The 130,385-nt window shown below is 41.9% G+C and overlaps 4 protein-coding genes across 8 annotated transcripts; 3 read left to right on the top strand and 1 right to left on the bottom strand.

The window, feature by feature from the left end:
- The first annotated feature begins 23,838 nt into the window (after positions 1–23,838).
- stub1 (STIP1 homology and U-Box containing protein 1) lies at positions 23,839–29,982 on the top strand. Its single transcript, XM_085360638.1, has 8 exons — positions 23,839–23,951; positions 24,678–24,893; positions 25,041–25,239; positions 26,413–26,578; positions 26,685–26,760; positions 26,896–26,952; positions 27,966–28,082; positions 29,127–29,982. Exons 2-8 carry the CDS (start codon positions 24,780–24,782, stop codon positions 29,250–29,252), a joined length of 855 nt encoding a protein of 284 aa, XP_085216764.1. The 5' UTR covers positions 23,839–23,951; positions 24,678–24,779; the 3' UTR covers positions 29,253–29,982.
- Positions 29,983–31,966: 1,984 nt separating this feature from the next.
- Positions 31,967–34,591, top strand: LOC146626511 (C-reactive protein-like). Its single transcript, XM_085360637.1, has 3 exons — positions 31,967–32,134; positions 32,249–32,324; positions 33,981–34,591. Exons 1-3 carry the CDS (start codon positions 31,967–31,969, stop codon positions 34,589–34,591), a joined length of 855 nt encoding a protein of 284 aa, XP_085216763.1.
- Positions 34,592–58,260: 23,669 nt separating this feature from the next.
- On the top strand, positions 58,261–60,580 carry prr35 (proline rich 35). 2 transcript variants are annotated; one of them, XM_085360636.1, is made up of 2 exons: positions 58,261–59,619; positions 59,720–60,580. In XM_085360636.1, exons 1-2 carry the CDS (start codon positions 58,261–58,263, stop codon positions 60,578–60,580), a joined length of 2,220 nt encoding a protein of 739 aa, XP_085216762.1. The 2 variants fall into 2 exon arrangements, with proteins under 2 accessions (XP_085216762.1, XP_085216761.1); XM_085360635.1 differs by having other exon boundaries at positions 58,261–59,654; positions 59,755–60,580.
- Positions 60,581–66,602: 6,022 nt separating this feature from the next.
- Positions 66,603–119,200, bottom strand: mpripa (myosin phosphatase Rho interacting protein a). 4 transcript variants are annotated; one of them, XM_085361308.1, is made up of 26 exons: positions 118,372–119,200; positions 116,112–116,189; positions 113,325–113,390; positions 94,006–94,157; positions 92,260–92,344; positions 87,701–87,754; positions 86,616–86,841; positions 85,820–86,342; positions 84,536–84,674; positions 83,609–83,725; positions 82,641–82,697; positions 82,481–82,549; positions 82,285–82,374; positions 80,501–80,610; positions 80,315–80,353; positions 77,321–78,056; positions 76,201–76,317; positions 71,789–75,448; positions 69,836–69,983; positions 69,641–69,746; positions 69,270–69,429; positions 69,076–69,183; positions 68,908–68,994; positions 68,676–68,838; positions 68,181–68,266; positions 66,603–66,674 (listed from the first exon to the last, which is right to left on the bottom strand). In XM_085361308.1, the coding sequence occupies exons 1-26, from the start codon at positions 118,489–118,491 to the stop codon at positions 66,603–66,605; spliced, it is 7,368 nt and encodes a 2,455-aa protein (XP_085217434.1). In that variant the 5' UTR covers positions 118,492–119,200. The 4 variants fall into 4 exon arrangements, 2 of the variants coding, with proteins under 2 accessions (XP_085217434.1, XP_085217433.1); XR_014906476.1 differs by lacking the exon at positions 80,315–80,353 and having other exon boundaries at positions 66,613–66,674; positions 67,981–68,266; XM_085361307.1 differs by lacking the exon at positions 66,603–66,674 and having other exon boundaries at positions 66,683–68,266.
- Positions 119,201–130,385: the final 11,185 nt, after the last annotated feature.

The following is a 130,385-nucleotide window of genomic DNA, read 5'->3' as shown; positions in this document are numbered from 1 at the left end:
GTAAGTTTTTAGTGTATGTGTAGCTCAGAACAATGCTCTTACTTTTAAAGAAAGCTCTGCAGTTTTATTTCTCGGCCGAAGAACAGACACAACTCATGCGAAGTAAAAGTCGGCGGATGGATACAAATATCGATCATACCAAAGCTGGTTTTGTGTTAAATTTTCTTTTTTGGAAAAGAAAAACTATACCTCAAACATGCACCATTAACCTTTTGTGTTGACTGCAGTGCCTATTTTATTTATAGCTTATAGCACATTTAAACAGCAGAAGAAGAAGTGACCCCAAATCTTTAGCGACATGCGTATTTACACAAAACCCAGTTTCAAACTGCACGGAAAGCTGAAAGGTGTGTTTTGTTGTGTTAACTAATTATTGTAAATTTAAAAAAATCACAGGGGTCATTAAAATGTGTTTGAATTTGAAAATTAATGATGATTTATAGATTAGAAGTATCGGTATACTGGCCCTGTTTTTACTTGGCACAGCACTGACGTTAAGGTCAAATATTTAAACGAGGCGGGATAAAAACTTGGCTAAAAGAAACATAGAAATAACGACTACTTTGTGAACGAGTTGAAAAGCTTGGTTTTGTGCAAAAAAAAAGAAAGAAAAATCCCACTTTGTGGTGAAGCCATGGTTGTAAGATTTAAGCAAACACAGAACATGTTTATTCAAAGTTATAATTAAGGATATTTGTCTACTAAAAGCTTTTCAGTGCTCTGATTTATATTGTAGTTCAACCCTGCCCTGGCCCACTTCAAAGACCTCTAAATGTGCAGCCAATATGTAACACCTACTATTATAGAAGTAAATATCAGTTCAAACAGGGCAAAAGGGCAGACGTGCAGAGTAGTTCAATAACGCTGCCCCCATTTTCACACATATATGATGGTGATGAAGATCTAGCCACCTCTGCTGGTTGTGCCCTCTGCCCTCACCGCCCCCCCGCCGTGCTTCTCTTTCATGTCGCGGTACTTATAACCAAATCAAATATTCTTTTGTGCCAGTGCTGCCATCCATCTCCCTGAGCGAGTAGCTTTCTGTGGAAGTGCATGCATTCTTGCGCCCCTGTGTGTGTCTGTGTGCGTGTGTGCGCGTGTGATAAATGTCTAGACCCCTCCGATGGAGTTATGACAAGGCCTCAGAGCAACACAAAGGCACATGTGCAGAAATCCAGCTGCTTTATTGTCTGTGGCAGGACGGAGCTTTGCTGTCTGTCGGGCATTTCAAAGGAGCAGAGTTTAAAGCACAAAGCGATGGTGGTGGTGGTGAGCTGGTGAAAGACACATGAATATATTTAGTACCTAAACTTCAAACTTCAAAGACGTGCCACTGCATCCACGTGTGCACAGTCAGGTTTGCACACTTCCACATGTACATGTCTGTTAAAACAAAAGCTACACACACGCCTCGTGACCTTGTTATGACCTCAGCTGGAGTTACATCCAGCCTGGATCACATTCAGCGCTTTTATGTGATGTGGCTATATGTGGTTCTCTTTTTTTCTTTTTTGATGTGCAGCACTAAAATAAAACCAACAGCGTGAAATAACTCGAGCTGTGTCCAAAGCTAAGATTTTGGCCTTTTGATTTTCATTCTGTCTCCATCACATATTTTTAAAGTAAGCACTTAACCTGTGCGGCAAAGATGTGGCATTACTCGGCACGCCGATTTCACAGGACCCTTGTGTTTGACGCACACAGCGAAAGAACAACAAATTACATAAGCTGCAATCAAACCGTGTGAGCGAGTTACGATTAAAGGTCACGTTGTGTACGTGAACCGACCGACCTGGTTGCTTCCGTCCTGCATCCAGAACAATGCCATCTTTGACTGTAATGAAACACTGCCTGTTTGTCCTCATACTTTAATCACTGAACCAGATTCCCGCAATGGTTCCTCTCCCTTCTCTCCCTCTCTCTGTGCTTCTGCTGCTGCGTTCTCACCAGCATGCCAATGTGAATGTCTTCAAACAGTGCTGTTGTATAGATACGAGACTTTGCGTGCATGTGTTAGTCCTGTGTCTGTTTGCTTGGTAATCCTGTACTCCTCTGTAAGGGGGGACTTCCCAAACACAGAGAGGATGTAGTGGCAGTGTGGTGTTAGTGGTATTTACGGGGCCTTGACATTCTGTAACTTTCTCTCACTGTCTCTTCTCGCTGCTACGGACATAATGACAGGGGTTTAAAAAAGAAGAAGTGAGCAAGAACCACGTAGATGATGTCATATTGGGATTCTAGTGTGAAAAAAGGGGCCTACAGATTTACAATAGGAGGAAAGTGAGTGTAAAGTATGGATAAAGCCTGTATAAAAGCAGAAAGACACACAGCTTAATCGACATCTTACAAATTTATACAGCTTTATCACCACTTTCAACTCGTTTTGATGACTTTGATCATATTGGAGCACCACAAGAACCCTGAGCTTTGGACGTTGGTGGTAAAAGAGAGTGATCACAATAACGTTGTTCAAGTTTGGCGTAGCGGCAGTAGTCTCTGAAAAAGACTTGATATGAGTCGAAAAGTTAAAGCGTCCTTGTTCCCAGACTATTCTGCAGCTTCCCATGGCACCTTGGTTCTAATCTGGTTGATCTGAAATCATTGCTGTTTGTTTTCCTGCACAGCGCCTGCTGGTAATGAGATCTAAGACCTTGTCAGGATGCTCTGATAATAAGCCTACGCTAAGGGAGGCAGTACAAATATGCCCCTCTCTCCACAGGATTGTGCTGTGTGCTGTGTTTTGCCTGGAAAATTTGTTAGGTTAGTCATGGGAAACGGTTTTAACATAACTTATAGTCTGGGACACACGCTGAGAAAAACCTTGAGACGCCAAATGTCCAAATGGATGGTGGATGGAAACGTCAAGGTTACATTGTAATGAGGGAAAAGGAGAAGGAAGAGGTGAAGAGCAGCTAAAAAAAAGTGGGGTCATGGTAGCCAAAGAGTACAAGAATCAATTTATAATAAAGCGAGCTTGTCCTGAGCTAGTCCCAAGCTAGTCCCACTGATATATTATAAGCACAGTATTGAAATAGATGCTCTAGCACCAACCATCACAGAAATCACTCTTTTCACTGGTTGTGTCTCGCTGAGGAACTCCTCCACCATATTTGACACCAGTCCCACGGACAAGTCCAGGGCCAATCTCTTTGGTATCTGTCTATCTTCTCCATCCTGGTGCTTGCAACACTTGTGTACATGTTCTGTGACTCCTCTTCCATGACTGCCCACACCTCCCGTCTTTATGCAGTGTGAGCAGGTGTGGAGATTTTCTTTGATTAAGGTGTGGGTAGGAAGCCAAAAAACCCCCAAAAAACCAAATCTATGGAGCTTGAATGTCAATATTTGGTATGAACACCTTTACTTTTCTTTACAGCCTCAATTTGCTTCTTTTCTTGTAGTTCTACAGTCTTTTTGAAGGACATTTAAAGCTCTTCTTAGGATGTTTGCTGCCTTTTGATCTGCTTTCTGTCAAGATGATCCCACACAGTTCTGGAATCTGGGGATGCCAATCCATGACTGATAGTGCTCCACTGTGTGTTTTTCTATCCATCACTGTCATGCTGAAAAATGAAGCTGTTACTAATCAAACACAAAATCTGACCGAACGTTTCTGCAATGATGTTTCCATCAGGACGTGACATGACTCAGTGAGAGGACTCATTATAGTGGCGTTTCCCCACTTCTCTATGCAGGTGACGGGCTCCTGTTCTGGAGTCGGAGTCGAATTGCGGCCCGAGGCTGTGAGAAAAGCCGTCGCTCGGAGCTCAGAAAAAACTCGTGCTGATTTTTTAACCGTCCGGGCCCTCATGAGAGCCGCATGTGAAAACTGACACCTGCTCTCTCATTGCACTTTTTCAGGGTTCTGATTGTGTGTGTGTTTGTTTGTATGACAGTAAATTTCTCATTGTGCCTCTCATGTTGGTTGCATAGTGTGTGTGCGTGCTTGTGTGTTAGTGTAAAGCCCAGTGGGAAACAGAATACAAGAGGATCCTACACCACATAAACAAAGTCAGGCAGGGCTGATAGCAAACGCAGCTGGAAACGCACAGAGGCGCCCTGAGAACGCTCTCTAATGCTTCCCTAAACATGTAATAGATCACTTAGCTCCACTGTCACAATCCTCTCGTACTCTGTGTGCTTTAACGTTCTCTGTTGGGATCTCACATAACGTTTACATTAAGATAAGTATTGATATCATTTAATACTGAAACACGTAATGTTTCAGAAATATGATTTTCCCTCTCCGCAGAAAGCTCTCACCTAAGAACTCCTTTTGATTCCCTCTTTCTTTTGTGACCAACGCACCTGACCCCCATGCTTTTATTTTAGCTTAAATACGCTTTTTAAAAAATCAGATGTATCACTGTCATCCATGTTTGTGTCTCTTTAAGGCACTTTCTGCAAATTCATTTTTTAAGTGCTTTTAAGATGTTTCCTTTTTTTCAGCAACTCCAAATATAACCTAATTATAGTGTCTGAGGTCAAAGGTCACAGCTGGGGCCCCTGGGGGACATTTCATTAGCAAAATGGAGGGAAGAAGCTGCTGCTGTCTAAAAGGGACGTCTCCCTCTATTGTGCCGAAATTTGAATTTTAGCTTTTGTTTCCTTTTTTTCAAATGAGTATTTTTTTAAGCAATGAGTAAACACTTACAAATAAATGCATTTAAATGGGTTCTTTTTTTTTTTTTCTTTTTTTTTCTTTTATTAATTTTTGATGCCAAATTTGCTAGTCATTATTACAGGTTTCTGAACATCCCGCTTTATATGTACCTTAAAATTATCTATAAGTAGAAATAATCTGAGTATCATGAGCTGGAACGTCAAGGGCCTCAATAATCCCATTAAGAAAAACAAAATATTGTCCTTTATAAAATCTAAGAAGTGTGACATTGCATTTGTTCAAGAGACCCACCTGTTGCCTCAAGATTCTCAGACGCTATGCGTGGGTTGGGTGGGATATGTAGGGGCAGCCAGTGGTACTAGTAAAAGCAGAGGAGTGGCCACTTTGATTGGTAAACATTTACAGTTTAAATGTATCCAAAAGAGTAAGGATGACGCTGGGAGAAGGATGTTAATGTTGTGTGAAGTTCAAGGGAAGGCGGTCATCTTAGCTAATGTATATGCTCCTAATGTAGATGATCCATCCTTTTTTGGACAATTAGAGAAAAAAATATCTGACATGGGGGATTACCCTATTATTATGGGAGGGGATTTTAATGAGGTTATGGACCCAGTACTGGATCGGAGTTCCAGATCAGTCTATGCTTCTAGGGCTCATAGGGCCCTAAAAGGGCTGACTGAAGCGTGTGGCCTCATAGATGTGTGGAGGTTACAAAACCCCTCTGGAAGGGACTATACTTTTTTCTCCCCCCCTCACCACTCCTTCTCAAGGATAGATTTTTTTTTGGTATCCCAATCACTAATGCCTGCTGTTGTATCGAGTAATATTGGTACCATAATCCTCTCAGATCATAGCCCTGTTTATCTCCTCATGCTACTATCTAATGATACAGCTAGGACGCCTAGATGGAGACTTAATTCGACCCTTCTATTAGATGCAGCATTCAGAGAGTCTCTTCGATTACAAATCAATCTGTATATAGAGACGAATGTCCCTACTGCCCCTTCAGCAGGAGTAGCATGGGAAGCACTGAAAGCTTTCCTGAGAGGCTATATAATACAGCATGCCTCATTTAAAAAGAGGGAAAATATTACTAAACTTCAAAATCTAGAACGTCAAATTAAACTTGCTGATTTAAAATTTAAAAATGATCGTTCTTCATTGAATTTGAATGAATTGACCAAGTTAAAATATGAATTTAATGCAATACTGTCACAAAAAGCTGAATTTTCTCTATTTCGTGCTAGACAAAAACACTTCGAGGAAGGGGATAAGGCCGGAAGGCTCTTAGCGAGATATATTAAACAGAGAGAGACTATGGCTATGATCTCAGCTGTTAAAGATAATAATGGACGTCTTTTCTTTAAACCTAAAGAAATTAATACAATATTTAGTAACTTTTATAAAGATCTTTATAGCTCGGAATCAAGCATTTCAGAGAGTGATATAAAGAAATTTTTGTTATCTTTAAATCTTCCTAGGGTGACAATGGATCAACTGAAATATTTGGACGCTCCTATTACCGTTGAAGAAATAGTGGGAGTTATTAAACACTTGCCCTCTTGATAAAGCACCAGGCCTGGATGGATATACGGCTGAATTTTATAAATCCTTTCCAGAAGATCTTGCGCCACTGCTTTTAAACACTTATAACGAATCTTTTCAAGAGGGTAGGCTCCCACCTTCACTATCTGAAGCCATCATTACACTTATCCTAAAGAAGGATAAGGACCCCACTGACTGTAAAAGCTACAGACCGATAAGTCTGACCTCCTATGATAGTAAGATTTTATCTAAAATTCTGGCTAATCGATTAAACTGGGTAATAACCTCTCTCGTACATGTAGATCAAGTTGGTTTCATAAGCTCACGCTCTTCAGCTGATAATATTAGGAGGTTAATTGATATTATGTGGGCGGTTCAGGACAGCCATTCTCCCATAGCTGCGATTTCGCTGGATGCCGAAAAGGCATTCGACAGAGTCGAATGGAGATATTTATTCGCTACTTTAGAGTGTTTCGGTTTCACCAAAAGCTTTATTAATTGGATTCAGCTTATATATGTACACCCCAAGGCATCAGTACTCACAAATGGAATAATAGGGCCTTCTTTTGAACTAGATAGAGGAACCAGGCAGGGGGATCCCCTCTCTCCACTTCTTTTTGCTCTGGCCCTTGAGCCGTTGGCAGTGGCTATTCGTAGAGAGCCCAATTTTCCAGGTGTCAGTATAGGGAGAGACTGTCATAAACTGATGTTGTACGCCGATGACATTTTGCTTTTTATATCAGACCCAGAAAAGTCTTTAAACTCCTTGCAGGCAATAATAAATACGTTTTCAGCTATTTCTGGTTATAAGGTGAATTGGACCAAATCAAAGGCCCTTCCGTTAACTAGTTATTGTCCTAGGTCACTTTTTCAAACCGGTATGTTTTCCTGGCCACAGAAGGGCATTAAGTATTTAGGCATCACCTTCCCGCCTCATTTGTCAGACCTGATAAAGATAAATTTTGAACCTTTACTCAGCGATATGAAAATTAATATTGATCGTTGGTCTCAGATGTATCTCTCAATGTGGGGAAAGGTAAACGTAATCAAAATGGTATGTACACCTAAGTTCAATTATTTGTTGCAGGCTCTACCAATCCATGTTCCTTTGAAATACACCAAACAGTTTGACCAGCTCTGTAAGTCATTTATATGGAATAATAAAAAGCCTAGATTGAATCTGAGAAAACTGCAGAAACCAGTGGACAGAGGTGGGTTAGGGATGCCTAATCTACTTTTATATCATTATGCTTTTTCTCTTCGGCATTTGGCACATTGGTTCTTACCCCCTGAGAAAGCGCCTCCTTGGTTTTCCATTGAAAGTACTGCTTCCTCGCCATTTACACCATTATATAGCTTTTTTTTTTGGGGGGGGGGGATGGAAATATGCATTGATGCTCAATTTGTTCTGTTGTTGTTACTGGGAATGTCCATTCTGCTATTTTTTGGGTGTTTTTTTTTGGGGGGGGGGGGGGGGGTCTGGGTTTTTTTTGTGTATATTAAAATCTAATAAAGTTTGAGTCATAAAAAAATAAATGGGTTCTTTGCTATAATTTTATAGTACTTGAATTACATGTTACAATTTTTTGCTACTTAATCCTTCTCATCTCTTACATTTCTAGAGGAAATATTCTTCTTTGTGCTACACTGGACATCTAAAGTTACTACTGTTGCGACCTGTGGGCTTTAAATTGTGTGAGATGGTCATTATGGGAATTTTTCCGCCTCCACCTGTATTTCCATGTTCTCAAATGGATCCAGATACTGGTCTAGAGTGCTGATTAAAGCAGTAAAGGCTTCATAATGATACCAGTACCATCCGGTGTTATCTAATAATAACTTTGTTTTCCATAACCATCATAAATGTTTCCAGACATTCGGTTTCACTGCTATTAGATAGCCTTTGTGCACCGCTGGGACAAAACCACCAGCCTATCATTAATTTATTTTATTCATTTAAATGAAATGACACGTGTAGTGGCTCCATGGTGTAGCAGTTTGCAGATTTGCCTGGTTTCATTTCAAGGGGATGGAAACAACATATGCCAGCTATAAATATGTGGACCTGCTGTGGTGAGTTATTGTGAATGAGGGAATAGCTGAAAGTGGTTTTTAGTGTCTTGTCCCTCCCAGCTCCTTCAAAGTGTTAACCTGTAAAAGTGTCAGGGTGATAAAGAGTGATTATCCTTAAAGCCTGATAAAGATTCCACCTCTATCCTTCCAAGCAGGTCAGATCCAGCTGCTTATCTTAGTGTAAATACATGACGATAGTGTCATTGGACTGAGAGTGATTTAAACAGGCAGAGCATCACTGCTGCGGCCAGCCTCGATGGCCTTTGTGTAGATTCTCACATTCTTTAGTGCTCAAACGAACACGAGGGAATAGCTGAGCTTGGGGGTAAACAGATTCCTCTTTAAAGTGGTTTTTAACACAACGTCGCCGCTGTTAACTCTTTTCTTCTTTCTTTTTACTCTTTTGATTGTAAGCAGCAGGGAGGGAAGAAAAAGGGCCAAATAAAAACACATCGTAGCCACCGAGGAATCCAACAGGAAGTTTCCTGTGGTACGTGAGGTTTGGTGGTAATTTTAGACTACAAAGCTTTTGGAGACAGCGCCACAGCTTTTGATTGTAGCCAGATTAAAGCGAACTCCTTTACAAATACTACATTCCTTCATTAGATCACAGTGTGTGGGTGGGTGAGCTCGTCTTGATTGTTTGGCATTTATTGGCCAAATCAGGTCTGCAAATGGTTTGCTTTGCCTGTTTTTTGGAGGGAAACCCACGTTAGTTGTTAGCTTTTAGAGCACAGCATCTTCAGCCTCTTTCACTTTACGTTTATGACTCTCATTAGCTGCAATTACCAGTGCATCTCCCAATCCCATTCTTTGTAGTCCAGATGACAGTATTGTTATCAGCGGCCCAGTGGCGCTATAATAGCGCATCAGGCCAGGATGTGTTTGATGGGCAGTGTGTTTGCTGGAGCCCAGCTGGGGGTCAGACAGGGCAACCCCGCTGTCGGTGTTAGCGTGCCGATTCTCTACCCCCCACACTTCTTCTAATTGGCCGAATAAGTTTGGAGGGAAAACTTAGGAAGAAGCAGGATCCCTCCAAAATTCACAATACGTGTAGTGTTTTACATATGTCCACGGGAAAGACAGATGTTGTCCCACTTGGCCACATCCACATTTGAATACCTTTATTTGGATACAATGGGGGGAATATACAAAGGGGCTATGTTTTGGCGGTCAAGGCAGATGCATAGCAGTCGAGAAGAGTCCACGCTCCGAGTGGTGGGGATTGCTTTCACAGGAAATATGCACTTTTAGATTTTCAGATTTTTTGCACCACCAGGTATTACATAGATACAACGTTGTCAGTAGATCGCAGGACAAGTTCCTAATTTTGAAAATGGGCTATATTCCAACATAAGACATGTATTTTTGTGTCCTTACATTAAGGAAAGTCATGGAAATACACTTTATAAACTACTTTAATATTAATATTAATATTTAATATTAAGGAAATAATATGTTTTAAAGTTTCTATAAGTAGTTAGCTCAGTAGTTAAGTAGTTAGTTAGCTTACCTTAGTTAGCCTAGCATAAATTCCAGAAAAAAAAGGAAAGTCTACTCTTTTTAAAGACATGAAACTAACACTCAGTACCTCTGAATCTTTTTAAACCTACCATAATCTGTATAAAGATCAAAGTATAAAAAATGATTAATTCAGCAGGAGTTTCTAGACTGTAGGCTAAGCTAAGCTAATTGGCTGCTGGCTCCAGTATAATTAGGGGAGGGTCATTCTTCTTTTCAAACTCTTGCCTCTGAAGCAATTAAGCATAGTCGAACTGTTCCTTTAATGGAACTCACAGACTATATGTGCGTCACCAACAAAGAAATGGCAACAAATATTGTCTTTACACCCCAGAATATCTCACTCTGCTTCAGTTTTATGCGATATTACGCATCAAAAGTCCCCGCTGTATCACTCTCAGCTCACTTTTACACAATCACAAGGTCTCAGGATATTTGAGCAGATCAGAAACACGTGTAAAAGGCTGAAAACGTCCAAACAAAAGAACTGAATGGTCAGGTTTTTTTTCTTTCTGCTGCTTGGCTGTACTTCAGCACCTCCTCCTCCTCTTCCTCCTCCCCTGCACTCCGTCCACTTCTGAATTGAGTTCGGTCAGCCCGGGTCATCCTTGGCTGGGCAGATTATAATTAGTCTGCCTGCACGCATACAGAGACACATACAGACTTTAAACTTTAAACCCCCTCTTACAATGGCCCTCTCAGACAATAGACACATGCCAGTACCACAACCCCCTCGGCTATCTCTCCGTGCACAAAAACGCCACGGTTACCCTAAAAAACCCTCCACCATCAGTGCTCGGCAGAAAAAGGCAAAGAGATGTGACAAGATTACATTTTCGTCTATCACATTTGACCTTGTAGCACTAAAAATAATGAAGAATTTAACAGGTGCTAAATCTCAGCTGTGAAATGTTGCCATCACCTCGATGTCTTAAGTTTCAAGTGATAAAGTTGATTAGGTGTCACGGTTTCAAAGCTGGGATGCTGTGAAGTTTGCACCCAAAGATTGTTTATTGAGCTTTACGTTCAATCAGCACTGATTATAATGATCTGAGGTCGCTGCTGTCTGCTTTTCCCCAGTGTTATCGAAATCCCGCTGCACGCACTGTGACATGCTGTGGTTTTATTGTGCATTAAAATGTGATTATTCACTCTGAGAAAAACATCAGAGGATGGCAGGTGACAGTAAAAGTGACCGCATCAAGTAACCGTAATTCTAAAAGAATGAAATTAAGTGATTTACGGATCAGTCGTCCAGCCTTAGAAGTAACTTGAGAATCTTCGCATTTCAGCCCCCAGGTGACAATTAAAATCTCTGAAAAGAGCCTCAGTAGGGGCATAACTGTGCACCGAATCAGCATCCAGAGTTTCCTTTATCTCTCACCATCTTTCATCAACTCCATTCAGACTCCTCGGTGACCTGCAGCTCGTCCCCCGAGTCCCTTTTGATCTAATTTTTTAAAAATGCCATTGCACATGGCCCTGCCCTCCCCTTTGCTCTCTCAGCACCTGCGCTACAGTGTCCTCCAACTCATCAATGAACCTGCCTTTCAACGATGTATACATCTGTTGCAAATGAGCTTGCCTTTGTTGAGGGGAGGAAGCCCTTGAGGGAACCGCCAAAAACAAAGTTTGGTGTCTCCCCGGCTCCAGTAAACCCCGACATCCCCCCTCCACGTCTCTCTCACATACACGCACACCTCTTACTTCAGGGGTATCATATCACCAGCCCCTCGGGGTATAGCTGTGCGCAGGCCTCGGATGTTCTCGTGGTAACAGGTGTATTTGAATGTATACAACAGGTGGCAGAAGGGTTCAGTTTTTTAGCTTTAACACAGTTTTTTCTTGGTTTTATTTTTTTAAAAAGTCTATTTTTATGTCAAATATTGGACGTAATGAACAATATGTTTACACTTCATACAAGAAGATGGGATCTTTGCAGGATATTATGAATTCCACAAAGCATAGCTAAGGCGATAAATATTTATCTCACAGCTCCAAGTGGTTATTTGCCTGACCCGCCACTGATGAACAGTGGAAGCTGATGGAGGGGAGGGTAACGACCGAAGACAAAACTGAGTCTGTCCTCTCACTGAGTGACTCCTCAATAGACATGGTTTCTTTCTGCAGTCAACTGCGCAGGGCAGATAAGTGAGAAAGCAAAGAAGGGATCGAGAAGAGGAAGCGGGAACTTGCTGAATAATTAGAAGCGTGAAGTATGGTCCTGAACTGCCTGACACATTCATGCGTGCACGCATATGCATGAGCTCACACACTCACTCATACTATTCCTCTTTATGCCACGAACGCACCCACACACACAAACACGCACACTTATATACGCACTAAAACACACATTCATACTTGGTCCCAACTGAAGGATTTGGGCCCTATCTGCACATGTATGCGGGTTAATCAGGGGCTCTTAACAGACAGAAAGCAAAGGGTCACTCGGGGTGAGGTGTTTGTGATGGAAATTTGGACGGCAGGCGTAGGAAAACAAAGCTAGAGACAAGACGCCCCAGAGACGACATACTTTACACATGAGATAACACACAGTGAGAAGTTACAAAAAAACCCCAAATCTTCCCTTAAAATACGATCACAAAGGCTTTTTCATTCATTCTACTGATAAGCATCGCTGCAGTGGTGCTTATCAGTCAATCATTGACTGCAAAGCATCTCATCGGGTTATAAATATCTTACATTGGAATCCACACGGACAATTTTGGTGTGGCCTCCACGGCTCAATATATGACTATGAAACCAGGTTAGTTGCTCCCCAGGTTGCCACAGTAATTGCCACAAACTTTGCTGACTCCAGGATCTGTGCCGAAGCTACGATGTTGGCCTGCTCATTCCTTCACATACAGGCCACGTCTCGCCTTCGCTCGGTATAGATGGTGCATTGATTGGGGACGACCAGTCCAAGGCTGAGAAATTTCACAAAGATGGGATTTAATGGCCCTTCGATTGAGCAGTTCTGAAAAGGTAACCTCTGACCCTACCCAGCCTTAACCCCCAGCATCTCCGCCCATCCTCCAGGGTCCAGTGCTTGTCATCGGTCATTTGTCAAACTCCTCGCACTGATCTGATTACCGTCCAATTTAGGATCTGCCGACTACACACTTCTAGGATCAAGACAAGCTGCTTTTCAGCAACTTTACATGACAACAAATAGCTGGATTGTTATGGGAAGACTAAAGAGACAAGTATTTGTTCTATTCACACAGAAAACTTTAGATAGAGGCCAAACTCGGTGTCTGCTAATGGCCATGCATTCTTCATCTAATGAAGAACTGATAGGCAGTTTGTATTAACCTGGTTAAGAATGGAAAGTATTGTTACCACAGGTTAACAGAGAAAAGATGGATTATGTAAAAGATAGAGGGGGAAAACAAATCAGCCACTTAAAGAATAATCCAGAGTTTCTCACACTGATTCCATCCAAATCTAATGATGAACAGCTGACACAGGAACATGTTGTGTGTTCATCATTCAGCTATGCTGGTGTTTATATTAGTCCACACCAGCACAGTTAATTTTACACTCGAGCAGTTCTGAAATGACTCCCAGCATTTCCTGAGTGTCTGAAATGTATTTATTTTATGGTGTCATCCAAACTTTCCTCTATCACAGCAACATTCCTTTCTTTGTGATATCCACTTTCGGTTAAAAGCTGGCTAATTATTGTTGAATTCTTTTTTACTCAATCTTTATTTAAGTATGTAACTCTCGTGGTGGTTGGTTATTTTGCAAGGGAGACTTGGTACGACTGTGGTACGTTTCAGGGCAGGAAAACAAATCATCAGGTGCATGAAAAAAACAATAATGAAAGCCTGGGGACAATGTGTAATGGCTGAAAGAATACATCATTAAACGTGTGTTTTTAAGGTGTGTCACTGAGGCTAAAGCCAATCACTGTAAACCATACTTTGGCTTCAAAATTTTTCTCTGTGACTCATTGTGGTTACAATCCTAAACTCTGAGCTTCCTCCCAAGTGTGTTGGTGTTCATTTTGGACATCATTTCTCTAACAATCAGATATGTTGGCTTGGGTTGCTGCATTGTTTGGCTCCTCAACCACTTTGTCTCAGATGTCCATTTAAAGAAACAGATTTTTTTTTCAGGCCTCTTATTCTAATGTGCAAGTCTCTCACAGGTAGGGTTGCCAACTCCCTGAAAAATAAATAAGGGACACCTCGTGGCCAGGGCCGGGCAACCCAGTTGTCTTCACCCTTCCCAGTGTGGTAGCTCTTTTTTTGTGTGTGTGAAATTATTTTTTAACCATTTGACTTGAATTTGATTTAAGCAGATGCATATTCTTTGTGATATGACCATATGGGAAACAAATGATCATTTAGCCATTTATTTTTAGCTCAAAATGACAACATTAACACAGTAAAACAGGTCTCTTTCTTAAACAGAAGCCTGTCATGCTTAACTTTTGAGAATATAAGTAAATCTTTCTTTAAAAGAACTCTGTCCTGCTTAACTTAAAATTATATAAATTAATAGAAAGCAATAGAACGAAAAATATTCTTGTAACAGTGCACATATAGTGCATTTAGTACAATTGGCTTCAGTTGAGGTATTATTTCAGCTTTTCTAATGCTAATCAGCTGCTCCTGTTTGTAAACCCGCTTGTTCCCATGATTACGCACCTTAACTCATCATCATTATTCATCTATGTATTACTTTTATGTATTATTCATCTATTTGTTGTAATCATCCATCCTTGCAGTTGTTTATTACACAAAATAAATGATATTATCACACTTCTGGCCACATAGCGCTGATATTCACCGCACATGCCCATATTAACCTTAACCAGGGGGTTTAAACAACAAACCAGTGTTTACATACCATATCTGCTTCTGCCGTGGCCTGGTGGACAAAAAATTGGTTAAGGGTTCCCCGAGCTTTCACGCCCCTCATGTTCTTCTTGTGCCCACCACTAGAAGCATGCCTATGGAAAAAGTGCGCCGGCACACAGTGCAGTGCGCTTTATAGGTGTTATCGTGCACTTTCCCAGCCAGGTGTTTTCCTTTTCCCAGTCCTCCCTGTACTTTTGCAGCCTTTTTTCTTTTCTTTCTCTGAGGGGAACAAACATTGCTGCTCTAACGCTGGGCTTACACTGTGCGATTTTTGGCCCATTTTGAGCCGATTTTTGAGTCGTGCGACCGATTTGGTGATCGGCCCGATTTTGGCCTTCATCGTGCATCGTGTAGTATACGTGGGGTAACGAGAAGCGATTAACACCTCACGACCAGCTCCCGATCATCAATCGCTCGTGAGGGTGTCACCACAGCCGCTCACACTGCTCATGCGCAAACACGTAAACATCGGTGAAAAAGACGGCGCAGCACGGCTGTGCAGCGTGTGATCTGGACACAAGTGATGGAGGCACTTGTAGAACTTTGGAAAGCTCATCCGAGCCTTTTCGATGTGGCATCACAAAATTATCACGACCACAACAACCGTGAAAATAGTTGGATTTACACTGCTGCTCAATCACAGCTGCCTGATCATGTTTTTCATTAGCAATTTAGCAAAGTTGATGGTGGTGTGTCTGTGTGAGTGAAAGACAGAGAGAGCGAGCGACAGATTTTCTGTTATAACCTTCATGTTATGTTGGCACAGTGTGAGCACTCAGGTCGCATCAGAGCATCGGGCGGTATAGTGTGAGACCCTGCATCGTGACCTGCAAACTTCTAATCCCTGCGAGTCAATCGTGCAGTTTGAGCAAGAGCTGAATAACGTGACTGAAAAAAATCGCAGTGTCTGCCCAGCTTTAGGTGTACTGTCATCCGAGACGTGCACCGCAGTGTCGGCGTTTGTTTCCCTGTTGGCCATGCTTGTTGTTGTGGTCATCTGTTGTCTTCCGGTATTTTCTCCGCAAGCGACCTTTCCTCGACCAATGAGATAATCTGAATTGTCATACTCGAATTGTCATAAGTGTGCTGTCAGCTCATTGGTCACAAAGCAGGAGAGGGGCTGGGAATTATGTTTTCAAACAAAGCGTTAATTCCATTAAAAGTTATAGACTACTTTTGATTCTCACGGGACAAAGTGCGTCCCTTATTAGCTCAATACGGGACGTGTACTTTTGTTTCTAAATACGGGACGATTCCGTTTTTTAAGGGACGGTTGACAACCCTACTCACAGGATACCAACACTAAATAGTTTCATTTTTGTACCCAGTAAGCATTATGTAGCTTGCCACTAATAAGCTGATAGGCTTCAGTCTAAAGATGAGGTGTTTTTTTCTGTAGTGGTGAAAATGCACAATGAAAAACACAGCATGATCATAAGCTGCATTTCTGAGGTTCAAATGGGCAGCAATGCAAACCAGTAAGTAATGCGAGTAATGCTCCCTTTTACCATTTTTAGTTATAGTGTGTGACTTCAGTGTGTTCATATGATTTAAATCAAAAACATTAAAATATACTTATATACTTTCCAAATTTTTTCAACATGTATATATCAGTTTTCCATAGGAGAAACTAATTTATCCATCTTAATGCCTACAACAGCATAAAAGCAATCGTGTATACTTTCAGGGTGAGCTAATATTATGTTGCTAACAAGCTAATAACTAACATGCTAGCTAAAAATAAACACTAGTCAGTCAAGTTCTTGTTCTTGGCTCTGGCTGTTTATGGCTGTTTATATCATTTAATTTCAGGAACAGTTTCATTACACGAGAAAGAAATATTCAGTCTAATTTTGTCCTTTCTTTATTTTATTTAATCTAGTAAAAGTTATTGAAGAGTAATCTTAGCTAACAACGTTAGCTGTTAGCTCCTAACTATTCTCTCACATTCACTGTAGCTTTGCAGAGGTCAGTGGGTTAAATCTAGTTTGTGAAATTTCTTAATCAAATCCACAGAAAAGAAAAAATGAAACTGGAGCTTTTTAAAAGCTGCTTAAGAGCTATGTATAAATAAACAAATATGATTCTCCGTGCATGTACTTGTCTTTGTATATAGTTCCAGAATAAACAAATGGAAAGCAATGGTTTCCATTTCTGTGTCTGAATTTCTGTGTCTGACTCCTCTGAAAGGCATCTCCATTTCTATCTTTATTGTCATTTTACGTATATACAATGCGTTTTCCAGCCCCCTACTATAAGACTATCATAACTAAATGTATAACCCTGATTTTAACACAATTCTAACCCCAGTGAGTGCCCAGTTTGGGACCCCACTCATATACTAAAACAAGCCCGAACACACACACATGCAGCACATGCGTAGCCCCTGGCTCATTATGGCTGCTTTAGCTCCTTTGGATTGTTTTGGATAGGGCTGTGGGGGTGGGGACAGGGTGGAGACCAGTGACCCCGGAGTGCCTGACCTGAGGGGATATTTGAAGAGTTAAGGGAGAAGCTGCACAAAGGCAGAGACAACCACCACACAGGGAGGGAAAGTCACTTTTTGGGTACCCCTGCTGGGTCCTTCTCTCCTGTGGAGATCCCCATTGGTTTTCAAAGTTAGAAAATACAGTGATTAGTCATCACTGGTAACCTGCACAAGCTTTACCAGAACAACTGCTTTTCAGTTGATAATGTAATGAATTAGCCTACAACTGTGAAAAGTTAATTATAATTAAAACAAAGTCAGTCTGTCCCTGTACAGCCTGTAATCAGAAAAGAGAAAATAAAATGTTATTCCTAATTAGATGCCAGCAATGCTGATAGTTAACGCGGTGCTAAATTAAGAGTGGATGAATTTCCCAGTGCATCCCCGCAGTAGTCTGAGACAGCAGGTTTGATTTCCCTCCAAAATCTCGGTCCTATTATACAGACCACTGAGCAGCTGCCTCCATCCCCAGCCATCACACATCAATCCACGGTAGTGTGTGTGTGTTTTTTTGTTGTTTTTTTAAGTGAGGGTATTTCAGCTAGTCAGCTGTTAACCCCCCAGGGTGTGAAAGATTGTTGGACTAACACTGCAGATTTCCAAAACAAACTCTTTGATTTCAGCGTAGTTGAGTAAAATGATGAGAAAAACGTTGAATATATGGAGATAGTTGCAACTAGTCTGACAACATGAAAAACATGTGCTATTTAGAGTTTTAGTATTTGGTTTATTAAGAGTTTAAAAGAGTTTTTTGGTTATTTTTTTAAACTTTGCAATGATTGATTCAATGCTCGTTAATAACGCACATTCTGTTCCCTGTTTGTGTTTGTGCAGGACCCGGATCCAGACACAGGATCCATCTTTTTAGGAGGTAAAGTTGATGAGCTGTTTCACCCCCCCCCCCCTCCCTTTGTCAGAAAGTTTAATCAGGGCTGCAGAGGTGTGTGGATGACCTTTGACTCCTCTGGTATCTCTGGCTTTTCTCTTACTTGCCTGTGGGGCAGCAGTAGGATATCCCTCATTTAACTCTTAACCTGAGGAGGCAAATTTAGCAACTTTAGCATGTTTAGAGTTAAGATGCATTAAAGGCACGTTTACAAAGCCAGCTGGTCTTTTTTTTTTTTTTTTTTAATGATTACAAAACTATTGACAAAGCCAGAGGAAAATACCAGAGGAAACCCAATGCAACCCACATTTAATCCTATTCAAATAACATAAAAAAATATGGTGCTTCACTGGTATCAAAAATAATTTTGGTGGCAAGCGCTAATGCAGCTCATTTTATTTTGTATTTTGTTATTAGGATCACACTCAACAATGACCCTATTTTATAAGTTATTGGCACATATAACTAATCTATATTTTTTGGTTGTTACAGTATCAGTAACGCCTAAATTACTTTTCACTAAAATACGTGTGGGACTATGCAAGAATTATGATGATCAGGATTAACTGAGCTGAAGGCCATAGACCATATGGGAGTATATGCACGCTGTATATCCAACACATGCAGGTGGAAGACCATTTAAGGCTTTAAACACAAACAGTGCACTTGGATTCTGTAATCCACAGGGAGCCGGTGCAAGCTTGCTAACAGTGGAGTAATGTGATCTCTCTTTTTTTGTCCCAGTCTAAGGAAGAATCTGATCTTAACCACTTCATTTAATTGTTTGTCAAATGAAGATACGTCCTGCACACAGAGGGCCACTCGTACCAAATTTGTGAAAAAAGGCAAAAAATAAAAATCATCTGTGTTATTGTGGGAATATAAACTTCTTACAAATTGATCAAATGTGTCTCAGGTCAGAAAGATCCAGCTGGGTGAAACAGGAAGTGACGTTAAATACCTGATGGATCTTCAAGTTTATGCATTTGACCAAAGGAGCAGGCTAATTCAATGGACATGAAGAGGAAAATTCTAACAGAGAGCTTGATGTGTGTTCATTTATGCATGAATAAGCAGTCAGATTGCAGCGTGTTTGCAAACATTTTTAGACATATATCTGAGAACATGAATAATTTACTCTTTTCCTGTGTTGATCTTCTTATAGAAAACAAAGTAGAACTACTTTTTGTGCATTTATTTCTCTACTGTTTTGTACACGTTGCATTCAGACCCACTTGAAGAAACTGCCATAAGTCTATAAAATGTTTGTCTGTTCAAAATGAGCAAATCCACCTAAGAGCCACCACTGTGGATAAATGCTGCTTTTGTGTCTCCCGTTTTGAACCTGGGGTTTCGCTCAGTCCTAAGGAGAGTGTGTTCACCCCCCTTTTTTTTCTTCTTTTTGTCTTTTCAGGCTTTTTGGCGCTAAATAGTGGAGACCACTGCCAAATGGGAAAACGACTACACACAGAGAAAGAAAGACCAGACTCAATCAGGAAGTGGCAGCTTTTCAGCTGTGCCAGAGGAGCCGGGCAACTTCCTGGTCTCGTTGCCAAGGTGACTGGAAGCGCGGCCAGCTGGTGCAGTGGGCAGCCGTTGGGTTTGATGGGGGGGTTGACGACGGTTGGTATATTGAATGGGAGGAGTTGGTGAAAAGCTGTGATGGAGGGAGTTTAAATGTAAGCAATGAATACTTTAAACACAGCGGACCATTTTAATTGATAAGCACCAAATCTATTCACTTTCTCCCACCTTTTTAGCATGCAACTTTGTTTACATAGATTTTTACACCTGGGAAATGCACAGAAAACTGATCGAGTACTTTCTTACGGCCAATCCCTTTCAAATTTCCTTAATAAAATTGTCTGAAGAGGGTGTGTTTATGTTTATTCTTGCAAAAACTCAACAATGACCAAAGCATTTGCAAATCAAATGCACTTACATTTCTGGGAATGCAGTCCCAGATATGATTTATTTGCAGTGTAGGCCTAATTTTCCAATGTTTATTTTTGCTTATTTGATAAGTATGCTGGTAAGGACAATTAATAAAAAGACAACTGAACAATAAAACATCCATCATGCACATCAACACAATGAATATAAAAATAGAGATGTAAAAAGGGAAGATTATGGCCTGTGCCATATTGGGCTCTAATATGGGCCGTATTAGAAAGTGTTACTGTCCCTCATCATTTTGCTCCAGGGTAAAGTAACGAGCCATCCCTGCTGTACAGACAAACACTACAGATATATTATAAGAGTATAATTATCATCTTTTCTTAAAAGACAGAATTCTGATGTGCATTGAGAAAACTGGACTGGGTGCAAATAAAGGAATCTAAGTAAATAAGAAAATACATGTGAAAGAAGGTAATACTGATTCCTCACAAACCTGTAACAGTGCATACAACAGATTTTCTTACATAAAATTATTGCTGACATGTAACACCTATTTTATTGTGGAAAAATCACACAGTTAAGATGTAAGTGCAATTCATTAACATTTTAAATAGACTCTCACTTGTTAAAAAAACAAACAAAAAAACTATTACGTTGAGTTTATTAAAGTTTTTTTCCCGCAGTAAACTGTGAAAGTTTTTCTGATATTGTGTCCATTTCAATTAAAATCAGGAGGGAAGACTTTTGTGTTCTTGTGACCTACAGATTAGTTAGATAGGTGGGTGTTCTGAAGGATCCGGGGACCAGGCCGGTGGAGATAGGTAAACACAGCTGGGGGACACACAGGGCTTGGTGGTCCTGTGTTGTAGAGGCCCCCTTCACACATTTATCAGTGTGTTTGCTCAGGAGATGTGGCTTAATCTTCACACACTGATCTCTGTGTGGAGTCTTTACAGAGGCCCAGCAGGCTAGGATGAAAGTGACCCTGTCCTCAATCGCATCTTGCTAATTCCTCCACTGCTAAACTTGAATGTTGTGCATATGATAAAGGCCCATAAAGGTCATCTATAGCCCTCTCTGTGGGTGGGATGTCAACTCGCATATATGCCGAATTTATTTCCCTAATCGGACCCCTCCTTGAGCATATTAAACCACAACTGTGATGAAAGGTTTTGAATATTTTTGCACATCACGTATTACTTTAATGTTAGTACAATTTTACTTCGTTCACTTTTATTTTAATTTTCTCCAATACCAAAGAAACTTTTTTAACCATTAAAAAGAAAAGATGTTTGGAAGAAGTTTTATCATCCAGCGCCTCCTGCTGGTGATTTGAGGTTGTGCTTCTCTTCTTCAGCCACATGATGCATGTAGGCTGTACAGTAGGCAGAGAAGAGTAGTGCAGTAAAGAGTGCAAAAATAATAGGGGGGAAAAACTGAGGGATCATTGAGGAATTAAATTATATATATTTTAATAATAACCAGAAAAGAATGAGTGGAAAGTACGTCTGAGATTGAGATGATATTTTGATGCACTGATATCTCATTAGCCAATCACATGACAGCATCTCAATGCATTTAGGGATGTAGACGTGGTCAAGACGCCCTGCTGAAGTTTAAACTGAGCGTCTGAATGGGGAGGAAAAGTGATTTTGCCACACAACCATTTCTACATTTTACAGAGAATGGTCTGAAAAAGAGAGACTATCCAATCAGCTGCAGTTCTCTGGGTGATGTCAGAGGAGAATGGACAGACTGCTTTGAGTCTAATTTAACTAGTTGTTACAGCAGATGAATGCAGAAGAGCATCTCTGAATGTATAACATGTCAAACCTCTAAGCAGATGATCTACAGCAGCAGAAGACCACACCAGGTCAACAGAAGATTGGAGAAATGTTGCCTGGTCTGATGAGTCTCGGGTTCTGTGGCAACATCCAGATGGTAGGGTCACAGATGGAAACATGGTTCCAGATCTCAAACCCACACAGCACCTTTGGGATGTTGTGGAACAGGAGATTGCCATCATGGATATGCAGCTGACAAATCTGCATGAAATGTGCGATGCGTTCATCTCAGTATGCACTAATGTTTCCAGGAATGTTTCCAGCACCTTGTTGAATCTGTGCCATGAAGAATTAAGGCAGTTCTGAAGGCAAAATAGGGGTCAGTGAGTGTAGGTGCCTTCCTGAAGTTTATGGAAAAACATAATCTTAACAGTTCTCTGTTGAATTGATATGATATGCTTGCAGGATTTCTTCAGGATAATGATCTAACTCTTACAGAGGCTGGAGCAGCTGACTAGGAAATAATAGACTTCCTTTTTCTGTGTCTGTTTCTTGCTGGCTCACTGATTCACAACATGTTCAGTTTATATGAACCAAACTGTACACTGTATCTGTATGTGCATCCCAGGGAGAACACACATAAAGATGAGGAGAACTCAACTCCAAGTACAAACACTCACAGGTGGAGGTGCGGGGAGGAGATTTTTTGAGAGAGAGAGAGAGGTAAAGAAACAGCACAGGAATAACAGGAGAAAGATAGAGTGGTGAAATACAGAAAAACAGAGGGGGTAAAAGCGTGAAAGAAGGAGGAAAGAGAAAGAAAGACGAATAACATAATGTGAAAGAAGTGGGTAGGAAGATAGGGCGAGGGAGTGATAGAAAGAGAAAAGGTGGACCGGCAATAAAAACAGATAGAAAGTGACAAGGTAATGGAGCGAGAGTAGAGAGGAGGTGGAGGAAGGATCTGGAAAAGGCTGGACACAGAGGAAGCTGCTGATGTCCATGCTGGGCCACACAAACAGCATCCTTCTCCACCCTCCAGTCCCCGGAGCACTTCTTATTCCTGTGCCAGCTCCATAAGTCTTTCATCTTTTCTGTTTCTTTCATAAGCACACACAGGTCTTATGTATTTGCCTGCTGAGGTGCATGCACACAGTTTGACTCTATAGGGAGACAGAAACTGTGCAGCCGGTTGAACCTCCAGCTTTCAGGTCTGCAAAGCCTCTACACTGCAGATTTAATATAATACATATTTTATCAAGGATGGGTTAGTCTTCATCAGCCCTCCTCTCAGTGTCAGCTGACTCGGAGAAGCGCTTTTATTCTTGTATTTGAAGTTGAACTAAACCAATTTCTTTGGCATTTAAGTGCAAAATGTTTCATGGTTTTGTTTTCTGGAAAAGAACTTGTGACCTTATCACTGTGACAGCGTTGATTTTTATGTATGAACTTTATGAATTAATATAAGTCATCCAAGATAATCAGTGTGAAATTTCTACTTTTTAATCTTTAATTTGCTCTGCGCAAAAGCAGTCATTCTTCTCTTCTCAGTTATTAGCTTTCTTTATTTTTCCCACAGTGGAAGTTCAGAAGGCTGTAGCAGTCATTTAAGAGCACACTGGAGACAGAATGGGTGGATATATTACCTCTTTCATATCATCACAGATGCAATTTTGAGATGCTCAAAGGTACCCTTTTTGTTAACTGTAGATTTTGATGATTAATTTTCACATATAATATTTTTTAAAAGGAAATGTATTCAAATGAATGTAGATTGTTAAAATTAAGCGTGTCTCCTCTGAAGTAGGCTAGTTAAGAAGTGAAAGAGACAGGAACCAACAATAGGAACTAGAATAGCACAAGAGATGGTCAGATTTCCATTAGGAGCCTAAAGGGAGCAAGCGGAAGAAGAAGAAGAATGCACACCTTAGAAGACCGATTGCATGTATGCAGCTCGTAATTATGCTTATAGAAACTGTTTATACAGTTAGATGGTCGTATTTAATTGTCTATTTAATCGGAAGTTCATATTGATGTGGTGTGAACTGGGTGAACTTAAGGGTATGCGCTGTATAGACATGAAGCTGGACTGGTCATACTCCCGGCTTCCGTCGAGTTCGCGTCAAAGCGCTTGACGTCAGCATAACAACAACCTGTCATGACAGCTCGTATGGGGGAAAAATTAATCGATTAAAGATTTGATCTTGAGTTACATAAAACTGGTTTCTCTTGGATGTGGGATTCCTGCTGAAAGGTAAGAGTTGAAAACCGTATAACCGCGAAACAAACCCTGTACGGGACAGAAGGTAAACTAAACCTCAGTGAGCTGTGTGGAAAATAAGCTAACGTAGCGTTAGCTGGTTTTTCTTTTCTGTGGTTAACAAATGTCGAGACGACTCTTTCAGTCCCACAATTGTTACAGAACTAACCTACTAACTAGCTGCTGGTTATATCGAGTGAGTGAGCTTTACTGTCTTCAAACTAGCCAGCCACCCGGCATTAAGCGACAACATCGCTTACTGAGCTAGCTTAGCCATGCTAGCATAGCAGCGATCTCTTGTCTGCTGGTGACCAGAGTTAGCAGCATTGTCCGTGTGTGTGCTTGTGTAACGGCTGTATTTCAGTTTTAGTGAGTAAAACAATAGCGAGGTTAACAGTTCGTCTACAGCTTTCAGTGTAACACTGCGCTTAAATGCAATGCTAAGGACCGCGGCTATGTGATGTTTGGTGATAGCCAGCTGTGCTGCTCATTGACTCGCCTCTGATATCCGTCACATGAATAGTTAACTCGCCGGCGGTGCAGCCACCTCGCTGTAGTTTTCAGCTGTGAGCGCAGTCAGCAAATTAAACGGATGCCTTTTGGGTGGCATCAACCCACTGCACCTAATTCGCTCAAGACGCGCATTGCAGGTGCATTGCAGTGAATGTTCACTGAAACGGTGTCTCTGTTCTTGTTGTTGTTGTGTGTGTGTGACCTCAGGAAGGACGGGGCATTCTTAAACCTGTCGTTTAGCCAGCCGAAGAGACGGGGAACAGGATAGGGAAGCAGGGCGAGGCGGGCCCCGCGGAGCCGGTGGAGAAGATGGCCGGCAGCCCGGAGAAGAGTTCCACCGCGCAGGAGCTGAAGGAGCAGGGAAACCGGCTGTTCCTCTGCCGCAAGTACCAGGAGGCTGCTACGTGTTACAGTAAAGCTATTGTGAGTAATTTCTGACACAAATGCTGCAGTGATGTCTTTGTTTTCTTCTTCTTTTATTAAAGCTAAGTGAAACGAAGTGGATGCAGATTCCCTCTGGATGAAAAATGAGGTTACAATGCACGTTTATTGTCCTCTGATTCTCTACAGAACCGTAATCCATCCGTGGCAGTATACTACACCAACCGAGCTCTCTGCTATGTGAAGCTGCAGCAGCATGACAAAGCCCTGGCAGATTGTAAGCATGCGCTGGAGCTGGACAGTCAATCAGTTAAGGCACACTTCTTCTTGGGTCAGTGTCACCTGGAGCTGGAGAACTACGATGAGGCCATCGGGAACCTACAGAAAGGTCAGAAAAAACTCCAGAATGATGGTGAAAATGCTGCTGGTGCATTGCACAAATTTACTCGTGCAGTTCCTCATTCATGTGAAAGTTAATTGTTAAGATCAGTGAGGCCTCACAGGGTTGGGAGCTCTTCTCTGAGGCACAGCATATGTTTGCATGAGCTGTTGTCAGTGTAATGATATGTTAGAAGGAAGGAAAGCTGGAATTTTGTCTCCACTCAGTGTTATGGTTGCTTCTCTTGGATGAAGCTTCACTATATGAAATGATGTATGAATGTATGGTTATGAGACTTTACAGAAAGTAATTCAGTGATAATTGAAACGCCAATCTAACGCTAACCATGATTTGTGACTACTAGTTTCGCTTAGTTTATAAAAAACTGGAAGCCCGCCTATTACTCAGTCGTGAAAAATGGACCAAAGTAATTCCACAACTTAATGAGAAATAAATCACTTTTCAAAAGTGGAATAACTCACAGTATAGGAGAGCCTTTCACCAGTTTAGCAAACTTGTTTTGGGATGCTCCTCCCTGCATGGAGAGCCTGTATCTTTGGCAAGTTTGGCTTGCAGATATTTCTACAGGTCGAACTCTCTGCAGACTCCCTGAGCGCTTTATCGCAGTGCTTCGTGCAGCTGCTGACTTCCAAGTCAGCCCATGGCTTTGTTGTGGGCTGCAGCTGATCGATTAAGAAGAAAAGTACACAAAATATGTTAGATAAGTGCAGGTCATGGTTACTCACTGTTAATGCAAACACTGATAGTGAATCTTAGGTGGCTACAGTTTAATCATGAACAAAAGAGAAACTCAGTTTGTTCTTTGGAGGAACTTTTTTTTTTAATATCAGCTTTTAGCAAACTGGCATTCTTTAATGGTTACACATGGCTAATTACATTATTATTACACATGGCTATTGCCAGTGCTATTTCCCATATGTATTTACATACCTGCTCTTTACAATAACATGATACGTCTGGCCTGTCTGTAACATCAGTACGCTGATTAGTAATAGAGCTGCAAGTCAGAGGGTTAGTGGGAACACTGCTGGATGTTTGTATTGTGGATTCAGAACTGTCGCACTCCTAATTAACATCTTTGAATCTACCTTGTTTAGATATTTTGAAGGCAGCATTTTAACTGTAAAGCCACGTTGCTGTAGCTGTGTTTTTCTTTTACAGCTTATAACTTGGCAAAAGAACAAAGGCTGAATTTCGGAGATGACATCCCCAGTGCTTTGCGCATTGCCAAGAAAAAACGCTGGAACAGTATTGAGGAGAAGCGCATCAACCAGGAGAACGAGTTACACGCCTATCTGACCAAACTTATACTGGCTGAGAAGGAAAGGTGAGGCTTTGAAGCACCACAATCTCATTTTTATTTTGATAATTTGGCATGTAGGTGTCATTTTGTCTTGCATGGATAAATTTAAATTAGCTCCTTATTTTTGCAGAGAACTAGAAGAATACAAAGAAAAACAAGATGACAATCAAAATGGAGGCGACGCTGCCAAGATCTCCTCAAAACATGTATGTTTTTGCATTTTGTTTACTCTTTGTAATTAGTGTCACTCTAATGAACAAATATTAAACTGGTGTGTTTTTTAAAATGAAATTGAATATTCATTCATATGTCCGGTTGTTCTGAAACCCTGACGTGGAAAGGACAAGTATCTAATGGATATGGATGAGCTCTTCTCTCAAGTGGACGAGAAAAGAAAAGTGAGTACGATTTTTAACTAATGCTTCGTACTCGTGCAACGCTGACAAATCCGTGATTAGCCTACAGCTTGGCTAACACAGACAGATGCTAACAGTACACGCATACCTACTGTAAATACACACATTTGTTTCTGTCTGCAGTCAGGCTACATGTTGACATAAGGCTTGTGATCTCTTTAAAAATCCACTTGGACTTCAGATAAACAGCTACTTTTTGTTTTCGACTGCTGCTGTTCCTATGGTAACGGTCACTGCTTGTGTGCCAAGGCTCTCGCTATAGATAGTTGTCGGCTGTGGCAATTGTCATGTAATTGAAACGACACCGTCGCGTCTGCCGAGTGTTTCTCTCCCGTCTGGCTCAGAAGGTGTTCTGCTTAGAGAAAAGTTGACTCAAAGAGTTTCAACTTCAGTAGCTTCGGGTTTGTGGCACTTCTGTCGACAGTCTTTAATATATAATTGGTATAGAAAAAAGCTGAAAAGGGTGAGAAAGGAAAACGGATTACTGTGGCTATAATTTGTTACCATTTTATAGCAAGAAAAAATTAACAGTTTAAGCTGTGACTCTAGGCTCTATGAGAGTTTACACCGTGGGCCACATAAACCCACTTTCATATTAAGTGGGCCCAACCATACGAACTCTCTCTCCATCAGTCTAAGAAGTTAAACTGAAAATTACAAAAAAATCCCAGAAATTTCTATTGTAGAAAGTGAAAAAACTGGAACTTTTTTCCTCATCTAATTGCTTATTTCTTACTCAGTTACTTTAGTGTAATATGAATGGCCATGTTTAGGAAATGTTATAAATGTTATAAAACTTGTGATAATACAGTTAAAAGTCCAATATTTACATTTTCTGATGCCATCCATTGGACGGCTCAGAGTCTTTGCCGGGCCAATTCTGGCCCCCGGGGCTTGTGTTTGACACCCCTGATTTTAGGGGATGGAGCCATGAACAGGATCTCTCAGTATTAGGTCAGAGTGATGCTTCTTTGTATTTTGTTTGTTCCCGTCAGAAGCGAGAGATTCCTGATTATCTTTGTGGGAAGATCAGTTTTGAGCTGATGAGGGAGCCCTGCATCACACCCAGTGGGATCACCTATGATCGCAAGGACATTGAAGAGCACCTACAGGTGAAATGATTGTTGCTTACAGTGCTGTGCAAAAGTCTTGAGCCCCGCTTCTTGACTTTTTTATTTTTTAAGCCGTCTTAAGCAATAGTTCTTTAGGCTTCCTGAAGCTCTTTCAACTTTTGTCTATGGGGACCTGCTGCTTCTTCACTCAGTATTCATATGAATGCCTTTTTTGTTTTGTTTTCTTTTTTTGTTTAAGCAACATAAAGCATAGAAAAAGCACCTAACTCAAAGGACGAACCAGTGCTGTGTCTAAATGGTAAATGGCCTGTATTTGTATAGCGCTTTACTAGTCCCTAAGGACCCCAAAGCGCTTTACACAACCAGTCATCCACCCATTCACACACACAGTGCGCCCCACCCTGGGAAAAAACACTATTTAAATTGTATCTTTAAGCTCTTTTTCACTAGCAGCCTGTCTCATAAACACATCATTTGTTCAAATTCCTGTGGTTGAACCTATGAAACATGGTGAATTAATCCATCCATCCATCCCATCCATTCGCTTCCGCTTATCCTTTTCAGGGTCGCGGGGGGCGCTGGAGCCTATCCCAGCTGTCATAGGGCGAAAGGCGGGGTACACCCTGGACAGGTCGCCAGTCTGTCGCAGGGCTAACACACAGGGACAGACAACCATTCACACTCACATTCATACCTAGTGGCAATTTGGATTATCCAATTAACCTATCCCCACAAGTTAATCCAAATTTCCAAATTTTTCTGGTTCAGATTGTCATCAGTGCGTCTTGACGGCTACTTAAAGAAACGACAAAAGCTGAGACTGTGTTCAGACTGTGCTGAAAAATAAAGATGGTCATGCCAAATATTGAAGTTCGAGCTCCCTAGAATTGTACAAACTCTCTTTGGCCTTCTGTCCTGTATTTCAACGTATGCTGCACATTTATAATTAATGTATAATGTCCAGCAGCACGTTTTCATTCTGCCAGAGTAGCATTTCATAGCGCAGGTGTGCTTCTTTTTTTCTTATTTTCATAAAATCATCCATTGACGCTAACACTGTGTCTTAACGTGTTCCCTGTGCAGCGAGTTGGTCATTTTGACCCAGTCACCAGGAGTCCCCTGACCCAGGATCAGCTGATCCCCAACCTGGCTATGAAGGAAGTGATAGACGCCTTTATCCAGGAGAACGGCTGGGTGGAGGACTACTGAGGAGAGAGCTCCCATTTCTCCTTCATGCCCCCAAACCCAACTCAAAGCCTGGATAACACAAGACTATAGAGAACAGATCACCCCTTGCCTGGATATGTGCTTTACACAAGCAGGAAAAGCCACACTAAGGACTACCAAACGGGAGCCACGTATCTTGGTCTGCCTCCTCTCTCTCCCATTTTCTCCTCCCTTATCTTCACCGTCTGAGGCATCCATGGCCTGCCGCTCCCTTTAAAACCTCCTTTCATTCTGCTCCTTCTAGTCTTTCTCTCTGACTTCCTCTCTGTCACGATGTTTCTGGTCTTTTCAAGCCCGACTCCTTTCTTTACTCAAATATGGGCCTCTCTCTCAGGTCCTCCCTCTTCTTCTCTCTTTCTCTGAGTGCCACAGTCGTCGGAAAGCATCACCATTGCACTCCAGTGTTTCACACAAACCATCAATTATTTTAAAAAAAGAAGAAGAAAAAAAAATCCACACTTTTGGTGGCAGAATTGATGAAAACATTGGCTTATTTGATGTTTACTCTAGTATTTTCTAGTCATCTTTTTCCATTAAGTAATTTAGCATTCATCCACTTCTTAATGTACATTTATCGAAGTGGTAACTAAAATGCCAAAAACCTGTCGCGAACGAGGGTTGTTTGTATGCAAGTTTTAAAATAATCGATAATCGGAAAGGGAAACGAGTCCCTTTCTCATACGGCCACCTCACCACAGTGTACGTTTTTATTAGTTTGATATGTGAATAAAACTAAACAATCACACCCCATTACAGACAATTGAGATGAACTGAATGTATTCATTATATATTCCTTAGGTTTGGACTTAACCTTCAGTAATTCAAGATGCTTTTTTTAAAGTATCAGGACAATGTTAAGGTTTTCATGACGAGCCTTGAACTGAAAGGCCTTTAAACTGGAAGCAGAAAACAAAATGCTGTATTACAAAAAAAACCCAATAAATGTGTTCTTTTTGCTGGATAATAATTTAAAACCGTTAAATGTTTGGATTGGACCGATTACATCAGCTGCTTTGAGGACTGGTCCGTGCTGTCTGTGTCTCGTGCTGTTTACCTGGTATGACAGTGGACGCTCGCATCAAGCATGAAGTGAATTTTGTTCTCCTTTGTATCAAAATACAAAGATAAGCTGTGTTTCTGGGGTTTTTTTGTTTTTCCACCTTCTCGCTGTTGATTTTTATGCACCTTCTCCTCACAGTTTCGAAGAAATCGGCCGCAGAAGCTTGCGGAAACCAATCGCCTGTGTGAACCTAACTTTAAAGTTTAAGAAAGTTAAAGTTCCCCAGCATCGTGGCCCCCCGACCCGTTTCACAGAAATGCTGGAAGAGTTACAAAACCGTATCTCATCTGTACCTCAGTCTCTCTCTGTAAACTGCATTTTTAGTCGAGTGCTGTTAGTTTACAGGCTTTTTCAGCTGAATGTGTCTGTGTTGAATTAGGCCTGCTAGTGGATTGTATTGGGCTGCAGGTGGTGTACATAATTTGTTGGTGTATTTCAGGTTTTGTTTCTTGATATTCATTTTTTTTGTCATGTTCTTTTTTTTTTTCTTGAACTCTTAGAGCTTGAGAAACTGTATTAAATGTAGATATGTTGATAACATAAACACCTGATTCAGTTTTTGTTTGTCCCCATTAAACCGTGAACTACGAGGTCGTTTGTTCTGGTGTTTCTGTTTATTTAAACAAACAAAATTCATTAAACAACACCACACAAACTTCAGCTTTACAGCTCGTGATTTTAATCCTGCAATAAATGCTGATTTGGTGAATCTTATATTTGGTTTTTATTCTTTAAGGCATCACTGTGCGTTTGCGTCTGTAGTAGGCTGTAGTTTGATTCGATAGTGGTGGTTTTTTGGGGGGGGGTTTTACATGAGAATGAAAGATGTTTAGATTTTCTTCCTGCTGCATTGCGCAATTTCCCTGTTTTTGAATTTCAGATAGCAGCTTTCAGTGTCTCTTTAAAATTGTGAAATCTGCATTAAAACCTTCATAGTTTTAAAGCTGAGGCTGATAATTTATCCATTTTCTACTGCTTATCTTGGTCCAGATCACATGGGTAAAGTATTTATTTAAAGTACTTTGTTAGTTACTTTTGGAAACTTGTGTGTGCTACTGAAAACTTTTTTTGTGCCATTTTTAACTCAAGTCTACTCATACAAAGTGTCATGCGCATTAACATCTGTCTATGTGCTGTTGACTTGTACTTCCAGCAGGTTTGTGCCACGCAACGAGTGTACTGCCAGGAGGCTGAGGGGCAGTAACTAACATCCACTGCTCTGTCACAGTTCTTGAAAAACCTGTTTATCCATCTTTTTTCTTCCAGTCAAAGGGAAAACTATTCCAGCTGTCGTAAGAGGAGAGGTGGGGTGCATCCTGGAAGAAACTAAATTGCAGTGTTGCAACACACCGGCAACCTATCCAGGGGTGCCCAACTGCAACCCCGACCTGGTGAGGGAGGAAAGGAAGGAGTTACAAATTGTTATGAAAAATCAACAAATAACCAAGTATTTCACAGTCTAAAGCCCGTGTAACAACGAATGGACCACCAGCTGAAAACCTTTAAGGTTTGTCTGATGCAAGAGCTGCTGTAATTTTCATGCGTTCATGCTAGAGGCTCTGATGTAAACACTTCATGCTGGTTGATGGTGATGCAGACAGAAATAGATGAAACGATGTGAGCGTGGCTCAGTCACATGTACAGACGGTGTCACTCAGCCCTCACACACCAGGCCTATTGTCAGAGCATCGTTGAAAGAGCTGACGTCAGGGGCTGTGCAAGGAGGGAAGAGGACCAGGCACGGGTCACTGTTGAGTGGGAAAGAGTTGGCAGCAGAGAACATCAACAACACAACATTAAAATGGTAAGAAAATCAGTTTTTCTCGGTAATTTTGCACATACTTACATTTTTTTTAATATAGTTCAGTAATTGATATCAGTCCGGAGCTGCTGTCAGATGCTTGTTCGTGTGTTTCAGAGCGACAACGCTGTGAAGTTTGGTGAGGCTCTGCTGGGTGTTTTATTGCTTGTGACTTTCTCCTCATCCACACAAGGTATGGATTTAAAAACGACGTTTTATAGGCAAAAAAAAAAAAGTCATTTTACCAAAGTTTGTGAACAAAACCCATCGCTAGAGATTGATCAAGCTATTTATTCCTTTTAATCATACCTAAATTTTCCATAAACAAAGTCAGTTTTGAATAAAATAAACAAAGGTTTTTGGTAGTTTCTCATAAGCTTCCAATATTCCCAGCTCGTTTCTTATACTTCAAACTGAAGGAATAAGAACAGGATTACTGATTTGCTGGAAAGCGTAGTGATGACCGAGCTTTGGTGTGCAGGCCTTAACATAAGAAATGCTGTGAGTCCAGACAGTCACAGACTGGTTTTGTCTTTCCATACAACTGACTGCCAGATGTCCACAGACATATCTCGTTTCACGTTGCATCTTTAAATTAATGTCTGTGCTCTAAAATTAAAGTGAGTTTTTTCTTCCTTCAAATCTCCAACAGTAGAACATTTTGTTTCAGTCGTTTTCAGCCTTTAATGATCAAATTTGTTTGAATCGGGTACACCTGCTATCTTTTAAAAACTATTGCTCATTTAGTCCAGGTTTACAAAAAAAAAGTTTTTTGATGAACTCACTTGCCACTTTATTAGGTACATCCTGTTAGTTCCAGGTCGGACTCACTTTCATCCTTACTGCCTTAAGCTGAAAACGTTTTGGTCCTTACAGACATGACAGCATCATGCTGCAGATCCATGATGCTAATCTTCAGTTCCACCACATCCCAAAGGCACAGTTTTGGACTGAGATCTGACTGTATTTAGTCAACTTGTGGTCATGTTCAAAAAACCAGTTGCAGATGATTTGTGCTTTGTGACATAGAGCGTATTCTTGCTGGAAGCAGCCATCAGAAGACGCGTACACTGTGGACATAAAGGGATGGATTTAGTCAGGAACAATACTTAGGTAGGCTGTGGTGTTTAAATGATGCTCAGTCAATACTAAGAGGCCCAAAATGTGCCAAGAAAATGCGCCCTCTGCTTTAAGATTCAACATGTTGGTCATTAAGATGCTCTTCTGCATACTTTAGTTATGACAAGTGGTTATTTGACTCTCTTCTTATCAGCTCTAAGCTGTTTGGACATTCTGATCTGATGCCTGACAACAACAAGGCATTGTCACCCAGAGAATCGCCGCTTGCTGCATATTCTCTCTCACTCTCGGGCATAAAATCAGACCACTCTCTATAAACCCTGGAGATGGTTTTGTGGGAAAATCCCAGCAGCTCAGCAGTTTGTATAAACACTTAGACCAACAAACACGTTCAAAGTCACCTTTCTTATCCTTTCCAATGCTCAGTTTGAAATTCACCATGACCATGTGCACATACCTAAATGAAATGAGTTGCAACTTTGTGGTTGGTTGATGTATTTGCATCAAGTAGCAGGTAACAGGTGAACCTAATGAAGTGGCCGATGAGTGTATATGTTGCATTTATTTGAACTAATTTGCGGTTGTTTTAAAGCTTGAGAATCTGGTAGCCTTGTGTACTGATAGGCAATTTAAAAACAGCAATAGATTAAAAACAGCTTAAAAAATTACTTTTATTATCTCACCTTCATTGGAACAATTAGAAAAGCTTTGCATAATCGTACCTGTATGTCATAATAAACTCACAGATTTATCGTCTTGTTAACCGCAGTGGGTCTGAGCGACAAAGTCCTGGTCTTCCCCTATGAGACGGACTTCAGCTACGTGGCCTTGATCCCGCAGAAGGAGATGGGGCTGAAGGCCTTCACCCTCTGCATGCGTGTGGCCACCGAGCTGCCGGAGGAGCGCCAGATCATCCTGTTCGCCTACCGCACAGCCGACTACGATGAACTCAACGTGTGGCGCGAGAAGGACGGCCGCATCTCCTTTTACCTGAGCGGCGACGGCGTCTTCTTTCACCTGCCCCCACTCACCACCTTCCGCACCAGCCTCTGCCTCACCTGGGAGTCGCGCACCGGCCTCGCCGCCTTTTGGGTGGACGGGAAGCGTAGCACCTACCAGGTCTACAAACCCGGCCACACCATCCGTCCGAAGGGCACCGTCCTCCTGGGGCAAGATCCAGACAAACACCTGGGAGGCTTGGAGGCCACGCAGAGCTTTGTGGGGGAAATGACGGACCTGAATATGTGGGACTATGTGCTCTCCAGGAGCATGATCCAGGGCTGGCACTACGGACACAAAGTCCCCAAAGGGAATATCTTCGACTGGGCCACCATGGAGTACGAGGTGACCGGGAACGTGATGGTGGTGGATGATGACTGACTCAATTTGAAGTCCAGAGCAGAGACGGATGAGGCTTTGGAGGTCGGTGTGGGACTTGCGTGTCTTCTTTTCCTTCTTAGATTTAGTGTTTTATTTTGTGACCATTTAACTATTCTGACGTGAAGTTCTTCACATTAACATTACATTAAAAACAAGGTAAATCTCAAACTCAAGAGTTGATGTTGCCAGATATGTCCATAAGGGGGCACTCTATGCCAGTTCACACCATTACAGCAAGCTGTCTAAAATTAAGCATCAGCTATATATCATCATTTTTTTAAATTAATAAAATCCAGATTTATTTAAATGTGTCAATCTTAGTTTTGTTTGCATATTTCAAAGAGAAGTGCCAAATGACCAAGACAACGCCTTACACCATAATGCTTTCAGCAGCCGTTAATAATATAGAATTTAAACTCAAAGCTGCAATGCAACTTCAAGTTAAGACAATTATTTACAAATAAAGATATGTATCTGCAGAATTAAACACGCCGTAAGAAAAACACATTTGTCAGTCTGTAACGTTGAGGTTAAAACCGTGGAGGAGATACTGGAACAGCGAGCAGAGGCAGGTATTATTTCTGCAGGAGACCAAATGATTTAAAGCACACCGAGAGACAAACAGCAATCACTGTGTTTGAAATCCGTTACGTTGCCTTTGGTTAGCGCACTCACTCATGAATTTTCCATGTTTCAGCTGATGTAAGAGCGCTTTTGGGTCTGAAATAAAAGGCGTGCCGTGTGCATAACTAATAATGTTTGTTATTAAAGAGAGTGCTCCATCTTTGAACTCTGGCAGCTTCCTCTTCATAATCGTCTGCTTCTTTTTCCACACAAAGAGTTTTTGCTCAGCTCATATATGACGATATGGTTCAGCTCCTGATAGTAGGGCAAAAAGAATCACATTTTTATAGAAATGACATATGTGCCTCTCAAATCAGTGTGTTACCATTCTCCTGTACCCCAGGAGTAAAATCTCACTTTTAAGCTTAAGTGACAGCTTCTCACGTGGCGTTTAAAGTTGACATTTTTAACAATGGAAATTTACAGCACGGCGAACAAACCTAAGTGTTACTTGCAAAAATCGAGTCGTATGGAGTTGCTTCACTCACAAAGACGCCTCAGAATGAGCTCGGGGTCAGATCTCCTCCATCCAAGTGTAACACAGTAACCCTGAGTTCCAGCGCGTGCTGGCCCTGCCTGCCTACACCACCGCCCTGACCTCCTTGCAGAGACGGCGGAGAAGTTTCCAGCACTCAAGCCCATGCAGGCTTCCTTGAGGGTGGGAAAGTGCTGCGTTCTTGTGTGTGTGTGTGTGTGTGTGTGTGTGTGTGTGTGTGTGTGTGTGTGTGTGTGTGTGTGTGTGTGTGTGTGTGTGTGTGTGTGTTTATTTTGACCAAACCAGCCGTCGGCTCTCTCGCAGCAGCTAAATAAGGAGAAGGCAGGGCCAATGAGTTCTGACTGCGGGTCAGCAGCCAAATGTTCCACCTTCTTGGATGTTGCAATGCATCAATCGCTGTGCCCACTCACTGTGTGGTAACACCTTTGTAGACCATCTGCCCATGCCTGGCTTCTTAGCCCTCTGGTACGTGTACACACACACACACACACACACACACACACACACACACACACACACACACACACACACACACACACACACACACACACATAAAAAGAGCCTGATTTTTCCTTCTTTTTGCATCTCTACCCAAGAGGGATACTTCTTCTTTTATAGATACTTATAAATTTCTACTAATATAGTTTATATTGATAGAAATTCCAGTTTCAAAACTTACAAGAGGTTACATAGTGGCAGTGATATGACCCCTAACAAAGACAGACAAACAGGTCTTCAGTTAGTAAGTGTTCATTTCTCCTAATTTATCTCCAATTCAGCACATTTGTTTGCTTTGCAGATGAGATGACACGTAGGGACCGCACCCTCGCATTTCTGCAGCAAAGGAGGACTTGACATGAGGACAAAATCAGTGGCCTCCCCACAGAGAGGATAATTATTCCCTGTGTCCCCGTGCGTTGCATGTATAATCCAACTGTACAAACAGTTGAGGGGCCCCTCGTCCCGCTTGCGGACAGCGCTGCCAGCTCGGGCCCACGAGATCTGCATATTGGCCCACGGTGCTGGGGAAGCTGTCGGAGGCGAGGCGATGCCACTGAGCGCATGTTTGTGTGCACGGAGCTGGTGAAGATGTTTTCCACGCGAGAGGAGATAGACGGCAAGAGGGAGCCCCGTGCGAGCCGGCGAGGGGGAGACAGAAGGAGGGCCGTTCTGGCTTCCTTCAAGCAACTCCAAATAGATTTCCAGGCAAAACATATCTGCATACGCAAGACAGTGCTACGAGCTATCCGAGTGAGCTGTGGCATGTGTGCACTGAACAGATGGGTAATTTTTTTAGAGCTTTCTTGCAGAAATTTCAGCCCATTAAATTGAGGATCTTGGGCATTATTCAGCCTGCTTTTTTTTCTCTTCCTTTTCATAAGGCGCAGAAAGAATTATCCCGCTTTGTTTGACAGATTTAGTGCATGACGTATGAATCAAAAATATGACATGAAATCTACAGATTCTCAACATAAGCTTGGGAATTCATTCACTGACAAAAGCATATGACATATATGAAAGTCTAGCAGAGGGCGGAGAAAACTGTCACTTCTGCAAAGACGTCTGTCACTACAAACTTTACAAAACTGAAAAAAAAGCTTGGGGGAAAAAAGTGCACTTGGCCACAATAAACCAAATAAGCATGTGCACAACCGGGTTTTTATACAATCGTATGATTTTCAAATCTATGACCAAAATCCTGATGTGGGGGCTGAAGATGTGACCTGATTGTCAGGTCGCTCTTTCTTTCTCTCTCCCTCTCTCTCTTAGAGGTTGTGATCTGCCAGAATGGGCGTTAAGTCCTCACCCTCTGGGCTGTATGAAAAATTCACCAGGCCTTCCCATTAGAGTCAGTCTGAATCAGGGAGCAGGCGTTACAGCGGCCACTCGCATGACACTTTTATCACTCGGCATTTAGCGACGCAGATGTTACGTTTATAAAAACACAAAACCACAGCAGAGGTCGTTTCTTCAGTTGAGCCGAGCGTCTTCTGTGTGATCAGCGGTGGAGTGATGCGTTAGAGTCCCGGTGCAGGATTTTCACACTGATGGTGCAAGACCTGACCTTTTCCAGGAGTGAGTGTGTGAGAGCAGTTGTGATACCTCCAGGCGGGACACCTAACACCGTACCGTCTACCTCTGAGTGCAGCTCGTCTCCTATGTCGCTGTGTTTAAGGTGGAGGTGGGGGTGAATAGGGGTGGGGGCGTACCTGACAATAGCCCTTTAATATATATAATATATAATATGTTCCGACACTGTTTCAGAGGGGTCGGTCCCCTGCAAAGGCCATAAGTATCAGTGTCACTGTGTTACATTTAGGGGTAAACCTTTTAGAATTAAAGGGAAATTGCACTAAATTTAAATGTAAAGTCTGTTTTACACACTAATGGGGACTAGAGTATGTGATATATTCTGGAGGGGTTTTTTAAGTCTTTCTTCTATAAACAAAAATTAACTGTCAAATGCAGAAAAAGACGAACATTCATGCTCATTATAGTTTCAATAAATACACAGTTTTGATCTGAAAGAGGCTCAGATCAGCTGCTCCTCTGGGCTCAGCTTACCTTTGTGTTATCTGTATTATGTGACGCATTTGGGAATCTTTGGAGGGTCACTCATAGCCACAGCTTATGTATTTGAACATAAGCCGGTTGTTAAATATGCTTTTATTAGAAGCCAATTCAGTGAAGTCCCCCTTAAATTTTGTCCTTTTTAAAAAAAAAAAAAAAAAAAAAAACAACCCTTAAACTATTTATTGGATTTATTGCAAAAATAGCCAAATATTCACTGATTTCAGTTTCTGAAATGTGAGAATTTGTCTACCTGTGTTAAATTCATAAGAGAGCAGCACAGTTATCAGTCATATGACAGGGATGTTACTGTTCTCAATGCCACTAAATAGCCCACTTTATCAATATATTTAACAAAACAAGCAATATTCGGCCAGACATTTAAAGCATTCCTCTGAATCCGTCCACCACAACATATTTAACTGTTCCTGTCTGCTCCACCCCAAAGGAAAGCAGCATCAGAGGAGGAGAGGAGGTCGAGAGGAGCGCGAGAGGCTCTGCGGTTGAATGCGTTGCGGCTTTTAGCTGTGAATTCCCCTCCGTCGCCTCTGGGCTGGCCTCTGCTGTGAACATATGAGCCATGCCACAGCGTGTGGTGCTGGGAGATGGTCCAGAGCCTCCTGATTAAATATTACAGCCGTCTAAATGGATGGAGATTAGCCTCTGTGGGAATGTTAGGGCTTAATTTACCCCCGGGCCAGTTGTGTGTGTGTGCCTTTGTAGATGTAAAAGGCAGAGAGGATACGGGCTGTTGTTCGTGTGCCCCAGTGTAACGTGTCGGTAGGTCACTGGAGGATGTTCTGTGGTTTCACAGTGAGCAGCTTAACAGGATAAACAAGTTTAATCAACTTTAAGGTTTTATGTAATTTGCAGTTCTGCTTTTTAAGCTATGAAAATATATATTTTTTCCTCCCTTCTAGTCATGAGAGAAGCGTACCACCACACAGGATCTGGTTAAATGGGACAGTTCTCATATAGTGTTATACTCATCCACTTAAAGTGCCACATACAGCACGTCTCATTCACACAAGCACTTTTTTCTACAGCCAAGCCCTTGAAGAAATTTGGGGTTCAGTATCTTCCCTGAGACTTGAGCAGCCAGGGACCAAACCACCAAACTATTAGTAGACAACGTGCTCGACAACTTCCTGAGCCACAACCACACATCCGCCAAAGGCAGAAATTATTGTTGTTGTTTTTTTAATTAATTAAAAAATAAATAGATAAATTTTGTCTCATGAGGCTGAGGCTGCACAACTATAAAACAAGATAATAAACCTGGGCAAAAAACATACATTAAGAAAAATATTATGTTTGTTACTCTAATTTGTTTAGCTGATGTAATTTGAATAAGATTCCAATAGCTTTATGTCCGAAATGTATGAAACTTGGTGAGAAACACACATAGATGAAAGAAAGAAAAAAACCATCATATGTTTGTCTGATTCTTTCTGGTTTTCACAACAAATGCAGCCGATACTAAAGATATGACACCCCTAATCTGGCCTTAGAGGGCCTTTTATGACGAGTCTTCTACCCTGCATGTTTTTACTTATTTATTCCATGTACTGACGCATTTTGCAGCCTGGCTTCACATTAGGACATGTAGTGTAAAAAACACGCTTTCAGTTATACCATAGTCCATTTCTAACAGAATAGCCAACACGGGCTCAGGGTTTTGGCAGTCGTGTCCTCCCTCCACAAAAGAGTTCACACCCCGGCATCCACAGTCACTCTGTTTGAGTGCAGATATCAGTCAGAGCAATTTATTCACACGTATGGAATAAATTACTGTCATCTTAATTGCGGTCTGTTCTCTGTGATCTGTTATGCCATCTCAACATTCGCTGTGAATTATTGATCACTTGGTTTTGTAGTTCACCGTGTTCAAAGTGCTTTTAAGGATGTGAGTACATGTTTTGAGGTCTTTGCATGTAAACCCGGAATTGTATTATTTATAAACGCGCATGTATGCTTTATGGAAAAAGCCGTCAGCCCGGTCTTGTCGCCTTTATTGTGCGTGCTCTCACAAACACTGTCAGATAAACATATGTTCTTCCCAGTTTTCTTCTGCAGAAGTGTGCATCAGATGTATCACTCCAAGGCCTTAATTCTCTCTTAATTTTCCTCTCGTATTGGGCAAACACATTCATCAGACTCCACATATGTGTACAGCATCCACAGACAATGACTGTTGGATGTAAACACTCCACATGTGCACACGCACACAGAAACACCATGTCACACGCGCACAAACCCACACACACATGCGCGAGCACCCTGCGCCACTGGGCAGGAACTAGCCTGAAAGATTGAAAGCAATTAAAACTATCATCTGCAGTGGCTCTGGGCAGGCCTGTGGCTGCGAGGGGGGAGCTGCCACTGTGCATCAGCCTCTCAGTCTCAGCAACGCACAGCGACATGAGAGGAAGAGTCGCAGCCCTCTTCCAAACACACTGCCACAGCTCCTCTGGTAACATACGTGCATGCATGCTCACACGGGGCTTTGTCAAACTGCCACAAAGACCTGATCGAGCTGCTGATCTTCCGCCTGCTCCCTACTCTTGCTGTCCTCTTCTGAAGCCATCCTATATAACACAGTCAAGTTGGATATCCGAGAGGGATACCTCCACGTTTAGTGGCTGGACCGAGTTGTTTTGTAACACTCTGACATTTTGAGGATTTAGTGCAGGTACACTGTAATGGCCTGGCCTGAAGCAGGAGGAATCGACGTGTCTCTAGAGGTGAAGTCACACACAGTGGAGAGACGAAAAAGTTTAAGCGATATGAAACGATGGTGCAACGTGCCTTTGGTACCCAGATAAATGCTTGGGTTTTTTTTTTTCATGTGCATACCAGCAGGAAAAGTCAGCAGAGCCTTGGGTACACGAGTTAGAAAACAGAGGAAATATCTATTGTTGCAGTAAGTACTCTTGTGCTTTGGGATTGTTGCATACAGGCGCGCACACACCTGCGCACACCTGAACACGGGGCTCATCAGTCTGATCTCATTAAGTGGGAGTACTGTAACTCCCAGCTGTTTAGGTCAAACTTGGAGCGGTTTACCTGCGTTCACACAGGAGCGGTGGCTGTCTGGTTCAGTCTGGACTGACCCTTAACAAGTCTCCTCAGGACAACCAAACCGCCATTATCAACTACCGCTACTGCTTCTCTCCCTCTTCTTCTCTCTCTCCATCCTTTCCCTCCGATCGGCTCGCAACCTGTCACTCTCACTTAGCGTCGACATTAGCACCGGTGCTTTCCTCATCCTTCACCCCTCCCCGCCACCATCTCCCCTTGGTGCGTTTGAATACATATCTCCGATACTCAGCCCCTACTTAATTTGACAGGCCCCTGTTTTGTCAGTCTGACAGGCCCATAGCAAGACACTAATAGTCCACAGAGACCACCAGCAAAGGCACCAGCCAGGGCGGCCCCTGCGGTGCCAGTCCCCATCACCCTCTATGTCTCTCGGGGCGATCCAGGCAGGAGGGAGGAAGGGGACGAGGGGGTCATGGCTGGGATGGTCAAGCAGCGGTGCTGTCACACAAGTCCACAGCAGACTGGTCTAGGCACGAGTACTGACACCCATCACTGCTCCTCTGTAGCCCCCACCACCGTGCACACACATAAGAGGGTAAAAAGAGCAGCCAATGGGGGTATCCAGGGATCTAATGATTGCACCTGCCACTCACAGCCATGGCTGCAGTCGTCACAGAGATGGTTGCTCTGCTTGTTTTAGTGATGGACCCACTGAGGAGCAGCTGCGACAGAGATGTTTGTGTGTGTTTCCCTTTAGGCCACCTGTCTGACTGATTGTAACCCGCTGAACTCTGATCACAGTTAATTGGTGGCCAGTAGTGCTGAGAGGTAGTACCCTAAATTTGAGACCGTGGCTATTGTTTGTCTTTTGTTCTCTTCCCATACAGGTGCCACTGAAGGTATGACTTGATACTGACCTAATTCTCTTTAGTCGTCAGATATGCACGAGGCTTTCTGCTCCCATTAGGCTCAAAATGGATTTTTTTTTAGCCAAACTAATCTCGAAGAGGAATTATGAGAATTCCACAGAGATTTTTGGCCTGTTTTTGTATCAGTCTGCTCTGTTTATGTAACAGCTACGTATACAGCCATACGTTTGTATACAGCAGATATGTTTCCACAAAAAAGAGGAAGAATTTCTTGATGATACTATCACTTGGTAATTCCCTGACTTTTCTCCAGTGAAAATTTTAGATGAACTCAATAATTAATGCCTTTTGGTTTGATAGTGACAGCTTCAAATGTTCACACCTAGTTTTATGGCTCCGTACTTGTTTTGTCCATAGACCGTATACAAAAGATGGACATGTTACCCACAATGCCCTCCGCGACATTGTTTTGTTAAGTCCCATTTTGCCGTCTCAGATTCTTAAAGCCAGAAATGATATGGACGAGAAGGTTGAGCGCTAAGTAATCAGCTAATTATCACCTCGATTGTTAAAGTGGAAACATGAACACGAATAGAAACTTTTTGACAGTCTATCAGTTCAGCCAACCAGCCGAGCATATTAATTACCAAGTAATATCAACAGAGAAATCCAGTTCTGTGAGCCTACGATTCAAACTGACCATGCCAATTTTAAACTCTTTTGGAGCCAGTGGCATTCAACATTAAAATAACTGCAGTGTTTTACTTTTCCATGTTGGCTTCATATTTCATCCCTGAAGCTGATGCTTTGTTTAGCCCTCATTAGTAAATATCTCCATGCTAACTCTAAGACATGGATCATTTTCATCGTTGTGCTCGTTTAACATTAGTATGTGAGTGTTGTTATAGTAAATGTGACATCTAAGCACCTACAATTATAGTAAAAAAGAAGTTACAGTGGCTTACCAGGACATAATCAAAATAATTTAGTTCTTAGTAGGTCTCAAAATGAGGTAAGTACAAATACCTCAATCAAATCAACAACAACGTATGACATATCACAGCATGTCACTATTTATCTAACCAAAATTAAGCCAAAATGCAGAAGCAGTGTGTGAAAAAACTAAGTACATCCTTACTGCTTTCATAGGAATTAAAAGAGGAAGTATTAAGAAGGTGTGAGCATCTCTATAAAGGCAGAAGGTTTAGCAGTTTGCAGGTCTGGAGCATTCAGGCGAGGAGGTAAGACATCAGTAATGATCTTACAGAAGTAATCGCTACTGCTCATCAATCTGGGAAGAGTTATTTCACATTTACGCGTTCAAGACAGTTGCCAGTCTTACCAAGAGTGGACATCCCAGCAAATTCTCCCCAAGGTCAGACCTTGCAACGCTCAGATAAACTGCAAAAAAACCCAAAAAACAAAAAACAAAACAAGAGCTACAGGCCTCAGTTAGCAGTGTGGCTCATTTGGAACGAATGCCAGGAAACCATTACAACACAGAAAGGGTGTAGCGTCTATTTCGCACATCTGTATGGACCTCTGTATTCATCTACTTATGAGCGAATGAATTCTTGTAGTATGGCATGTTGATAATATAATCTTTACATATATAACAGAATGATATGGTTGATCATGTGATTTCAGAATCACTTGTGTAGTGTTTAATATTTTAAAGGTTTGTCATTGGTGTCAACATTTTTAAAAAATAAATAAAATGATTTCTTCAGTCACTTCAGTCAGATCTCTTTGAATTCTCCTTGTCCTTGATTTTATCTGGTAACATCCTGTGATAGAGAGAGATCCAGAGGATGTCATGGCTGGGATGAGAGCCAGAGTCATGGGGTCGGTTGGGGGGGGACTCCTGGGGTCTTTCATTTAGTGAATTATTAAGGTTTACTAATACTTCATAAATCCCCTCTTTGTCCTGTCCATTACCGGCCTGTCACATCCTCTCGCCGCTGCTAGACTGACTCACTTGCTTCATCTAAATGACAGAAGTTAAACTGTGTTCCAGAGGAGATGGGGGTGAGGGTGGTGATGGGGGGGGCGGGGGTTGGAGGTGGGGAAGCAAGGAGGGGGCAACAGCACTCTGCAAGGAAGCCCCAGGGCTGGATGGCTTGGTGAGGGTGCGCGTGGGCTCGGATTGTGTGCTTGTGTGTGCTGCTGCTTGTATATTTGGTGTTGCTTTGTGCGTCTCTCCTCTTAAAATATGGGTAAATGTGTGAAAGTGGACCTAAGGACAGCCGAGCGACTGGGTGGATCAATAGAACGAGTCGGTGTGTATCACTTCACAGGTCCACGCATCTACACCACCAGTTCATTCCCTCCCCTCCTCCATCTCTTCCTCCTCCTCCTCCTCCTCCTCCTCCTCCCAAAACAGCAAACCTTGCCTCAGTGCGTGCCTGGCGGACTCTCTCCGCAGTCTCGACAGCCGAGCTGGTCGTTGCCCCGAGCACTGAGGAGCTGTCGCCTCTCGTTAGTGTCGCTGTGCCGACCCAGAGTCCTGCCTGCCTGCTCCTTGATTAGAGAGTGAGGTGGATGGAGTGAGTTTGTGTGTGTGTGTGTGTGTGTGTGTGTGTGTGTGTGTGTATTCAGTGCTACTCGACCCCCTCCTTCCTACCCACAGAGCTGCTTTTAAAGATCAGTGATTTTGGTCAATTGGCCTGGCAACTCCAATCCCACGTAAGGTCAGTGATGACTCAATGGACCAGTCAGTGAAGCAGGCTGTCATGTCACTAACAGTGTATCCATATTTGTGTGTGTGTGTGTGTGTGTGTGTGTGTGTGTGTGCGTATACACATGTGTATTTGTGTGTTTACAAGGGTTGTCAAGGCCCTCGACAAAATCAATGGCCAAAAAGAAAAATGGAAATCTATAACGCCGTGATCACAGTGCTGAAAATCCCTCAGGGTTCTTCTAACACAAAATCACACACTTGAAATCCTGCATTAGATCAGGTGGGATCAGAGATTATGTGTAACTTCACATAGAAAGATCACAGCGCTGTGACCAACATTAAACTGTACTCATTTTTTGCTGCTTTTATTTCTGGTCACTTTTTTCTCCCATCTGTCATCTTTCCCACTCCTGTACACTCGTCTGTTTGAATGTTTTATGACCCTGTAAAGCACTCTGAGCTACATTTGAATGAAATTTTGCTATACGTATATCTCAATAGACATGTTGACCCGAGAGCCTCAAATCTCTTTTTAAAGCAAACTCTCCAAAAATAAAAATAAATAATGAACCTCAACTATTACAGGTATCAACATGAATCAATAGAAAATGAGGAAAGAGAAGTAAAGTTCGGACAAACTCATCCTTTAACCTCACTGAACTAACTGTGATGGATGGTGGCTGACCTTGTGAAAAACTTTGGACTGCCAACTGTCTGCCTGTCTGCTGCTGGATACCCAGGTCAGTGAGTCCCCAGACCCTGAGGGGGCCATAAATACTGTGTGTGATTTCACTTCCTGTATGCCCTGCCCTGGGCACAGCTGTCCATCTCTGGACAATTTCTCTGCCCAAAGGGGCAGCCGACTGGCTCAGTGGACCTTGTATACACATGCTGCCCGTCTGTTTGGGGCTTTCAGAGTCAGACAACTTTGGTTGATTTTGAATTATACATGCTGATTTAGCCTGTGAAGATTTATTGAATGGAGAGAGTAATGATACACTTCTTAAATCAGCAGATTTTTTTTAACTGGAAGTTTAAAAAAGGGGTAATGTAGTATAGCGTCACATGTACAGAGGTTACATTACATTACATTGGTTATATTTATTTGTACATATATTCCAGTGCAGAGAGGATAAGTGCAAATTACTTTAATTAATACGTTAAAGGCGGTGGAGACGAGAACTCGTAGGCATTCACGTGCTGCACCTTCAGACTCAAGATAAAGAAGAACTGTATCAAAGATTTAAAGAGAAAACGTGACCAGTATCTGTATAAAACCTCCCCCTTTCCGTCTTACCTCAACTCTCATATCCTGAACTCAAGTCTAGGACACAAAAAGAACACGAAATGCTTTCTTTTCCCTCATATTGTCATTGTTACCTTTTGTCAACAGATGCCTCTCCAGACAGCTGACAACAGCTGGTTATGAGCTAATGTTATGCTAGCTAATGTTAGGCTCAAGTGTCCTAAAGATCACTTTCCTGATAACTTTTTCGATAAACATTGAATGAGAGTTTATTTACTGATTTTCCAAATCCAACAATGTTAGATCCACTTTAAAGAAAGTTTCACTCACTCTGGCTAACAACAGCTAACAGAGGCTAACAGAAGCTAGCAGCAGCTAACAGCAAAACTTACTGACAGAAACGTTCAGAATATCCTCAACAAGTCACCTCAGTATCACGGTCATCAGAAAGAACTGCGCTTCACTGACTCATCGACATGTATCCTAATCTTTTCACAGAGTTTTACAGCCTCTTCCAGAGTAAACAGATGTGGATGCTTCTCACCTAGCATCGACAGCTGAGATAAACAACAGGGTGGATCTGGTCTAAAGTCACGGAAGGAAATGGCTGCACAGAAACTAACACCATGGTACCTGAGTTTGACAAAAAACCATACATCATATAGCAGTAGGGTTTCCAACAGTCCCTTAAAATACGGAATCGTCCCGTATTTCGAAACAAAAGTACACATCCCGTATTGAGCTAATAAGGGACGCACTTTGTCCCGTAATACAGTGAGAATCAAAAGTAGTCTATAACTTTTAATGGAATTAACGCTTTGTTTGAAAACATAATTCCCAGCCCCTCTCCTGCTTTGTGACCAATGAGCTGACAGCACACTTACGAGTATGACAATTCAGATTACCGCTCATCTCATTGGTCAAGGAAAGGTCGCTTACGGAGAAAATACCGGAAGACAACAGATGACCACAACAAGAAGCATGGCCAACAGGGAAACAAACGCCGACACTGCGGTGCAAGTCTCGGACGACAGTAAACCTAAAGCTGGGCAAACACTGTGCGATTTTTTCAGTCACGTTATTCAGCTCCTGCTCAAACTGCACGATTGACTCGCAGGGGTTAGAAGTTGGTAGGTCACGATGCAGGGTCTCACACTATACCGCCCGATGCTCTGATGCGACCTGAGTGCTCACACTGTGCCTCCATAACATGAAGGTTATAACAGAAAATCTGTCGCTCGCTCTCTCCCTCTGTCTTTCACTCACACAGACACGCACACCACCACCATCAACTTTGCTAAATTGCTAATGAAAAACATTGATCGGGCAGCTGTGACTGAGCAGCAATGTAAATCCAACTATTTTCACGGTTGTGTGCCTCCATTGCTTGTGTCCAGATCACACGCTGCACAGCCGTGCTGCTCCATCTTTTACACCAACGTTTACGTGTTTGCGCGCGAGCAGTGTGAGCGGCTGTGGTGAGACCCTCACGAGCGATTGATGATCGGGAGCTGGTCGTGAGGTGTTAATCACTTCTCGTTACCCCACGTATACTACACGATGCACGATGAAGGCCAAAATCGGTCCGATCACTCAAAAATCGGCTAAAAATGGGCCTAAAACCGCACAGTGTGAGCCCAGCGTTAGAGCAGCAATGTTTGTTCAGAGAAAGGGAAAAATGGGAAAAGGAAAACACCTGGCTGGAAAAAGTTAATATGGGCATGTGCAGTGAATATCAGCGCTATGTGGCCAGAAGTGTGATAATATAATTTATTTTGTGTAATAAACAACTGTAAGGATAGATGATTACAACAAATAGATGACTAATACATAAAAGTAATACATAGATGAATAATGATGATGAGTTAAGATGCGTAATCATGGGAACAAGCGGGTTTACAAACAGGAGCAGCTGATTAGCATTAAGCCAATTGTACTAAATGCACTAAATGTGCACTGTTACAAGAATGTTTTTCTTTCTATTGTTTTCTATTATTTTAAGTTAAGCAGGACAGAGTTCTTTTAAAGAAAGATTTACTTATATTCTCAAAAGTTAAGCATGACAGGCTTCTGTTTAAGAAGGAGACCTGTTTTATTGTGTTAATGTTGTCATTTTGAGCTAAAAAATAAATGGCTAAATGATCATTTGTTTCACATGTGTTCATATCACAAAGAATACACATCTACTTAAATCAAATTCAAGTCAAATGGTTAAAAAAATAATTTCACACACAAAAAAAGAGCTAGAAAATTCACCACACTGGGAAGGGTGAAGACAACTGGGTCGCCCGGCCCTGGCCACGAGGTGTCCCTTATTTATTTTTCAGGGAGTTGGCAACCCTATATAGCAGGTATACCATTGCCTCTACGTCAGCCATTCTTGTGTTGTGTTTGTGCCGCATACAAATGATGTGCGGGCTGAGATTGGTACTAGTCGGAAAGAGCTAATACTGTCATGATTATTATATTGAACTCAAACTACTGTAAGTGTTGCTCGACTGAATTTTGCAGAACCAACCTTTGGATGATTTTGCACAATTTCAAATGAAGTTCATGCCAATGTTTAGTTTGAATCTGCAGTAATAAACATGCACTTAAGGTGTGAGAAAGATAAGTTAGTTAAAAGTCAGTGTTACTGTTATAACTCAAAATAAACTCAAAACTCAGAACCTCCACCCTTTCCTCAGCACCTTCTTGTTAAATAAAGGGGGTGCTAATTCATTTATCGGCAACAGATGTAAACCCTGAGATGCAGACGTGTGCCGACTACATTAGTGCTTTTATTTTTATACCAAACTCACTCGCATTTTACTTAGGCAAGCATTTAAAAATGAAAAGAAAATAAGAGACTTCATGTATAAAACACTTCATAAAAACACGAGAAGAGTCTATCGTCCATGCACCGTGCATCGCAACTCTGACACCATTGGATGTGAGAGGACTGAGCCTGGAAGCTGCAGTGAGACTATGCAGGAACCAAAGCCAGTGAGAGGGAAACAAGACTTCCCTCTAGCTATGGCTTCCTGACTTGTTTATTTGCTAACTGGGTGGGTGGGGGTTTGGGGGAGAGGGTGAACATATGGTTTGCTAAAACATGGACTTGTAGTCGGGAGGCCAAGGCACCCTAAGGGATGGAGCTGACGGGCTTTGGTCCCTGTCTCCCTCAATTTCTCCCGCTTGGACAGCCAGAGCTGAACAGCCGTCCTCCAGGAGTCAGCAGCACTCTCTCTCTCTCTGCTGCCGCTGCTGCTCACACCCCTACACCCACCCTCAGTCAAACCCAGTCAAAGATGGTGAAGTGGGGGAAGTGAGGGGCCACTGGCTTTGGGGCCCTGGTTGCAGCTGAGAAACTGCCTGACACCATCCTCTTGTCCCTGGTCCCCGAGTGTGGTGCTGATCTGAGGCCTGTTGCTGAGGGACTACAAGTGCTGGTCCTTGCATGAGGACACGCTGGTGGTTTTGGGGTCCTCAGCATATATAATGATGTTCACTGTGCATCAGGTAACGGACGCCCTGGGAATTTGTCTGAAGTCGAAGGAGAGCGAGTCGACTGAGCGTGCTCAGGAGCTTCGGTTTTGGGAGTCTACGGTTGTCAGTGACCTACCAGCTACTGCAGCTTCTTATACAGATCACTGCACTGATATAGACAGTCACACACACTCATACACACACCCTCGAGGTCTATGTGTTTACGGACACACTCACTTGCCGGGATAAAGGCGCTAATATACACACATGGTCTCACACACCCTGCATTGATGATCGAGCATATGCACACACATACACTCCCTGTGGGTCAGTGACTTAATATGCACATTCTTGCACACACTCGAACCCACTGCTGTTTGATAGACACGCACGCACGCACACTCGCGCACACACCCCCGGAGGTCGGCGCAGTGATGGACAGCAGTCCTGATGTGCTCTGACAGAATCGGCTGCTTCCTTTCATTTCCACTTGCTTTTCCCCCGTCAGGTGACACCCACAGGTGCCTTGGCGAGCGAGACCCGGCCTCCTGCGGGCGTGTTCGGTGGGGTGGGGGGGACGACAGAGACGACGAGTGAGGATTGAGGCACCAGCTGCTTCCCGGCGGTGTGAACTCCACCTCTCGTCACACTCAGAGATATATGAATGATAAACAGAGAATATCAGGCGTCAGCTGCATCTCGTTCCAAATGAATGCCCCCCAACACGCCCGTCGCGCTCGCTGATTCTGAGATGTCTCCGTCTGACGTTAAGGCTCAGAGAAGGGCACAGATATCTGCAGAGGAAAAAATCCAGAGAGTCATGACTGAACCTTGACATCTGCACTTTTCAGATATTAACCCAGCTCACATTCAAGGCTCCGTTTGTAATTTGGAAAGTGGCCAGCGTTCGTCTAGCGCCCCTGTGTATAATCAAGCTGAAAATGTCTCATTGTGTGCTCCCAGCACCGATCCCTGACCTACTGTGGGGGCGATTCACCTCTGAAAAGGACACTTGTCTGTCATGTTGTCAACACTTTGGATCTGGACTGTGGTTAATAAACAGCAGCCATCTAAAGGAGAATTAAATTTAAAAAAAAATGATACTGCAATACTTCTATCAGCAATCGCATCATCATTAAACACAAGGCTCTGGTGTTAGCCATACATGCCCACACACAGATGATGTGATATCCTTTGGATCATAAGCTGTCTTCCCATTATTCTGGTTCAAGTTCGTCATCCAAAACATTGTTTTCAGAGCTGTGCAGGCTCTTTTAGATGTTTTCTGCCCTTCTTGTTCTTCAGTAGTTTCCAATGTTTTGCAACCGCCTCTCCATCCATGAAAGCATCTGATGATACAGCTACCACCCAGTAAATGTTTTTGACTTGGTTAGATGTTGTAACCATGCAAACATATCTGTAGTCATCCACTGTGGAAACTGCTTTTGAGCCTATGAAAATTGGGGACTCTATAACTTAATGGCTGAAATTGCTAAATAGTTATTGTAATGCTTTTGTTAAATCACTGGATTAAAGCTGAAAAAGGTCATAGCTCTGATCACATCTTCACTGTTTGACTTTAAATCCGCTGGGATTGTGTAGAGACAAATGGAGCTTTGCCTCGCAGTTATCAGCCCTGTTGTTTTGTTCATGTACTTTTTATTTATAGGTTGCTAAGAAACACTCGTCTTATTAGGCACACTACATTTGAGCCACATGCTCAGGTAGGCGCGTTTTAGTTTTAGATTGACCTTGAAATATTTTAAGGGTTTAATTCATTTGTTACATTTCTCGAAATCTGTCAAAAGCATGTTTAGACTAAAAACTGATATTGCTATATATATGGCAAATAGTAAATAGAGTTCACATACTCAATTTTAAAGCCGGCACACTGAATTTCTCTGAAAAGTCAGGAACGAATCAAGCGTAACATTCGACCACTAATATTTTCAGCTTTTTTGTAAAACAGTAAATTTGAAATTTCATGCTTAGAGACATTAGTTTTATTTTAGCATTACAAATATGATTTGGATTAAACAGAGCGAGCTTAACATTAATTATTAACAATTACAAAAACATAGAAAATTACAAATACTGTTAATTTACAGCAGTTGTGGCACAAACCTTGCATGGATGGTGGTCTAATAAATTTGTTAAGTGTTGTATATGGAATAATAATTTTGTCTAATTTTTCTTCAGACTGTAGAGATCATTTTAATTTGAGGTTTTTAATGAAAAAGTCCTTCTATGATTGGTGATATAACCAGCTGAATGGGTGTGGTCTTTCTCAGTTTGCCAGGTTTCTGGTTTGGTGATGGTGCACATCATCCCACAGTCAGGCTGCAATTCAAATATCCCGATATTTACAACTTCTCCAACTTCTCCCTTTGATAGCTTAAGCTCAGTTTTAAAGAAGTATATTATTGCAACAATGATGTAAGATCATTATTAGCATGTTAAAGAATACTGTTAAAATCATAATGAGGATTTTAAAATCAAAACATCCAGGATAAAGTAAGGCACCAAAGGCAGGGGGTTGTTTTGTCACTGTGGCTGTGTGTCAGTGCAGCTGGAAGTGGCTCTTGGAGCGTTTCTCCTTTGAAAATGAGGGGAAAGAGGGGAGGGGTGGTGAATAATTGATAGTGGCTGAGAGCGATATGAGTTTAGTTAATGTGCCCAGCAGCGCAGGCTAAGAGAGGAGCTGTTAGCGATTTCACCTCAGGCCTAAAAACCCAGGCAGTGGAAAAAGCTTCAGCTTTATCCTGGGTAAGCGGTCGCTTTTTCATCTTTCCATCTTTATATATTTCTTTTTAGAGCACACAGTCCATCATGTGGGACAGCGGGCGTATGTGCGTTCTGTGTGTTTCTCTTAATTTGCATGGGTCTAAGTGTGCGTACGTTTGGAGGCATCTGCACAGCTGGATCTGGCTGGTAGCGGTGTTGTTGCAGCCCTCTGGTTCCTTTCTCTGAGTGGTAATAGAGTGCTGCTGTCAGCCTCCCCAGATGCTGCTCCATAAGGACCCTCAACTCGCCAGGAGACTTTCGTGTTCACACTGCGAGTATCGGCTTCTGCACATTTCTATTTTCTCTGAAGATAAAACGCTGCAGTTTACAGTCAGACTTGAAGGAAGTTTGTAAATGAGCTGTACATATGTCAACTTTTCTGGTAATTTAGGAGCATGTGCAGCAAGTTTAATTAAAAAAAACAGAGTCTAGAATATAAATACTTACACTTAAGAAAACAAAAAGCAAGAACAAAACGACTAAAAGAATTAATTTCAGACGTTACAGCCTCTGAATCATTTGCAATCTTCAGACTAACAATCAAATGCAGTGCCATACTCAGTACTATATTTCTGAGCAGCACAAGACAAGGCCATGAGCCATTTTAAATTCATATCAAACTGTGGCTCAGTAAGTTCAAAATGCAGCACAATAATTTATTATTGGAAGTCTAATACTTGGAAATAACAGACGACAGAGTGCGGTGACAAAATGTTCCCATTGATTGGTGATTCTGCTGCTGCAAGTTTAGATTGCTAACTGAGTTATCCACAGCTTTACGTGAGAACATTTATACTTGTAACATCTCTTCAGATGAGTGATACTTCTCTGTGAACTGTTAACCTGCAGCCAATCTAACACTTTGAAACATGATCTTCTGGGAAAACATGCAAACTCAACCCTGGTGCACTTACTGTGGTGCCAAACAGGATAACAGTGTCTTTGTTTTTGATATTTGGTCTAATGTTAACTGCAGTTTTGTCACTGTAGTCCAAAAAAAGTTGTTTTTTCCATCTGTGATGATTTATATTTAGCTGTGTGGTTCTGTAATGGGGCCTTCACTCTCTTCCACAAGCATGCATGGACATCACAAGAGAACAGAGCAGCAGTGACGACACAGACACTACACTCCCAAAAGTGCTCATCTGTCTGCTTTTACATACATATAAACTTGAGTGACATCTGATTCTTAATCCATTAGGTTTAATATGATGTCCAAAAACTGCTTCAACTCTTCTAGGAAGGATTTTCACAAGTTTAGGAGTGTTTATGACTCTACTGCACAAGTATTGATGAATTTATTAACAATAGAGTATTACAATCGCCTCGATTTAATTATTCTTACTCTTATATCACACTAGTAAAACACTGAAAGTTTAGACCCTTTGGTAAATAAAAAAAAATCCCCTTTTCTGTCCTGTTACCTTTATTCTGAGTAATTTTGCATGCAACATTTATTATACACTCATGCAAAGGTGAAGCATTTAAACCTCTTTTAAAAAAAGAAAGTCAGTGAGATGCTAATAAGACACAGTGAAATGAAGAGGAAGGAGACAATTCTCGTTCTGCACATTTGAACTTAACAGGAGAAACTGACACTTTGTCCGAAGTGTTCCTGCAGTTGGAGTGAAATGCTTCCTTACTCTCTGGGAAAAAACAAGAAAAAACCCTGACATCTGCTCCCACGTGGCCACACTAAGAAGTGAGGGATCTTTGTTTCTCCTGCTTCTCTTCCTTCTCTAGTTCCTCCTCGTGTCACAGTGCACTCCTGTCGTTCCTCCTGATTTACCAGACATCCTCTTTCCCCTGCTGTCACATTTGGTACAGATGGTTAGGCTCTATGGAGTGGCCTGTCAGTCTCCATTTGGCCGTCTCTGTGTGACAGCAGGCCCGATGGCTCGTGAAGGGCCCCCGACTTTCCCGGCACACGGACACTGACATTTCTCAAAGGGGCTTGCGTGCATGCTTCCCACCCAGCCCGAAGAGAGAAATGAAGAACCTGAAGTCGACCCAAAGCCCGCCACAGGCTACGAGAGTCAGGGATGGATGGAGGAGGGAGAATGAAAAAGGGGTGAAGAGAGGAGACTGAGAAACTGGGATTAGATTTAGGAGAGGAGTGAGAATGTCCGCGTTTACATGCACAGACATGAATTCGAAGCTGTAAAAGCTCTTGAAAAGGTTTGAGCCGGCAGTATTTTTGCATATCCAAAAACCTGTTGATAACCAGCTCCTGTAGAAGTGGAGACTTTTGAGGTGAGAATGCAAACTGGTGGACAAACCTGACCCAAAACAGGCAAATCTAAATGTACTGTATACATGCCCAGAGGCTGCTCTGAAAACCCAAATCATGTCAGCATATCTCTCACCTGGAAAATACTGCAAACATCCTACTCTGGAATACATAAAAGGAGTACACTGTGTACACGGCTTTTATTAAACTGGGAATATGTGCACGCAAGCGTCATGTCTAAGTCACTGTTTGTGGATGAGATGCTGTAGCTCACACCACCCGTTCCCCGACACGCTGCACTGATCATCCTCAGCACAGGTTCCTTAAAAGAAGCTGGTGATGGAGGTAAAGACGGGTGATGCGGAAACAGCCACTAACCACTCCACAATACACACCTTTACCTCCACTGTGGACTTTAATGCTTAGTATACACAAGATAAGATGAAAAGAAGGAATATTTTCTGGTAACTTTTGATTATTAAAAATTAAAGGCTTATAATTAAAACCACAGATATTAGAATCAAGGAAGCTTAAACAATGTTTAAGTAAAAAGCCTAAAAATAGTTCATTCTTAAGAGCTTTTTCTCATAATCCAACATAATAAAATACTGAATATCCAGAGTCAGCCTTAGAAGTCAGTCTTCTTAGTATTACGTATCAGTTATGGAGGATTTAACCCCCTCTGTCCTCTGTTATGTTGTAACAAGAAGCCATCACTAACCTAACCTTTGCCAGCATTGTGTAAATTGTTATATTGCATTCTGACTGCAAGGTGGAGACCACACTTGACAATCCAGAGAGGTGGAGAGGGGGGAAGCAAACAGGGTGGAGAGGGGGGGGGGGGGCGGGGGGGGGGGGGGAAGCTGCTGTATTGTAGCGCCTCGGGGTAATGCTCCCAGTCAATATATATCTCCACACTCGCTCCTGCGCTCCCATTTGAGCGGGACGCGCTGCCCTGCCGCTGCAGAGGAGTGACAGACAGCCACACCGGGACCTCACTTTAGGTATGAATGAATACGTTTCCTCCTTTCCTTTAAGAAGCAAGGTTTGTTTGTGAAGGCTGAGCGATATTTTAGAGGGAAGTTAAGCAGAGGCCTGTTTAAATGCTGCTTTTGTTTGCAGGGCAGAAATGTTTGATGCTGTTTTATGTCCTGCTGCATGCCTTTGTTTTTTTTAATTTTGAAAAAAGTGAGCTTTGATGTCATTATTTATAGATTTAATTAAACTACATTACTATTTTGATTTAAAATGAGAATCTTTTATATATATATATATATATATATATGTATGTATTTTAATATTACTGGATAGATACATTTCTGTGGTGTTATAATGAATTATTGTCAGCTTATTTTAATTCATCATCATTTTAATTTCTATTAAATTTGGTTAAAAAATTAAATGCAAATATATCAATATTACTTGATTTGTAAATTTACAGAAATTCATGTTTTTTTTTTTAAATCATAGAAGAAAGTCAACATAAAAATTTTCTTGTCTTCTTTTTTTTTTTTAGAACTTTTTCTCAGAGGGAGTGACAGCTCACCCGGGCTATCATCTTAGGTAAAGTATTAAACTTAATGAATTTATTAAACACGAGAGCTTAAAAATAATTTCCCCTGCAGTCTTTGCGTGCATCGACTTCCTGTGCATTAAAAAAATAACCAAGTCCCTTTCTGCTGTCAGCGGTGTGGTTGCTGTAGCATGTAACTTGTCAAAGCTTTTAGTGTGGTGAGCCTCCTTAATTGCAACAATAGATGTTCAAGCTGTTAAGCTTGTTTGATCATAGTCCCTAAAAGCTTAAAACAAGACCACAGGGTTCAGATATGGGCAGCGGGGGGGCCAAAGAGCGCAGTCAGTGAGAGGAGAGCGGATAGCGGTGACCAGAAGAGGGGGGGAAAAAAAATCTACTGTAAAAATGATTTTTATTGATTGGCTCGCAGCAGCAGCTGTTAGACTCCATTATGAGCCCAAAGCTCAGGTCAGACCCCCGGGGCGGACAAGTGAGCCAGTCAAATGGTCATCCACTAACGGGCCAGTTCTGGGGGTCCAGTTGGGAAAGTGGTGAGCAGCAGCCATCCTTTGTTAGCCTTCGTCTCATGGTCTCACAGATGATGATCCACGCCGTCACCTGTGTTTGCTTGGCTCTCCTTTGTTTCTAGTCTTGGAAGAGATCCGTGCATTAAAGAAAAAAGAGTTGGTGAAGTTTCTTTTTTCCTCAGCATGAACCCTGAACTTTACGTAGACTTTCATCTTTGAGAGTCCCGAGGAAAAAACAGCAAAATAAAAGCCCCCAAAGCAGAGTGTTTTAAACTGAGCACTAGCCTGCTTGCATCTTCTTTTTCACTGCAGGCTTCACCCAATGGCTTCGCTCGCAGTACAAAGAGATCACAAAGTTTCTGCAATTTCACAGATGGGGAAAAAATGTTTTTGAATTTATCTGAAAGGATTGGAATGAAGTGGTGTTAATTAAACTAAATTTTGAACTAATGAAATAACAAAAGATGAAGAGGAGCAAAAAAAGAGAGAGTGGAATAAGGGAAAAAAATTCTACAGGGACTATTTGTTCTTAAATCCAAAAGACAAGCCTGCTTAACACATGCAGAAGAAAATTAAAAATAAAATTAATCAATAAATCTGCCTGTTTATTCATAAAACAAAGCATAATGTTTAAAAGTAGTGTAAAAGCTCAGTAATAATATTTAAAGGTGCTCAGGTTTAAAGGTTTTGTTGGCTTCTTTTGTAAGACATGTCTAACTGTAAATAAATATATGTATATTTTGATATTTTCCAATCAGAAGGAAATTCAATTCAATTAAATGCTACCTATTATAATCCCTGCTAATATTGCCTAACAAGTATGACCCCAGTCTAAATGTAGAGCTGGTAAGTCGAGGCAGTGGAACCTATGCACCGTGTCCTGACCCAGATCCCAGTCCTGGCACTAATGACGCCCTATAGGCATGATGCCAGGCTCTCATTAGGAATCGGGCCTCAAACCCCCAACTTCTCTCCTTCGCATACCAGCACTGTGCAATCCCAGGCATGGCCGTGCGGTGCCTGTAGCCGGCCTTCGAGGGCCTGGCCCCAGAACTCAAGCAGGGCTGTGAATGCTGTGAGACCCCACTGCACAGGTGCAGAGTCCCCCGTGACAGCCCTCTTTGCCCCCAGCCCTGGGCCCTGCTAGTGCCTGGTACTGCACTGGAACTAATGAGTAGTGGCAGGTACAGTGAGAACAGAGCAGCGTGGGCCTCCCTGCAGTTAGGTTAGTGGCAACCCTCGGCTTGGGCAGAAAACAAATGTTCTCTCATAATACACATATGTGCATAATGGCATAAATCACCCTTCAGTGCACGCAGAACTTTACCTCTCATAGTTTGTTTTCTTACAGAAATGAAAACCGCATCCCTCCTTCTGACTCGCAGAGAACAAAACATCATATATACAGTCTGTGCTTTCATTCACGATCCACTCTCTTGTTTATTTCACAGGTACAGCTGCAATTTGACCAAGATGATGCTCTTCTTCATCGCCACCTACTCGCAAAATTAAGGAAAACCTCACAACAAATGAAATGTACTCTGAAGAAATATCTCAAAGTCTAGCTTGAATTGTCAAAATTTAAATCACACGCTCTTTAGAAATATCAAGACTCAACCATGTCCAAGGATGACACCTGCAAAGTCACGTCAGCCAGCAAACACAAGGAGCGCAAGCCGAAGAAGCCTCACTACATCCCCCGACCGTGGGGCAAACCCTACAACTACAAGTGCTTCCAGTGCCCCTTCACCTGCATGGAGAAGTCTCACCTGTACAACCATATGAAGTACAGCCTGTGCAAGAACTCTCTGTCCCTGCTTATAGAGTCAGATTGGCCGTATAAAAAGGGCAACATCCTGCACCCAGAGCAGCTCCGGCCCTTTCAGCAGGCCCATGGCCTGCACGCTCCCGGAAAGGATGAGCTAGAGCAGGTGATTCGCACTGAGGAAAGGCAGGGTCAGAGGAGGTCTGCAGAGGAGGATGGCGAGGGCAGAGACAGCCAGGGACCAGAAGATGAAGAGGGACGAGGAGAGGGGGTAGAGATCGCTGGGCTGATCAAAGAAAGCTCCGGTGATAGCGACAGAGGTGAAGCAGCAGAAAGCACTAGGAAGAAAACAAAACAGCCAGATTCAGAGCTCGATGACATGCTCTCTCTCGAAGATCAGTTTTTACGAGCCCGCTCTGTGGAGGTAGAGGCCCAACTGAGACATTATAAGCTATCAAAGACATGCCTAACAGCTCCCGGGTTACTGTCGGAGCAGTGGCGGCTGCTGGCATCCAGCCACACTAAAGCCAAAGCTGAAGGTCCTCAGCCTCGAGTAAATAATTCAATCCCCTGTTACCCCCCACCACCAAACCTGGTGGATTACCAGGACCCCACTGGGCTTAACCTTTCAGTGCTTGGGGTAGGTTATCCTATCAGCCCTGGCCTTTTCTCCTACATGAACTCAGCTATTCCCACCGCAGCCTCCGGTGTCACAGCCCAGACCCACGCACAGCTCGCCCAGCTCCCCTTCCTGGCCTCGGCCGCTCAGCTGATACACCCAGCCTCCAGCGCACACGCAGATCGAACTCTCATCCCCCCTCGACTATACTACCCCTTCCTGTGCGAGCACACATTCGGACAGGCATCCAGTCAGACCGACACCAGCAAGCCTCTCAAGACATCAACAAACACTCTAGAAGCAAGTCCTCTGTCCAGTTTCCAGCCCAAAGTCAATCTGTGGAAAGTGCCTGCTGTGAGGCCGGGATCTACCATCACTCCCGCTGGCTGGGTGTCACCTCAGAGAGACTCCCCTGATCAGGGCTACAGGCTGGGGGATAAACTGCAGGCTGCAGCCAAGGAAGGCAGAGCAAGCTGGGGTCTGAAGAGGGCAGGAGCTCCTTTAAGAAACCAAGAGGCCCCTGCGGAGAAGAAGCCAAACTTGGGCTTGACTTTAGACCTTCTGAAAAATATTCAAACTGCATCGACTCTTAATGTGGGGACAGACAAACTTCTCTTCTCTTCGGACAGGTAAACAGCTCAGAACTGTTTTTGTAATAAAATTGGTAGTAGTTGTGGTGTAGACCTCTTAGGAGTATTTATTTAACTCTTTTCTTTCACTCTTTCTTAGTTTGCAGGATGCTCATGTTCAAGGTCGGCCCACTGAGCTGTGGTACAACGATCCTCTCACCAGCCCCACCAGCGAAACATCTTCTCTCTCAACCTGTGGAAGACCCAACAGCCAGGACTCAGCTGCCGCCAGGACAATCGGGGCGTCTGAGTCAGTCGCTGCTCTGCTCGGTGACCTCTCCAAGGCGCTGCAGGAGTACCACGAGGCCGAGCGCAAAATCTCCCACCTAGAGAAGGAAGACCTTCCTGCCCAGAGACATCTCTGGGAGCACCTTAACAAAATCCGCAGCGAGCTTTCTCACATTCACCAGGCTTTGGAGCGAACAGCTCGGCAGAGCGATGGGCCTCTCGACCTGTCAGTAAAGAGGGACTCGACGGAGTCGATTGGCGATCAGAGCAGGAGGGAAGATGGGGGTCTTAAGGAAAACGCAACTGAGACAGAGGAGGAGGACGAGGAGCTCATAGAGAGAAGAGAGGACGAGGAGGACGAGAGCGCGAGGAAGGTGATAAGGGCTTCACTTGAGAGTCGTAAACAGTCGCTGGACATGCTGATCAAGATGAGTCAGGCGTCAGTGGTGAACACAGAGGTCCTGTCTCCTGGTGGCCTTGGCCTGAGGCCCAGTCCTGCTGAGGCTCTGTGGGCAAGCAGAACCACCAAGTGTGAGGCCGACTCCAGCGTCCTGCTCTGCCCCGACGGCCGATCAGTAGTGTTCACCGACATCTCCTCCTCTGCCAAACCCCCAAAGAGACCCCCAAAGAGACCCCCATCCATACAGCGACTCGAAACCCACTGTCCTCCAAGCCCTTTAACAGCTACCGACAACTGAAACTCTGCTTGTTCCTCTGGCTGTAATATAACAGAACCCATCCAGCGGTTCACGTGTAGTTTTGTTTTTGGTTACTGGCATGCCTCAGACTTTCATCAGCTGGAAAAAAAAAAGTCGCTGTGTTTCTCAGTTGTTCACAGAAACATTTTGCACCGTATAAAGTAAACAGAGAATGACTGAAAAATCTGGAGGATTTTTTTTCTGATACACTAAAGGACGTTTAGACATTTTAAAAATGTTACATCAGCATTTTTTATTTATTTATTTTTTTTACAGGCGAATTTAAACAATTGTGTACATTAATGATCATGACAAGAGATAATCCTCTGAGCTGATTTGTAAATATTGTACTGAAAATAAATGTAATTAATGTAAAATGTTTTAAAGGCTAATGTTTTTATATGGATGATGTCGTGTTGGGCTGAAAATAAAATGGATTACACACACAAACACATCCATTCTTTTCAAAAACAGAGCAAAATAGGGGTTAAGACACATAAAATAATGAAAAATGGGAAGATTTTAATCAATATTTGCAAAGAAAAGGTACTAATTTGAACATTTTGCTGCACGGTGAGCAATCACAAAGCCAAATGCTATCATTGTAGTCTTTATCGATAGAAAGAAAAACAGGGGAGAAAAAAAAAAAAGACAAATAGATCCAAAGAGGCACCGTGACCTGAATTTGCCTACGTTGTCCTAAAGGTGAAGCAGCTCCTAAAGCCAAAGCCCATCGGCTGGGTTACCTGTGCGACTACTAAGGTTGGCTGCGGGGCCGACCTCCACATAAACTAAACTTGAGACCTGTCTCCCCCGAGGACTGACGCAGAGAGCAGGGCTGCCCCACGTCTTTTAGCCCCGTCACCACCATCACACTCCAGACGCAGCAGCAAAGGTCAGCTGCCACGACCAGAAGAGCCACCGCTGGATGTTCGACCTCAAGAGGTCAGGCCAAAAATGACTGTCCGCTCATTTTAACAGCAAATTCAACATTTAGTCCCTGCAATATCACACGTTTTTTTTCCTGCTAAAGAAAGAACAATAAGCTTTGAATTTATGTTTTCGTTTTCTGCAACAGACAGCCGACCCGCCCGGCCTTCACCCTATGGCAGAAGGGAAAGGTGGCTGAAGTGGATAAGCAGAAGGCGATGGGTGCATGGAAACTGTATGATTTGTCATTGCACTAACTAACAAGATGAAAAACAACAGTCCTCTTCTTCTATTTTAGGTCTTATTCTTATAATTAGAATAGAATAGTTTTTTATTGTTGTTATACATATAAAGAAATTTAGACTAGATTTATATCTCTCCTATGAACATCAGAAAAAAAACAAATAGTTAAAGAAATCCCCATAAATACATAATAATAATAATAATAATAATAATAATAATGAATAAATTATTAAACCAGAGGCAATGATTATATAGGGTCGAATGAAGGTGCTGAAAGTCTTTATCAGTGCAAGGTAGTTTGTATTACTAAGAGTAGTAGAAGGAGAAAATGAAAGAATAATATAAATCTTTGATTTGTAGATTTTCTCCTTGGCTGGAAAAAAAATCCCTTTAATTTACAGAAAATTTCTGCAAAAGCATCCAGAAAAAAATCCACCCCTGTGAAATTAAATAATCTGGATGCTTCTTAGAAAAACATGCGTCTGTGGCCTGTTTGGGTGTTTTTTCTTTCTTGTTTCGGGAACAGTAAGAGCCAAGATGATAGCGCCCTCAAGTGGACAAAGCCAGATGAGCATCCCTGGGGTTAGTGCTGACAATACAAAGGAAAACAACACGAATGACAGAAACGACAGAAACTCACCGGGGTGATCTTTTGCACGACGTGGGTTATATTTCCTCAGACATCAGCCACAAGATAAAAGTGCGTTACCATCATCACAGATCAGCCACTGACTACATCACTGACTAGTTTGTACGTGACAACAAGAATGCAAAGAAAAGCTCTCTCATAGTGATGAACATCCGTTCGTGTTTAGCTGTTGGAGCCAATAAAGCTTGCTGCACCTTCAGATTTCTCAGGCCTGACCTCACTGCAGTCTTGAAGCAGCTGTGATGTCAAGATGCTGTGAGCTGTTGTGCTTCTGCTCAGCACCTCAGCCTGCTGTACTCTTGGCTTTAAATGCCCAGACAGAAGTCCTGTGGTGGCCAAACCGTGACTCTGTTAACCTCTGTGATCTTGTTAGCATCCTCCCTGATAACAAACTACAATCAACTTGTAGAAGAACAAGATCAGAGATCCCAGGTGAATCGCTCAGGCTGAAACACCTGGAGCAGAGCTAGAACCAGTTAGTTTCTCTAAAAGGTGGAGAATTCAGAGACCTGGACATCCTGGATGTTCTAAACCAGGGGTGCCCAATCCCGGTCCTCGAGAGCTACCGTCCTGCAGCTTTTAGATGCATCCTTGTTCCCACACACCCGAATCAAATGAATGGCTTGTTATCAGGCCTTTGCCAAACATGATGGCATGCTGAAGAGGTAATCAAACCATTTGATTCAGCTGTGTTGGAGTAGGGATGCATCTAAAAGCTGCAGGATAGTAGCTCTCGAGGACTGGGATTGGGCAGCCCTGTTCTAAACCAACAACATCTCACACATCCACCACGATGCAAGTGCTCACCTATGAACCCTCCTTCTGATCCTTCCTGTGGTTCAGAAACTTGATTTGTCTCTCAACATGCTCAAGTCATTCAGCTGTGAAGAGGTTGGAGGTTCTTCAACTCTTAGGTATCTCAATCTCTTAGTAAATAACATCCAGAAGTTCTCCTGGGGCTTTTTTCTTTGTTTATGAAGAAATCTCTGTAAAATAATAAGTATATGTATGTGTAGCTCATGCAATGTTGCATTTCTTTGTTTTTGTAGCATCTCTTGCACTTTAAGTTTTGTCTGAATCTAATTTGAAACCGGTTAACTTGAAAAGGATCCAAGTTATCTGAACCCAACTCCAGGTTCGTGGAACGTAATCCCTGGAAGTGGTTATTATTCCGGATGCAAATCTTGGAGATGTGGCTCAGTTGTCACTGGGTAAGGGGAACACACTCAAGCTAAATCCCACCAGTACTATGTTTGAGGGTTCTCAAAACCCTGAATCGAAATAATCTCACCGCTCATCAGGACATATTCAAAGGCCTGCATAACCTCCCGGTTTTATTTAGCTTTGATAAGAACAAAATCCACAACACTGACCATAAGTGGTTCATCCCTCTGAAGAGACTGGTGCCAGTTTATTTTTCAAGTTGCAGATGAGTCAAAAGCATTCAGTGCCCTCACCCAGCTCCACCCACAGCTCAGCCTGCTGAACCAAGCAACCAAGAGGTCTCTCAGTAAACTGTTGAAGATAACAGAGCTCAGCCTCCGATTAAACATCCTCGACTTTATTGAACAAGGCTCCTTCCAGGACCTAGAAAATCTAAGGTAGTCAATATTCTCTGCTTTTCTGTTCACCTTTGCTCACTACTCATTCAACAAATAAATCAGTTTACCCACTACATACCTAGACTGAAGTGGGTCTGAGTTTAGACATCTGACCAGCTTTGTTCTGTACAGCAGCCGCCTCCAGGCACTGGTAGCACAGAACATCCTGACTGTTGTGATACTGACTCTGGGCATTTAGGGACGTAGACATGGTCAAGAAAACCTCGTGAGCATCAGAGTGGGAAAAAGAAGTGATTTAAGTGACTCTGAATGTGGCATGGCTGTTGGTGGCAGACAGGCTGAGGTTCCCAACAAACATCTCTTCAGAGACTGAAAACGAGAAACTATCAGTGAGCTCTGAGTAAAAATACCTTCTTGATGCCAAATATCAGAATGGTAATACTGAAGACTGGAAAGCAATATTTTCTCAGGAAATGTGGGACTCCTTAGAACCAACTGAGCATCATTTAAGCAACACAGCTTACCCGAGTACCGTTACTGACCATGTCCATCCCTTTATGACCACAGTGTACCTGAGTAACGCACTATGGCACAAAGCTCAAAGTGTTCTGTACTCAAAAGGCCTCCAGTCAGCAGATGTCAATCTAATAGAGCACCTTTGGGATGTCACCATGGAAACTGTGTGAAGCCTTCATGTTAATATGGACCAAAATCTCAGAGGAACATTTCCAGCACATTGTTGAATCTACAAAAGAATTAAAGGCAGCTCTGAAGGCAATCAGTGAGTCCAACCTGGTACTGGAAAGGTGGACTTATTCAAGTGTCCAGTGAGTAGGTCCTTCCACCACAGACTCTGTTTTGAAGGAAGGTTGGTTCAGGGCTGAAGCAATCAGCATCATGGGCTCATCTGGTTAGAATAAGAAAAAGCAGCCATCTGATTCAGAATTATTCACAGGGTTCTCCTTTTATTCTCAACTCAAATCAATAAGGCAAAGAAGGAAGGAAAGAAAGACACACATGGACTGCTCTCTCTAAAAAGGACATAAAGTATGATTTAAGTAACTCAAAATGATACATGAACTCAGGAGACTCAAAGAGAAACTCACCTCAGCTGCCGCCCCATGTGGGAGTGAAGAAAGAGTGAGGGGTAGGTGAGTGCAGTCCTTATATACTGTGTGACATATGTGTGACAGGTGAGTGCAATTAAGGCCAAGCACCACACCCAATCAAAGGTGAGGAAAAGAAACAAGGTGCATCTGGTGAAGTGAATGTGCTAGAAGGTGAGCCTTTACAACAGACTCACACCTTACAGCTAAATAATAAATTAACGAAGAATTGTGTAAGGAATGGGTGCACAAACTGCTGAATCCCAAGTCTGTAAAAAGAAAAATACAAGCCACAGATTTTTTAAACACTTCATTTATTTGACGTTATACATTCAAATTAAAATAAAAAATATTCATATATATTTCTTATAGAGCTAGAGAGCAAGGTACAAGTTTAAAACAAAACACAGAAGTCTTCCGTGTGGCATATATTTATATACACAAGGCGTGGTTTGAATACTATACAGTGTGTATCCATAGCTGCACAGGTTTCATGGATGTCTATATTCTTCACTCAGTTTGAGGCACGACTAGATTTCAGTAAGAGGTCAGGGACTGGGCCAAGTGCTTCAAGACTGCCGCTTACAGTAAAACATCTCAATCTCAGCATCTCAACAGTAGGACTTGCAAAGCAAAGCTTATAATTGTCTAGAGCGCCACACTAGAGCAAAGAGTAGGAAAAGGAGGCAACGTGATCATGCAAATCCAAAAAACAGGTTCAGGTTTAAGGAGATGATAATTCTCACACTGAAGCAAACACAAAGTCAGAATTTAAGATATTTGAAATAAATTCCTGTATCGCTAACAAATCACGGCTGGTCACCTAATGCGACGCGAGTCAGCATGTTTGGTTGCACTGCAATAAATCGACTGGAAGTCACTACACCGATTCTGAGACGAATAAAAACAAGCCTCCTCAAGTAGTCAAAAGGTAAGTGCAATCTCACCCCCCCCACTTCCACACACAGACACACCGTTTTATAAAACACTCATACATCATACCAAGGTAAGCATCACATTGTTTTCCAATATCAATCAAATAGTACAGCAGATGCCCCAACAATAATAGCAAACCATAGTCTACATGTGTCCAGTAGTTATGTACAGGAGAACTGGTGCAACATTAAGCACGTTAAAAATTATTAGATATAGACACTATTACAATAATAAAATACAGCAGATACTTAATTCAATATTGGGATATATTTATATTTATATATTATTCATATTATGTATTGCTGTCAGTTTTGGCATTTTGGAGGATCAACAGAAAAGCTGTAATCGAATCTCTCTCACAGCGCGTTTGACACGACTCCAACTTGGCCTGATCGTAAGTGTATGTACTTTAAGAATTAAAATAAGAGACAAGATCGAGCTAAAACATGAAAGAGGCTTAGAACAGATAGATTAAAGTCCTTGATCTCAGATGCCACCCCAACATCTTCAGCCCATGATGGCACGGCAAGCGTAAAAAAAAAAAAAAAGAACAATAGAGAAGAAAAAAAAAAAAAAAAAGCAAAAAACTTTTCAGGTTAAATCTTTCTGGAATCTTTTGCCTCAAAAAGCTTCATGCGCTCCTGCACGGTGAGTCCCTCTTTCAGGCTCTGTTAAAGACAAACAAAGTCATTTACTGTTATGAGGCAATAATGCGCATGTGGGCAGAAAAGAGCGAACACACAAACACACACAGACGCAAAGGAAAAAAAACCCACAAAGTCAGAAACAACAAAACAGTCACAGCTTCTAATCCCAGATGTGTTCTGCTCGACACACTTTAATTTAAAAGGTTAAAACACACGACGTACAGGAAAAATATAAATGGATATGGTCATGCCACATAAATGCAGTACAGAGAAAAAGTCTTGAGCCGGCCCTTATTTATTTATATTCTGCTTGGAAAAATGATATCACCACCTTTACTCTGCAACACAGCTCAAACTTTTAGCCAAGCTTTCCTCTGTTTTCTTTAACTAGTCTTCAGGTAAAGTTCTCAGTTAACAATGGCTTCATGAAAGCAAAGTTCTTATGAACCTTCAAATATATCTCATCTGTGTCAGGTCTCGGCTGGATTTTGTCCTTTTTTTGTTCTCTATCCATTTCAATCACATTTAAGGACTCGCTGCACACCAAGCTGAGACAGTTTCTCTTATTGACGTAAGAATATTTGTTATGCCTGTCCAACTATGTTATCTTGGCATTTGTTGGGCTTTTAACTAAAGAAATAGCAAAAACACATTTTTTTCAAGTTATGTGTAAACCAAACTGGTTAAATCCTTGAGTTAGGTGCCTTCTTTTGTACTTTAATGATTCAAGTCAGTGTTGAGTGGCTTAAAAACAGGAAAACACTCATCTGAAAATAGTCAGGAACTGGGGACAAGGACCCAGAAAGCCTGAAAAATTATTGGTCAAGACCACAATATAATTAAACAACTGAACATCTGGCTCCTCGGAAGCAAAATGAAGACATGAGGAGGTGACTCAAGACTTTTGCACAGTACCGTAAGAGTATGCACAACACCAAAACAGAGGATTCAAACAGCCACAAACAAAAAACTGTTAATGTAAAAAACATTTTTAAATAAAGAAAAACGACACAGAACAAAAACAAAAGACAGTTGGGAGTCCTCACAGTGAGTACCCAGCACAGCTCAGTACTTCATTGATGTGAAAGCGCTACAGTTTCTTTTCATCTTTTAACCGTTTCTGCAGTCGCAGGAGGAGAGGACTCTAACTAAAAATCTTTTGATGAGTAACACCCTCACACCTCTGATATTCAGCTGAAATATCATATTTCGATTGCTCACGGTGGAGCCAAAAGAAAGAGTTTGGGGTCAGAGGGGAGATGAAATCATGCATAGTTAGGTAGGTAGGCATGGAGGGCATGCTGTTTGTCTATCACATTATACCTACAGCATATGTTGGGGCGGGGGTTGGGAGGGGATCACCCCACAATGGGAGTGTCAGCTATCCCATGAGACCTGCTCGGTGACAGACTGACGGATAAAACAGACAGATGAAACACTTGAAGCACTTCCAGTAAAACATGACCTCTGACCGACTCTGAACACGTTTCTACCACAGAAGCAACAAACGACACGGCAAACACTCACCTTTGACCTTAAACCTCGTGAATGCCTGGAGCTCGCCGACTGTTCTTTTTTCATGAAATCTGGGTTACTTTTGGACTTCATGATATCTAAAAACACAATAAAGACCCTATTATTAACAGTGGTGATGCTTCTTCAAAAAATATATAACCGACAGCATCTGTTCGCATTTAAGTGGTAATCTTAAAAATTTTTCCCTAACTTTACCAAGAGGAAGACGCATCTTTCTCAGGAAGGATAAAGATAGCAAAACAATGTTAAAAACATTTCGAGGATTGAAGGCATTTTTTCCCAGTTCAAACCAACAGCAATCCAAAAAGAGACAATCCCCGGGTGGCACTAAAGGTGGCTGGTTGGATAGTTGTAACATATTTATAATAAACACAGCTTTGCTCAGCCTTTGGTTGTTGCCATGTTAGTAGACTTCACGGATATCTGGATATAAATGGGAACTAAAAAGAACAAAGATTAAAGTCAAATTGAGCATTTTCTACTCACCATATCCAGATGTAACTGTTCCATCGACAGTCCTCTCACCTAAAGCTTCTGTGGCAATGAGCAACTTCTCCTTCAGTTTGCTGATGTCGCAGTCTGCTTTTGCTTTTACAATGCTGAGTTCTGTGTAGATGTCCTTATATTTGTCTGTGGCATATTTCTTGTCCTGGTAAAATGATTGGGGATGAATATACGGCCTCAGATTTTTAAATCACTCTCAGGGAGATGTGCTTACCCTTAAAGCAGACTGTAGCTCGTCTTTCAGAGAGTGGATTTCTTGTTTGAGATACTGGATCTCCGACTCCTTTATTCGTAACAATACCTACAAGACAGGGAGAGGCACTTAGGGTGTAGAGCAACATGAGTTGAGCGTCTGTGTGTGTGTGTGTTCGTTTAAACATACCTCCAGTTCATACACATCTTTGCCCTGGGAAAGTGATGAGTGAGCGGTTTCCCCACTAAAACAGGAGCGCATCCGAGAGATCTCTACAGTCAGCCGGTTATTTAATTCCTGTTAGAAAAATGGAGACTTATTCAAACCTGTGGACAAAAACAGGTTTGTATTCACAGTACGTGTGCAGGATTGCGGAGTCTGACCTGGTTGTGTGCATTTAGTTCCTGGTTCTCTCTCTGACACTGCCTGAGGGCCTGCCTCTCGGCCTCCAGCGCCTGAGCCAGGTGAGCGTTCTCTAGACATTTCTGAGAGTACTGCTCTGACAGCACCTCCAGTTCTCTCTGGATGGACTGCAGCTCCTCCCTACACAGTCAGATAATCAGTGTCAACATGCATTAGTGTTTTTCACAGCGCAGAAGCTTCTTTCATCATATAATAAAACTGTTTTTCCCCCAAAAGCAACTGCAAGACATCAGTACAGTTTTTAGGCCCCAGTCAAGATTAAATGTTGACACCCAACTGATATAGTAAATACACTGGATGCAAAGTTTAGGTTTCCCCTTGTAAAACATACTCGTATTGTAAGCGTAGTTCATCAATGTCAGAGTTCAGTCCGCTTATTTGGGAGCGCTGGGTTTTTTCCAGTTCCTCCTTGTGCGCATTCTTCATAGCTTCAATAGCTACATTAAAAAACAGAGCACATATATCAAGTCACTGTATGACAGTCATCAAAGCACAGCAGCTACGAGCGATGAGACCCTTTCTTTACCAGCAATCGTGGCAGCCGTCTCCTCAGCCAATAGCCTCTCTCGCTCTTCCATGAGCTTGGAAATCTCCCTCTGATGCTGCCTCTGGAGGTCTTCGATCACCTTCTGGTGTGTCTCCTCCATTGCGGCAAAGCCACGCTCACATGTGGCCTAGTGGAAGAAAAAGTCAACAATCTGTCGTTGCGAAAAGAATTATGCATTCACTGCAGCTACATTTTTATTTTTGACTACAGATTTAGTAAATTATCTATAACTCACTCGACTACATGCAAAAATCAGTGATAGAGGCCATGCAAGACTTTTAGAAGTAGAAATTGTCTATGTTAGTAACAGAGCGAGTAAAGCAGAGATTCTAGGCCAGCCAAGCTGCAGTTTATACTGATAGACTCTTACTCTGATAGGCTACTTTATTCTGAAAGTGGGAAATGGTGTGATTACTGATGCCCAAATGAGTATTTAAAGTAAACTGAAATACAATTTGTGTCAGAAAGGACTCTTTGTTTGAAACAAAAAAGGATGTCCCCAGCTGATCAGCAGGATTTGAAGAATACCGAAAGATCAGAACCTTCCTGAGACAACAAACCCATAGTTTATATCTATATGTCTGTATAGATTGAGATAGATATAAAAACATTTTAGAAACATAATTCTAAAATTTTATCAATTTAACAGTCTTGTATAGGCTATTAGTCTAATTAACAGACTAGTTCTATTAGTCTATTAATTAGCAACACTTTCATTAGCAGAGACTGTATATAAAAGATGGACGACCTACTGATGTCATTCATCGAGCAAGCTTTTGAAGCTCCGACTCAGATGGCCAACAAGATTTTTAACTTACATAAAAAATACAATAAGGTCCTGTTGTATTCAATATGCTGAGGCCATTAACTCATTACGAATGTGTTTCCTGAGGACTTCTATATGTAAACCAAAGTCGTCGCCTCCTGCTGTTCATTGGAAATATTGCACATTTAAGACACTTCATCAGTTTTAAAACCTAAAGCAGCAGCGTCAAACATAAGGCCCAAAGGCCAGAATTGGCCCAGCAATCTGCCTCACTGGATGGCTTTGGAAAATATGAAAGAGTACATACATTTTGGACTTTTAGCTGCATATTCATAAGTGTCACAGCTCATCAGTGATAAAAGCCTGCCTTTGGCCATTCATACCATACCAAAGTAATTAAGTAATAGCCAAAGAATTAAATGACAGAAAAAATTCTCCCTCCTCCATCTACTATAGACATTTATGTTTGTTTTTTGTTGTATTTTTTATTTTTTTTACACTGAAGCAACTATTTTATAAAGACACAATTTTCCGTACCATTAAAAACTTTCTGCTTTACAATTACAGGGGAGTCTGGGTAATGAGCTACCAGAACTTTGTGTCATTTTACACATTTATTTCTTACAACTTCAGCCCAAAGAGTTGTGCTGAAAGATTTCTTTCTTTTAACACAGCAGCTTTTCTATATGATGTAAAAGAACAGACAAATTGTGGAAAATATGCTTATTTTACTTATATAAAGATATCTCAGGGATATTAAATGTGTAGTTAAACTTCTTTACACTGACATAAAGGGAAGTTTCATTGGTCCAGTTCGTTAGAGATCTAAGGGGTTTGGCCTAGAGCCTATTTCCATGCTTTATATACAGTCTACAGTTACCACGGTGGTTATGATTTATCACCTAGGAGTTCAGGACATCCTTTAAAGCTCCAGTTACAATCATGCTACAGCCCACAGATGATGTAACTGTTCAATTTAAACATGTTTCACTCGTCTCAAATCACACCATTTCCCAATTCCTAATCCTCAGTTACTCGAATCACCAGTTACTGAGGATTAGAAATCAAAGAATCAAAGTTAATTCTTCTTTGGCTATAATAACTACTGATCTCTCTCCCTTAAAAAGGGTTTATTCACTAAAATGGTAAAATGAAAGAGCAAAAACCTTGAGGCTTTCAAAGTCTCTCTGGTATTTCTCTCTCAGGCTGGCCACATCTCCTTCAAGGTGTTTGTTCTCCAGTTCGTCCCTCATATTATTCATCTGAGTCTCCAGTTCTTGAATGCGGTCTTTCAGAACCACCATGGAGTCGACCTCTGATATGTGCTGTACATCGTCCCCTTTTCCCTGCTCTTCCTCTTCCATTGGCGTAGCGGCCTCCTCATAAGGAGGTGGCTGTGAGACCTCAGGGTTTTGATCGTAAGATCGGTGATCTTTGAGACTCTGAATGTTCTCCACATACTCTGAACGTAACTTTTCGATGTTGTCCTTGTGGATATGCTGGAGCTCGCAAACCCTCATTTCAAACTGCTCCTCGAGCTTCCTCACATGACTCTCGTGCCTCTCCTCCATTGTGTCCATGTCTGCTAGCAGAACCTCTAACTTTTGTTGACTGTCAGCTGCTGCTTCCATGAGGGCCAGCTCTGTTGAGGCACAGCCTTGTTCTGCTCGGCTCAGCTCCCTTTGATGCTTCTGCTTCAGGTCTTCCGTCTCTTTCTGAAACTCTTTCTCTAAGAAGACCACTTGCTGCTGCGAGAGCTGATTCACACGTTTGCTAATCTCACTCTTAAGTGTCTGATTTTCCTTCTGGAGAGATTCCACCATTTGCTTGAAGTTCCGGCGCTCCTCTTGTAAAGACTCTTCATATTTTTCTTGGATTGCTGTGACACTGCGTGCATGCTGCTGCACGAGATCATCCATAGTTTGACTGGTCTGTTTACAATAGCCTAAATCTTGTTCATGCATGGCCCGTAACCTACATGCCACATATGCCACTTGAGCCTGGGTGAGGGCTTCACGCATACAAAGAGAGGTACTTGTGAAAATATGTGAAGTTTGGTGTCCTAGAAGAGATCGGATCATTTTAGACAGTCCAGGATTGCTTTCGCCACTTTCTAGTTCTTGGGCATACTTGTGGAGGATCGCTGCTTGTCTTTGAAGTTCATTAGCCAGGCTTTCATGAGCATTTTGCAGTGATTCAACAGAGTCAATGCCACAAGAGGGCATTTCACCAGCCAAGTGTCTGTCTACGATTTCCTCAGCCAAGTCTCTAGCTTCTTCTATTTCGATCTGCTCCATGTACGGAGCAAGCTCGGGAGGGTGAATGTCCGCCAGCTTTTGTTTGTTGAATCCAAAGTTGTTTTTGACTTCTTTTATGACAGTTTTCAAATCAGGCCTTTTAGAGGCTTCAATAATTGCTTTCAAAGCCATTTCCCTTTCATAGAGGTTTTTATGAGCTACAGCTAGCTCCCTTTTAAGTATTTTGAATTTCTCCTCATAGCAAAGCTTAAGATTTTGAATTGAGTAGGCCAATTCTGCTTTAATGAAGTTGTTGAAGGCAACTTTGGCATCAACATCTACATCATCTAATACACCACCCTCTTTGGATTTAGCAACATCCGTCTCTGCTTTCTCAAGTTCTTTCCAGAACCCACTTTCTAAAATCAGCTTCCTGGTCAAGACATCGGCATAAACTACAGCCAAGCAATCTTTGTCACTCCTTTTAATGTGCTCAATGTCCTCCCAGATCTCAGTAAGAGCCTGCAGGAGGTCAGACTTTGACGTTTGTATTAACAAAGCCATCTTGTTCAAAACCATCGCCTCAAAGGACAAAGTTTTGGCAAAAAGGTGCATTGCCTCTTTATCTACAGTCTCTGGGGTTTGATTTGGATGGAAAGCTGGTGATTGCTCTTCCAACATCTTTTGTCCCCGTTGAAGGTACAGCGATGCATTGAACAAATCCTTCTCTATCTCACACAATGAGTGCAGCTGTGTATCTGTTTCATGTGAGCCACTGAGAATAGCCCTAACTTTTTCTCGACCATTTTCCACACATACAAGGGCATTGGTACAATGCTTAATGCCAGCACTACTCTGTATACCACTTGCATCACTAGTCTCTTTCTCTGGGCAAGAATCCTTTTCGCCGATCTTTAAATCTATATCGGACAAGTCCTCTGCTTGGGTGGATCGTTGCCTATCCAGATTTTGTGTTAGGTTTCTTAGCTTATCTTCTGTGGCGAGCAGTTTTGTTTCAAGAGCATGTATGATAGAGATAAACTTCTCTGGGTCATTAGCATGTGGGGCTGTGAAGTCAGGAGTAGCTGTTCCTTCAGTTAACTCCAGGACCTCGAAATTGACATATTTTTGACACTGAATACTCGAAAAACGTATCCTTGGTCTCTTAGCTTGAGACTCCTTATCGTCTGGGGAGCTCTCTGTTGTGGATGTATTGTCTAAAGAAAGCTCTGCGTTTGATAACGAGGAGGGTGATGTTCTTTCCTCCTCACTCTGTTCTGGGATTTGCTGCCTTTCCATGTGTAGATTAGCATACCCCAGCTGTAGGGCATTGAGGTGCTGCTCCAGCTCTGCAATGCGGTCCTCTGCAACCACAAGCTTGGCTTGCAGATCCTTCTCAGCATTACAAGGCTCAACTTTGTCCAAGAGGCTTTGAGTCATTTGACAGAGAAGCTCCTCCTTGGCTTGCAGCTTCAGCTCAGTTTCCTCTAAGCTGTTGCCAAGTGCAGTCATTTTAATAAGTGCTTCTTTTAGGTCCTCCTCCTTGCGTTCCATCAGTCTCTCGTACATCTCCTTAGTCTGCCGGACCTCCTCCTCTTTTTCTCTAAGGAACTGGCTCATTTTCTGAAACTCTTGGGTAGCCCTCTCATATGAATGCTCCAAGGTGTAGTAATCTGCTTCTTCTGTTTCCAGGCGAGAGCGAAGCTTGTTCACTTCACGGTCTGCTTCAGCAATCTGGTTGATGAGTTCCTGACAACGACACGTAAGATGTCCTTTTTCTTCTTCCAGTCTACGGACACTTTCCTTCAGTGACTCAACCATGTCAGCCTTTTGAGCCAGCTCTTCTTGCAACTTCAGCATTTCCTGCTTGCATTCTGTACCTCCTGAGGCCCGCCTACCCCTTAACAAGGCCTCTACCTGCTGCTCAGCCTCGAACAGCCTGTCCTCTACTTTCTTGTGTGCAGTTTCAGCTTCAGCTAATCTTTTGCACAGATTCTGTCTCTCTCTTTCATGACTCTCTTGCATGCTATGCTGTTCCTGCTTAAGGCGCTCGTCTTTCAGCGCCTGACCCTCTTCTGTAGCAGTTAGTCGAGCAGTCACTTCTTGCAGCTTCTCCTGCAACCTCTGTATCTCCCTCACGTGGTCTCGCTGCAGTGCCTGCTGGCGCTCCAGCTGCCTGAGGGCCTGGTTTCTCTCCAGGAGGTTAGCTTCTACTTCACGGAGTCTGTCTTCACTGTCCTTCAGCTGGGCTCGTAGGGTAGCCTCACTATGACTGTATTCTTCTTCGTGTTCTTTTGAGCGCTCCTGCTCTAGCCTGAGCTCATTCCGCATCCGGGCCACAGCCTGTTCACTTGCTAAAATTTCCGCCATTGCAGATGCAAGTTTAGACTGCAAAGCCTGAATATCGGACTCGTGGCGCTCTACGGCATCCTGGGCTTCGGTGTAGCTTCTCTTCAATGTCCGGATCTGTTGCTGTGCAAGGTCCTGCTTGCGCTTCTGGGACTCCAGTTCACCCTGTAAATCTTGATTAAGCCTGTGCAAGTGTTGCCATGGCACTCTGTGCGGTGAAGACGTAGGAGGTGTTGCGCTCTTGAAAAGATTGATGAGATAGTTTCATTAATATCATCACGTTACTTTCCCCTCTACTAAATACAGAGAGCCACATCTCGGGGATAACCAGGAAGAAAATAACTTCTCTTTTTTTTTAGGAAAGTAAATTTTCCCTCAAGCTTCTACTGTGCTTTTTCAGAGGTGACTTGAAAACAGAAAGGTTTAGATGAAGTCACCTTCAAACACCTCCCCCCCCCCCCCAAAAAAAAAACAATTAACCAAAAAATGGGTGATCAATATGGTGATTTAAAAGAATACAACATGACCAAACATAATGTGATTTCATGGTATGACCTAAAAGTGTTTAATGTAAAAAAAAAAAAAAAAAGAAAGAAAGAAAAAAAGAAAAGAGGCATTAATCACACACTTATTCAGAAACACAAAACATGCAGAAATCAAGCTGCGAAAGGACACATGCAGAGGGAAAAAGCACAGCGTGAGGCTTATTGATCCTCTTTCTTACCTTGAGCACATCAGATCAAATCAGTTACTTTCCCATGAGATGTGAAACTCCATCAAAAAACAGTTAGTGAAAATCTCATGCTAAGAAAACCACAACCACGCATAGCAATATCAGAGAATAAGCACCCACACACCTGTTAGTACAGTACATACTTTCACTTTGCAATTCTTAACACCGCTCTACCACAACATTTCTTTAAGTTAATTCATGTTGTGGTATCAATTTAAAAGAAAAATAAGGTTGCGGGATATATAAAGAGTGCAGCTACCTGCAGTACATAGCCCTCCCTGGCACTTTGCTCTCTCACTAGCGCATTTTCTAGTTGCTCCTTTAAGAGGTTGTTCTGCTTCTGCAGTTGGTCCAGCTCCTTCTGCTTCTGTCCCAACTGTCAAGAGAGGCAAAGAGGTAATGAACAAATAGCACAGGGTGTTGTTATAAAATAAATATAACCAAAAAATATATATAACTGAAAACATTTGGACAGTTCAGCATTTTTTACCTTTTTAGGTTGACAATTCTTTTTAATAAAAGTATTATAATACTTTTTTAATGGAATAAAGGAGATCATATACAGTATAGCATTTCTCATCACCAGGTGGCTTACCAAGTGCAACACGTAAAACAACATGCAAGGCTGGAATGAATTCCTTCAATTAGCCTGATCACACCAAACAAATTTGCTTAAAAATGAATGATAAAAAACACACAGTAGGAACAGCTTAACAAATGGATGGAGGCAGGAAAAAACTTCTTGTTTTGATGTAGCTGCTCATTTCTGTGACAGCAAACCATAAAATGTTGCACAACAGCAACTGCAGCATGATCCATTTCAAGGCATGACATGCAGAGACTCAGCAAATAACCAAATCCACTCCTAAAAAGTAATTCCTACCCCATGAACAAACAGGCAAGTAGCCAAATATTTAAATATTATTTCCTCTGATTAATCATCTTTGATGGTCTACGAGTGCAAAGATCTCAGAAAAGATAGAAAAATATTAAAAATGTCATTTCTGAAGCCTTCTAAAACTGTGGATACATTTCAAGTGTAGGGTAAGATAGTACTATATAGTACTGATGTCAAATTAAAGCTGAGACTTTAATGTTGTGTCCAGTATGAAACTTCCTATTGAATCTGAAAATGAAAAAAATCTCAAGAACTAGACATGCCTAATTGTCCAAAAACAAACTATTTAATTTTATTTATATGGCATCAAATCACAACTGTCACCTCAAAGCACTTTAAATTGACCCTGCAATAATACAGAGAAAGCCCCAACAATGAGACGACCCCGACATGAGCAAGCAGCTGTTGACAGTGTGAAGGAAAAATCAGGTTCAGGGTGAGGAGAAATCTTAATGATATAACCCACGCTGGTTACGCTCACCTCTTTGTCTAGCAGAGCAGCAAGCTCATGCGCTGGCAGTCTCTCAGAGTTTCCTAAGGCAGTGGTGATCGGTACTTGCTTCTCTTCCCTTAATGGTGTTGTCTCCACTTGATGCCATCGCTGCTCAATCTCATCCTGAACATCTGAGCTTCTGCTGTCTTTGTCTTCACTGGCTGGACTAATGGCAGCAGGGTGATCCACTTCCATCTTTCCTTGCTCTTGGATTCCAGGTGTTGGTTGCTGTACTGGTGATGTAGCATTTAGCGTTGAAATCACCGTTACAGTAACAGTATTTGGTGTGTGAGCTGTACTGCTAGTTCCCCCATTAACGTTCTCCTTTTCTGCTTCTTCTGTAATTGAAGGTGGGTGAGCAGCTGATGCAGATGAGGTTTGGAGGGAGGAAGAAGAGACCGGAGATGACGCCAAGGAGGAGGGAGAAGAGGAGGCAGAACAGTAGGAGGAGGTTGTGGAGAACGATGAGCTGAGGTCAACTGTGTCTGCTTGTTCTTTTACGGGCTTTTCCTTCCGTTCCATTTTGAACTCAGTCCAGTCGAAAGTTTTTGAGCGGCCCTCTCGTCTGCGCTCACGAACTCTGCTTTTGCGTGGCTCAGAGGCAGGGGCAGAGGCATTGTTACCAGATGGCTGCCTCTGCCCATCAGACTTAGGGATTTCTGGATTATGGCTTGGATCAGGGTCCAACATCACCTGAGATTTTATCTTCTCATCAGGGAGTGATCTGAACAAACCAAAGCACAAAAAAACAAAACATATATAAAGTCAATTCAAAGATAACTGGATGAACTTCTGCATTCGAATTTGCTCAAGCTGCTGTTACATAAAGCTTTGCTGGACGAAACAACATAAGATTTCAGGTTTTCTAGCTTCGATTAACTGTGCTGTGCATTCCAGGGTTTCTGCAGGGCCCAATGAGGTAAACCGTGACATTTAACTACCCGATTCACAAACAAACCACCAAAAATATAAAAACATGTTTAAAAATTTGATCTAAATCCAAGTCTGAGGGCGTCTTCCCACCTATGGTTCTTTTACTGTGATCTGAATTTGTAAACGTGTAGCTTTTCCACATGAAACACTGGGTTTGTTTTCACGCAGAAAAAAAAATCTAAGTGAACTCTAAGCAAACCAAAATGTGTCACTACAAACGTCGTGAGAATGTTCAGTCTGCTCACTGGCCAAATGTATCTGGGGCAGGAACAACAAAACTAAATACACAAAAGAGGTCCTGTGTCAGAAAACTGAGAATTTACGTTAGCCCGTACAGACCTTCGCACATCTACAGTACCTTCCTGCATTAGCATACGTTGGTACGGGACATTGTTTTGTTAGCTCAACCTTGTAACGTACACCTTGTAGTTGGCTTGGATCGGGGTGGGAACACGTTCACACCATAAATGAACTGATCTGGAGTTTGTTTGGAATCGTACCGAGACCACCTCCTCCAACTGGGTCTTTTTACAGTTGTTTTGGTCCGCACCCGAGACTACTGTATTCACACCTGAGTTCAATTTAAATGGACACAGCAGGTGTTAAAACACCCTAAACCCAATTACATTGACTGACCCCATTTCTGCTGTAGGTTTCTTCCTGTTAAAAGTGAGTTTTTCCTTCCCGCTGTTGCCAAGTGCTTACTCATAGGGGTTTGTCTAGTTGTGGGGTTTTCTCTGTATTATTGTAGTGTCTTTACCCTAAAATATAAAGCACCTTGAGGCAACTGTTGTTGTGTTTTGGTGCTATATAACCACAACTGAAATGAGTCGTGGACTAAAAGCCACAACAATCCAGTTTCTGTTAAACTAACCTCAATTGTAAATTCATTATGTCATAAATAATTTTAACAGGAAAAAACTAAACCAGAAAGTCAGCGATGTGGTAGCACCAAAGTTTATTGACTACAGTTTGTAAAATGACAAATATAATCCTGACTTTGAGCAAAGTTTGGGTAAATCTCAGCAGGTGATCATGTGCGTGATTTAGACTAAAATCTGACCAATATTTTAAAAGTAGCAGCTATTCTTGTGAATTCTGGATAGAGGGATAACTGACACCTTGTCATGGCATAAGCCAATCAGTCCATCGGCTAGATAAGTGAATAAAATAAAGAGTAACAGAAGAGGGAATGCAGTAAATACTGAGTCTGTTGGTTTGCAACATTTACTGACATCCGATTAGCAAAAATGAAAGCAGAAATGCCAACTAACAATAGTCTGGTTTTCTTTGTGAAAAATTATTAGGTCTTGTTAGTGACAAAGGAAGTTGCTTTAACTTTAAAGACCAGCAGATACCCCATTTTAAACAATAAAATGCATGTCAAAGCATTAAACACCAAAAACATTTATAAAGACACACAGTGGGGCTAAAAGCAACTTGATCTGATGTAAGCCTGATGACGGGTTCCTGCCTTTAGCTCTTTAACAGTGGCTTAATATGAATATGTGCAGTAAACTGCTCACTAATGTGCACTGCTTTAAAGGGCAGGGTGACCTGATGGAACAATCCTTTTTAACCGTGTTGTGTGGCGTCCTCAAGGAGGGAAAGAGCTCAAGAACATATAACATGTCATATGTGCAACTTCAGCATTTGATATGTGAAAGATAATCTCCAGCTTTGCTATGAAAAGTACAAAAATAAATGCTTACGTAGTTACAGAGCTCTTGTTTTGAGGTGGACATTTATACTCAGCCCAAAGCTTAGTTATTTTGAGCTTTTGGTGTTGTTGTGGCTCCATTTCCAACAGTTAGTGGACCATCACATTACAGGCATGACTGACACTGGCCTGTGGTGTTGGGCAGATTATTCAAGTATGTAGATGTGATTGCAGTGTGGGTCTCTACAGTAGCACAACTAACTGGGAGACATTACTCAATAATCACATGACACATGGTTGGATGACAAAAACGGTGGGGCTGACATTGCTGAGCAAGAACATCAACATTGGGGGGGTGGGGGAGATATTTTACACACAAGCACTCCAACCTGGGCTTCAGAACCGATAGTTTCAGAGGGATGTTTTTCCTGGAAAGCAGGTTGAAAATACAGGTTGAAGAGGAAGAAAAAGAAGGAAACAGAAGGTGAGGAGGAAATAGGAATTCAGATAAATAAAACAAAAAAAGCAGCTGTTATATCTGCCAGTGGTGAGGGTTAATCCTCAGTGGGTATTACCGGGTGACATCGGGGGCGATAGTGGGTCGCACGTTCTTCATGATCGCCTGAATCCAGTTACGACGGATTCCAGAGGTCATCGCTGACAGGGTGCACGCTCCTTCTTTACACTGAAAACAGAGGCAGAGCATTTAACTGACTCACTCAGAAGCCACACATTTCAAAGAATTATGCTCTAAAAGTACTTTTAATAAAAGTTAACTGCTGTTAACCACTTTTTATTTCATTACTCATTTTTTCAATTTAACAGATGCTTATGTCCACTTCAAAAGTGTCAGAGAAACACTTTTGACAGGAGTAGATTCTCAGCCTCACTTCTGTTTTTCTTGACAGGAAAGTTACTTCAAACAAAACTAACACCTCATGCTGTCAAACTACGACATTGTCCTGGCTTTAGTCATTTAGCCATAGCTTTTAACACCATCTGCACTGATAAAACAAGTAACAGAGGTGCTTTGTGCTGAATGTGCAACACATTCGACTTAACGTATAGTTAGAACTCTACAGTAATGACAGCTGCCCCTTTTTGCCACAAATGCAAAAGCTGTTCTCTGGCTGTTGTTTTGTAATAAATGTGAGTTCATTGTGAGTTACTTTTATGAACTATGGAAACTGGTGGCTGGGGATGTTGGGAGAGGGTGGAGGCAAAGACAAACCTGCTACACTAAATGCAATGCGCATTTTTTCTGAAGTAGCAAAGACAAAACTGCAGATGAACTGAAGGTAGGATACACATAGGACATACAATCCACATAATGAAAACATATTTTAATTGATCATAAAAATGTAACTAATTACTCGTTATATTAAATCTTATACCAAACAAGACATCCATTTAGGTGCTACCTAGATCTAAACCTCTATAATTACACGCTGTGATGAGACTTGCCTCCTTCATCTAACAACAGAAACAGCAGCACTCTATAAGCACTAACCCCATTTACAGAGACCTCTAGTGGAAGCTAAGGAACGTCTACAAAACATTATGAATAAAACTCCTGATGATGTGAAGTAGTGAGATTTGAAATCAAAAACACTACTGACCATAGCTCCATCTACCTTAACCTGCGGTGCACACAACACCAGATCAATGATGTTTTCAGCCAAAGAATGCACAATCCTCTTGAGCAATCTATTTCCGACTTCCTCCAGAAACTTACTGTGGAAGCTACTTCAAGCAAATGCAAACAAAAGAAATGACCTTGTAGCTGCTGTTCAGATACAGCTTTAGAGCGGCGAGCTTAAATCATGCAGCAGGAACAAAAGCCCCACTGGCACCACTCTACCCCAACCAACTATACACCTCCACTAAGCATTTCGCCAACAACAACAAGCACTACAAATGTTTAACGCCCAAAAGATTATATGAATAAAGCACTGCACCATTTAAAGGAGGGTCCACGCTACTGCACATAGACTCGTATTTGAGTCAGTGCTAATGAGACATTATTCACAAGGACGGGGCTTTTAATTGTGCAGATGGAAGCCACATTGGTTCAAGAACACCGGCAGGGCTGGCAACGCCTGTGGCAGATTTAGTCCGCTATGATGTCAGCCTTTCACAGAGAGATGACAAGTCAAGTGACATCCTTCATGACAAACAAAGAATTGTTTCAGGAAGAGAAATGACAAAACCTGATACCCAAAAGTTGCACCGCATGGTGTCTAAAGCTGTTTATAGACTGGCAGGAGACACCGGATCTAAACCGCGTGGACAATAAGCTTCTTCTTTACTGATGATTAATGACGTGGGATAAACACTGACACGAAGATTCGACACTCACCAGGATTTGGAAACCGTAATTCCTTTGAACGGGAAACTCTTTGACATCGTAGCACGTAGAAAGGTCAATCTCACCGTCCATTTCTGAAGCCTGAGGGGGAAGAAAACAAAAACAAAAACCCAACGATAAGTACAAATATGTCATTTTTCATCAAGTTTAAAACTATTTTTTTTATTAAGTGAATAACAAGCCTTACCTCCTCAGCTATTGAATCCTTATAGTACCTCAAAGTCTGATCTGTCAGGACAAACCAGTGCTTCTTCCACTGAAATGCCAAAAAACCCCATTAACAATGTACATGTACAAGTTATTTATTCAATATTGCAGAGAAGCAGATAATACTGAAAGCAAATTACCACTCCATCTTCATATAGCTTTGTCATCCATCCTTTTTTAAAGTTCAGCAGATCGGGCTGCAATTAAGACAGATCAGAAATGGATCATTAAGTAATGAATATCATTTAATCAATGAAAAGAAATTAAAAAATGAATAAACATGACGACACCTTTAACTGGATATCACATGGCAATAACAATATAATTATGTTTATTTACATTCATATCCACACCTCAGCTCAAAAAAGAATAAGCGGCTCCAGCTACAGAGACTGACTGGCGGGAGCAAGACTTTCCCGTGAAACACAAACTCAAGGCTGTTTATAGACCCTAAAGTAAGTTGTTCCTCCAAAACCTGGCCACCGCTAACTCAACAATACCTTGTTTTTGTTGAGCTTCATCAGGTGTGGTGTCACAGTCTGGCACAGAGTCATTATGATGGCTAACTGCCTTCAGTTCATATGTTGACAATCTCTTTCTCTCCCTCTGTCTCAGGGACACACACGCAACTGCTTCTGTGGAGGCTATTTATAATCGCCAGTAGCAGTGGCGGCAGTGCTGTGTACGTGAGTGTGTGTTTGAGTGAGTGGAGGGGGGTGGGTTTGGGCAGCTGCAGCTTAGCTAGAAAGACAAGTCACACACCGAGTGGATCACCCCTGCTACCCTCCCTGAAGTGACCGCAGATCAGACTGGTAGGAGTCAGAGCTCAAGATGATACCACTGCAAGCTTAAGTAACTTGAACGCTTTAATTTTGTAGCTGAAAACTGAAGAGATCAAGTCTAACAACTGCACGTGTGGCAATTTGTGCAACTTGTGTGCAAAGATATAAAGAAAACAAAAAAAGTCAAGCTTGATGCTCTGCTGAACAGAGACACCTTTAGGAGTGGGAAAATATTTTCTCTGACAAATCTCCTAAAAATATACATTTCTATATTTTTTTTTTTCACATATCATGCTTTACAGTTTGGCAGCACTCTCAACACTCACAGTCATCGAGGACTCAGTTGCTCTGCGGTCCAATGATTTGGCCCTTCTTAAGTTGGCCAAAGTGGAACTGGATACATCAGGAACTGAACGGTCCTTTGCTGAATCTAGTGACATCTCCTACAAATAAAAAATGTATAAAAAATTACAAGAAGTTCATTTTAATTCTAGAGTATGTACACTTGCCCTGAGAGAATAAATGCAATGCAACTTAAGAAAACACCAACAAACAGAAAAAACACAGCAAAAGCACACAAATCCATCCGTGATTCCCAAAGTGTGGGCTGGGGCTCCAGATGAGCCATGACGATACTGCAGATGAGCTGCTGTAGTTACAGAAATTCAGTTTGAAATTACTCAGTTTGAAATTGTAACATATATATAGTTACATATTTATTTAGTTATATGCACAAGTGACAAAGCTGGTAATAGGAGGTGGTTAGTTTGTGATATTACTCATTTATCAGACCTAAATTTACTGCTCTTACTGTGGTTTGTGTCCCAGTGCCAGGTGGGTCATACATTAGCCTTTGCATATGACTGGGTAACATTAGCAATTTGGGTTATGTTTTTTTTTTAATAAAGGTTTTGACGAAATGCATCACTTTTTCTCAAGATTAAGGATTGGGTCAGCTGGAAGGTTAGCTTGTCACTTCCGCAGCTATTCTGTCACGCTATTGTCTCCCAAAACACTTCTGTTATGTTTTTTTTTTTTTAGGGTGTGTGTGTGTGTGTGTGTGAGTGTGAGAGAGCTTTTGTGGTCTTTTTTTATCATTTCTTTTGTTTTGGGTTTTTGGGGGGCTTTTCCAGTGTTTTTCTACTTGCTGGTGTTTTCTAAAGCTGGAGTGTGTTTGACCTCTCAGGGCCGCCGTAAGTATTGCATGACCTTTCTGGTTTGATTTACTCAGGATTAATCAGAGGAGAGCGTACATGTTTATTAGCCAAATAACGTCTCTCGCTGCGTCCCTGTCTCTGGATCAGCACGGAGTTAGCAGAAGGATCAGAGCCGTTTGTCTCCATGCGCTCAACATGCTGACCATCCTCGAACCGCTCAATGATTTGAGATCGCCTAGGAGACACAAAAATCACATTCAAAAATTCAAGTTTGAAAAAAAGAAAAAACAGCAAAAACAATTTTTTGCTTTTTTTTTTTAAACAATACAGAAAAAATAATGGTATGGCACATCATGGTCGTGTCACAGAGAGCATAAAAAAAGACACCAAACATGAACAAATCAAAGTCAAAATCCATGAGTTAAAGGAAAGAAGAGGCTTTGGTTTACAGTAAGCACAAATAAATCATCATTTTAGAAACACACAAAGTCTTCTCCACAGAAAATACAACATAAATATATGCAAAATAACAAATACTACCAAATAGAACCACCCAGAGGCATTTCTAGGAAAAAATAAAAAATAAAAAATGGTGTTATATAATTACCGGTAGATCAAATTTAGGAGAGATGGAAAATGAATGGAATGGAGGATTAAACAAATTGCAAAGAGAAGCAGCAACAGTCAGCATTACCTTAAGGCACTGCACTTGTTAATGTATATGTATTTGAAAAATAAGTAGTGATTGAAGTTGGAGAAAACAAAACCGTATCTATAACCCAACCTGTCAGTATGTTGTATGCATGGTATGTACAGGAAATTAAGTATTTATTATGCATGTGTGTGCTCCGAGGCAGTGCAGGGATGAAATGATAGAAAGCAGGAGTCAGCGGTGACCAGCAGGGAACAGCATTGGGGCAGGGTGGAAGGGTTGGTTGAGCATTAGCTCTGAGAAGCTCTGTTCAGAAGCCCCTGGAAAAGATTGAAACAACAAAAACTAGCAAGGTAGCCGAGAGCAAAAGAGGTAGAGAGCAGTACAAAACCAAAACATCACATGCATTTAAATCCCTGTAATCATTAATGGCAAACCACTGATAAGCTAGGGTAGGCAGCAACAGCAACAGATGCTTGGAGAGAGCAGCCACAGGGTGGTGCTATAATACTGTGTGGGGTATCCTCAGCAATGGATGAACTTCACATAAACACTGAGCATGCTCTATTCTAGCTAACAATCGGTGTCTCATTAATGACTATTAATCATGTTGCCATCATTACTACAAGTTCATCTGCCTTATTTGTTATGGTGTTTGTTCAGCACTGATTGGGTCTATCACGAGGAAGAGCGGGAAACTTAAAACGGCTCTGAACTGTCATCCTCACCTGCGCTCCTCCCCAAACAGCCGAGCCACCTCCTCTCTCCCGGGGCTCCGTGTCCGCGCCCTCAGGTCTTGGCGCTTCTTCTCTGAGCGGAAAGCTTCTCGGTAGCTCAGTCTGCGGGCCCGGGGCACATCTGCCAGTGCTGCGTACTCCCTGCCGGAACAGCCGACTCGGCCGCCCCCGCCACCATTGTGCCCCTCCCAAGTGGATGTAGCTCCACTGGGATCAGAGTCCAGAGAGCTCTGAGAAGAGCTGATGGTGGAGTAGCTTGGGGAGACAAGTGAACCTGGAGAGGGGAGAGGGTCTTGGGAGGGTTGATGAGGGGAAGTCTGGGGTTCTGATTCAGAGTTGTACCTGGAACTGGGAGCTCCTAAAGAGGAGGAAGATGCTGAAGAGGAGAGGGGCAGATGCTGGGGTGGCTGTGAGTGATGTGCAGACTGTGGAGAAGGCTCCGACTTGGTCTTCTCCAGGGAGAAGTACCCACTCTCAACTCGTACCTTACGTCCACTGCTCACAGTGCCACCATCTGGGGGAGAAAAAAAAAAGCCCAGCTCACTGCAGACTTTATGAGACCAAAAAAAACAAAAAAAAAAAAACAAAAAACCATTCCTGTCATTTTACTGCTGGGAAAGTTGGGGTTTTTTCCCCAGCTGCACATGAAATTCAGTTTGTTTATTGAAGAACGTGATTAAAAGCACAAACTTTTATGCTCAATCGTGTCATATTCAATTTAGATTATTTTTCTATCCTTGTAAATACAGTTGCTGTGAGTTTCATAGAGTTTTGTTAAAGTTCTCACCATCTTGAGTAGTGATACTGGAGTCTGGCTGACTGTGGCCCAGCTGGCTGAGACAGGAGGCACTGCGGCTGCAGGGGATGGTGGCCCTGCTCCAGCGGGGCTCTTCCTGCCACAGAGTGGCGCGGCTCATTGGCACCCGCTCGGCGCTGGCAATACTGCTGGGCAGGCATGGGATGCTGCCCCTGCTGCTGCTGCTGGTCACTGTTACCTTAGCTGGGCCGGGCTCCTGTGTAATGGTTGGGGTTGGAAGGAGTGGGTGGGGAGAGGAAAGGATATATTGGCAGGTAAGGTCACAGAAAGACTACAGGACAACGGAATATGAGGAGGAAAGAGATTAAAGAACATTTATGATGTAAATGTAATGAGAAATCAAATATTGGAATATGTATGTTACTCAAATCCTGATTATTGTACTCCATGTTCTGATCACATTAGTAAGCATTTGTAGAGATAAATCATTGTCCTCTTTAAGATGTTTTGCTTTGTTTTTTTATATGAATCAAACATTAAGGCAATAAAAAAAAAGTTTTATTTCTAGTAAATTACTGGAAGAGTGAAGCTGTAACAGTAAAAGGGAGAAAGGGACTGACAGCTAGACAAACACACGTACTTATGAGGAATAGCGAGAGCAAACTAAAACACCCCACGAGGACAGTGTGCAGAGGTGGATGATGTCGGAACAGATTTCCTTGGCTAAAAGTGCCAAGAACGTCTTGATTTGATTAACAAATGCAAACAAAATTAAAGCTGTTCAAAGATCTGATTTCACCAAATCAGTGATCAGAAGATGCACAAAATCACTGAGATAACAAGAAAGAGGAAGATTTTTAAAGAAAGCGACCCTCAAACAGCCCACTTTCATCCAGCCTATTCAAATCACCACAAACATGCTGATGCTGTGCAAAGAATTGCTCTTTAGGCATCGCAAAGGTAGGCTAAAAGCATGTCCGTTTCATTCCCCCTTCACCTGGAGTGATTGAAAATATGCTGAAATTAATTTAGAGGGACAGAGCGACGCGAGTTTTAAAATTTAGGGGTTTTTTGAAGGTGAAGCAGGATAAGAAGTTTGGCCAAGCTGAACTCACTGGGTGCCCATTCATGTCCTCAGTGGAAAAACACTGTCTTGGAGTTACTCCACCCTGCCAATCACAGAATACCCTTGATGTTAATGCTTACTATTTAGTGCTCATTATGATCAATACATAACATTTTCATGGACCGCTCTTTTTATTGCGACTTCTATTTAAAGTCAAAAAACAAAAACAAAACAAAAAAATAAATACAAAACAAAACATGACTACGAGATGTCAAGGGCTTTACTGGAGAAGAACTAAAAATGCAGACAACTTTCAGTTACAATGACACACACGCGTCACATGACATCATTTTTTTGTACTCAATGTACTTGTCTTAAAGGGCGCTACCCACAAGACAAATACGACTGTGCACAGGTATGTCTCCAGTAAAGTATGCACAAGTGGGAGGGGAGCTTTCAGGTGGAAGTATGGAGCTGACACAGTGCGGTGTGGAAAATTCAAGCCTCGACATAACGCTGGGTATTTATCCACTCGAATAACCTAAGAGATACTGATAGGACCTGCCAGCAAACAAGCAGCGAAAGCATGACCATGCTCACATATTACCGAGCCTAATTATGCGGTGGCCTTGACCACTACAGCGGTATTTAAAAGTGAAGCCCACAGGCACACATCAGATATGTTTGGACCCAATGAAATATGACTGCAGATGTTTGTGCTATCTTAAAGGGTTATCACAGCTATTTAAAAACCATAAACATGCGCATTGTGCTTGTAAAATGACCATGAAGCAAACTGCTCCTTGTTAATGGTAAACTGCCAAAAATAAATAAATAAAGGACTGAATCAATAACCATAAGGTCAATGATGTAGAAGCTGATTAGCCCACCAAAATTACTGTACAAAACATCCCCTGTATTGTTACTGAATTAAAATCTAATTAAAACGACAAACATGACCTTGAGCAATAAGACCTTGGATTCAGACCAATTAAATTCTCACCAACATTGTAAGAGGAGTAGAGTCTTGTGAATGGATGGTGAGAGCTCATCAGTCCTTTGGCTGGATGAACTAACCAGATCAGTCACATAGGCTACGTTCACACTGCAGGCGAAAGCGCATCAAATCCGATTCTTCTGACCCTATGCGACCCATATCCGATCATGGTATGACAGTGTGAACAGCACAAATCCGATATTTTCAAATCTGATCTGGGTCACTTTCGTATGTGGTACTGAATGCGATACATATCCGATGTTTTAGAAAGCGACTGCTGTTTGAACGGTCATGTCGCATTAAATCCATCTTTTACGTCACTGACACAAGACAGATGCCAATTATCAGCGCCAGAGAAGCGCCCGAGAAGACATCGTGAACGCTTCCTGGCCATCCAGTGTAGATGTCAGTGAAACTGTTGGGAAGACAACGTTGGAGAAACGTGAACATTTTATTTGTACTGTATAATCTGCAGATTCTGACAGAAATCTGCAACTATCCTTTGAAGCACCGCTCCTCTAAAACAGCAATAAAAGGTAATTATTAGGTTATTTACATTATTATGTAAATAGCAAAATAACTTAAAGCAAAAATTGGGAAACGTAAAGTCTGAAGTCTTTATATTAAGGGCCATCAGTCAAACAATACTGTTTGTTCTGGGTCTAAACAGAGCGCGTTGTGTGTGACGTCTTCTTTTGCGCATGCGGGCCGCTTTGAGCGTTCACACTAGAGCGCGTTTTCTGTCGCATTTTATCTGTAGTGTGAATAAGCAGACAAAAAAAAAAAAAAAAATCGGAATTGAGCATTAAGACCTGCAGTGTGAACGTAGCCTTAGTAGCTCATCGGCTCCATCAGAATTCACAGTTTATTGTAATGTGTGAAGTACAGAAAGAGAGCGGTAAGTTTGTTTTGCTGTACTACAGTTCACAACAGTCATACGTAAAGACAAATTAATTTTGTTTCGCTAAAAAGTGACCAATAGTCGAGGAGGAGTGATTCCTGGAAACTGTGGAAACTGGACGGATGGACAGATGCATACCTCCCCACCACATTAGCTCATTGGTTGGTTACATACCATTAAACACACCAGAACTATTATAAATTGCTGTAAGAGTGACTGGCTTTAAAATATTACATGAATTGACTTTTCTTGCCTTTTCTTCTTTATTTACCTTTGCATTAATCCCCCAATTTACTTTCTTATTTAATTATATTTATTGGTTTTATTCATTTTCCCACATATATTTAATACAAATATAAAACAAGAAGTTCTTCATGATTCACAATAGAATACAACTGCTGGTCAGGATATGGCATGACAACTGAGGGTCTGCTTTAGGCGACAGTAACGGTTCATTTTTAAAAATTTGAATTCTGCCATTCTCCATATTTCTTATTCTTCCTTGAATGTTTTATAGGCTGATATGCATTTCACCATTGAGTCACTAGAACTGCTGTAGCCCAATTATTTGTCACATTGGCACAATATAAATTTGATCACATTCGCCAGTGAAGTGTTTACAATGTAGATTTAGAGCTGTAGGCCTGACTCCATGCCTCCCTATAGTGTTTAACTCTATAGGTACCATAATATTAAATAACCAATTAATTGTGGATTTTACCAACAAAATGAACAAGTAAAGAACAAAAATGAATAGCAATCCAAGAATAACCTTTCAGAGGAAATTATATGTGAACAGAAGAGGAGCTTCAGGTTTGGTTACCTACACGAACAGTTACTGTACGCAGCAAAGAAAAGAAACAAGACCAATGAAAACAGACGTAACTGGTGGTCACAGCGAAACACAGTCAAGGTCATGTCTGTGTCGCCGCTCTCTCTGTAAATGAGCCAGTCTGCATAAGCCGAGCAAGGTCACAGTCTGATTCGGGGCGCCGTCATTAGAGGAACCAGACAATGAAGTTCAGTTTGTACGTTTGTTTGTATGCACCACAAACTTGGCCAGGCCTCACACAGGAGGGGGGCGGGGGGCACAAACTGGTATGCCATGGTGGGTGGTCTGTGCAATTTTATTATATCATACTCTTATATTTCATCTTCACTCTGGACCATTATTCTTTTATTCCTACCTGCCAGGGAATACAAAACTTGCTCTGACGCAAAAACTGCTTTTTGCTCCCATGGTGGTTCTGAAAGGCGTTGCAAGACAGGCTTGAAAGACACATTAGTGACCTTGACCCTTTTTAGACCGTTAAATGTACTCTGCAAAGATTGTTTAATAGGCAGGACTACTGGAGTTCAAAACCCAAAGTGCACCTTTTCCGGCTCACAGACTTAAACATGCATCTTGTTAAGAGTTCAGGAGCTCAGTGTGAAATGACAAAACCTTTATTGGGTTGCCACAAATATTTAAGGATTTAAATCCTCGATAAGTCCTGAATGGGAATGCTTTGATAAGCACCAAATGCTTAATCACCACACGGACTGAAAAAGCCTGACAGGTGTGATGGCAGCTGCTGGACATGACAATGAAACTGAGCGCACCAGCAAATTCATGTGCAACAGGATCAAAGTTGCTGCTGAATGTTGTTACAGCACACATGCAGTTGTCAACATTTCCCTTCACTGTTTGTTCAGGAATATTTTGATAGCTGACTAATGTTTGCTGCCTGCCAACCTTGTGATACTGTTCCATATCTATGCAATTATGCACTGCTGGAAGCATAAAGCAGGTATTAATTGTGGAAAACAATACCACATGCGATTTACAACACCCAAGAAACAATATGTAACACGATGTGTGCTTCACTGATAGCTGGAGTTAAATTAGACAAGTGTGAGGCGTGTTGTCTATCGAAACTGACATATCATGTGACACAGGAATGTAAATATAGGCGGTTTAAACTGTTGAGCATGTCACTGGCAGAAAAACTACATCCGTCTCCCTCTCAAAGGGGGGAAAAAAGCTGTTGTAGTTGGAGAGGAATGAGAGGCATCCGTTCTGCATATTTCCATGGCAGAGGTCATCCTTAAATATATGCTCTCTTTGTTGTTGACAAGGAATGAAGCAATTGCCACATGTGGATAATTTATAATGTTCATAATATCTAAAACATAAGGGTCAAGCTGCAGCTCTATGTCGACACAGACAAACCTCCTGAATACAGCCTGTGATCCCGTCATCATTTAATCCTATTACTGCACATATTTGGGTAAAACTGTGTCATAATCATTGCGCTACAGTCAAAAACCACCTCTGAGCTTTAATTAATCAGCTCATTTGTGAGTTCATATTTCCCCCCAGACATCTAAGAGAAAACCCATTCATGAATGTGGGGTTGACTGGGGCTGTGGACAGCCACATGAACTCAAGCACATAAATCCTGTTGTCAGAGCTGTCATAAGCACAGAAACATAAAGATGCTTCATTGTGAGTTATTAAACATAGTTCTCCCTCATACAAAACACGTTGAAAGAATACAACATAAATGTTCTTTGACATTTATACATGCAAGTCCCAAGCTTTTGATTTGTTTTAAACCACCAATATTAAACTGAAAAAAGAAAAGAAAACTATACACTTCATGACATATAATATAACAATTTAAATTTGGCTGTTGTTCACTGGGCAAAGAAAGAATAAGTTCATTACCTGGTGAGTGGGTGGATCGACTTTGCGTTTTTTCTTCTGGTTCTGTTTGTTTGTCCTGGGGTACACAGTCAGAGCCTCCTGCCACCTGCAAATAATGAAACAGTGTAAGTGCTCTTCTAGTCTTAAATTCTGACTGCATAAACTCTGCATGCTTAATGGATTCATATACAAAGGGACAAAGTTTTCTGCAGCAAAGAATAAACTACGAAGCATGCCCCGACAAAGCGATACGTTAATAACACATTTACAACACTAAAGGCTAAAGCAGCAAAGTCAGCACAGTTTCATTTCTTAAAAGGTAGCCTATTCCAGCTCCATATTTGTAGTCTTGGACTCTAGTAAAGTAGCTTTTACAAATTCACAGTTCAAAGTACATCTCATTGAATTCTAATATGCATCATACTGAGCGTTTGTTTAGCCTCCTATTTAATCCTCTGCCTGAAACAAGCAGCTTCCCTTTAAGGCCTCCCTCTCTTTGGAACTACTTTGTTCAGTTTGGCTGCCTCTCACAAACAGAAGGTTTACACAGCAGGTGAGTGGGGCGTCTGAGCTCATAGCCTGAGCTGTGTCCGAGATGACCACATTAGCAAGATCTACTCTGACAGTAAATACAGGTAAAACTAGAAAGAAACCCTGGCTGTGTCAAAGCATTTAGGAGTATCTGAAGTCTGAGCTTTTGGGATGGCACATACATATGCTTACTTCATTTTGTGATTCTGTGTCCATGTTTAATCTGAGAATCCACCAAAAACTAAGAGCATATTTATGACAGAAAATAAGAAAATGGTAGAGAACAAAAATCATAGAACATAACAGATCTTAATTTCTGTTTGCATATTCATTCTTTTGAAGTTATGCTTTAGTTAAAAAGATGGGGATAATGCATTTTGTTGGATATGGTAAACCACGGTGCTTTAACACCAGAAATATTTATACAGGTAACAGCGAATCTAGATCCTTACATCATCTGAATGAAGTGCTGACACGGACAGGGTTAGCAAATCTAGTGATCAACATTTTTAGGACAGAACACCAACACATGGCACTGTGTTCAAACTCTAATAAAAGTCAAAAGACATCTTAGAGGAGAATAACATAGTGAAAAATAAATTCCACTGTCAGGAAATGACAAACTTGAAAAGCTAATATGGTTCTGTGATGGCCTAGAACAAACACATGCATGCCAGATGATGATAGGAGAGTGGGAGGTGAATAGCGACAGAGCAGGTAGCATGATGAGGAGTGGGTGCTGTGAGTCACAGTTCCCTAAGAATAGCTATAATGTGCATCAGCCGGCCAGGGAGAGCGCAGTGCAGAAACACGCTTTAAACTGCAGGCTCAAATGAAGCCTGAAGTATGAAGATTACATTTTAGTACTGTAATCTAGGTCCTGCTGTAGAAGACTTTGTTAAGACAGGGAGAGGGTTAGAAAAGCAGGCAGAGCCAACAGTTCAAGAATGTGCACTGTCACTGCAGCGTAAATTACAACTATCTGAAGAGCACAGCACAAAGGAGACAGCAGGGGGCAGAGCAGTTTGGCTGCCACAGCAGCTACACACAGCCATACCACTTTATTTCTGTCACCACTGTCCATGCAACCCAGAAGACAGAGCAACACAAACCACACTGCCCACCTGAAGTCATTTCTTTCTATATATGTATCCAAATAATGGCAGGATGTGCATTTGCGAATCCTAATATAGTAGATGATTATGAGTACTATGATAGCAGGTTTTTACGTCTTACCCATTGATGATTTCTTTACACTCGGCCCGTATGAAGTACTCCTTCTCAGGGGTCAGGATGCACAGCGAGTTCTTCTGACCTGTCCTGGACTCGCCGTCGATGACGTCAGAACACTGGTTCATATTGATTGTACCCTGGGGAAGCGTGCTGGGCTGAAGAGGCACAGGGAGAAAGTGGTAAGTGGGAAAGTTAACAGACGTGCTTGCAAATCCCTCCACATGGTCTGCCTTCTCACACAATCCGCCCCAGCATGAAATTTCATGCCAAGCTTGGCATGCCGCACACTGATATAACAGTCTGTGCAAACGCAAATGTTCTTGTCACGGCTCACTTTCAGTATTTTGTGATTTGAGATATGCGTCGAAGCATTTAAATTGCGTTAATTCCATAATTGCCTTACATATGCAGCACTGCTCTAGGAAAAACATGATTTTACAAGAGGAAAAACTGCAGTTCTTTGCAGCTTTGATGTTATCAGCATGAAACTGTTATGAAGTCAATAATCAAGCCTGTATTACATTTTTAGTGAAGGTGCAATTTTATTTGTAGGATAAGTTAAATAAGCACATGTACCCAAAAATAAGATAAAAATGAATGACAAATTTCTCAAATGAACTCAACTGACTGCACTAAAACCGCATGAATGGCCCTGTGAAAGAAGTGCCTGTTACAGTACAAGTTCATAGGTTCATTACGTGGTTCGCTGTCTGATGCCTCGCCGCGATCTGCAAACACAGCTATGCAGACTGACACGGATGCCATCTGTCAGCAATAAATACCATGACCACAGGACTTTCTGAATAATACCACTTTGTGTACAATGACTTAGGGTTTCAATGGAAGTTTGTGTAAGTACACAACAGCTTTTTAAATGCACCACGGCTTATTTACAATGAATACAGACTAAGATCATATAATCTAGTTATACCAGTCAATGGCACTGCATTACTCATCTACAGTGTTGTAAAAATCATGGCTTTCTAAGAGCACCAAGGAGTAAAAAGACTTGTGCAGTTGCTTTCTTATGAAGACAGTAAAGAAGGCAAACAACTGCACAAAAGCAACCAGAAATATTACAAAGCTCTGACACCTGACTTCAATTCAGTCTGACCTCCAAATGACTTCCACGAGCCCTGAAAAAAAAAAAAAAAAAAAAAAAAAAAAGCTAGAATAATCCTATCCTATGTTGACTGAGGGATTTAAATTTGTTCAATCAAGTAAGTGAGCACTGCGTATCTAATCTGTTCTACTAGCTTAGGACAAAAATATCTACAATTTTCTTTTCTGGAAAAAACTGAGATCACGATTATTAAATCGTTTTGCTCGCTGGCTTTAGAAATATCATACATTTATTGAGCTTAAATGGTCTTGGTGGAGCCCCATGAACTTTAATTTCAAGTCAACTGAACAACAAATGCAAAAGTTCTCTCTTTTTTTTTTTTTTAAATAAGGGATTAAAAAGGACAGACAAAGCATACTAATGTAAAGGGATTTATAATACAATAAAACAAACAGCATTCTAGCAAAACAAAATACAGCAAACTGACAAAGTTTACACTAAAATTCTATCAACTGCTCTAGCTTCACTAAAACAACCCCACATGCAGGGATCCGCAAGCTTTAACGTAGCAGACCAAAGATGATAAATTACAGCCCTCAGCAAATCTGCACTCATTACGAGAGAGCTGGAAAGGGAGAGAAAATTAAAAGGCCACGTAGTGATCCAATAGATCTGAATCAAGGACCCAAATAGTGCAGCTTAACTGTAACCTATCAGTAAGAGAGCAATTGAGGCCCATTTATGGCCTCTAATGTGGACAGAGAAATCCACAGTTGTGGTAACGCCACCCTGAGGGAAGATGAGAGGCCCCGTTTACTTTGTTGCTATTAATTGTCACTTTTTTTACCACTTTCTATTTTGTAAGAGTCAAAATTTTGGCACTGAAAAATAGGAGCAGGAGGACAGTAGGTTAGTCTAACAAGACTAACATCTATGCGGTGTATGCATGCAATAAAAATGGCGATTGGACATTGTTTTGGTTCAACAACTTTAAAATGGCCTGTAACCGAAGGGCTTTTGACAGTAGAGAGGCCAGGGCAACAGCCGGACTTGACACAGAGCCATGTAAACAACCCTTGGGACAGCTGGGCAAGGACTGAGTCCTGGTCCATAGTGGCTAGCCAGAGAGGCTGGAGTCAGCTTGACCTGAAAGCCCTGGTCTCACCCTCACAGAGACGTTGAAGATTTAAAAGACAGAGAGGAGGACCAGTAGAGGGTGAGAGGAGGGAGATTAAGGTCTTGAGCTAGTGGTCAAGCAGAACAGCAGTGCAGCAGGAAAAAAAATAAAATAAAAAGGGCTTTTGTGGACTTTGACTTTGGACTGCTCGGCCATCTGTCTGTGTAAACAAATCTAGAGTACACCACACATGTGGGCTTGTCCTTGAGCTGGAGTCAGAAGAGGATAAACGGCAAAAAATGTCTGATTCTGGGAACAGTTGTACAAGCAGCTTAAGGCCCTGGTTTAATAAGCACTGCATTGGATTCTCATGAACACAGAAAATAAATCAGACTGACAGCAGCTTCGATTAGGAACCTATTTTCATAGAGCAGCTCACCTCTGAGAGGGATTTCAGTGCTTTGACTGTAGTAGGAGGCAGCGCAGTAGGAGTACAGTAAATGTTTGCTGGAGCTGTGTGGCGACCAGCACGGGGTTCCTCTCACACATGTGCCCCCTCCCAGCTCCAGCACTGTGTCAGCTGAGCACCATACACTCCCCCACTTTGGTCCAGCCATAGTGCCTCTAGCCCCTAGACCCACACCTCTGTCACCTAACCTAGACCCATTCCACTCTCCCAGGGCCACCGCTCTTCACAATGAATCCTTTGTGAATCAGCACTAGTTCACATAATGTAGGATTGTCAGTCGCAACAGTCCACAGAGCAACTCCTCCCGTTAACCCTCAATAAGGAAATGACCGGGAGACAAGAGGCCCAAACAAATGTCCTTTTGTGGTCACAGCATGAAAATTATGAAGCCAGCATAAACTTATTCTTGTCTCTGAGGTTTCTTAGACAATAGTGGAAATACTCCATGGGAGTCGTTGAACAGAGTCCCAAAGGGAGGCTGGACAAATCAGGGAGAGATCCAATTTCTCCAGTCTAGCATGTGAATACTGAATCAGCAGCTGCAGGTAAAAATTTTAAGCTGTCATAACAATCTTTACATGAAAACTATGCAGTCGCATCATTTATAAACACTGTAAACTGTGGGATTAGATACATGCAAGGCTACTGTACTGGAAAATGTATGATTCATTTAATTCAGTTAATTTCCCAATTTTAGGATTTTGTTTTACTCACAGGCAATTCAGGTTTGGCTCAATTTTTAAAATTAACAGGTTATGAAAATAGACTCCCTTCTTAAACTGCTCATATCATGCAAAAGCAAGAGACAGAAGCATTTTTTTACTTTGGATACTTCAGGTAGTACATTTTCATGTAGTATAATATGTGCATGTGTTAGGTTGGATACTAGAATTTCAAACTCGATACAGATACCCAGGAAAATACCATTGAAGATACCATGGGGGCAAAAAATTACAACTATAATATCAGACAATACTATTTCAAGATTTCGGATGTAGCAAAAAAAAAAAAAAAAAAAAAAAAAGAGGCAAAGAAATACCTACAAAGTGTAACTGTAGGGCGATATACACTTTACATATATGTTTTCAGCTGCTCCCTAATATCCCAAGGGGTGACCACAGCCGGATGACTTTACACAGGATGTAATTCCTTATGCAACCTTCCTATTTATGCAGGCTTTGGACTAGCACTAGCTCACAAGATAGCACATAAGCTTGGGAGCCCCTGAGGCTGGGTTTGTGCCTATTGGATAATCACTAATAGTTAAAAGGCTAACATGTTTGTTGGCCAGGTTATCAAAGCGGTTTAGCACTTTCACAGAATGGTCTACTGAAATCTTGAAATTCCTCAAAATATTCTGTTCAGTTTTCTTATTGTTCAAACACTGCTCGTGTGTTCAGCTGCTAGTGGCTGGAGGGGTTGTGTGAAGACAGCTCTGTTCATATCAGTAGTGATGATAATTAATATTCAACACAACAGTAATGTTGAGTACTGATTAGTATCCAAGGAACAATTTGTTCTGATAACCTAACATTTAAGCTTATTTATGCAGGATGTGAACTTCAAACATGGCAAGTTGTCCACTTATTGGAAATGACTGCACCATTTGTGTGAACATTTGAAACTTGCCAAGCCTCCAAGCAAAGATAATATGAAACTTCTACCGTTATATGCCGGAGCACTAAATAATTCTACAACACAATCAATACCTCAAAATAATCGTCTGTTAGCTGGCACTGAAGAAAGTGCCAATGACACATCCTCCTACTAATGGCTGAAAATTGGTTGGTGGTCCTCCCTTTGTGCCCAGTTAATTTGGGAGTGTGAGATATGTGCAGATTTCCACAACTGACTTTGGATGCTGTACTAGTATTGCTCACAAGTAACTGTAGATAACTTCATCAGCGTGAAAGTGCTTACGCAGTCAAAAACAGCAAGTGAGGTTATTGAGGAAAACAATTAAAGACAACAGCAACTATTTCAAGTTGTACAGTCGGAAAGAACAGGGGGTGCTAATCATTAAAACCACTGACAATATCGCAGCCAGGATGCACTATTCTGCTCAGATGCTGTGTGGCAATATGGTGGTATTCATTAGAAACCACATCTGTTTATATAATGGTAATCAGTGAGTTCCATACATATCTTTGTGCCTGGGCTTCCTTTGCTCACTGCAATTCTGCAGCTAAGCAAAACAGCCCATTCTCCCTTATGACACAGTGGGAGAAATATTTGCTTCTTTTGGCAGCTCACTGATGGTCCGCTTTCTTTTTTTCCATTGCGAAGCAAATTCTCGTCCTCTGCCATCAACATTTTTGGGTTCGATTGACTCGTTTCTGTTCGTGGAAAGCGAGAGGCCATTTGAAAATGACTCACGAAGATTGTGAGGTAAATTGCATTATACTGTGTGAGTCACAAGTTGCAATACATTTTCCAATACATTCAGTCAAGTTCTCACAATCAGCATAATTGCAACTAAATATGCTGCCAAGGTTAGCTACGAACACCTGTCCGTTAATTAGAAACATCTGTTATTGGTTACTAGGTGCCACTCTGTCTGCCATCCTGTGTGGTGACAAATTCAAATGCTATGACTTCACTTCTTGAGTTACATTACTCGTCTTTAGACATGTACCAGCAGGCTTCTTTATTCTGCATCCAAAGCTATTCTAGTTTGATCATTTCAGACACTGGAGCCAAAAGAAAAGCCGATGAACTGGCGCCGTTTCATCCTGATTCACGTGCAAAAGCTTGAAATCAGGTCTCTTCAGGGTCCATCCTCTGCTTGCTACAAATAACAGCAATTATGCGATAAATTTTTTCCATAGCAACTGAGAACAACAGGAGCAAACACACATTTTTTGATACCAGTAATCGAGCCAACAACCAGCTGCAGGGAAATATCCTCAGGTGCTATATGGATGGGAGTCACCTTTAGCTGTGCTGCAGAGGACCATCAAACCACCTCCTTCCCAAGCACATAATCATCATACAACAACAGATATACATTGTGATCAGGCTAGGAAATAGAGTTGAGAGATGTGTCACAGGCAACACTACAATCATCAAGTCCAACAGCCTCTCGGTTAGGTCATTTTACCTCCGTATTAAGACTGCTTTCAGCAGGCACAGTAACAGCCCCCTCTGTAACACTACTATATCCACTATAGGTCTGTACTCCAGCTAAACATATAGATGGATTAAAACAATAACAATAATCAAAATAAACCATGTGTTATAAAGTGCAGTCCTGTCAGGCATTCTCAGATACACCTCATCCCACTGGTATGCATTCTGGACTTTCAGACGGTAACGAAGCAACAGAGCTACAGCGGAGGCTGGAAGAACACAGCGCTAACACACAATATTATGTGGAAAAAAAAATGAACAAGAGCAAAGGAAAAACCACAGCACACATTTCACACATATTTGTAGAAGATATTTCAGAGAGGGTTGTGGGTGGCAGCAGCGCTTCTCTTCTTATGGAGAGTGGTGAGAGAATGTGGGTGGTTTAATGCTGTGTTAGGAGGCCAGCAGCCGACGAATGCAGAGGCGGAGGAAGATGAGGGTGAGTAAGTGATGATGAAGACCTTTCTTTTTTTGCCGCTGCTTAGTACAGCAGGATTCTCTTCAAATGCAGGCTATGATTGCAATCGGTCAATCAAGTGCAGTAAACTACAACTATGTGAACCTGATCTCCGGCTGCCCGTTATGGTGGCAAGCCAACAATAGAATAATAAAAACACATGTAGTCACACAAAAGTCAAACAAGGCATTTACGGTAACGCAGTATCACTCAGCCAGGAGCTGTTGGTGTGACGCCTGTAATAATGACTACATAATAAAAAGCAGCAAAAGGCAGAGTGTGAGAAATCTGTCAGCCTATGTTGAAGTGGTGACAGAGTTGATGGGCTGGCAGCAGAAACAGGTGCTACAGTCGAGTTGTGTCATGTTGCCTTGGCTGTAAGATCTAAAAAGTTGTTGTTAGGGTGTGTGTGTGTTTACCCACAGATAACACCTTTTCTTTTTCTCCCAATAATCTTTGTGAAAGCTGCCCCTTTCTTCTCTGAATCATCTCAGTGTCAAAAATCATTATTTAATAATTTCTCATCTGCTCCTTGCCGTCTTCACTCCTTCTCCTGACTTATGAATGGAGCCTGTTATGTCTACTCACTGCTTATCTGTTCAGTTTATACCCTTCACTTGAGGTTGTAGAGACGGTGCCAAATAATTACCCTATGTGTGAAGGGACTGCATTGGTTTCTACGATACCAATCTCTAACCGAGAAGGGCTTTCTCTGCCAAGTCCACTGTCTCATGTCATACCTTCAATGAAAGTGATCCAACTTTATAACAAAATCTCCACCAAATTTTATTAAATTTGACTTTGCACCTTTTGCATACTCCCACTGACATTGAGACAAAATCATCTAAAAGATACCTCTGTTTGTCTGAGTAATAGGATGACAAACAAAGAATGCAAAGACTGTAAAGAAGCTTTTTTTGTTGTGCCACATGCTCCTGTCAGCAAAGTGGATCACAGAGACAGGAAACTGACCTTATGTAAAATCTTGGGTGGCTGGGAGCTGAATGCACAAATGCATGTCACATCAGTGCCGCAGTTAGATCCTAAAACACATTCATCAAGCAGTCCACCAGCCTAAATTCATTCCAACAGCTACTCTCCCAAATGAATGCTGGAAGCCCAGCGCATTAAGACTGTTTTGCAACACTGCTATTATCCATTGTTAGTCTTAAATGTTAATGATCTTAATCACTAACTTCTAGCACAGTAAACCCTAAAGCCACAGTTCTGTGGTCAGCTTTTGGCTCCAATGCAAAAACACAGCACTTGTTATAAGATTACAAGTTGCCTCCAAACACAACTGTCTGAAATGCTGCTGCACGCCATTCAGTGCACTGACACAGCACTTTGGAAAGTAGGCCAAAGTGAAAAGGTACCCGTTCTATGCTTGGTCTTCTGATGCTGTTGCAGTCTATAATAAAAACTTCTATAGTCACAGAAAAGGTTCATAAATACAAATAACTCAATTAAACAGCTAGTTTCTGCACCTTAGTCAGCTCTATGAAGAAATTACAGAAGACATGCAGGGAGATACCAAATAATTCTTCAGTCCAGTCGAGGCAGAATTTGCCCATCAAGCCAAAAGGAATGGAAGGGAAAATGGAGGAGGCACAGGAAAATGTTTCTTCACTTAATTAAGTTAATACATCAACTGTGGAGCTAGCTTTTTTCCCCTACAAGGATGAAAAGCAGCGTAATCAAAACAGCAGTGACAACAATTTCAAGCAACGAAGCGAGGATTCATCAGGTAACAAAACTTTCCAGATTTCTTTATGCGTTCTAGGACCAGACACCATTAAAACTAAAGCACCATCTGGTCATTGTGACAGGCCAAAACAGTCAGCCATAATTTAAAAAAAAAAAATTAAAAAAACAAACAAACAAACAAAAAAATAAAAAAAAACCTGCTCACTGATGATGAAGGCAACATGTTTTTTCCACAAAGCTATAAGTACTGTATTACAAGAACTTTTTAAAAATTGCATCCATGAGTCATTTTTGATAGCCAAAGTTACAAAGAAGGTGTGTGCTTGTTGCCTTAAAGCTGAGAGAAAGCACAGAAGAGAGAGGACCACACTGAGGGTGCAATCGCTGGAAGCAAGCCAGAACACGGCTGTTGGAAAAGGGAATTTTGGGCCAGCTCCTGAGGAAGCTGGAGCAGGTTATTAAAGAGAGAGTCGCTCACCCAACAACAATTAGCAGCAAGCCAAAATCTTCAACTCCACGTAATGTAGGTTTTATAAGCTTGAGCTACTCATTAAAAGAGGCCCACATAAGTAAAAACTTCTACTGGGAGACATTTTCACCTGTATATCAAACATACTTGAAGCTGAAAGTGTGCACCATCACATATGAATCCTATTCTTATCCTGTAATTGTAAGCAGTGACCAGACGCAGCTCTGAGGCTGCACTTTTTAAAGATACCTTTGCTGCAAAGCCCTGACATTAACAGGTGACAGGATTGCTGGGTCACCATGTTGAGGCAAAAGGTCAAAGGTCACCTAATACAGCTGCACCTGTCATGTCTCTGAAAGACATTCAACTGCAGCTGTGGCCACTACAGGCTATCCCAAGGCAATGGCTTCAAATCTAAGGCTAGCCTACAACTGAACTTCCAACTGAGGTGCTAACCAAATCAAAAATTACAGTTACAGGAGGTTTATTTTAAAACGTGTGTCCAAAATGTATCTAGCCCAAAAAAAGTAATCTAAATATATTGGGAAGCATTTTTTGGTTTGGTTTTAAATGTATGTTTTTTACTTTCACTTTGCCTGCCAGTGTCCCTGCGCCACCACCACTGAACATGCAGACCTTCCCACTGTTTTATTAGCACCCGTCTTGGAGCTAGCTAACCTCTCACCCTGATACTTTAAATGAAATCTTTTGTCAGTGTCCTGGTCTGGTGTTTAGAACAAACTGAGCGAGCAGTCTGCCAGGCCCCGTTTGGCTTTATAGAGCAGGGAGGGGTTTAGGGGGGGAAAAGAAGTTACACAATACTGGTGGTTGCTCTCCCCCAGCACAAACAGTTTATTTGCCAGACAGAGCTGGAATGGAAGAGAGAGATACAAGACAGTGGCAGGATAAGTGAGCGGTAAAAGGACGGGAAAGTAAATTGGACTGAGTAATGTATAAGTGAAGTTCTTGTTTAGCCAAATCCTCCAGGAATAAGCCTTTTTCTGGTTAATGAATGGCTGGAAATCATTAAAAAGTACAAGAGAGTGACTGAGGGAGGGTTGAAACAAAGGATGGTAAAAGGATATTCTGAAAACTTTTCACCACGGCACAGTACTCGTCCACAGTCAACCAGAATTCAACTAAACCTCCTTCACATTCGCCAAGAGAAATATGACACAAGAAAGAAAGTGCAAAGTCACAGTCAGCTAAAGTCCCACATAAACACAAAATGGAGACCTGGCACACTTTTAATGATCCTGTCAACAGTCTCTCTCTCTCTCTCTCTCTCTCTCTCTCACACACACACACACACAACGCCAATATAATCACTATGGTATGCCCTGAACTCGAAGTTCAGGTCGCTGCCATGGTAAGCGAGGTTCTAAATCAGTATTCGAACACCATCATTGCTGTTGATGCCCAAAATCCCACACAGTCCATGAAATAACAAACAGTAGTCCAACACCCTGCATAACCTTAATTATTATAATCTATTCTCACACAAAGGCATTTAACCGTGAATACCATGCGATGCACTAAGGTTACCAGTACCAATATGGACACAGTGGCACAAAATGTGTTCACAACTACAACAGCAAAGTGTCTTTAAAAAACAAAAAAAACAAAAACAAAAAGTGTTTCACTTCAGAATTTGCAAAGATAAAAGTATGTGTTTGCTACTTTACATAATAGCTTACACATAACCTACCCCTCTAGCAATTGTGAAGGGGATGTGAGTGACATATATTTTGGCATAATTGTAAGTCCATCTTTTGTCGCTACAGTAATTTCAGCGCCATTATTTGCAGGCATATTAAACCATCTGGCTGTGGAACACACAATCACTATGAACAAAGGGAAGCTAGTGAGAAGATATGAAAATATAAAACTTTAAATTACATTTTATATTTAAGAGAAAACAACTAATATTAGTCAATGAAACAACTAAACACAAATAAAAGTAACTGATAGCAGCTCACAGATAGGCTAAGCCCACGAGTTTAATATTTAGAGGACAGACTTGGTCCTGAGCCAGTTACAGGATACTGCTGACTGAAGAAAAGGAAATGTCTCAGAGTATTTATATCCGCCATATCCAGAACAATGTGGTCACTAAGACAGAGACAAAAACTAAGGAGCAAAGATAAGAATACAGATGGAGAAATTCAGGCCAAAAGCATAACACAGAGCAAGACTGGTAATATATTAACTGAATATGCAGCCTAGCCCATCTTTCCTAAGACCCTTCACCGTGTTTAGTTTAGTTGAGTCATACTCTCTTGGTAATAGCAAACTTGCATGTCAGCACTCAGTTGGAGAGTGCTCATGCATCTTTTCGTATCTTTACTGAACACACTGAGCAATCACAACACAGGCTGGAATAAGCAAGCGAGTCAGGTGTTCTACGAGGTTGGAAGACTGGGTCATAGATTAAAGCCTCCCTAAAGAAACCAGTGTGGTTACTGACAGTCTTCTGTTGTGAGTCATGCCTTAATCACCACTGTTTTCACTCGATGTTCATAGAAGCATTTCAGAGTTGTGAAGTGAAGAAGTGACAAAAAGATTTTAAACAATAGGACCCATTGTCTTCAAATGACAAAAACATATTTTCACGCACAACACTTCTGCGATTATCTCCCATGGACAGAGAGACAAAGGTGGAGAGAACGAGTGAGCTACAAACATATATCAAAGCCAGCATATTGCTGAATCTATGCTGTGAGGTATGAAGGCATTTCTGAAGGCCCAAAAAAGATGGTTCAGCCTGATCGAGGCAAGGTGGACCTACTGAAGTGGCCAATAGGTACATAGAGATATTCAAGAAAGAAATACTCTATCCACATCAACTAGATGTGGTACTCGAGTGTGTGTGTGTTCACTTGGATTAACTGCCTTTAATGAGCTGAAACTAACTGGATCTTAGAGAGCGAGAGCAAGAGAGAGAGGCTGACATGCATCATGCTTGTTTAGTCAATAAGAGACATCAACAGAAAAAAAAAAAAGTTGTGTCTTAGGTCATAAAGCTACAAATGACAAATCACTGTTGTCTTAGGATGATGATGCTTCTACAGAACAATGTTTTCATGGAAAAACAGTACTTTGAACCAGAGCACAGGAGTGGTGTGTTATTTAAAAACCCCATGCTCTCATTAACACACTTATTCACATAGCACTTTGTGCTTGTGAGCTGGCCTGAAGCATGACCTTACTTCATCATGCTGGCTATCGTCAGGCGAAATCATTCACAAAGACAGTGCTGCACTAAAAACTTTGTCTCCCAGCATTTGCATGGAAGTTTGCAAACACTCACCACTTCCCAGGTGTACTGAAACCTAGCATCACTTACAGGACTCCAAACCTGTGTGTCTGGGGCCTTAGGAATCAGTTTCACGCACAGCCAACCAGTCGCGAGAACAAAAATTGTACCTTAATGACTGGTGGTTGCTATGCGACCACCAACCAGCCTTCAGACCTGTGTGACTGTTTTTATTGTAAGCTAGCTGTTGAGCCTGTTGTTTGTGTTTTAATGACTTTAGCATATACTCATCCAATTCCATCATCAAGCTATGAAATTTCAAATCAGGCAGGCCTGTGTTGTCATTTTTGGTTGGTTGTGCCAGAGCAACAATGCTTACCGAAGTTGGCCCTCTTACTGTAGTGAAACTTTATCAGCCAACAAGTCAGAGCAATGATAAGATCTTCAGTGCAAAATTGGGAATTTAACTAGGACACAACAGGGACAAAAAAGAAAAAATCCCCACAAAGTCCCCATTTCTGCACACAGAAACAAAAACAAGGGAATTCTTGTTATAAATGTACCACACTGGGTGAAAGCTTTATGACTGGGGGTTGCTATTCAGCTGAATGTCAGTTACAGTGCTGCAGATCCTGATTATTACAAGCTGTATGAATTGCTCTTCCCATGGTTTTGTGGCTTTGTGCACTGGGTATAGTGACCCAACTGTAATCCATTACTGTTTACATTCCAGCAGATCAGTTCCTACTGGAACCATGGGGAAGGAAGGGCAGGGGTTAAATAAGACTCTCACGCACCATATCTCTACAAAACCAACATATGCCTAACCCAGAAACCATATTCAGTGCTCTAATATGGAGAGATTATACCACTTCTATCCACCAGAGCTGCAACGAACGTTTATTCTTGTCCCTTTGTGCTATAACGCAAACAAATGTACTTCATGTGGTTCACACTTCTTTCTCCACTCATTTTCTCATCGCTTGCTGTGAGTGGAAGACTAGAGCACCTCTAAGTATTCCTAATTTGATGGGGTGGGGTGGTAAAACTCTACTTATTCCCCCACATAGAGTGGCCTGGAGGCAAGAAACACAGCTCAAAAGCCGTGCCCACTCATCCATCCCCTAGCTCTCACCCCAAACAGACACTCACTGCGAAACGTTTAGATTCATGTTTCTCAGGTGCAAAAAAAGAGAGAATTTACGCATGTTTCAGCATGTGAAAAGGTTTTACAAGGCTTGAAGGCAAATACAGGCCGGGGCTCTATGGGTTCATGTCAGAGATTAAGCAGAGATGCAGCCGGACCTGTGCGTATCTCAAGTTAAAAGAATGCACAAATGTGTGGGAAATGGAAGGAAGTTTGTCTAAAAGAAGAAAAAAAAAAAAAAAAAAAAAACCTCTCAGTTCTTGGACAAAGCTATGGAGCAGAAGTCCACTATTTGAATTCCAGTAAACACAGCAAATTAATCGAGCCAAGATGAAATGTGAATGACTTAAACAGCTAAAACATCATGAGAACATCATGTTCTCGTTGAATACGGCTGCGATACAGACTGCAGTCAATACAGTCTAAAGGCAAACGCAATCCAAGTGTATCTGAAAGGGTCTTTTGTGTACTGCAACTCAATAGGGAGCCTCACTTCATTCGCAGGTATACTGTGCTTGTTCAGCCTGGGATAAAATACATTAAGCGAACAGCGTGATAACACAACCTGCACTGTGTTCCCGCAAAGGTCTCGAAATACAATGAAGAAATACTGCACACAAACCACCCTCAACGTTAATAAGAGATTAGCAATGCACAAGCCTGATGATTCAGTGTGACCTCAGACACCACAACACAAGAGTGATAAATTCCCAAAGAGGAAAGTTTAGATCACATAATGAAGAGCATGTTTCAGTTAGAATAGGTTATCTATCGGTCAAAGGACGTTCACTGGGTGCGAGGTGATGTGTAGGGCATTTGACTGCACAGTGAAGGTTATTAGAGTATGGGTGTTGATCTTTCTGACTCTCGCTGTCATTAAAGCAGCTTTCCTGACAGTTTTTCTCATCTACATACCTGCCCTCACTCTGACGTGATAATGGATCTGGTGTGAGAGGCTGTTTCTCTCACCACACTTGGACAACTTCAACACACAATTATGTAATTTGTCTTATTTGTTTTTATGTTTAACTCAAACTTATCGTAAAACCCACCTTCTGCATCTGTTCTCTGCAAACAAGGAACACTTTAATAAAGAGCTTACTCAGAACTTGCAACACCTGTTCCAGACGTGTCCTCTGCTCTCTAGTACCCTCTTTCACAGGTGCGCGCGCGCACACACACACACACACACACACACACACACACACTCTGATGTTTTTGTCCACAGCCACAGCAGAAAGGCTTGCTCGACAGAGCCTAGAGACAACTTCAGCGCTCAAATCCGTGCTTTGCTTCCAGTCTGTTCTGTCCTATATCAGTCAGGTCAGAGACCTCTAGAGCTCTCAACAAAACTGAGAATCTGCCCCATGCATCAAATACCATGGTAAACTGCCGGTGGACAAAAGGGACAAATCGTGTTGCCTCAGCAACGCTGCCTGGACAAAACTGTGTTAGTCTGCTTTTAGAACAATCCAGCTGGTGCATTCAGCAAATACTGGGGACTGAACTGCAAGTGAGCTTGCTAAATAATTATGTCTTCTCTCCATATTTGCAAATACCAAATAAAACAACACGTATTCTGTGAACTAGTGGCACATTTTCAGCTATTCACACTCAAACAGCAACAGTAAACAGTTCTCTTTATCACAGTTCTCTTTATCGTTTTTACTGCAGCTACATTTTACCCCTCTCTTTACCACTTGTCTTGTGCACATAACAGCTCTCCAGAGCCACTGCTGCTCTTAGCAGAAAATCGTGGCAGTGGTGTGTCATGTTAGCTGTTCACTGTAGGTGGGCAACCCCAAATCAATGACTTCAAGTACTGTGCTCCCTCCCAGGTTTTTGCTAGTCCATTCCTTTCCCACAGAGCCATGCCACATCCTGCAGGTTGGAACCTCAACCCATCTGGGTTTGGTTAAGCCAAGACAGAAGAGCCATAAAAAAAAAAAACCAGGCTAAGAGCAAAACAGAGGGGAACCTCCTCATTTACAATCATAACGAGTGCTCCCAAAATTGGGTTTTGATGTGGTTTAGAGGAACGTTATACTGGCGAAAGCTGGCAAACTTTAAAAATCAATTTAGTTCATCTGATCTTAATGTTGACCAGTGTTTGCCATACAGACTACAATAAATCAAGAATATTTTGCGACATATTTTACCATTTTTCCCCCTCTTTAACATTTATGGACATCCTCTAGCTCTTACACTCAACAAAAATATAAACGCAACACCTTTGTTACTGCTCCCATTCCCCATGGGATGGACGTAGAGACCTAAAATTCATTCCAGATACACAATATAACCATCCCTCCCGAACAGTGGTCACAAATCAGTCCAAATGTGTGGTAGTGGGCACATCTGCTATATTGAGATAATCCATCCCACCTCACAGGTGTGCCACATCAGGATGCTGATCTGACATCATGAGTAGTGCACAGGTGTACCTCAGACTGCCCACAACAAAAGGCCACCCTGGAATGTGCAGTTTTTTGCACTATTGGGGGTCTGGGGACCCAGAACCGGTCAGTATCTGGTGTGACCACCATTTGCCTCATGCAGTGCAACACATCGTCGCATGGAGTCTATCAGATTGTCAATTGTGGCCTGTGGAATGTTGGTCCACTCCACTTCAATGGCTGTGCGAGGTTGTTGGATATTCGTGGGAACTGGTACACGCTGTCATATACGCTGGTCAAGCACATCCCGAACATGCTCAATGGGTGACATGTCCGGTGAGTATGCTGGCCATGCAAGAACTGGGACATTCTCAGCTGCCATCTGCCCTGAACAATGTGAACCATGATTCATCCGTGAAGCGCACACCTCTCCAACGTGCCAGACGCCATCGAATGTGAGCATTTGCCCACACAAGTCTGTTACGGCGACGAGCTGGAGTCAGGTCAAGACCCCGATGAGGACGACGGGCATGCAGTTGAGCGTCCCTGAGACGGTTTCTGACAGTTTGTGCAGAAATTGTTTGGTTGTGCAAACCAATTGTTCCAGCAGCTGTCTGGGTGGCTGGTCTCAGACGATCTTGGAGGTGAACCTGCTGGATGTGGAGGTCCTGGGCTGGTGTGGTGGTCCTGGGCTGGTGTGGTTACACGAGGTCTGCGGTTGTGAGGCCGGTTGGATGTGCTGCCATATTCTCTGAAACGCCTGTGGAGACGGCTTATGGTTGAGAAATGAACATTCAATGCACGGGCGACAGATCTGGTTGACATTCCTGCTGTCAGCATGCCAATTGCACGCGTCCTCATTGCTTGTGGCATCTGTGGCATTTTGCTGTGAGACAAAACTGCACATTCCAGGGTGGCCTTTTGTTGTGGGCAGTCTGAGGTACACCTGTGCACTACTCATGATGTCAGATCAGCATCCTGATGTGGCACACCTGTGAGGTGGGATGGATTATCTCAATATAACAGATGTGCCCACTACCACACATTTGGACTGATTTGTGACCACTGTTTGGGAGGGATGGTTATATTGTGTATCTGGAATGAATTTTAGGTCTCTACGTCCATCCCATGGGGAATGGGAGCAGTAACAAAGGTGTTGCGTTTATATTTTTGTTGAGTGTATTTTGAAAATTCAGTCACTGTTAAACAGCTAGTCCCAACTTACCCTGTGTTTTGTTACCATACTAGCTTTCTGATCTGTTCAAGCAGTCCTGATATCATTCAGCTGCTCTGAGCATGTGAATGAAGACCTGACTGGAAACAAAGCAGAATACCAATTTGTTATCTGTTGTCATAAAGTATGTAAATGATTAATATGTTTAAATGTAGGTTCGCCTCCTATCACACATGCACATTTGCAAATGGATGGATGCAACGCCCTTACTACTGCTATAAATACAATCTAATCTTTGGAAAGTAATGATTATTGTGGCTCCTTGATGTGTTCCATGGCAATATTTAATTTTTTCTAATCTCAATACTAATCGAATTGAAAACAGCCTAATAACAATGTCAGATATGTACACCATTTAGCCAAGTGTGTGCAGCTCTTTATTCAACTGAAAACAATTATTCTAATTAGCCTCGTGTGACAAGCGAGGCTCTATATTTAGTGGCACTTGATATTTCAAGCTCCAGACCCTTATTGTCCCTATACTTTTGATCCTCCACTCAGAAGAGGGATGAAAACACAAAGAGTGACATCCAGAGAGAACACTGAACGGAGGGAGGACATCCGCCACTTCACTTGTCTCTTCCTCATCATCTATGTTTCTTTCCATGTCATCCTCCTCCTCCATTCAGTGCCTCACAAACGAGCCTCAATATGAAGAGTATAGTAGTTCCTGAGGGTTGGTGGCTGTTGCTGGGTAAAAATGTGTGCACAAATCTTCTAGTGATTCCTTTGGCTGCTAGCAGATTGCCTGCAGTTTTTCACGTTTGTCTGCAAATACTTGCTAACTACTAGCTGAGTGGTAGTTAAACTTGAAAAAGTGTGAGAAGAAGCTTCGCTTTAGCCAAATGTTTTTTTGTTTTTTAAATTGGTGCAACTCTTACTTTCAAGGAAAACCAGTCCGTCAATGCCAGTCAACCTACAACCCAGCATTAAGCTAGCAATTGTCATGTGTCTGCAAGACTTCAACTGTGAGAATGCAATAACTGTAAAAGGACTTAATATGAGGAGAAAAAAAAAAAAAAGAATGCCACACTGCACCCCAGCACCTGTTCCCTTTATTACATCAAACCTCACACTAGCTTTTCTACTAAAATACCACAATGTGAAAGGGTCAAAGTCAATAAAACAAATACCGTTTCATCTACTTCTGCTTTCACCTCATTTCAAAACACATCCTACGCTTAAAAAAGGCTGTTGAACACTGCTTGGGTCAATCAATATTCAGCATGCCTACATCTTACAGTGCCAATAAAACCGACAAACTAGATTCCTGAACCAAGTCGACTACAAAACTCAAGCTCAGACAGAAAGTCTACATACTAATTTTATAATTACTACATAGATTTTAGTCTACTGACTAAATATAACTCGGTGATTTAATATGTCAGTCAATAAGTGGTTTTTCCAGTCTTTCCTTTAAGAACAGGAAGTAACCACGGGACACCTGCACATCAAGTGCACAGTGTAGTAACCACCTAAATAAACACACAAAGCTAGGTACATAACTTTGAATGTCAACACCACACGCTCATTCCTTTTCACACTACTGTATAAGCAGGCTTAGTGTTTAGCACGTTCACTAAATACGTGGTTGTATGGAACAAAGGACTAGTGCTAACCATGTGTAGGCTGCCTCATCAATCTCACATTTTCAGCACTTGCATCAAAGTTTTTCTTTGGTTTTAAAACAACTAATTTTGCACAGAAATCATGTAACTAGCATTTCTTGTCAGATAAACTAAACTTGCTGATAGGTTTGTAGCTTGAACCCATCCGCTGGAACGTTGAAGACAATATAATTACACTGCTAAGCAAGACACAAATAGGCAAAGTTCTTCATGTTACTCGTGCACGGGAGAGACCGGACAGAGCGCCGTTCCTTCGCTTGACCCCAGTTGCTCTCGTCCGTTCTCCCATACCACTGTTCTTTTATTGAGGTTACATGAATATGCATAAGTTCATTAACATATGACGTCTACATACACACAAAGAGTACCTTGCCTGTGTGTGTGTGTGTGTGTGTGTGTGTGTGTGTGTGTTGCTGATCAAAGGGTCAAACATCCTTGGTCAGGAAGAGGGTAGACTAGACCCCCCCCGGTGAGGAAGTCCAGCAGTTCATCTAAACAGAAAAGCACTTAGACTAGAACAGACGTAGCTACGTTAATCCTACCATAAAACAATTAAGACAAGATGCAACCTCTTCCCATGCTCCCAGGATGTAGGTGTGCATTCTAGTGTGGAATACACACCAAGCCTCTGTAGCCTGTTAAAGATCACACAACTTATCACTACACAATTGATTATACACCTCTAAGCATCTATGGTTAAATATTTCTAAGCATAAATGACAATCAACAATACAAACTCTAACACTTGCAACTAACAATGAAAAAAATGATCACACTTTATCATCATCTTACAATAAATACAACTTTATTACAGTAACAATTGCCACTGTAAATTATTAAATAGTAGCCAAAGCCTCTGGTTTAACTCAAGTGAAAAGAGAGCAGTCCTTTGATGTGAAGCAGGAAAAAGAAAGAAGTGAAAGTTTTAACGTCTGTTCCCCTTATGCGTCAAACTGCTGATGGAGTTGTTTGTTTTCAGAAGTCAAAGAGAGGGGAAAAAACTTCCCTTTTATTTATATGCTGCAAATTTTCAATGTCATAGTAGCAGCAATGAGGTGAACAAGGCTGTGTAAATGAGCAGATCATGGTGCATTATAACACAGATACACTGAACAGTATGCTGCTGTTTGTTTGAACCATGCTTTGGTTGTTTAGACTGTGCCACCAGCTATTAACGGTCACAGACAAGCTTCAGAATATGAACAAAACAGGCAACAAAATAATCATCAGCTGACAGGAAGGAAGCTCACCATTTCATCCAGAGCATAGCGAAGTAAGCCGTGCTCGTAGAGGATAAAGAACCTCCTCTGCCATTTCTGTAACAAGACAAAAAAAAACAACAACAAACAAATCTGTCATTACGGACATGATCACACAAAAGATATCAAACCATAGTCATTTTATATATATATAATAAAAAAAAATTTAAAAAAAGAAGCCTCACAAGAAGTTGTGCCAGTATTTATCATATCAATCATTACACATTTTATAACTCTGGGCATGAGAGTCAAACACAGACTTGTGGAAGGCCAATAAATTTCTAAAGCCTGAGATTATTTTGCTGGATCTAGAAACTCCAGTGAAAAGCTTGAACACACACCTTAGGGTATAAAGACCGCACGCACACGCACGCACACGCACGCACGCGCGCGCGCGCGCACGCACGCACACACACACACACACACACACACACGTACACGGAAGTGCAATCAAGTTTTTGGAAACAGTTGCTATACAGCAGTAAGCAAGTAATGCTGGCACACTTTCCTCTTACGGGACATCACAAGGCTTTCAAGCTGTGACAAGCTGGACAACATTTTTATCAGCATGCATCAGCTGCATTCGGTCATTAAGATTTCAGATAGTTGTAAAGAAAAGGAAAACAATTTGAGGAAAGAAGGCCTTCATATATAAAGTGCAGGTGTTATCACAACAAGAGCTAAGTGGATACAGACGTTCATAAGAGAAGACGAGATTACACTGCTGATTAAACTGTAGGATATATATGGAAAGGCATGCAACTGTGAAGCGCAGTATCATTATGTACCAGGTTAGCTGGGGGGGGGGGGGGGGGGGGGGGGTTAAGTCTTGGTTTGAATGGGAATCCTGTCAGTTACAATAATACAATTTCCACTGATATTCATCCTCATTGTCTTGATCAGTTCTCTTCCACTGCCCTCATATCTTAATGTACCGCTTAGTCTCAGTGTTAAATTTCCTGGGCTCCTATTCTAACAGGGCCTGGTGCATGAAATATTGAGAGCTGCTCTCTAACCTAAAAGGCCACTGGAAGGTCTCAATAGGGGGGCCGAGAAGCCTCACAGGCAATGTTAAAGGGACATTGCAGTCCACAGATGCTTTTTAAAATAAACCAAACCAAACCAAACAAAAAAACCAAACACGATATATTACAGGCTACAGAGGCTGATTATAGAATTCCAGCCTCACTGTCACAAAACAGAGCCAGGCCCCTCCACAACCTGTTAAACTAAAGTGACCCTAAAACGTGACTCACCTGAGACATCAGCGGTTTTCTGTTTCTCTGTTATTTGTTTCAGTGTAAACCTGACAAATGTGCTCACGTCAGCACTACGTACAAGCCAGCAATTATACCCCCGCAGTGAAACGCTGACTGGGAGAATAGGCAGAACGCATCACTGATGATGTCAAAGCAGCGGCAGACTGTTGATAGTAGATCCAGAGGTGCTTTTCCCAAAACTCATATGGAAGCCATCAGCGAGGCTGTGAGAACTGAGACCTTTCTTCTCCTCCCCCACATTCTCCGCAGTCCTCTTTTTGGGATGCACCACCACAGCATATAATCTGGCAGCTGATAAACGACGGCTCCGATTACACGATACTGCAGTGGTAAGAGTTATTAAATGAAGTCAATATTAGGCTCATTATTTCCTAACAATGAGGCTTCACTGACAGAGGACCGAGATTCCCATAAGAATCTGCTGATTTCATGAAGTAGCCACTGAAGCCACAACAACAAGAGCTCTTGTTTATCAAATGAGTGCCAGAATGGATAAAGGAAATTAAAGGGAGGAGTAGCCACGCTACTTACCTAGCACTCTGAGCTGGTAAAACAAACTTAGCTTAGAACTTTGGTGGTAAACAACATAGCTTTGCCTAGCTAAATGGGGTGGGGGGTCTACAACTGTAAGCTTAGAACCAAAACAAAAATCATCACAGACAAGAAAAATGGATAATGGCTATGCTGGGATTTCCGCCAGTGGATGATGGTCGGGGTACACCCTGGTAACTAGACAGCCATCTGCACTCTCAATCCCTCCTTTGGGCAATTTAGAATCACCAATTACCCAACAATCATGTCTGGACTGTGGGAGGAAGGCGGCGTACCTGAACAGAAACCACGCAAGCACATCAAGAAGCTCCAGAAAGGCTCCAATACAGTCTCACAGCAGTTTGTGAAAAAAGGCACAACCTTTAATCCATAGATACGTGTTACTGGACATAGATTTCACACTTTTTTTTCTTGGTCCTCAACAAAACTTTTCATCAGTATCCAAATTTGACTTGACCTTGAGCATAACTTGGGCAAAGACCTGTTAGATGATCACTGTGTGCAAGTGTCACTAAAATCAGTACACTAGGATGACAAGTTTCCCCTAAGCTTCTCACACCTCGGGTGAAAACCTATTAGGTGACCAACACTGTAAGAGGAGCAGCATTTCTTGCCAACAGTGGACAGACGGGCAGACAGCGGATGCCTCGCCATGCCATAACGTCATCTGTCAGCTCAAAACCAAACAGGCTGCTCATTTTTCCTCAAAGCAGTTTAACAAAAAATCAAAACCACTACACCAATCAACCATTCAGACGAGCAGAAGCTAAACACAGGGGGGTTAAATGGACCTCTTCTCTTATAAAGAGCGCCAGTTTCTTGCCATGAATTTCTGCCAAAACTTCCAAAAGAAAGTCAAGAAGAGGTGAAGTCGCAACATAATGCTCTCTTCTAAACACAAGCAATCTCACCACCAGCAAAGCTAAACACTTATGAAACCACTTACCCGAGATCTGTGTAAGGGATTGTCAAAATTTGTTCCCTCCGGTGCCAGAAGCAGCCATCCTGCATATATAGGTTTTGCCTGGTGAGTGGAAAACACAATGACAGTGTTGGAAGCAATCATTAGCATAATAAATAACTGTCTAATTATGGGACACAGAAGTTGATCCTGCAAGTTGAGACCACATACTATGACCTATTTAAAAACACACGCACACACTCACAAACATGTGTTAAACTCCGTGAAAGTGTTATAATAGACATTAGCTGCCTTGACTTTAGGCTACACTCGCCACTTGGCTTTATTCCAGAGCACCATGCTGCCCTGAAAAAAAAGAAAAAGGAAAGGCTAACACACACACACAGTTTTTCTTCTGATCCTCTAAGTGGGTGGACTGGTGGGTGGTGGGGGAAGCAAGAGGCAGAAGTTAGGAGGAAAAAAAACAAAAAAAAGAAGAAAAAAAAAAAGCAGTGGATGAGAAGCAGAAGAAATTAGTGCCGAGCTTTTGTGGCTAAAGATTTGCAATTCAAACATGTACTGAGAGACGCAAGTTGGCCTGGCAGTGTTTCTTAAGTTGTTCTGGTACATGCTTGAACTGTAGCCACGCTAGTAGTCAGCACTTGTCTGCCGAGCCAAGAAGCCCTGCATAACCACTGCATGCATACTGCGTGCAGGAGACCTTGCTGAACTTGATGTTTACATTAAGATCTTACCTGTGCCTAAAGAGCTTATCAAATTAAGCGTCTTACATAAATGCACATGTGCTTCGTCCCCCAGCCTATGAAACAGTAGCCAACCAATCTGAGTCAAAAGAGCTTGACATATCCAGCTGTCTGGCACTTCCATGTCTTTCAATCTGAGGTTTTGATTACAGTCATAACTTCACCCTATGTACGGCCGAGCATAATCCACCATAAAATCCTCTTTTGCTTTGATTACATGCAGCACAGCACATTTTCCAGCTGAGTGACTGTGTAAACAAAATGACATAACATTAATTTCCAAGCACAAGTCCAAATTATAACCTTGGACCGTCAAGAGTTTGAACAGACTTGCAAGAGAAACATTCAGACACTAAAAATGGAGGGGGAAAAAAATGCAAGATGAAGGCAACTGAAAGAATAAGAGAGTGGGACACTGTTGTTGTGTATTGTTGTTTTAATGCCCGTAGGGAGAAAAAAAAAAAAAACAGTTTAGAAAAACATCTTATCTGTCCTTATAAGACTTGAAAGCAATGGCAAGTCCCCCCTGAGACTGAGAAATAAGCGTGATGAATCTAGGTCACTTTTTAGCCTCTAATGGTTCAGCGGTTAAATGTACTCATCTGAGCGTGTTCCTGTGTCTTCATTTCGCAATGCCCCCCACCTCACAACCTCTTATTCCATGTCATCATAAAGGATTTTAATATTGCTTCAATAGCCTGGGCCTTTAAGGCAAGTGAAATTGGAGAGATGGGAGGTCAGAATGACAGTTCTGGTTGAAAATAGATGCTCCGCTTTTCCATATTTTTTCTGTGCGTGTGTCTGTGTAAAGACTTAATATATGGACTACAGGACTTCAAACCTCCAGCAACAGACAATCTAATAATCTTTAATAGCCATGTGAGGCCAACAAACGTAAGCCAATTTCTGTACCAACATCGTGGAGGACAATGATAGTGGACAATGTGTCTCACAGACCTGAGAATGAGCCTTGATCTTTCCCATTAAACAAGAATCCCAAGAGGAATGATCACAATGTGGGTCAACAAAGTTCAGCATGACACCATACCACCTTCACAACATAAGACTCCCTGCTGGGGACAATGTAAACAGTGAAATATCTCCACTAAAATAATAATAATGTTAAAAATAATAATAAGTCAGCCTCGCCCAATATTAGTCCATGTTAAAGTAAACTTTACAGTTTCTTAATTTAAGCAATAGTATGGTTCAAACTACAGTTAAATGATCAAAGGAGACAACATAATCTGAAATAATTACAGCTCCTGTAAAAGCAGCTGATAGCGTTGCTCCTGTGCTGCAGGGCATGGAGCTGGGTGGAAGCCTGCGTGTGCATGAATTAGGGTCAATATGCGCCCTTGGGCTGGAAACTAATTATGTCCAATTAACCCAACCTTTGCACTTCGTGGTCTATTAGCACACGACAAGTCGTTTGAAATGAGCACATCAAACAGAAAAGACAGCAACAGGATTTGCACTCCCATTAAACGGCACATAGTAAGAGTGAAACGCAATGGAAAGTTGCTGGAGCGTTTGTTTACCTGGTTTAAGTCTTCGTCGTTGAGCAGATGCGACTCTCTGGGCTTAAAGCAGTTCTGGCATTTACTTTTGTTGAAAATGTTGGCTTGAAATTTCCGACAGGGATTGTCTTTGAGTGACATGGTTGATTGAGGGAGCGACACTCGATGAGAAAAAAAAAAAAGAAGACTTATTTTAAAAGTCCGTGTTTGAGGGGGGAAAAAATCAGTTCTCACAGCAAAGACTGACGCGAGTTGCTGATGTACGCTTTCTAGAACAAAGCTATTTAACAGTGCGCAGTTCACCTGTCCCGAGGTTACCTGAGGCAGTGCGTAACCCCTCGTTAAGTGATATCTATATTGGTCATCTTGCGCGCGGGGTCGCCTCCTGCAGCTAAAGCTGAGCTGCTAACTTTAGTTTTAGCGTGCAGGCTTGGGCAGAACTTGTCAAATAAAGTCGTCGAAAGTGCGGACAGATGTTCGCGTGTCTCTCTTAATTACGTCCTCCGGCGAGGTGTCGACGTCTCACAGGTGACGCTCCGGGCCTCGAGCTCGCTGCAGAGGTCCCGTCACAGTCTCCATCGGGCGGAACGGCTCTTCACTGAGGGGGAGGGAGTCCACTTCGGCCCCCCTCTCTGTCTTTCTATCAAACAAGTGATAGCGCGGTCATTGCCGTTAAATCTTTTTCTCGCTTCAGGGCCACCGGAACGTTATCAAACTTCGGAAAAGCCATCGACGTGGTTGTCATGCCGCTGGATGAATAGCGTCGGGTCCTGTTCGTCGTAGAGCTGCTCCCCCTGTGGTACTGATACGCAGTCTGCGGTTGATGTTTTCGTGCAAATCCTCGTTCGGGCCGGACATTCAGTCGGTGGAGAGGTGAACGGGAGAGAGTGGGGCTGAGAGACAACGCCTTCGTCCAATCGGAATAGATGGACACGCCCAAAATCCAGGCCGTTTCTTTCGTGGACCAATAGGAAATCTTCCGAAGTGCTAATATTTTCCCTCATGCTAGGTGGTATTTAAAGGCCCACTTAACTTCCGTACAAAAACTCTGATGTTGTTGAAATTGCCTGTGCTCATATATTGCTGTGTAGGGTGAATCCACGTCAATATTATTCCATTATTGTACTAATGAAAAAACATTAATTTTTTTTAAATTCAGCTTGTGGAATACGGTTTGGTTTTTACATATGAAAGAAAAGTCTAAAGGTATACACAGAAATGGCTTCCTAATGAATTACTAATAAAATAAATGGCAGCAGGCCAAAAAAGGACACAGCACACATCATGCACTAATAGGGTTGCCAACCGTCCCTTAAAATACGGAATCGTCCCGTATTTAGAAACAAAAGTACACGTCCCGTATTGAGCTAATAAGGGACGCACTTTGTCCCGTAATACAGTGAGAATCAAAAGTAGTCTATAAATGTTTATGGAATTAACGCTTTGTTTGAAAACATAATTCCCAGCCCCTCTCCTGCTTTGTGACCAATGAGCTGACAGCACACTTATGACAATTCGAGTATGACAATTCAGATTACCGCTCATCTCATTGGTCGAGGAAAGGTCGCTTGCGGAGAAAATACCGGAAGACAACAGATGACCACAACAAGAAGCATGGTCAACAGGGGAACAAACGCCGACTCTGCGGTGCAAGTCTCGGATGACAGTACACCTAAAGCTGGGCAGACACTGTGCGATTTTTTCAGTCACGTTATTCAGCTCCTGCTCAAACTGCACGATTGACTCACAGGGGTTAGACGTTCATAGGTCACGATGCAGGTCTCGCACTATACGGCCCGATGCTCTGATGCGACCTGAGTGCTCACACTGTGCCTCCATAAAATGAAGGTTATAACAGAAAATCTGTCGCTCGCTCTCTCTGTCTTTCACTCACACAGACACACCACTACCATCAACTTTGCTAAATTGCTAATGAAAAACATGATCAGGCAGCTGTGATTGAGCAGCAGTGTAAATCCAACTATTTTCACGGTTGTTGTGGTCGTGATAATTTTGTGATGCCACATCGAAAAGGCTCGGATGAGCTTTCCAAAGTTCTACAAGTTGTGCCTCCATCGCTTGTGTCCAGATCACACGCACAGCCGTGCTGCGCCGTCTTTTTCACCAACGTTTACGTTTGCGCGTGAGCAGTGTGAGCGCCTGTGGTGACACCCTCACGAGCGATTGATGATCGGGAGCTGGTCGTGAGGTGTTAATCACTTCTCGTTACCCCACGTATACTACACGACGCACAATGAAGGCCAAAATCGGTCCGATCACTCAAAAATCGGCTCAAAATGGGCCAAAAATCGCACAGTGTGAGCCCAGCATTAGAGCAGCAATGTTTGTTCCCCTCAGAGAAAGGGAAGAATGGGAAAAGGAAAACACCTGGCTGGAAAACGTTAATATGGGCATGTGCAGTGAATATCAGCGCTATGTGGCCAGAAGTGTGATAATATAATTTATTTTGTGTAATAAACAACTGCAAGGATAGATGATTACAACAAATTGATGACTAATACATAAAAGTAATACATAGATGAATAATGATGATGAGTTATGATGCGTAATCATGGGAACAAGCGGGTTTACAAACAGGAGCAGCTGATTAGCATTAGAAAAGCTGAAATAATACCTCAACTGAAGCCAATTGTACTAAATGCACTAAATGTGCACTGTTACAAGAATATTTTTCTTTCTACTGTTTTCTATTATTTTAAGTTAAGCAGGACAGAGTGCTTTTAAAGAAAGATTTACTTATATTCTCAAAAGTTAAGCATGACAGGCTTCTGTTTAAGAAAGAGACCTGTTTTACTGTGTTAATGTTGTCATTTTGAGCTAAAAATAAATGGCTAAATGATCATTTGTTTCACATGTGTTCATATCACAAAGAATAGAATATGCATCTACTTAAATCAACTTCAAGTCAAATGGTTAAAAAAATAATTTCACACACAAAAAAAGAGCTAGAAAATTCACCACACTGGGAAGGGTGAAGACAACTGGGTCGCCCGGCCCTGGCCACGAGGTGTCCCTTATTTATTTTTCAGGGAGTTGGCAACCCTATGCACTAATAGTTATGGAAACTGCACGTGAAAAGAATCTATAAAAGGTGTACAGGAGCAAAGCCTGAACTTAATGTGTATTACAATTTTTTTTTTATTATATACATTTTTTTAATAAGTGTGGCTTATATAGTGTAGTGGGCTGCACAGCAAGCGGTAATAATGCAACTTTCAGGCTGATGCTAATGCTACTTTATGGTGTTTTAAAACGTACATCATCATCAAGGAAAAAAAATCTAAAATCTACAGCACAAATGCAAGTTAAAGTCTGGCAGGTGTTCTTATTTTAAACATAGACGGCAATCTTAAGACTCCAGAGCACCATCTGTTGGTCTTGAATTTCAAATGGCCTGACTGGGATTTTTAGAAACGTATATATTAAAGGATATGTAGAGAGTGTGGAAAATGATGGACCTGGGTTGCGATCTGCTTGTGTTCCTCCTGGCTGCCATTTATTTAAGATGACTTAGTGCATTCTGAACAGGAGGACAGGCATGGGTTTGTTATTTGCACACAAAAGAAAGAATAGTAACTGTGCAGATATTTCTGCAGAGAAGAGAAAACCAAAGCACGAATGTCTGTCATCACCGTCAGGTTCTTTGAAGTGCACTTGAAAGCGAAGTGCAGCATGTTTTTCAGATTCCAGGCTGATGCTCCAGATTGGGAAAAACTGTGAACTCAGGGCACAAAATATGTGAGTTATTGCATCATGCTGTGTTTTGAGGCACGATTTTATGTTTTTTGTTGTTGTTTGTAACTTGGAGAAAGAAAGAAATTAGTGTTAGTTAATACAAACCAGTGCTTGTAAGAAGTGTTTGATTTCGATTATGCAGCTTGAGGTGGTGGGATTGTAACGCCAAGTGAGCACATATAGTGGGGTAATATAACAGCTAAGTCTGGGAGAAATTTAAAGCAAAAATATGTGTAATTATTCATTTAGGTCATTACAGTAAATGACTGAAATACATTTTTTAAATATGTTCTCCATTTTAAACTGAAACATGCTTCTGAGTAACTAGAAAACAAAAAAAATATGCATCCCATGAGTCATAAAACCATGACATCATTTTATTTTGAAAATGAATCCAGTATTTAGTGAAGAATTTGAAATCCTGGGACTGTTATCCAGAAAGAGTAGTGTTACTGATCCACAAAGGTTGACATGAACATTGCTGACTACTTGACCATTTCATGTGTGTATGTAGCACCAAGTCATAACAACAGTTACTGCATTGCACTTTATATAAGGTAAAGACCCTACAATAATACAGGAAAAAAAATCAGAAACCCCCAACAACCAGATGGCAATCTACAAGCAAGCACTTTGGTGACAGTGGGAAGGGGAAAACTCCCTTTTAACAAGAAGAAACCACCGAAACAGGCTTAGGGAGGGGGGGGGGAAGCTATCTCTCGCAAGTGGTTGGCGGTCAGTCTCTAAACACTAAATTTATAAGAAGGCAAGCAAAACAACCCACCAATAATGTTACTTTTTATCTTGTGTAGCAAGTACGTGACCCTCACGCACCCAAATTCTGAAGGATGCCCCCCATCTGATTATTTTAGTGATCTGGACACACTTTGCTTGTGTGTCCCATTTTTTTGCCTGCTTTTGATGTTCCTAACCCTCTAAAGGTACTCAAAGCTACTACTGCAATTAAAGGAAACTTTCTTTAATTATTTCCTCACTTCTTTATTTTCTGTCATATGAACAAAAGTACTGGGCTACCTACCGGTACACATTACACCTACAGAAACTGCTTTGTTGTGATGGTAATGCCAGAGAAGGTTTGGACCTCTGCAGTTACTGAGTCAGCAGTGTTGATGACTTTTACAGATTATGTGGCTCAGCATTCAGCGACCCAGCTGTGTCATTTTATGTGTCTTGCCACTTGGTCATTAAGTGACAAGCCTGACTTAATGACTAACTTGCTGAGGTTCCATTTTGATATAATACCACTTACAGCTGATCACTGAATATATAGGAGGGAAGACTTTTTACAAACTGGCTTTCTGTAACAGTTGCATCCTGTGCAAGGTTCAAATTCAGTGAACTCATTCTTTCACAAATGTTTGAAAACACAGCAGCGGACAAAAACACTGTTTCTGACAGTTTTTTCAACTCTTGGCACTGTATGATGTCACTTGGAGCGCATATTAATATGGTCATCTCAGGCATACAGATCTATTTGTGAGGACATCAGACAATCAGAAAAGAGTTATCTTAAAGGAGAGGGAAAAGAAAATTATTTTAAGGTGTGAATCATGAATAGCTACTCTAGAGGACTCCAAGAATAAAAATATAGAGTTGGAAAGAAGCATAATGGGTTCCTGGTCTTGGGTGAGGAGCCAGTCAAAGAGTGATTCAAAAACCCGTATGAGTGAAAAATCTAGGGAACAATTCACTTTCTCTGGGATAGGGTTACTGAAGCACCGCCCTGGAGCCAGGCCTTGGAAGGGTTCCCAAGGGGGATTGCCTAGTGGCCAGGCCTTAGGTTTTTGGGCACGGCCGGGCACTATTACCGTTAAGTTATTACCATTAGGTCATAGTACCTGGTACCAGGTACTAAAATAGTACCTGTTCGTGTTCCAAAGCGATCTGAGCTGGTACTAAAATGTGACGTCACGCCACCAATTAGCTGGTCAGTGGCATTAGTGAGTCATGAGAGCGTCTCCTTCACGAAAATCAAAACTGCCATTTTTAAAACCTGGCAATAAGCGAAAAAAAAACAACACAGTGGTCCCCGAGTCTGACAAAAACCCAGAGAATGAGCAGGAGGTATATCGTCGCCTCAGCGCCCACCTTTGTTGTAGATAGCGTTCGTGTTGCATACTAATTAGGTCAAGGGACGCACAGTTGCATTACTATATTAGGTGGTACTTAATTGTAATGGAAAACCAGTTAATCTGATTTGATTTAATCTGAAGTAAGGTTTTATCAAGATCTTAAGGAGTTGCTAAAAAGTTGTTTGTTTAGCTTAATATAAAGAGATACAAATGCATTCTTTAGATCGACACAACTGAGATTTAAATGCCATTTCCAATGCTTTAAGGATTATTTATATCAAGCTGTAATACTATATATGGCTGTTTATAAATTGGGGCCCTTCTATACATGTTGAAGCTTTCATCTGCTTCAGAAAAGAAAGCAGTGTTAGCAGATACTTCATTTTTAACTACTGCACAGTGGAAACATTAGATTAGTATAAATGTATGTCTCTGGAAGGTGACTGTCAAGCTATTCCTCTTTTATTCACAGTGTTTAAACAGCTAGTATTAAACGACCTAACACTAGCTTCTTGCTTGAAATGGAAAAAATATCTTCAATTTCAGGTAACATTTCAGAAACAACACTTTGCAAAAAAAATGCAAAAATCATTTTCTACATGCAGTTAAATTCCATGTCGTTGTGAAGTACAAATGATAATAGAGTGTCATTCAAAAGATTTTATGTTTAACAAAGACTTCACAATGTGCACTGTGAAGCAATGTCACGAGTTTGCATGTGCTCACTGTGCTTTCTTTAGTTCTCTCTGGTGCACTTCATCGTTCTCCCCACAGCTATTCTACAGGCCAAATTCAAAGCTCTGCAGGTTTTTGTTAGTTTGTAATCTTCAGCATCAAAAACACAGGCCCATGATGATTGATCAGAGTTTGTCATATCTCATCCGCGCACGATAAACTTCACCCAAAGGCACAACAGTTCTATAAATAACCACAGCAGCACAGGAAGTTGTGTGTGAAGTTGCAAAGAGACCCTGAAATATTTATTTATCTAATCAATCACAGCCATTTTACACAAATGAATTAAAACAGGCAGAATTTCAGTACTAATTTGAAGAAGTCTAAAGAATAAAGTGAACCACATCTCAGTGCCAAACTCTCCATGTGTGCTAGTTCCAAAAGGTTCATTGGTCATGATTGTGTATTTCAGCCACTAAATAATATGGGTTAATAAGAAATACAAATTGCAGTGGAGTAGGGAAGCATTATAAGAAGGTGGCACAGAAGCAAGGGTCTTACCTTTGCTTTGAGGGGGAAACGTGTGACATATAAGTAGAAATAACTGAAACATATGGGTACATGGCTGCCCAGGCAACCCTGGTGTAGATGTTCTTGCTGGTGGAGTCAAGGGACAGCATGGAGAAAGGCAGTCTGTGCTTATAACAGAACTCTGCTGGGGTCTTCCCCAGCCTGAAGACCTTCAGGAAGGTCCACCTTGGAGGCGACCAGCACACATGAGATGTTGCTTTCCATGTAATGTTGCTAAATAAAAAAATAGAAAAAATTCAAACACTGAAAAGCTGAGTTGAGGGAGAGTAAATTTATATAAAAGGGTGTTCTAATGTAATTCAGATAACACATAACTATGGGGTTGTCAACTAATTACAGCCAGTGGGTCCGAATACAAGAAAATGAAATCACAGTTTATGTTTCAGAATCAGAATCAGAATACTTTATTGATCCCTGGGGGAAATTATTTTTTGTTACAGTGCTCCATTATAAACCAACATTAAGACAAGACAGACAATACACTAACTAAGAATAGTACAATATATACATATATATACATACATACATAAGTCACTCATAAATAAATAGCTGAAAAAGAAACATGTGTAGTTGTAGCAGCAAACAGTGTGTTAAGTGGATGCGTTGTACAGGGAGATGGCCACAGGCAGGAAAGATTTCCTGTGTCGTTCAGTGGTGCTTTTCGGTAATCTCAGTCTCTCACTGAACGTGCTCCTGTGACTGACCAGCATGTCATGGAGTGGGTGGGAGGTGTTATCCAACATTGTCTTTATCTTGGACAGCATCCGCCTCTCCGACACCACCTTGAGGGAGTCCAGCTCCATCCCCACAACATTGCTGGCCTTATGGATTAGTTTATTGAGTCTGTTGGCATCTGCGACCCTCAGCCTGCTCCCCCAGCATGCAACAGCATAGAACATGTTTACATGTTGCTTAGTAACTGCAGAGTAATTGTGACTGAATCTTTCTTTAGTCAAACAAATATTAAAAAACTGATAATGATGCTGGAAGGATGTCTGTCTCAAGTCTATTTAATATGTTGGACCGTCTAACCTCTGCAATCTTCAGCTCTCCAAACTTATCTTTCTGTAATTACATATACGAACGGTAAAGACTTGGAGAGGCTGCAAAGTGAGCTGTGCTGGATTATCAGATAGGGTAACTGTGGGCAAACAGCAGCAAAACACACAGTAAAAGTAGAACTGATCTCAAAATTAAAAATGAATAGAAATTGACACTTTATCCTTCAAATGGTCCTGTAACTGACCTTGTATATGCTGGCACAATAGTTGAATAAATGGGGGTCACTGATGTCGTACATGAGACAAGCAACATCACAGGAGGCGTCTGACTTCTTCAAGAACTCTGTCTCCACGTCTACCTCATTAAACTGCAGAGACGAGAGTGCTGCTCAGGTCATAGTCAGGGTCAGATAGAGAGTCATTGCTTTCCTTCACTTCAGTTTTCTTGCATATTATCAGCATTGGTTTTTGTTTTAATCACCAAAACATCATAACATGCAAAAGACTCGGCTGTAAAAACACTAGAAATGATATGTCCTGACATTCCTTTCTTTAATTATTTGTTGCTCCTCTGTCAAAGTTTTCATCAATAAAATATGAACTTGTCTGCTATATCTTTTTTAAATGAATCTAATTAGCTAAATCTGACATTAAGAACTAAATATAATGTCTTTTAACAAGCCTATTTAATCTGATGAGCATAAGCATTTGACAAGGAAGTTATTGCTGAATGTAAATGTTGAGTAAAATGAAGTTGTTGTCAGTCTCCGTACAGGTAAACACTGCATTTGTGTTAGTGAAGTGTAAGAGATTCAGAAATTCAGACATCACCATACTTTGTCAAGTTTGGTTATTAATTATATCATAAACCTTAAAATCTGTGTGGGAAATACTGGTTCTTTATTGTATGACTCCAGAATTTGAATTCTAGACTAATTCGTTTTGTAAATCTGAGTTGCAAACAATGATTTTGAGCTTAATTGACTGAAACTGATGTTTGAATTTGAACTATAAACTTTTAGAAGATTTCATTATTCCTGCTTTAATGGTTAAAATAATGGTTAAATGGATTTCAAGGAAAACAAAACCCTAACAAGATTTTAAATAATCAGGCCCCCCATCTTATCTTAATGACCTTATAGTACCATATCACCTCATTAGAGCACTTCACTCTCGCACTGCAGGCTTACTTGTTGTGCCCAGAGTATTTAAAAGTAGAATGGAAGGCAGAGCCTTCAGTTTTCAGGCCCTTCTTCTATCGAACAAGCTTCCAGTTTGGATTTGGGAGACAGACACTATCTCTACTTTTAAGATTAGGCTTAAAACTTTCCTTTTTGCTAAAGCATATAGTTAGGGCTGGATCAAGTGACCCTGAATCCTCCTGTTAAAAGGGAGTTTTTCCTTCCCACTGTCGCCAAAGTGCTTGCTCATAGGGGGTCATATGATTGTTGGGTTTTTTCTCTGTATGTATTATTGTAGGGTCTACCTTACAATATAAAGCGCCTTGAGGCGACTGTTGTTGTGATTTGGTGCTATAAAAATTAAATTGAATTGAGTTGAATTGAAAATAGTCGAGTGGTGAAAGAGAAGCAGATCTGAAGGCTGACCGTGTGGAAGACTGCACCAGTGGCGCAGACGAGGCAAGTCTAGCGGTCGGCTGGAACACCAGCAGCGCAGGCGAGGCAGGTCTGGCGGATAACTGCGTGTCCAGTGGCAGTGACGGAGACAAAGCAGGTCCTGAGGCTGGCCATGTGGAAGACCGTGGTAGTGCAGGTGAAGGCAAAGCAGGTCTGGTGGATGGCTGCAGCACCAGCAGCGCGGACAGGCAGGCCTGGCAGACAACTGCGTCCAGCAACGAAGGAAAAGCCGTTCTGGAGGCCGGCTGCACGTCCAACAGCGGCAGCCCAGGCGAAGTTCCTCAGGCAGCTTGGCAGGACCAGCTGGCATGAGGACCTCTAATGGAGCAGGCGGCTTGGAAGGCTCTCCTGAGCCTCCAAGTGGCGGCATGGGAGCCGTCGACGGCTGGACACAGAACTTCAGTGGTTCATAAGCATTACTTGCAAACCTGATTTTTTTTTTGTGTCTTGGAGCTTCCAGTTTATCTCCTCATTTATTGATTGCATTTCTTGCAGCTGTACATTTCTTGTAACTGAGCATCGTTTTTCTTATTTTCCGTCACCATCAGGAAAGCTAAGGCTGCCTATGGGAGGAGGATTGAAGATCACTTTGCTGACAACGACCCCAGAAAAATGTGGCAGGGGATCAATCACATTACCAACTACAGAAGCAATAACCAGGCGACGTCTAGGACTGATGCCTCGCTGGCTGAGGATCTAAACCGTTTCTTCGCCCGCTTTGAGACGACCAGGCCCTCAGCTGTCACACCACTTCCACCCGCCCCCAGCACTGGCACACTAACACTCAGGGAGCATCAAGTGAGGTGTGTTCTAAGGTCAGTGAATCCCAGGAAGGCGGCAGGTCCTGATGGAATACATGAAAAGGTTCTCAGAGCATGTGCTGACGAACTGACCAGAGTCTTCACTAAAATCTTCAACCTTTCCTTGTCATCAAACACCGTCCCGCCCTGCCTCAAAACCTCCACCATCATCCCCATCGCCAAGAAGTCAGCTGTGGTCAGCCCAAATGACTACAGGCCTGTTGCACTTACGTCTGTAGTGATGAAGTGCTTTGAGAGACTGGTCTGTCAGCACATCAGGGCCGGTCTGCCTCCCACTCTGGACCCCCACCAATTTGCCTACAGGACAAATCGTTCCACCGAGGACGCTATCACCATAGCGCTCCACACTGCGCTGAGTCACCTGGAGCACCGAGGAAGCTATGTGAGAATGCTCTTTCTGGACTTCAGCTCAGCATTCAATCATATCATCCCGGAGATCCTGGTCCAGAAACTGGGACTCTCCACCCCATCTGCCTCTGGATCAAGGACTTCCTGACAAATAGACCACAGTCTGTCAGACTCGGCCCCCACCTGTCCAGCACCATCACACTCAGCACCGGGTCTCCACAAGGATGTGTTTTGAGTCCCCTCCTGTTTACGCTCTACACATCCGACTGCTCCCCTACCCATCTCTCAAACACCACCATAAAGTTCGCGGATGACACCACAGTGGTTGGACTCATCTCAAGGGGGGATGAGTCGGACTACAGAGATGAGGTCAACAGACTGACTGAGTGGTGTTCAGTTAACAACCTCCAACTGAACACCACGAAAACTAAAGAACTTATCTTGGACTTCAGGAAGGGCAGAGCAGACCCGGCCCCACTTTACATTCACGGGAACTGTGTGAAGAGGGTACACTCCATGAGGTTTCTGGGCGTGCACATCTCTGATGACCTCTCCTGGACTGCAAATACTACAGCGGTGGTTAAAAAGGCCCAGCAACGTCTCCACTTTCTGAGAGTGCTCAGGAGGAACAACCTGGAGGAGAGGCTGCTGGTGACATTTTACAGAGCCACCATAGAGAGCATCCTAACGTACGGCATAACAACATGGTATGCAGGGTGCTCAGCTGCAGACAGGAAAGTACTGCAGAGGGTCATCAACACAGCCCAGAAGATCACTGGCTGCTCTCTGCCCAGCCTGGAGGTCATTGTAAACTCTCGGTACCTCAGCAGAGCTGGCAATATCATCAAGGACCACTCTCACCCCAGCAACCAACTGTTTGAACTATTACCGTCAGGCCGACGGTACAGGTCACATAAAACCAGGACAAACAGATTCAGGGATAGCTTCTTTCCCAGAGCTATCACCGTAGTAAATAAGCACAAAAACAATTGAACCCGCTTAGCTATACCATACGTCACTGCCATTGTATTATGCTGCTATTCATACTGTCATTATATTAATGCTGCTATCCTGTATATATCTTACTTACTATTGTTTGAATACTTGCGATTG

Source organism: Diplotaxodon limnothrissa, linkage group LG8, assembly GCF_057381915.1.
Source record: "Diplotaxodon limnothrissa isolate DT_005_m linkage group LG8, D_limnothrissa_male_GT1.1, whole genome shotgun sequence".
Classification (NCBI taxonomy): Eukaryota; Metazoa; Chordata; class Actinopteri; order Cichliformes; family Cichlidae; genus Diplotaxodon; species Diplotaxodon limnothrissa.
This window is presented reverse-complemented; position numbering and strand designations above follow the sequence as displayed.

Coding starts and splice junctions, on each gene's coding strand:
- stub1 (XM_085360638.1), top strand. CDS start 24,780: ATGGCCGGCAGCCCGGAGAAGAGTTCCACCGCGCAGGAGCTGAAGGAG. Junction 25,240..26,412: donor CATCGGGAACCTACAGAAAG/GTCAGAAAAAAC, acceptor TTTCTTTTACAG/CTTATAACTTGGCAAAAGAA. Junction 26,761..26,895: donor CCAAGATCTCCTCAAAACAT/GTATGTTTTTGC, acceptor TGACGTGGAAAG/GACAAGTATCTAATGGATAT.
- LOC146626511 (XM_085360637.1), top strand. CDS start 31,967: ATGTACAGACGGTGTCACTCAGCCCTCACACACCAGGCCTATTGTCAG. Junction 32,135..32,248: donor AACAACACAACATTAAAATG/GTAAGAAAATCA, acceptor CGTGTGTTTCAG/AGCGACAACGCTGTGAAGTT. Junction 32,325..33,980: donor TTTCTCCTCATCCACACAAG/GTATGGATTTAA, acceptor TGTTAACCGCAG/TGGGTCTGAGCGACAAAGTC.
- prr35 (XM_085360636.1), top strand. CDS start 58,261: ATGTCCAAGGATGACACCTGCAAAGTCACGTCAGCCAGCAAACACAAG. Junction 59,620..59,719: donor AAACTGCATCGACTCTTAAT/GTGGGGACAGAC, acceptor ACCTCTTAGGAG/TATTTATTTAACTCTTTTCT.
- mpripa (XM_085361307.1), bottom strand. CDS start 118,491: ATGTCACTCAAAGACAATCCCTGTCGGAAATTTCAAGCCAACATTTTC. Junction 84,675..85,819: donor CTGTTTGGGGAGGAGCGCAG/GTGAGGATGACA, acceptor TGTGTCTCCTAG/GCGATCTCAAATCATTGAGC. Junction 69,430..69,640: donor GAACTACGCTTACAATACGA/GTATGTTTTACA, acceptor CTGACTGTGTAG/GGAGGAGCTGCAGTCCATCC.